The sequence below is a fragment of the Passer domesticus genome, chromosome 16, assembly GCF_036417665.1.
Source record: "Passer domesticus isolate bPasDom1 chromosome 16, bPasDom1.hap1, whole genome shotgun sequence".
NCBI classification, from domain to species: Eukaryota; Metazoa; Chordata; class Aves; order Passeriformes; family Passeridae; genus Passer; species Passer domesticus.
This window is the reverse complement of record NC_087489.1, coordinates 3,493,666-3,622,893: the sequence shown is the minus strand read 5'-3', so window position 1 is coordinate 3,622,893 and position 129,228 is coordinate 3,493,666. Positions and strand designations below refer to the sequence as shown.

The following is a 129,228-nucleotide window of genomic DNA, read 5'->3' as shown; positions in this document are numbered from 1 at the left end:
TCTTCTGGGCCTCTTTACCTGGGAAAGAGCAGGTCTCAGAGCCCTTTCATGTACTTACATGACATTCATTTCCCAGCAACAGGGCTTGAAATGGCAGTGTGGGAAATTGAGAGGGTTAGTTTTCTATTAGGAGCAAGAAAAAGTGAGATGTAAATGAATCAAACCCAAGTCGTTTTGAATTCCTTATTTCAATGTGCAGAGGAACTGTCAGTCCTAACTTTGTCTGCCCTCTGAATAAGTGTAATGAAATGGAACAACCCTGTGTTGGTACCTCCAACACAGTGTAAAAAGAAGCATGATTTGTTGATATCACAAGGAAAAAAATGTATCCACTGAAATAACTTGAGCAATTCCACAGCTCATTTAGGACAGCACTGTGCGGCTCCAACCAAAGCAGCAGGGCTGGAGCTGGTTGTGACCTGTGTTGGGAACATTTGAAGCCATGGATAGCTGACCAGGAGATGGGGTGTGATGCTCATGTGCAGCCAAGAGAGCACGAGCTGGACACCAGCCTCACATCCCGACAGGAGCCAGCCGTGTGCCCTGGCAGCCAGAGCCCCTGTGTGCCAGGCTGACCCACACGTGGGCAGCGAGGGGACCCTGCCCCTCTGCCCCCTCTCTGCACACCCTGCCTGTGGGGCTGCCTCAGCTCTGGGGGCTCCCACGGGAGGAGGACATTGGAGCTCCAGGAGGCCACGGTGTTCCTGAGGGGAACTTCCCTACGGGGCAGGCTGAGAGAGCTGGGGCTCTTGAGGCTGGAGAAGAGAAGGTTGTGAGGAGACCTCCCAGCACCTTCCCAGAGTGTGAAGGGCTACAGAGAAGCCGGAGAGAACTCTTCCTCAGGAACTGTGGTGACAGGACAAGGGGAATGGGATCAAACTGAAAGAGAGTAGGTTTAGATTTGATGATGGAGGAGATTGTTTACTGTGAGGGTGTTGGGCCCTGGCACAGGCTGTGCAGAGAGGCTGTGGCTGTCCCATCCCTGGGAACATTCAAGGCCAGGTTCCATGGGCCCTGAGCAACCTGGTCTGGTGGGAGGTTTCTCAGGTTGGAATGAGGTGATCTTTGGGGTCCTTCCAAGTGTAATCATTCAAGGTTTTGATTATTCTGTGATCCCTATCCACCAGTGTGGAGCAGCCCTGGAATTCTGGTAATATCACAGCTCCCAGAGTTCCAGATGGCACTGCCAGCCAGGAGCTGGAAACGAGCACAGCACAGCCTTCCCCTGCCACCAGTGGTCACTTGTCACCTGCCCCCCGGTATGTCCATCAGTTCTGAGCTGTTCCTGCTGTCTGCATTTTCCCTGCTGTCTGGACTGAAGCACCAATCCCAGCAGGATGTGCACTCCTGTCCCAGTGGAGATCCAGTGCCATTTCAGCCCGGGCAGGCTGGAGCGAAGTGGTGATGGTGTGGAACAGAGACCCCACTGTGGGGTTTGGCTTCCTGCTGCAGCCTGACAGATGAAGGAGATGGAAGTAGATATGGTGATGGACAATGAAGAAATGATGGAGGTGGATGTTGAAGAGTTTGTTGAGGAGCTGGAGACTGATATGGAGGAAGAAATGGAGGACGTGGAGGTGGATGAGGAAGATGAGGAGGAGCCCATGACCCTGGGATGAGGATGGAGCCCAGCAGCAGCACAGGCAGGTGCTGGCCGTGCCCTGCCCACAGGCAGGGTGGGTCCCTGCTGCCAGGCTGGGGCTGGGCTGGGTGGCCCTGCTCAGGGACACGGTGCCCGGGGGCTCTGGACTGTGGTGGCACAAACACCACCCGGCCCTGTGCTTGCTTTGGGCCATGCCAGCCCTGCTCAGGGACACGGTGCCCAGGGGCTCTGGACTGTGGTGGCACAAACACCACCCGGCCTGTGCTTGCTTTGGGCCATGCCAGCTCCTCCCCAGCACCTGGGGCCCGGCTCCCAGCCCAGCTGGGCCCAGTGCTGGTGGCAGAGCCCCACTGTGCCAGCGTGTGCCAGCCTGGGGGCACAGGGAACAGCCCCCAGGGCTGGGCTGGAATGGCCTCGTGCTGCTTCCCTCTCTTCCAGAACTGACAGAGGTGCTGGCTGTGGAAATCTTAATTTTGTACATATATTTTATAGGCTGTTGATAATTTCCTGTAAATGTGTTATGCATATTATTATTTCATAGAGCCTTCTGTAAATATGTTTCGAAGGTTGTTATTTCATTGGGCCTTATGTAAATACATTTTAAAGATTGTTATTTCTTAGACCCTTCTGTAAATATGTTCTATAGATTGTTGTTATAATGATTCTTATCATGTAAATAAGTTTATTGTTTTTACTGCTCTTCTGTAAATACATTGTCCTTGTTTATCACAGCTCTCTTTGCATTTGCTTTGGGCATAAGCAGTGTTTGCAGAGTTATAGTTTCCACTTACTCTGGATTCCTGGGGCTGGAGGTCCCTGAGGGTGCTGGCACGGGCACCCCAGGGCTGGGGGTCCCTGTGCCCAGGGGGTCCCACTGATGCTGCTCCCAGAACTGGGCACTGCTTGTGTTCCTGGGCTGCTGCAGAGCGGTGTCCCCAAGAGCAAAGCTGTCACCAGCAGAGAGGGGGCTCTGACAGCAGCGGCCCCTGCAGCGATGCCACCAAAACAGGCAGGAAACCTTTGGCCACTCTTTCTGCTGGAGCCACAGGGACTCCTGGGCCGAGCCGGCATCAGGCCACAGGGATACGAAATCCACATTCACGCTCTGAAGGTCATGCCAGCCTCGAGAGTTGCTGGAGCCAGGGTCTGGGGAGCAGCTTTTGCAGCTGCAGGGGCCAGTGTTAAAGGCTTGGAGCCCCCAGAGGCTCTGGCCTTTGCTTCTCCCCCCTGCTTTGCACTGCCCTGTGCTTGGATTGTTCAAGAGAAAAAAAGCCAAGCGAGGGGATCCTTGCCCTGCCTGCAGTGGTCACTGGCCCCTGTGCCCCACTCTGAGGCCTGGAGGGCTCAGCGCTGTCAGCGCTGGGCCGGGGCTTTGGGCCCCGCGGTGCCCACAGTGGCTGCAGGGTCGCTGTGGGAGCGCTGGGCGCTGGCTCCGAGCCCCGGCGGGCAGCGATGGGGCAGGGCAGGGCTGGGGCTCCCACGGCAGCCGAGGCCGCTCCACAACGAGCCCGCGGCCCGGCAGGTGCCCGAACTCGGCCCCTTCCCAGGCGGCTTCCCCCGGGGCAGGCAGGAGCTCCCCGGCAGCCCCTGCCCGGAGCAGCGGGGCGGCAGCACCGGGACAGCAGCACCGGGGGCTCGGCCCGGCGGCGCTGGAGGCTCCGGGCTCAGCCCTGCCGGCCCTGCCCTGCCCTGGCTGCCCTGCCCTGCCGGCCCTGCCCTGCCCTGCCGGCCCTGCCCTGCCCTGCCCTGCCCTGCCCGGCCCTGCCCTGCCCTGCCCTGCCGGCCCTGCCCTGCTCTGCCCTGCCCTGCCCTGCCCTGCCGGCCCTGCCGGCCCTGCCCTGCCCTGCCCTGCCCTGCCCTGCCCTGCCCGGCCCTGCCCTGCCGGCCCTGCCCTGCCCTGCCCTGCCCTGCCCTGCCCTGCCCTGCCGGCCCTGCCCTGCCCTGCCCTGCCCTGCCCTGCCCTGTCCTGCCGGCCCTGCCCTGCCCTGCCCTGCCGGCCCTGCCCTGCCCTGCCCTGGCTGCCCTGCCCTGCCCTGCCGGCCCTGCCTTGCCCTGCCCTGCCCTGCCCGGCCCTGCCCTGCCCTGCCCTGCCCTGCCCTGCCCTGCCGGCCCTGCCCTGCCCTGCCCTGCCCTGCCCTGCCCTGCCGGCCCTGCCCTGCCCTGCCCTGCCCTGCCCTGCCCTGTCCTGCCCTGCCGGCCCTGCCCTGCCCTGCCCTGCCGGCCCTGCCCTGCCCTGCCCTGCCCTGCCCTGCCCTGCCCTGCCGGCCCTGCCCTGCTCTGCCCTGCCCTGCCCTGCCCTGCCCTGCCCTGCCGGCCCTGCCCTGCCCTGCCCTGCCGGCCCTGCCCTGCCCTGCCCTGGCTGCCCTGCCCTGCCCTGCCGGCCCTGCCTTGCCCTGCCCTGCCCTGCCCGGCCCTGCCCTGCCCTGCCCTGCCCTGCCCTGCCCTGCCCTGCCCTGCCGGCCCTGCCCTGCCGGCCCTGCCCTGCCCGGCCCTGCCCTGCCCTGCCCTGCCGGCCCTGCCCTGCCGGCCCTGCCCTGCCCTGCCCGGCCCTGCCCTGCCCTGCCCTGTCCTGCCGGCCCTGCCCTGCCCTGCCCTGCCGGCCCTGCCCTGCCGGCCCTGCCTTGCCCTGCCCTGCCCTGCCGGCCCTGCCCTGCCGGCCCTGCCCTGCCCTGCCGGCCCTGCCCTGCCCTGCCCTGCCCTGCCCTGCCCTGCCCGGCCCTGCCCTGCCCGGCCCTGCCCTGCCCTGCCCTGCCCTGCCGGCCCTGCCCTGCCCAGCCCTGCCCTGCCCTGCCCTGCCCTGCCCTCCCCGCAGCCCCGCTCGCCCTTCGCTGCTGGGGCACAGCCCGGGCCGCGCACCCGGCGCCCTGCTGCCTTGGCCCCGGCCCGTCCCGCTCCCTGCGGATCCACAGCCCGGCCAGCCCCGCACCTCCGGCCGCTGCAGCACCAAACCCCGCTGCTGCCGCTGCTCCGCTCCCCCCGCCGGGGCACTCGGCCCGCAGCTTCCACAGGGTTTGCAGTTTCCTTAGTAAGACTTTACAAACACCCTGTGCCCCACCATGAGGGAGACAGAGTAAAGCAGGACCCTTATTGACTGTGCTCAGCCCCTGACAGCCTTTGGAATTGTGTTACAAAAGTTTGAAAGCACTGACGGCTGGAGAGGAGACGCTTATGATGCTTGAGTGTAGCCAACAGACCCAGCCTGACATCTGTGTCTTTGGACTTCAGTTTTTACCAGTGCAGCTTTGGGAGTGGGATGAGTAAATTCACGTATGATGCTCAGATCCTGCAGTCACAAAACTGAGAGATTTTAGGTTGTTTAATTGGCTCTAGAGTGCTGCCATTGGATACTTATTTTTTTTTCTGTCTGCTCTACCAGCAGGGATTAGCTCAGACATTTCCTGCTGTCAGGGAGGTGTCTGGTCTCTAATCCAACCTCCTGCTCCAGTGGGAGCATCCCTAGAACAAGAACTGAACAGCCATGGCTTTATTTAGCCACACCTTGAGAATCTCCCAGGATGGAGACCTCCCCATGCCCTGGGTGACCCTGTCCCAGAGCTATAGAATGTGTCACTTGCCTGCCTCTGAGTCCTTTCCTCACTTGACCACTGGCTTGCTGGTGACCTTGGGCCAGTGGCTTTAAGCTTTGCATCAGCTGTCCTAAGAGTTGCTGTTAGGCGGCAGGAAAAGCAGCACCAAGCCTGTCACTGCACTAGTGCTAAGCCCCACCAAGAGCCCTTTGCCCCAAACCTGTCTGCACAGGAGGGTTCCTGACCCACCGAACCTGCAGAGAGGCTGTGGGTGGGTTAAGGACAGCAGGAAGGGAAAATCCCAGGAGGGCACTTGGAAGTGGGATGCACTTAAGAGGAGGATGAGAAGGCAGCCCTGAGCCTGGGATGTGCCTGCAGCAAGCTGGACAGTGCCTGTTGTTCCATTTGCCTTTGGTCACCCTCCATGGAGAGTTCATCTCTGTTGGACAGGCTGGGACATGACTGGCTCTTTATCCTGCTACCTGGGACAGGAGCTGTCCAGGTCATTTTGAGCATTTTAGCTCTATTCTTTGGGATCTGTCACCAAAATGAAGCTCTGTAGTTACAGCTCTCTTGGGAGGTTGGAGCAGAGCCATGAAGATGCTCCAGGGGCTGGAACCACTTTGCTCTGGAGCCAGGCTGGGAGAGCTGGTTCAGACTGGAGAGGAGAAGGCTCTGGAGACCTCAGAGCCCCTTCCAGTGCCTAAAGGGGCTCCAAGAGCACTGGAGAGGGACTGGGGACAAGGGATGGAGTGACAAAACCAGAGGAATGGGCTTCCCACTGCCAGGGGACAGGGTTAGATGGGATATTGGGAAGAAACTTTACTCTGTGAGGGTGGTGAGGCCCTGGCACAGGGTGCCCAGAGAAGCTGGGGCTGCCCCTGGATCCCTGGAAGTGTTGAAGGACAGAGCTGGGTGCAACCTGGTCTAGTGGAAGGGACATGGACATGGATATGGAAGTGACAGGGACATGGAATGAGGTGAACTTTAAGGTCCCTCCCAAGCCAAACTGTTCTGTGATTCTACAAACACCCACCCTGTTTGTTCTCTGGGCACAGAATCCTACTCTTTCTTTTTCCTCTTTGCTGCCCCATCCATCAGTAACTGTGGATTCACACCTTAATTAATACAGATCCAGGCTGTGAATTTGGCAGCTGGTAATACAGTCTTATCTCACTGGAAAACTGCCCTGGGTCAGGATCCAGCTCAGACCCCACCAGAAGTGAGGAACAAATTTTAATAAGCGTGCAGAAGGACAAAGTTTTCTCAAACAGAAGCATTTCCCTTCTCAATCTTCAGTCCTCTTCAGGGTCCTGCATCTCCCCTGCCTGTTTGCTCTGAGAAAGGGCATAAAAAGCTTCAATTTCTAAGCAAGACGTTGCAAAAATAGTCCCAAGTTCATTGCAAAAAAAAGGGGGAAAAAGCTTTGCCCTTTCCTTGGGAGTTCCTGGAATGAATGTACCCTGCTCAGAAAAGGAGAAGTATTTTACAGAGAGCTATGACTTGCCTTTTCTGAATTGTTTTCCCAATTGATTCTGGAGAATGAGATTTCTTTTTCAGAGTAATCCAGTAGCCCGGGGAGGATTTGTACATGCAGATTGCTCATAATCTCTGCTACAGGGTCAGAGAGCTGCAATGCAGCTCAGAGGAGGTTGAATCATTAAAAAATATGGCAGACACGGTAAGTATTTGGCATGTTCCATGCAACAAAAGATGAACAACAGCAACTGGGCCATTATCTTTATTTGCTAAAAATAGAGTCCCGCAAAGTTTAAAGAAAAGCATTTTATATTTGTAAACCTCTCCCTGTTAAAGAGCCTTCAAAGATGGGCTTTGTGGCTTTGGGCTGTCGCATCCCCTTTCAAAGGCCGCCCTGCGCTCAGACAATTGAAACTCGAGACAGCCTCAGCCCCAGCGGGGTGGGGGGAATGAAGAGCTGTGCCTTGGCGCTGCTGTCCTCGCTGAGCCCAGCCTGACCCGAGAGCGGCACCAGGTACATCTCCGGGCAGCCGCATCCCGCCCCGCCGTGCCCCTGGCACACCGCAGCTCCCGGCCGTGCCCGGGGGCACCGCCAGAGCCACCAGAGAGGCAGCAGCTCGCCTGCCCGCGCAGGGCCGGCTCTGCACGGCATTTGATACCCTGCAGCTGCCGGTGGGTGCAGAGCTGGGCGCTGGCTGCCCCTCCACGCCTCCAAGGAGCTGCTCATCCTCGCACACCCGCTTCCCTGGTACACTGTAATGAGGAAAAACCCCAAAGCCCCTTTGGGTTCTCCTTTGCATTTCCAGCTGCAGAGAAACCAGTTTAGCTCAGTCTGAGGTTTTGGGCAGCTCTGTTTTACCTGAGGATATTTGGGCATCAGTGCAGAAACCAGTGCTTGCAATAGAGCAGCCCCAAAGGCACGGCAGGAGGAGATGATGTGATGCCCAGCACCAGACCCCAAAGACAGAACAACAGGGCTATTTTCATGCAAGAGAGTTCAAAGATCTCCTCGGGGAGCCAAACCTCTTGCTGGCCCATCATCCACAAGAAAAACAAGACACTCTGGAAGCCTGGCTTCCCTGCGGTATAAGCACCAGCTTCAGCCAGGGCGTGACAGCAGTCTGGTGTCTCTGAGGCTGTATTTCGATGCAAAACGCTGTGGTAAAGCCAGCAATCCTCCTCTCCCCCACGTGGGGCTATTGTTTGAAGTGCAGAACAATTGAAGGGTGCTCTCATGGGCTAAAGATAGAACGGCAGCTGGTGCTGTCCCTTTCCCTGTAACTGAGAATAAAACAATGCCCGAGTATTGTCTGCATTGCTGGAGCGGTGACATTGGACTCTCTGCCAAGGGAGCATCTAAAAGATCAATGAAACCCGCGTTTATTTATAAGTGGGTAGTGTCATTTCTTCCCCAAAGTAATTTCACTTCCTTGGCTTTTCCACCAGACCCTTCTGTGCCATAAAGTGGCCGTGGGGTGAGGTATAAATAGCCTGAGCCTGGCTGCCAGAGGGGCAGCAGGACCGGGGTGGCAAACAGACCTGCCGTGCCAGGCTGCACCTTTGCTGCCCTGAGCTGTGCCCAGGCCTCCACAGCACCAGGGGGGACCAGCCACGGGTGAGGATCCCCTTCTGCCGGCAGGGAGCAGGGCCCTACAGGGACAGCCCCAGTGCAGGGACCCAGCAGCTGGTGCTGGGCCCAGATCCCCACCAGCACCAGCCCTTACTGCCCCGGGGAGCCTTTGGAATATCCCGAGCTGGAAGGGACACACCGGGTTCACCCAGCCCTGCCCAGACCCCCCAACAGCCCCACCCTGGGCACCCCTGGCAGCGCTGTCCCAACGCTCCTGGAGCTCTGGCAGCCTCGGGGCCGTGCCCATTCCCTGGGGAGCCTGGGCAGTGCCAGCCCCTCTGGGGATGAACCTTTCCTTGATCTCCAGCCTGAACATGCCCTGACACAGCTCCAGCCATTCCCTGGGTGCTGTCACTGTCACAGAGAGCAGAGATCGGAGCCTGTACCTCCACTGTCCCTCAGGAGGGACTTACAGACTTCTAGGAAGGGTTATTTCACTTCCAGCTGCTGGATTATGATTTTTTTCTGATTATGTTTTTTTTTCTGGATGTTGGATTATGTTGGTTTTTTTTTTTCCCATAATCCAACAATCAGCCACCAAGCGTGTGGGAGCACGGACTCTGTGTGTGTGTGTGTCCGGCTCAGCTGCTGTGCTGAGGTGCTCAGGAAAACCCTGTGCCATGGCACAGAGCCTTGTTTAGGGGCAGGGGACAGTTTATAGGGGAAAGCTGCTGTCTGCAGTCCAGACTAGAGACTGGATACCTGGAACCAGAAATTCACTGGAGTTTTGACACATCTTGGCTGATGTGCCATAGGGAGGTGAGAAGTTCTCCTGTCGTGATGTGAGGACATGCAGGAATATTCCTCCCTCCTGGGTCTTGAGAAAGGTCCAAGCTTAGCAGATCCCATCAAGAGCTCCCACACTTGTTGCTACTCCACTTTGAACAGTTGTCCCCTGCCATGAGAGGGACTGAGCTCAATCCTGTGTGAGGGTTGATGACCCAGAGCAGTGGGGATGCTTCACATGGAGTGAAGGAGAATATGCAAGAGGGATGGAGATAGCAGGGGCTGGGATGGGATCGTCCCAGGAGGTGGTTGTGTGTGGACTTGGTCTGTATGTGCAGGACAACACCCACCAACCTCCTCCAAAAATCTCCCCAATCTGCTCCAGATCTCACAGCAGGTGAAAACTGGTGCAAACCAGAGCAGCTGGGGCACTGCAGGGCCAGAGAGTGTCAGAAGTGCAGCCCAGCTCTGGTTCTGATCAGCCTCTGCCCCTCCCTCCCTTGCAGCCTCCAAGGCAGCTGCTGGTCATGATTTCCAAAGGCTGTGTGTTCCAGGTCTGTCCTGGCAGGCCAGCTGCAATTGAGGTGCAATTAAGATGAACAGGGCAAGATTCTCTTTACTCTCATTGTTTTGAAGTGCATTGCCAAAACCTCACCGATGGCTCACACATTCCTGTAATTTTGCAGTGTTCAGTACAACCTTCATTCCTACATAGATGCTTTATCATGGCAATCCCTAAACAAAAACCCTCAGAACCTCAAAGCTGGAAAATTCAGGGCCAACAAACAAAACCTCTCCAATTTTCCCAGTCTCCAGTGACCTCACTCTCTCCACGCCTGTGTGTGACCTTGCTTGCCAACTCTATACAATAATTCCTCATGCCATGTCTCTTCCAGGTACTTTCTCATTCCTGATACTCATTTTGGAGGCTCTCTTTGTGGAGGGTCAGCCACCAACATGCCTGTGCTGCCCAGGGCAAGGTGGGAACCACTGCAGGAGGGTGCTCATGGCAGCAGCAGCTGTGTGTGTGTGTTCTTGGAGGGCTGGAGAGGCAGCACTGCCAGCCAAAGGACAGCCAGCTCAGGATGGCTCCAGCACTGTCCCCAGGGAGGGACATCCAGGCAGTACCATGGTGGGAAGAGCTGGGAGATGAGGGGATCCCATGCCAACCCCATCCTAAACCCCACAGGAGCACCTTACCTTTGGGATGGCAGCAGCAGCATTGCTGCTGCCCCATCTCCTGCTCACTTCGAGGGGGCTGTGCTGGGCTGGTGGCTGCTGTCTCTGTCACCCTGCTGGGACAGGGCTGGGGGCTCAGGGATTTGCTTTGGAGGGGGCTTTGCACGGGCAGGCTGAGCTGGAGGGATGTGACCGGTCTGGCAGCACTGGCCTGTCACCTCCTGCAAGCAGACATTCCCACTCCATGGAAATATGCCTGAAATAGCCCCTCTGCAGATTGTCTTTATCTAATCAGCCGCCTTTGCACCCCCCTCCAGTGCATTTCAGGAGCTGATAGTGGGGATATGTTAAGTGTGGAAACCTCTAGCGAGCTGCCCGACACGGAGAGTAATTCTCCTTCCTGCCACTTATCAGAGCCTGCTAATGGGAAACATTCCTCCTGGGGGTCAGGGAGCAGCCAGAGGATTTCTCTGGAGAGGGTGGCTGAGCCCCTGGCACCCTCCTGGCTCTCCAGGGCTGGGCAGGAGCTGGTCTGACCACAAAACATTCACTGAAGGGGCAGCTCTGCTCTCTGGTGCTGGTGGTGTCCTGTCCCATGGGAGAGGCTTGTCCAGCCCCCTCCTTTTCCATCATATCATGGGGCACCAACACCAAGCACAGAGCCCGGGGGAAGAGCAGAGGTGTCTCAGTGGTCAGGGGAGATGATCTCACTGCTGGGGGTGGGCGTGCAGGCTGGGGAATCATTTGGGCACACTGTTCACTCTGGGCAAGAGCCACCTAGAGAAAACTCCCCTCTGCCCAGGCTGAAGCCATGAGCTCCTCGGTGTGCCCATGGGATTTTGTGGGAGGTCCATAGGATCCCACTGCCCTGTCCCACCTGCCTGAGCATGGCACAGCTCAGGCCTTGCCAGCCATACGAGGATGAGCTTCCCACCATCCAGAAAAACCACATCACAAACACCAGCGCCAAACCCACCCAAACCTGGCAGAAGAACCCTTCAGCAGCTGCTGGAGTGACCAATTCACATTTCCCCGCTGCAGCTCTGCTTGGCCTTTGATGGACCCTGCTGGAACCTCTTCAAAGAGGGAGAGGAACCAGGGCGAACAGAAGGAACTGCAGGAGGAATCTCCAAAAATAAAATCGCTTTAAAGATAAGGCAGGGGAGGGGGTGAGCAGAGTGTGGGGCGAGTACATGCCCTGAGAAGAATGTGTGAGGTTGGGCCAGCTGGTGGGTCTGGGCCAAGGGCTCATCCCACTGCCGGGGCGCTTGTGGCAAAGGTACTTGGCACAGGACCCACCAAAGCCTCGGGTCCCTCCAGGGCGTGGGTGGAAACCTGACTCTGAGCCCAGGGCAAAGGCAGAAGACCACCAGGGTAACCTCAGAGGGCTCTGTGGTCCCCCAGAGCCTGTGGCTCTTCAGGACACTGGAACTCTGCCATCTTGGTAAGATGAGCATGCCATGGTCAAGAGGGACCTCAGGACTGGTGTCCCCATGGTCTCCCCTGGGGGGTGGCAGCAGATGTGTTGGTGGAGTCCAGCTCTGCACCAGCTGCTCACAAATCCAGAGGAGGACCTGCACTCCTGACCACCAACTTGCTGAGGAGTGCCCACGTGGGACATGGGGATGGGGCCCTGCACCCTTTTATCCTGCTGTACCCAAAGTCCTTGTCTGTGCTCCAGATTCCCCTCCACGGGAGCATTTCAGTTCTTGGGGCAGTCTGGCACCGTGCAAAGCTCTGACATTGCTGCCAGTGAAGGCAACATCAACCATCCCTGAGCCCAGCCATCCTCCTGCTGGGGCTCAGCCCACAGGGGATGGCTCTGCAGTTCTCCTCTGTCTTTGCAGGTTTCCTCAAACTGTTGTTTCATGTCCTTACTTGCTATACTATTGTAAGTTTTTCTATCCTCAGACTTTACAGCTGTAGCTGATTCTCTGTTCTTTCTGTTTCTAAAGCCTGCTTTTCCAGCTTTCTGAAAATCTTACCTTTACTATTTCCCACACTCCTGCACCCCATGAATCTCCCAGACTTCTCTCCAAAGCAGGGTGGGAGGGCAGGGACCTTTCTGTGGGGCAGAGCAGAGATGATGGCACTGGGAACCCAGACTGGGGGGTGTAGCAGCAAACCTGTGTGCTGGATGGAAAGACTGACTATGGCTGGGGCTCGGATTCAGGGCACGTGCTGGGGCTGCAAAAATCTCTCTGCAGCCTCGGCTGTGTGCCCAGGCTGAAGCCACATGCCCAAAGCAGCTCCTGGTGCTGCTATTCTGGCTGTGACAGAGCCTGTGCCACATCCAGCCTGGGCACAGCACTGCACAGCTGATCCTTAACCACTCCCTGCCTCAGTTTCCCCCACTGTCAGAGGCTACAGCAGCCCTAATTCACTCTGGGGTGTGAGAGGTGCTGAATGGGGAATATCAAACCCTGCAGCCAGAGGTCCTGGTTCCCCAGGGTAGAAACCTCCTTGCACTTTTTGGATGCGAGCAGCTAAATGGCTTTTCCTTGAGCTGGCATGGCCTCAGGGTGTCCTGCTCCCATCTTGGGCAGCCCATGGTGCTGCCAGGATGGAGCTGTGCTCCAGGCTGCCATCACCACGTTGTACACAGCACCTTTGGGTGCTGTCTGGGTAAAATGGTGTGCAGGAAACCCAGCAACCTCTCTGTTGAGAGATTATGAACTTGGCCTAGCCACAAAACAAGCTCCCATGCCAAGGTGAGGAGTTCAGGGAGCAGAACCTGGAGGATCAAGCCCCAGGGTCCTTCCTCTTCCAGACAGTCTGTCTGGGAGAAGCTAAACCAGAGCTGAGTGAGAAGTTGGGATGTTCCAGCTGGAAAAGCCAGCAGCCACACACATCCCACCAAGGAGCAGCTCTCCTGGCATGGTGGGAGGCAGGAGCAAGTGCTCAGGTGCAGGAGGAACTGGCAGAGCTCTCATTGCTCAGCTCCCCACTAGAGCAGGCAGAGCAGGCTGGGAGAGCTGTGCTGCCTTCCCAAGCTGCACTCTCTCACTCTGCCTTTGTACTCGCCTGACAATACAGGAATAAAAATAACCAGGCTGCATTTGCAGAGAGATAAAAGTGAAGTTTGCCTTTTGTGTCTGTCCGGGCAGTGGGAGAGCAGCACCAATGGAGCTGTGTGGACATGACACATGGGAATTTCTGACATATCTTTTCCCACTCTGACCTTGACAGACACAATAAAAAGGGGCTTTGCAGCGTGCACAGAGCCACTCAGTCCTAGCACCAAGGTCAGTAATACAGAGCATGGCTGTGTGCACGCGTGTCCCCTGTACTAACCTGCTTCACCCCTGCAGGGTGGCTGATCCCAGGGGACAGGGGCTGGCTCTGCTGGCACAGGGGAGGGTGGGACAGACCTGGATCATGAGCATTTTTGCTGAGGACCGTGTGTTTTGCCAAGTTTGTGGCTCCATCCGTGATGGCTGCGGCGTTCCGGAGCTCTGCAGGGTGGCACTGCATTAGATGGATATTAAGAAGCTCAGTCATAAAACTGCTTTTCCAAGCAGCTGCCACACCAGCCTTGTAGAAGGGTCTTCCCAGGGATAACACATCCAGCCTTGCTTTTATCTTGCTGCAGTATCGCTCAGCAGGACAGCCCTGGGTCTTTGTGCAGGGCACCAGGGCTCCAGCGGGTCTGTAGAGCTGGGATGGGTTTTAGCTGAGCTTATCAAGGAAAGGGTGTTATTGACAATCTCACCTAAAGTGGGAATGTGGGTTTTGACACCAAAGTCATTCTGGCTCACCCAGCTGGGACTTACAGTGGGGGGATGACAGCATCAGAAGGGAAAGTGTTCAGTAATTGTCTCATTAATATAATTTTTATCAGCTAGCATTGTCACTGTCTTCTCTCACTCCCTAAAATCAAAAGCTTGTTTGGTGACCGTGTCACTAGTGGTTCTCAACCCAGTGGCAGGCGCTTTCCCCATGCACTGACCCCTTCTCCTTCCCTCCTTTCAGGACTCAGGTGTCTTTCACTCTTCCTTTGCTGCTGCCAAGTCTCTCTCAGATAGACAAGATGTCTCTGCTGGACATGAGCGAGTTTGGGGAGGCTGCCCCGTACCTGCGGAAAAGCTACACGGAGCAGCTGAAGCTTCAGACCATCCCATTCGATGGTAAGAGCCCCGGGCACACCGGGCTGTGTCCCCGAGCCCAGCACACCCGGCTGTGTCCCCCAGCACAGCCTGGCTGTGTCCCCCAGCCTGCCCCTCTGCCCCTCTGGATCTCTCTGGAGTCCTCCCTGCCCCTCTCCCTGTGCTGCTTCTCAAGGTATCACAGGCACTGCAGAACTCCCCCAGCACCCTGGAGGGCAGGAAGATCTCACAAGTGAGAAAAGCAGGTTTTTGACTTTCCCCTGGTTTGCTGAGGTGTGGGTACAGGTGGTCCTTCATCTCCCCCAACCCTGAGGGGCAGAAGGGCTGGGAGACTGGTGTCAAAGCCTTCTGCAGCTCTTTCATTTTGGAGGTGTCCCCTCTGTCCCAGCCACCCTGCTCTTCCATGGCTTGCCCCGCTCAGGATGCAGGGCCCAACTTGCTCCTTGCAGTTTGGCAGAAGAGAAGAGTTTTGCTTCCTCACACTGTCCTCTTCTAATGACAGTCTGAGTGCAGGCACACATGAAGCACCAGATTTCTGTCAGGATAGAAGCTGACCCCACCAAAGTAAAAAGCTGCCAAACAGGAAGAAGGCAAAGAAATCCCAGCTGCTATGACCAAGAGCATAGGAAGGAATAATCACTGTCCTTCCACATTATCAAACTGCATTTAAGTGGCTTTCAGTTGACAATTTCATGTGGTGTCCTATATTACAATCTGTCTCTTTTCCTTTCCTTTCCCCATGTCTCCTGCAGGAAAGAAGCGAGCTTGGATCCCAGATGAGAAAGAAGCCTATATCGAAGTGGAAATAAAAGAAAGCTCTGGTGGCAAAGTCACTGTGGAAACCAAAGATAAGGAAGTAAGCAAATACCTTTCCTTTTCCAAGAGAGAACAAGTGTGTGTGGAGGGGGGATCCGTGTGACAGGATCACGTCCGAAGCCGTGAGCTCTTGCTGATAACCCTGTCCCGCTGATCAGTCGTGCCCCGGGGGGACACACACGGCGGTGTCAGCACACGTAGGCCAGTTCCTTGCCAAGGGTGGCACCAGTTCAGCATCTCCCACCGAGGGGTTGCTGTCACAGCCCTGTGGGTGTCCTGCGGGACACACCGAGGGCACGGTGGGGCTGGCCCAGCACAGCTCCTGCGTGGGGGAGCACCCCCAGCACAGCCCTTTGTGATGCTGAACCAGTGGCCGGCTCATCCCGGAGCCTGAAACAACAGGTAAGGGGCCAGTTGGCCAATTCCTGCTCCTTTTAGCCCAGATCTGCAGTGGGGTGAGCTGTTGGGAGGAGAGGCGCCAGCTTTCCGCGGCAAAGCAAGCAAGGACCAGCTGGTATTTGTCAAGATAATATCCAGTGCAATTAGCTGCAAATGAGCTTAATTAATATTCCTTTCTTCACTGTGCAAGTTTCATGACCCTGCAATTTCACTGCAGAGCACACTGGTATGAAACTGGGGAAAAGAACAAGGACCTCACCCAGCATTAGATGATAGACTTTATTATTTCTGTTTCTTCTCTAGTCAGAATAGCACTAAGAACGGTTTGTGCTGCTAAATGTGAAAAAAGAGATATGTAATTGTCTTTGAAAAGTGTCAAGGCTTTGAAAAGATTTTTGTCTGAATTTTGGAAAGCAAGTAAAGAGATTTGCCCTCTCAAAAGTAAAATTTGTCATAGAGGCGTTACAAATTTTAGAAGTTTCTTCTGATATATAGAACAGCTTCCAATTCTGAGAACAGAGCAGTTTCCAAACCCTATTTGCGGTTTCCTCTTGAAACTGTCTTTTAAATGATTTGTCATGGGTTTACAAAATCAGAAACTATATCAGCTTTCCCTGGATAAGCATTTCCAGCAGAAAGTCGAGATATAAAGCCCTCCCTTATCCTTCTGTGTACTCTCCTGCTTTTAACACCTGGCGCCTTTTAACACCACGCGCTTCATCTTCACCCATAAAACAGATAAACCTCTGAAAGATTTCATTTAGTCTTTATTAACAGGACCATTTGCTAAATCCAGCTTCTCCATCCGGGCCAGATACGTAACGTGATATTTTCCCCGTGCTTGGTCTCGTGGGATTAAATAAATCCAATTTTAAGTGATGGGGTACAGGCTTCAGCTGTTTGCCCAAATAACCAGGGATGTCTTTGGAGCAAAAGACAGGACTGGCACGGGCTTTTAGGCTGGGAAGGAGAACACAGGGTGGGGGTGCCAAGCACATTTTGGGGGAATAACTTGGACCCCTCTGTCAGGCTCAGCAACAACCTGAGCTCAGGCTCAACCCTGAGGAGGGAGCAAGCTGGGTGTGCTTGTCCCAGCTGGGCTTTGTGGCTGGGCGCTGCTGGGGCTGCCCCGGGCCTGTCACCCCAGAATGTTGGGCAGCCCTGCCAGGATGACAGCAGGCACATGGCCAAGCTGTCCCCAGCACGGGACTGTCAGGGTGTCTCCCACCTGGCAGGTTTGGGGGCAGAGGGTGCTCGGTGAGGACTGGGGTCCCTCTGACTGTCCCCCTCCTCTGACAGACACGGGTGGTGAAGGAGGACGAGGTGCAGCCCATGAACCCCCCCAAGTTCGACATGATTGAGGACATGGCCATGCTGACACACCTCAACGAGGCCTCTGTGCTCTACAACCTCAAGCGCCGCTACTCCCACTGGATGATCTACGTAAGCCCACGGCACCCGTGGGGTAGGGGATCTGAGGGGGCATTGGGACATCCCTCATCTACCCGTTTTCCCCCTGCAGACCTACTCGGGGCTCTTCTGTGTCACCATCAACCCCTACAAGTGGCTGCCGGTGTACACGGCGCCCGTGGTGGCAGCCTACAAGGGCAAGCGGCGCTCGGAGGCACCCCCGCACATCTACTCCATCGCCGACAACGCCTACAACGACATGCTCCGCAGTAAGCGCTGCCCGGGGACCCGACCCGGGGGGCCCGGGCTGCTGGGGCCCGGGCGCGGTGGGCAGCACTGCCCTAACGCCGCCTCCTTCTCTTGCAGACCGTGAAAACCAGTCCATGCTCATCACGTAAGTGCCCCTCCGTGAGCAGACACCCGCCGTGCTGTCCCCTTGCACGGGCACCCCGTGCCCGGAGCAGCCCCCCCGGCAGCGTCCCCTCCCCATCCCGCAGCTGTCGCCCTTGCCGCCACCGTGCCAGGTGACAAAGCCGGGCTCCCCCGCACCCCGACAGCTGCGGGCGCTGCCGAGGGGCGCCCCGGGCACCCGCACCCTCCGGGGAGCCGGGGAAAGCAGAGATGGAGGCCAAGGCCGGAGGGAGATGGAGGCCAAGGCCGGAGGGAGATGCTGGCCGGAGGGGGAGAAGGGTGCTGTGGGAGGGTGGAGGCCAGGTTGATTTCAAGTGACATACAGATAAGGGCTATATAAAGGACTCTAAAGGACCCCTCGCCGCTGCCAGGAGCCACGGACATTTTTAGCCTCGGCCATGGCCTAATTAGGAAAGGCAGGGGCTGCGGAGGGATGCTTGGCGCGTGTCCGGTGGCGGCTCCCCCCGGCTCTTTGTGCTCTGGGATTACAATGGCACAGCGGCACTAACTATAGGCATGAGCTCAGCGGGGCCGCAGCCCCCCGGTGCCCTGCCAGCCCCGGGCCGGGCCCGGGCAGCTGCAGCCCCGCGGGCCCGGCCCGGCCCGGCCCGGCCGGCAGCGGGGCACACGGCCTGCCCCGAACACGGGCACGACCCCCGGGCTGGGGGTGAGTGAGAGCAGCCCCGTCCTGCGAGGCTTTGCTTTTCTGGGGTGGTTGTGCCTGTTCTTTGCCTCATGCCCTGATCTGTGTGTTTCTGTTGCTCTAAGCGGAGAATCTGGTGCTGGTAAGACTGTAAACACCAAGCGGGTCATTCAGTACTTTGCCATTGTCGCAGCCTTGGGCGACACGCCGGGCAAAAAATTAGTAAGAGCTTCTTTTCAAACAAGTTCTTGTTTTCTTCCTTTCTTTCCTTTTTTTTTTTTTTTTTTTTTTTTTTTGGTTTTTTAATTGTTTTTTGCCCCACCTTCCCCTTTCTTCTTACTTTTTCTTCCCCAACTTTTTGCGTTTGGAAACGTGTTTTGGTCTGACCCACCCAGGGCTTGGCTTTTCCCTGACTTTTGAACAAGCAAGGCTTGAAATTATTCTGCTCAAGGGGAAATGGAATTTTTTTTTTTTTTTTAAAATCTGGCTGCTAAATCCATGCAGCCTGGAAGATGTACTTTAGTTGTTCTCTTTCTCTTCTCTTCCTCTTTCAATACCCCAGTGATCCTCTTAAGGAACATTAAAGGGATGAAGTAAACCTTCCATTTCCCACCTTGCCTCTTTTAAGCCTTGCTTTTCAGTATTTTCTCCTTTTTCCCCCCTCCTTTTGTTGATTTTGACCCTTTTCTACCTTGTGCTTTTCTTGCTGTTGTTTTGAATCTTGCTTTTCTTTGGTGCTGGTTATTTTTGAGCTGCCCTTGCAATTGCTTATTTCTTCTGGATACTTTGAGGCTCCAGCCTGCTTTCCCCTCGTGGAAGCAAACTGGCTGCTTTAGGTATCAGACAAGCAATACTTCAGCATTATTTTCTTTCCTCTTCTTCAAGTTTGAATTTAACTGTTCTTGCTTTTTGACGCATTTCTTTATTTTCTTGAGCTAATCTATTTAACAACTTTTTGGCCTCTCCTATAAAGTTTAATCCTCCGAGTTTTTTTTCTCTTGGACTTTTTTTTTGGCACTAAATGGTCATGCCCTGCTTTTCTGACCATGCTTCTTGTGGTTCTTGCCTGGCTTTCCTGGATTTCTAAAGATAATTTTTTCTCCTTTCTCTAGGCAGCTCTTGCCACTAAAACTGGGGTAAGTGTTGTGAGCTCTTTGATGCTGAGGACAGGGTTCTGCTGCACCACAGATCTATGAAGGGGTGACATCTGGGGCCCCCTCCTTAAGTTTGGGAGCAGCACCTGGGCAGTGTTTAGTTCTCTTGGCTCTGTATCTGCCTCCTTCCCACAGCTGGAAGCTTTGCTCTTTCATCTCTTTCTGCCTTTCTGACTCCAGCCTCTCCTTCAAGGGATAATTACTCTGGGTAGAAACGTTCATTTCTGTCCAGTCTTTGCCTGGGAATGGTGTGGGCTCCTCCAAAGGTGAGGTGAAGCCTTCACACCCTGAAGATCCTCCTCAGCCTCAAGGCCCAGCTGAGGGGCAGGAGCAGACCCTCTGCCACAGGCAGCCCTGTGCTGCAGACCAGTGCCCTGCTGGTGCCCAGGCTTGCCACCCTCTGCCAAGCCCTGGACTGGCACTGCCCAGCACTTCAGTCCTTGCCTGGGGGACATTTCTGAGGTGTTTGCTCCAAGGAAACCCAGCAAAGGTTCAGCCCCTGGGGCTCCCAAGGGCTCAGTCACACGTCCTTGGTTTCTCTGAGCCTTCAGGTGGTGCACAGCCTTGGCTGGGGATGTTTTTCATCACACAGTGGCCACTTGGACATACAGGGTGAGACAGCTCAGGGGCTGAACCTGTGCCTCTGGGGGCTGCCCAGGCCAGGTATTTTTAGGCCAGGCTGAATGCAGAGATAAGAGCTCCAGGGCTGCTCAGGTGATGGTGTGTTGGTAACTGTGGGATCCACAGCTGCTCCTTGTCTCTTTTGCCCTTCACACAGCTGGAACTGCAGAGGTGGGGAGTTGTGGTTCCAGCATTGGAATAGAGTGTGGCTCTGGGTGGGCAGAGCCCAGAGCTGATGTTCCCCACCTGAGGAAAGCCCTGTGGATTGTAATGTGTCAGAGCATGGGCAAAGCTCTCATGAAAAGTCCTGAAGGTGTCTGTGTCACCAAACTCTGTAGCAGGTGTCAAACCCACTGTCCCTCATGTGGTGTAGCACCAGTCTCTTGCTCCTCTCCTCAAATCCTTGTCCTGCCTTACCTGCATTAGGCAGAGGCTGTCTCTTTATCTTTGAACAGAGAAACACACATGGGAGAAAACAAGGTTAGGAGAGGAATCATCTTAGGGCTTGCTCAGGAGAGCCCCACTATTCCCAGCAGATCATGCAGCTGGGACTTTTGGTGTATTCCCATCACTGTGGGACCCTGCAGAGCATGTTGTTGGTGAAGGGACCTTGTTTCACAGTGTGCTGTTGATGTGAGCTGTCCTAGACTTTGGTTTGTGGAAGAGGAAATGCCTGACATCAGAGAGCCTGAAATGATTCAGCCTGTTGTGACAACACGAGCTTGCTCTTGGTGTGCATAGTGTAAGCTCCTGAGAAAGGGGGCAAGGACTGCTGTGTGCAGAGGGGACAGCAGCCTGGGGCTCCAGGTTAGGTGAGGAGAAGGCCACAGAGGGCACTGCTGCAAACCCCAGCTGTGCTGATGAGCAATCTGCATGGCCTGGGGAGCAGCAGGTCCAGCTGAGCCCTGGCACTGCTCCTGCTCCTGGTGACAGATCCCCTCTGGCTGTGTGACACACCCTTTGGTTTTGTTCTCCAGGGCACCCTCGAGGATCAAATCATCGAGGCTAACCCAGCCATGGAGGCTTTTGGCAATGCCAAAACCATAAGAAACGACAACTCCTCCCGTTTTGTGAGTGCCTCGCGGGGACAGGGAGCTGTGGCTCTTCTGTGGGCTGCATGCACTGTGGGTGGCACTTTGGGCTTGTGCACTGGTGGCAGGGAGATGGATCTGCTTCCCAGTGGCACTGGACTGCCAGAGCCACGTTTTTTCTGCTTACATCAGTGCAGCAAATGGTGGCCAGCACGAATGGCCCTGGTGTCACAGCCTGTGGCTGGAGAGACATCCCTGGCAGGACCAAAGCTGAGAGGGACAGCGAGCACAGCCTGGAGTGCTCTGGGACAGATATGTGTGTCCCTTCCAGGGAGTAGCACTGTGGTAGTTTCTGGGGTCCCCAGGACAAAGGAGGAATGATTGAATCTGACTCCATGTTCTTAGAAGGTTAATTTATTATATTATGATATGATATTATATTAAAGAATGCTATACTAAAACTATATTAGAGAATAGAGAACAGAAGGCTTAACAAGAATGGTAATGAAAACCCGTGGCTCCTTCCAGAGTGCCGACACAGCTGGATGGTGATTGGTCATTAAGTAAAAACAATTCACACGAAACCTATCAAACAATGACCAGCTGGATAAACAATCTCCAGACCATATTCCAAAGCAGCAAAAACAGGAGAAGCGATCAGATAATTATTGTTTTCATTTTTCTCTGAGGCTTCTCAGCTTCCCAGGAGAAGAAACCCTGGCGAAGGGATTTTTCAGAAGATATGACAGTGACACAGCACTGGTTTTGCTAAGCCCAGGCTGGCTCTGCTGGGGCTGCAGAGCTGCTGTGCCTGGAGGGGAGGGAGGCACTGCTGGGGGAGACCCTGAGCCCAGCACGGAGCAGGGGCTGCAGGCAGGCTCCGTGCCACAGGGCCCTGCAGAAATGGGCAGTGGTAAGAATAGACCTGAGGACAGGGGTTTATCTGCTGTCAGGGAGATTTCTGCCTGCCTGGTATTCAAACCCTTGGGCAATGCTCTTTGAGCTTCTTCACATTACAAACCAGAGAACTTCACCCCTTTACAGAGTTCAGTAAGTTGCCTGGCATCAGCAGAAGCTCAAGAAGCGGGAAATTAATTCAGTTTCTGGGGGCTGTTGGGAGCTGGAGCTCTGTAGGCAAGCCCAGCACTTACCTCCTGTGGGTGTTTTCAGGGCAAGTTCATCCGGATCCACTTTGGCCCCTCAGGGAAATTGGCCTCTGCAGACATTGACATCTGTGAGTAGCTGCCCTGGGGAGGGAATTCATCTCACCATTTGTGCTCAGCTCTGGGAAGGGCCAAGCCCTGCTCTGACCCCTCTGCCCTACTTCATTCTAGATCTTCTGGAAAAATCCAGAGTGATTTTCCAGCAACCCAAAGAGCGAAGCTACCACATCTTCTACCAGATCCTGTCTGGGAAGAAACCAGAGCTGCAAGGTAAGGCAGCCAAAGATGCAGCACAGAGCAGGATGGCCTGAAAACAGCCCCAGAGATCTCTGTTGTCAGCTTTGGGGTCCCCAGGAATGAGCAGAGCCAGCTCACCATGCAGGTTCTGCCCTTGAATGGTTTGCTAGCTGTGCAGGATCATGGCATTGGTGGAATTCAGGGTGGAAGGGATTTCAGGAGGTCATTAGCCCAGCCTCCATTACCCTCACAGGCTGAGAGGCCAGACTCAAGCCCTTTGTGCCACTGTGTAGGAGCAGAGGTCACACAGGGTCTGTCTGCAAGGTGGGAATGTGCTCTGCAAAGCTGCCTTGCACAGAGTCCTCGTGGGGTGGTGGGTACAGCCCTGACCTCAGCATGTGCAGGCTGCAGATTTACTCATTTTGGGATAGAGGGAGTGTTTTGCAGCCTCCTCAGCAAGTGAGGTGACCTGTCTCAGGTGAGCTTGGGCACAGCTGCCCAGCTCTCTCTGGGCACTGCTGTAGATGTGATCCCAAGGACAGCCCCACCTGATCTGAGCCTGTGCTGGGGCAGCTCTGAGCAGCCTCCTGGTGCCACGTCACACTCAGGAAGCCTTTCCCCACGCAGAAGGATGGCTGGCACAGCCCCTGGGGTGGTCAGCTCTTGGCTGCGGGCTCCTGAGCTTGGTGCTGAGCAGCACCTTATTAGGCAGGTCTGAGGGAGCAGTAATCTTATCTGGAGTCACAAGGGCATGGTGGCCACTTCTAAATCAGTCTGCAGCCAGGCCGTGTCCCAAGATAGCAAGCTGGAGGCAAGCACAGAAGAGGTGGACCCATGTGTGGACCTGCCTGTGCTGGAAGAGGCTGTTCCTCCCCCAGCTGCTGAGGCTGGGGAAGCCTTCCTGCTCCATCTGTGTGCAGGGCTGTCCCTCTGCCCAGGGATGTCCCTGCCAGGCTGGCCTCACCCTCTGTGTGTCATCCCCCTGCAGATATGCTGCTGCTGTCCCTCAACCCCTACGACTACCACTTCTGCTCCCAGGGGGTGACAACAGTGGACAACCTGGATGACGGCGAGGAGCTGATGGCCACAGATGTATGTGCACAGCCCTGGGCCTGGGGAGGGCACAGCCTTCCTCTGGGCAGCTCTGGGGATGTGCCCTGCCTTCCTTGTGTCCCTCTTTGAATCAGTTGGGAATTCCCTCTGGGTCATTGGTGGCTGTTGTGAGCCTACAGGAAGGGACAGAGTGACAGATCTGCACCAACAGCCTCATCCAGGCAGGGAAGGGAGAGCCATTCCCTGCATCAGGAAGGGGCTGAGGCACATGAGCACTTCCCATGGTGCCCATGAGAAAGAAGATTACAGAACGATTAAATTTGGAAAAGACCCCCAAGATGGTTGAGTCCAGCCTGTGATTTATCCCCATCCTGACACCCAGCCCAGAGCACTGAGTGCCATGTGCAGCCCTTCCTTGGACACCTCCAGGGATGGGAACTCCAAACCTCCCTGAGCAGCCCCTGCCAATGCCTGACAACTCTTTCTGTGAAGAAATTCCTCCTGATATCCAACCTCAACCTCCCCTGGCACAGCTGGAGGTTGTTCCCTCCCATCCTGTCCCTGTTCCCTGGGAGCATAGCCTGACCCCCTGGCTGCCCCGTCCTGTCAGGGAGCTGTAGAGATCAGTCAGGTCTCCTCCTGAGCCCCAGCTTGGAGAACCTCTTCCTTGTGGATGCTAGGCCAGTCCTTTTGCTTTGAAATGGGTCTTGTGGGAGCTGGAACCACATTCAAACCCCGTGAACAGGATTCCTTGGTTAGGTGCCCAGCAGAGAGGGCACCCTGCCCAGCCCCAGGACAGGGAGAGTACAATGGGAGAAGGAGCCAACCCTCAGCATGGTGAATTTGTTCTATCTGGACTGCTTTGTGTCTCCTCAGCACGCCATGGACATCCTGGGCTTCAGCAGCGATGAGAAATACGGCTCCTATAAAATAGTGGGGGCCATCATGCACTTTGGGAACATGAAGTTCAAGCAGAAGCAGCGGGAGGAGCAGGCAGAGGCTGATGGCACTGAAAGTGAGTGGGGCTCTGTGCTGCAGACCTGCCCGGGCTGGGATAACTCCCCTGCCTGGCCTGTGGGGATCCCCTGATCCCCTGATCCCTCACTGACCTAGCCCTGCTGGGGTGCACCAAGGGCTCAGCCTTGAGCAGGAGTATTTGGGATGGTTCCTCTGCACGGTGGTCTCATCTGCATCAGACTTGTCTCAGCAGCATCACAGGCTGTCACACCCCTGCTGGGCTTCATCTTGTGCAGTCTCCTCCTGCTCCTCACCTCCTGCCCTTCCCTGGACAGCATTCCAGGCAGGGCATCCACAGAGGATGAGCCAGGCTGGGAGCAGGTCCTGCTCAGCTCACAGCCTCCTGGGGAGCTGGTAGAGTAGGACACAATCACTGTCTCACACTTCTCCTGGTTTGTTGCTCAGCAAAATCCAGTGCAATTCACAAATCTAAGAATAGTCAGGCTGCAGAGCAAACCTGGAGGGAGAGGGTGACTTTCCAGCACATGGGAGGGTGAGAAGGGGGAGCTCTGGCACCTACTTGGAAGGTTTCAGGAGGGATCCAGCAAAAATTACTTCCTGGATCAGTCTTTGTCACATTAACGTTCATGAAAGGAAAGTTCTCTGTGCCTCAGGAGTGACAACACAGGCTTTAGCTGCTACCTGGTAATTAATGAAGGTTTTGACATGGCAGTGATTGCCCTACAGAGGTGATTTGCTAGCTACAACCTGTTGTCAGGAGTTTTTGAAAGACAGTCACCTCTTTTCCAGTCACTTCAGATTCGCTGCATGGAAATTCAAACCTCCACTGGAAAATGCATAGAGAATCCCAGATCAATAAGGCTAAACCTGATAAGCGCCTGATAAGGTGCAGCAAGCCTCCAAACAGTAACTTCTCAGTCAGGAGGTTCTATCTTTAAAGCATCACAGACTATCCAAGATGGAAAATCACATTAGACACTGGAAGAGGTGGAAAAACCAGTGTGGTTAGCACTGATCATCATAGGAGCGGCCATTTTTTATTTTGCTTCCTTTTTCCCTTCCCAGACCCTCCTTGCAGGCTCCTCATGCCTTTGTGCTGCCTTCCAGGTGCTGACAAAGCTGCCTATCTCATGGGAATCAGCTCAGCTGACCTCATCAAGGGGCTGCTCCATCCTCGTGTGAAAGTGGGCAATGAGTACGTGACCAAAGGTCAGAACGTGGAGCAGGTGAGTGGCAGGACAGCAGGACACCTGTCCCCTGCTCACACTGGGCTGCCACTGGTGCTTCAGTTCACTGGCTTGGGTGTAGGAGGAGACTCCAGAGCAGCAGGAGAAGGTGTATCCACAGTTCTTGGCTTTTAGGAGCAGGGGAAATGGGTGGCAGAGCTGGCTGATAGCTTTGCACATTAAGCAAGGCTGGAGATTCAAAGAGTGTCTGAAATGTGGGTTGGACCCCAGCCAGAGCAGGTCCAGGTTCTGTGGATCTGCTTCAGAGACAGTCACACTCCTGTGAAGAGTTCAGCCCTGAAAATTAGAAAACTCTGGATATCTAAACACTCATCTGAGTTGATCTTGTAGAAGACTCAAGTGCACCAAACATGTGTCTTGTCAGATTGCAGCCACACCCTAGCTGGGAACCCAGACCTGGCCTGAATAGTGCAAGCCAGGCCTTGAGCACAGTTCAGGAGCTGGTGTCCTGTCCAGAGTGGGCTGTAGGCTCTGGCCAGGCACAAGGCTTCTGAAAATGTCACTTTAAACTGAATTTATATCCTAAGACCTTGGAGGCAAGATGGGCCAGGTGGGCAGGAGCACGCTTGTGAGGAATGCAGAACTAATTTTGGAGCTTGTGCTGTAACCACGAACCCCTGGGATGTGTCTGTCCATCCTTTGTGTGCCAGGAGGAGCTGTCTCTGAGCCTGTGGCTCCTGCAGGAGCAGGGAGAAGCTCAGTGAGTGCTCTGGGCTGTGCCTTGGCAGGTGCTCTACGCCGTGGGGGCCCTGGCTAAAGCCACCTACGACCGCATGTTCAAGTGGCTGGTGACCCGCATCAACAAGACCCTGGACACCAAGCTGGCCAGGCAGTTCTTCATCGGCGTGCTGGACATCGCAGGCTTCGAGATCTTTGATGTGAGTTCTGCAGGCCCCTGCAGCGGGTTCAGGGAGTGTTGTAGGGCCAGCTCAGTCCTGGAAAATGCATAGAGAATCCCAGATCAATAAGGCTAAAACCTGATAAGCACCTGATAAGGTGCAGCAAGCCTCCAAACAGTAACTTCTCAGTCAGGAGGTTCTAACTTTAAAGCATCATAGACTATCCAAGATGCAAAATCACATTAGACACTGGAAGAGATGGAAAAACCAGTGTGGTTAGCACTGATCATCATAGGAGCGGCCATTTTTTATTTTGGTTCCTTTTTCCCTTCCCAGACCCTCCTTGCAGGCTCCTCATGCCTTTGTACTGCCTATCTGCTGGCCTTGATGAGGAGCTCTGGTCTGAATTGATGTATCTGGAGCAAGCAGGCAGCTCTCAAGGCATGATTTAACATTGCTGAGGACACATCTCTAGTGATTGCTGGCTACCTGCTGTGCTAGCCACACAGCTGAGCCTGGCAGGGATCACCCTTCACACCAGGCAAAGCACAAGAGTGAATCCCTTCCCTTCTGGAGCTCCTCCTTGTGACTTGGATCTGTTTTGTTCTTGCAGTTCAACAGCTTCGAGCAGCTGTGCATCAACTTCACCAACGAGAAACTGCAACAGTTCTTCAACCACCACATGTTTGTCCTGGAGCAGGAGGAATACAAGAAGGAAGGCATTGAATGGGTCTTCATTGACTTTGGCCTGGACCTGCAGGCCTGCATTGACCTGATTGAGAAGGTAGAGTGTGAGGCAGGGCATGAAAATGGTACTGCTGGGGGATGGTTTGTGTGGAAAGGCTGCAAAAGAGAGGTGCTCTGCTACCAAAATTAAATTTTTCCCTCCCTCATCAGTGGCAAGTACCCAACTTTTTTTTCCCCCACACTTACAGCTCAGAGCCTCCAGCTCTTTGAGACCTTTTCCACACAAATTTTGACTTTATGAAAACATGGAAATTCTGTTTCTACCCACTGGGAGCCACAAAACCTGGTGCAACCTTTTCCTCCAGAGAGCAGTCATCTCTTCCCCCCTTTTCCTACCCACTTGCAGCCCATCAGTGCCTCTTGACCATTCAGAGCAGTTTGTAGAAAATATTTCCACCATTCTGTTGGGCCTGGGCAAACTCCCATGTCTTTCAGGCCTGGCCAGTCCCACGTGGAGGTCAGGTGCAGCCTGGAATATGCCAGTGACAGCTTGGCTCTGTGGCCAGTGTCTTGCCCCTGGATTAGGATGGGATCCCCCAGGTCAAGCCCACGCTCAGTGGCACACAGCATCCCTGTTTTGGGATGGGAGCAGCACTGAGCTCAGTCCTCTTCATCCCCCCTCTCCCTGCAGCCCATGGGAATCCTGTCCATCCTGGAAGAGGAGTGCATGTTCCCCAAAGCCTCTGACATGACCTTCAAGTCCAAGCTCTACGACAACCACATCGGGAAGTCGCCCAACTTCCAGAAGCCGCGGCCGGACAAGAAGCGCAAGTACGAGGCGCACTTTGAGGTGGTGCACTACGCTGGTGTGGTAGGTCCCTGGCAGCTCTTCCCAGCCCCCACACCTTCCCCGGGCAGGGACAGGGCTGGCCTGACCTTCCTGTCCTGGCACAGGTGCCCTACAACATCGTGGGCTGGCTGGACAAGAACAAGGACCCCCTGAACGAGACAGTGGTGTCCGTCTTCCAGAAATCCCAGAACAAGCTCCTTGCCTCCCTCTATGAGAACTATGTGGGCTCTGCTTCAGGTGAGGAACCCCCTCACCCCCTTTTTTACCTCAGTCTCTCCCCTCCTCTCCTCCATGCCCAGCTGTTGGTGCAGCATCCCTGTCACTGGCAGCCCAGGCAGAGGGAAAACCCACATTGATCACTAAAATCCTAGTAGGTGGGTGCTGGTTTGAGGGCTTGTGTGGGGTTGTAGGGTTGTTGTGGTGGCCCTGTAAATTTAGGAGTGTGAAGGGGTGTCTTACTACTGGGAGCTGAGGAACAACACCCAGAGCTGGGTGCTGTGGGAGATGGCTGCTGGGTGTTTTTGGTGGTCAGTGCCTTTGTTTTTCAGCAGGGCACAACCACCTCTGCTTTAGAGACAGCAAGGGCTGTGGGAATTTTAGGGGTGTTCGAGGGTACCCTGAGTTCTTCAAGGCAGGCAGATGTTTTGCTGATGTAAGTAATCAATATTTCAACCCAACAGAGGAACCTCACAAGCCAGGGACCAAGGAGAAACGTAAGAAGGCAGCTTCTTTCCAAACAGTGTCGCAGCTGCACAAGGTGAGAGCCAGCCCCTCATCCAGGGCCCTGAGGGAAACGTGCTGAGGGTCCCACTGGCAGTGCCACTTCCCTGCCAAGACTCTGGGCTTCTTGCACCTCCTGGGGCCTGAGGGGCCATGAGAGCTCCTGAGGGGCCACCACCAGAGCAAAGCCCCCAGCTCCCTCCATCCCTGGCCAAGGGGGCTGTGCCTGGCAGAGTGGCAGCCCTGTCCCCGTGCTCCTGGGGCAGGACATGAGGCTCCAGGCTGGCAGAGCTCCCTTCCCTTGGAGCTGGGCTCGTGCAGCTCCTCTGTCTCTGAGAGAGCGGCAGTTAAGACTTGTAGTGATGTTTAGATAATTAATTACATGAACATCACTTTAAGTCTGTGCTGCTTCTCTCCTCGTTCCTGCCAGCGGGAAGGACAGCCTTTGGGCAGAAGACAATGGAGGAGGATCTTGCAGGTCTCTGAGCAGGCTGCTCCCTGTCCTGGGGGGTGACCTGGCCCATTTTACAGCTCAGGGTGTCACACAGCTCCATGCCATGCCCACCACTGGAGTTTCTTGTCCAACCCAGAGCTCAGCCAACTGGAAGGCAGCTCAGAAGGATGTGTCCTGCCATGGCAGCCTTGTGGTGACAGGGCAAAGGTCACAGCCCCGAGGCTGCCAGAGCTCCAGGAGCATTTGGACAGCACTCCCAGGCACAGGGTGGGGTTGTTGGGGTGTCTGTGCAGGGCCAGGAGCTGGGCTGGGTGATCCTTGTGGGTTCCTTCCAACTCAGGATATTCTGTGATTCTTTGCCAAGGTGCTTGCAGAGGGCAGTTCTGTGGCAGAGCCCCTGTTGAGGGAAAAGTGTGACTTTCTTCCTTCTGGACAAGTCACGGGCCTTGGGGAAAGGTGTCTGTGGTGAGGAGTTGCCCCATGGTGATGGGGAGCTGTGGGAATGTGTTCTCTTCCCTGAGCTGGTCCTGGACAGGCTGAGCCTGTACAAGCAGGGGAAGGCAGCTGCAAACATCAAGGGTAGAGCTGCCTTGGAGAGAAAAGGAGGAGCAGCCTGGCACAGCAGGGCCCTCTGTCACGGGGTGAAGCACTGTGGAGGAGCAGGGAAATCCTGCATATCCTAATATTCTCTGTCTGCAGCCAGTGTGGACACCAGCCCTGGAACTGCAGGGTGTGGAGCACAGAGCTCTGTACCAGGAATTTGCTCAGTCCCGTGTCACTGGCTCTCCCCTGCAGCGAAACTTCACCTGCACATACTTGGGAAGCATCTGGCACAGCAAAGTTCTTAGCACAGCGACACCTGCCAGTGCCATTTGGCCTGTCTGCCAGCCCAGCCCCCTCTGCCATGGGGACAGTCTCCCAGCCTGGCAGGAGGCACTGACCCTGCCCCAGGATGTCCACTGCCAGGAGAGCAGGAGGAAATTCCCTTTCTCCTGCCATAAGGGGCTCTCAGGGTCTGCTCCCTCCCTGCCTGTGGGGGAAAGGGGCTGGAGAGAAGGAGAAGCAGGGCAGCAGAGCTGTTCCCTCACCCCCTGTGTGTCCTGCAGGAGAATCTCAACAAGCTGATGACCAACCTGCGCTCCACCCAGCCCCACTTCGTCCGCTGCATCATCCCCAACGAGACAAAGACCCCAGGTATGGGACAGCTGGGGCAGTGCCCTGGGGACAGCCACATCTGGGAACTGGGAGGGATTCTTGCACCCACCCTCTCCCCAGCCGTCTTCCTGCTGCCACTGAGCCCTGACCCCATCTCAGTATTGAAACTCCTGTGACCCAGGTCAGTCTCCTCTGCTGGGGAGAATGAGCTTTGCCAGGCTCCCATTTTGGCTGTGCAGCCTGGCACTTGGATAGCAGCAGGCATGGATGAGTCTTCTGGGCTGAGTTCCACCATGCAAGGCACAGGCTGCAGCACTGGTGCTCAGCACACACCTGCAGGACAGCCTGTTCAAACCACGGGGTGTTCCCAGGGTTCAGACCCGGGCTGCAGCTCCATTTCCTCTGTCTTCTTGGGCTGAGCATTGCTCCGTGTGTGTCGTGCCCCACAGGAGCCATGGATTCCTTCCTGGTGCTGCACCAGCTGCGCTGTAACGGGGTCCTGGAAGGGATCCGCATCTGCCGCAAGGGCTTCCCCAACAGGATCCTCTACGCGGACTTCAAGCAGCGGTAACCCCCTCTTCTTCCTCACCCAGCACGTCTTTCGAGGGCAGGCACACTTGTCCTGGCTCCAACTGCTCCCCAGCTTGTGCAGAGCTGCTCTGAAGCCCCACATGGCCCCAGTGCCTGTCCACTTTGGGATGGCTCTGCTGCTGGCTCTGGGGTGCCAGACATGGAGAGTTTGGGATGGGATCTGGGTGTTTGAGGTGCTGGTGCAGGGGGAAGGTGGCAAGGCTCAGGCCTCTCTGATCCTGGCTCAGATTTCTCTCTGCCCTTGGGGTGGATCCTTAGGGTTCTCACCTCAGGGTTCCATCCATGCTGCTTAGCACAGGCCTAGTGAGGGCAGTGGCCTCCTGGCACAGTTTCCCTGATGTTCAGGGACTAAAGTCTGCTAGGATTCCCTGGTGCCTGCAGTCCTGTGCCCTGGAGCAGCTGGTTCACACACTGTGGGGCAGCCCCATGGCTCCAGCGGGCACTGCCATGCCTGGGGCTCTGGTGCTGCAGTCCTCTTGCATGGCCTCCCTCTGCTTTGCCCCGCAGCTACCGTATCCTCAATCCAGCAGCCATTCCAGAGGACAAGTTTGTGGACAGCAGGAAGGCCACAGAGAAGCTGCTGAGCTCCCTGGAACTGGACCATGCACAGTACAAGTTTGGCCACACCAAGGTGAGAGGGGGCAGCTGATCCTTGGGAGGGAGAAGTGTCCCCTGCTGTTAGTCTCCGTGCCTGTCTCTGCCTGGCCCCAGCCCTGCTGTAGCCCTGCACTCTGCAGGGTCTGTGTGGCCCTTGAAGGGACTCAGGAGGGCAGAGGAAGGTGTAGGCTGGGAAGAGAAAGAGCAGCTCTGAGCAGGTCACTGCTGCCTGACATCATCCCACCCAAACATCATCTTGTCCCTGCTGGGGAGGATGGCGTGCTCGGGGCAGGTCTGGTCCCTGTGCCGTGTGTGTGGGCACCTCCATGTTTCCCTGGCAGGCTGTGTTACCCCTGAGCCCTCTGTCCTTCTGCTGGTGACTCCACTCTCTTGGCCACAGGTGTTTTTCAAGGCTGGTTTGCTGGGCTTGCTGGAGGAGATGCGAGATGAGCGTCTGGCCAAGGTCCTGACAATGCTCCAGGCCAGGATCCGTGGGTACCTCATGCGTGTGGAGTATCAGAAGATCATCAGCAGGAGGTAGAGCTGTGGGGGCAAAAGGCAGAACTTTGTGTCTCCTTGTCTCTTCTGCACGTGTCCATGAGTTTGACCTGTGGGGTTTGCCTGTGTCTGGCAGTGATTGGTCCTGAGGGATGGAGGTAACCTGGAAGAGGTCTGGCATGGCCCTGGTAGGGAGGATCAGGGTGTGGGGAGCTTCTGGTTTCCACTGGAAGATTCAGAGAGAGGCAGAGTGAGGAGAGCTGAGATCCAGGCCACCCCACCCATCCCAGCTGGGCCAGTACAGTGTGCAGACAGTGTCCCAATTCATTCAGCATTCTGCCATTTGTCCAGCTGCTGGAGAATGGAGCCATATCCAGGCCTGCAGAAGCCAGGATGGGACATGGGAAATGTCCAGTCCTGATGATGCTGTGCTTGTATTCCCCCAGGGAAGCCCTCTACACCATCCAGTGGAACATCCGTGCCTTCAACGCTGTCAAGAACTGGTCCTGGATGAAGCTGTTCTTCAAGATCAAGCCTTTGCTCAAGTCTGCTCAGACTGAGAAGGAAATGTCCAACCTGAAGGAGGAATTCCAGAAGCTGAAGGAGGCTCTGGAGAAGTCTGAGGCCAAGAGGAAGGAGCTGGAAGAGAAGCAAGTCTCCATGATCCAGGAGAAGAATGACCTGGCTCTCCAGCTGCAGGCAGTGAGTGCCTCACCCTCTCTCTGGGGGTGTTAAGACAGTGCAGGGTCCATGGGTAGAAGGAGCAGAATATTCTAGAACCCTCCTTCAGCCTCTTGCAGTTCTGAAGCTCCCTCATTGTCACAATCTGTCTGAAACACAACCTAAGACTGCAGACCTGAAGTACCATCACGTCCTGGGGCTGTCACAGGGATTTGTGATCCCCTGGCTCTAGGAAGGGTGCTCTCCTCACAGGGGAGTGGGAGGGCATGGCAATGTTTGCTTGCCAAATTTTGTGCTCTTTTTTTTTTTTGTTTTGTCGTCCCTCTGGAAAGATGGAGCTGCTCTTTGGCCCTGGTCAGTGTGAGTGGTTGAACCTTGGTGATGGGCAGTGACTGGAGCTGTACTTTTTGTACACCTGAGCACCTCGGGCTTGCTCTGCCCCTTCCACAAGGAGAAGGCCAGGACAGCAGGGCTGAGAGCAGGCTCCTGGGGCAGAGGGTGAGCGCTGCTCTCCTGTGCCTCTCCCAGGAGCAAGACAACCTGGCAGATGCAGAGGAGCGCTGCGACCTGCTCATCAAGTCCAAGATCCAGCTGGAGGCCAAGGTGAAGGAGCTGATGGAGCGTGTGGAGGATGAGGAGGAGATGACCTCGGAGCTCACCGCCAAGAAACGCAAGCTGGAGGATGAGTGTGCAGAGCTGAAGAAGGACATTGACGACCTGGAGATCACGCTGGCCAAGGTGGAGAAGGAGAAACACGCCACAGAGAACAAGGTAACCAACCTCCCTGCAGTGCCAGCCTCAGTGCCTGTGGGGACACCAGAGGAACATCTGGGATAAGGCTGCTGGTGTGGGGAAACTGGGGCAGGGCAGAGGGAAAAGGGGAGTGTGAGAGGGAAAAACCCTCTGTGTCCTGCCTCATTGCCCAGAGGGCTGTGGGCAAATGGTTCTGTGCTGTGGCAAGTGATCTGAGGCATGGAAACCCACCTGGTGAGGCCAGCCTGGCCAAGGGGACAGGGGCTGGCTGCTGGTGGGGAGCAGAGCTGCTGGTGCCCGTGGATGGACTCCTGCCTTGCCAGGGTCAGGCTGCTGGAGTAGCTTTGTACCCTCTCCCTCTGAGGTGCTCTCTACTTTTGTCTTCACTGATGCAGGTTAAAAACCTGATTGAGGAGATGGCTGGTCTGGATGAGATCATTGCCAAGCTGACCAAGGAGAAGAAAGCCCTGCAAGAGGCCCATCAGCAGGCCCTGGATGACCTGCAGGCTGAGGAGGACAAGGTCAACACACTGACCAAAGCCAAGGTCAAACTGGAGCAGCAAGTGGATGATGTGAGTCACAGGCCAGTGAGAATAAAGCAAGAGAGGTTTTAGTCACATGTCCAGGAGAGCCCAAAGGCTGTCCCTGAGTGGGATCTGGAGTGTGGGATGTCACCAGATCCCCCTTTAATATGGCCAGTTGATCAATAATTCCATTGACAAACTGCCCCTGAAACAAGAGGTGGTGTAGAGCACCTCATGGAGAGCAGTCCTGGGCTGAGGGAGCGGGACTGGAGACCAGCTGGGAAACACCTCTGGCTCCCAGGGGATTGGTGAAGTTCCACAGCAGTGGACATGGGTAAGGGTGGGGCTACAGAAGGTCCTTACCCTCCCTACCCCACCTCCCTTTGTTCTCCAGCTGGAAAGCTCTCTTGAGCAGGAAAAGAAGGTCCGCATGGACCTGGAGAGGGCAAAGAGGAAGCTTGAAGGAGACCTGAAGCTGTCACAAGAGTCTGTAATGGATCTGGAGAATGACAAGCAGCAGCTGGATGAGAAGCTCAAGAAGTGAGTGTGTGACACATGCCTGGGCTCTGGGCACCTCTAAATCCAGATGTGTGGATGAGGGGCAGCTGGGCTGTGGCTCTGGGCACTGCTGTGTGACCAGCCCAGGCAGTGGGGGCTTGGTTTTCCTGGGCACTTTGCAGAGAGGCTGAGGAGCTTGTGACAGGCTCATAGACCAGGGCTCATAGACCTTCCTTTGTCCATGGGGCTGGAGAGGAGGGACCTGCCTGGCAGATCCAACACACTGCTGGGCCTCAGGTGCAAATACAGACTTCAGTTATGTCCCATTCTCACTGAGGAACTGGAGAACACCTTGGGACCCCAGAGGGAAACCCTCAGAGCCAGCTGTCTGCCAGTTTGGCTACTTGAGCCCTTCCTGTGAGCCTTCCATGAGCTGCTGCTTATCCCCAAAGTCCCTTTCTGTTGTGGGCTTGTTCATCCTCTGGCCTGGGTGTAAGAGTGCAAGGAAATTTAGGAGCCAGAAGGACCTGTCAGGACAGTGTTGTCTGATCAGAGGCTCTGTCTTCTGTCTGTGCAGGAAAGACTTTGAGATGAGTCAGCTGAACTCAAGGATTGAAGATGGGCAAGTGATGGAGGCCCAGCTGCAGAAGAAGATCAAGGAGGTCCAGGTATGGTGAGAGGAACTGTTCTTACATCCTGGGATTCCAAAATTTCCAGTAGATGTGATGTGCAGGGGAATCTGCATGAGCCAGTCCCTCTGTGAGCACAGGGACATCTCCCTGGAAAAAGCTGGCATGGGTGGCAGGAGCCAAGCCCTCTGCCAGAACATGGGTTGAAAATTAAAGGATGAGTTATTGAGGTGAACGCTGTCACCAGCCTGAGGAACAGCTTCCAGGATGTAGTTCTCTGTCCAAAATAAAACCTTTAATCCGGTAACCAAACTCTGAAAATCCAAATCTAGGACAGTGGGCTTCTTCCTATCAGAGATGGGTTCCAAAATCATGAAAGTTCCCATGAAAAGGAGCTAATGCCAGCTGGATCCTGATGGCAGGGACAGAGGGGAGCGGGATCTCCAAACACGCTACCAAGGAGCACCTGCCTCCCAAAACAGCCCAAGACTGCTGGCTTTATGTCTCCCATCATCATCTGCTCCACTGTGGAGAGCAGAGATGCTGGAGCTTCACCCAGAGCTCGGAGCACCTGCCCTTTTGTGTGTGTGCAGGCGCGCGTTGAGGAGCTGGAGGAGGAGCTGGAGGCCGAGCGCGCCGCCAGGGCCAAGGTGGAGAAGCAGCGGGCGGAGGCGTCGCGGGAGCTGGAGGAGCTGAGCGAGCGGCTGGAGGAGGCGGGCGGCAGCACGGCCACGCAGCTGGAGCTCAACAAGAAGAGGGAGGCGGAGTTCCTGAAGCTGCGGCGGGACCTGGAGGAGGCCACGCTGCAGCACGAGGCCACGGCGGCCGCGCTGCGCAAGAAGCACGCGGACAGCGTGGCCGAGCTGGGCGAGCGCATCGACAGCCTGCAGCGCGTCAAGCAGAAGCTGGAGAAGGAGAAGAGCGAGATGAAGATGGAGATTGATGACCTCTCCTCCAATGTTGAGTACATCACCAAGAACAAGGTGGGTCCTGGTTCTCCGTGGGGCTGGCTGGTCTCTCCTGTGGGTTTCAGTGGGTGCGGTGTGAGCACGTCCATGGCGTGGTGTCTCAATTAGCTCTTTGCCATGGCCAAGTCCTGTTGCTATAGGACACAAGACAACACGACGCAGACACCCTGCTGTTCTCAGGGCAGGAAAAGAGAGCGTTTATTTTCTGACTCCTACCTTTATAGATTTCCAAAGGTGACAGAGGATTGGAGGGTGAAAGTGCCACCTCTCCAGGGACACTGGACAAACTAACAGTCCATCAAGTTTCTCCTCCTCCATAAAAGAATGCAAAACAATAAGTTATTTACAGAAAGTGTGTGAGAAAGTTTGATACAAGAATGCAAACATCAGAAGGCTTAGAAAATCTTAAAAAACCAGGGCGACGTAGTCCCTCTTTGACCTGCAGCTTGTCCCTGTGTCACTACAAGATGCTTTACTTGTCCTAGTCAAGTCTGGAGGCTCTGGGAAGATATTTCCTGGGAAGCTTGACTGCAGAGAGCCACTATTATCTTAGCAGCGAGCTCTGGCAGGCTCCTGCTCTCTGCCTTGTGTGCCCGTAGGATCCACCGAGCAGGGCAGGGTATCCCAGGGTGGGAGATGGTGCTCTGTGGCCAGAGCTGAGCTCAGCCAGGCTGTGCTCTGTGGCCAGAGCTGAGCTCAGGCAGGCTGTGCTTGGTGCCTGCAGGCCAATGCTGAGAAGCTGTGCCGCACCTACGAGGACCAGCTGAACGAGGCCAAGGCCAAGGTGGACGAGCTGCAGCGGCAGCTGACGGACGTGAACGCCCAGCGGGGTCGGCTGCAGACCGAGAACGGTGCGTGGGGCACAGGCCAGGGGCACCCGCTGCCTCAGGAGTGCTCTGCCTCTGGTGTCTGGCTGGAGGGAGGGGTTCAGCCAGGCAGGCTGTTCTCATTCTGTGGAGGGAAAACGAGTTGTGCCTCAGGAGGGATTCCTCGCTGGCATCCTTTGCCTTTAACTGGTTGCACCTCTGCCCATGGCCCAGCTTGCCCTGGTGGGGGCACAGCTGGAAGCCACAGGCTCTGGGGGAGTGTGGGCTAGTGCAGATTGCAGCTCTACAGCCCTGAAGTAGCAGTTTTGGCTGTGTTTGAACCCAGGGGAGCTTAGCCGGCTGCTGGAGGAGAAGGAGTCCTTCATCAACCAGCTGAGCCGTGGCAAGGTCTCGTTCACACAGAACATTGAGGAACTCAAGAGGCAGCTGGAGGAAGAGACCAAGGTGAGGTTTCAGGGCATGGCTGCTCTCCAAGTGGCACTGTGGCACTGCCCCACACCCTTGGACTGGGGAGGTGGGACACACCCTGCTCTTCACCTGGGAGGAACAGAAGTTCCCTGCTGCTGCTCCCAGTCATGGTGCCATGGCCTGTGTCCTGGAGCCTGGAGTCAGCTGCTGCTCTCCCTTCCTCAGGGCAAGAATGCCCTGGCCCACGCCCTGCAAGCCTCCCGGCACGACTGTGACCTGCTGCGGGAGCAGTACGAGGAGGAGGTGGAGGCCAAGAGCGAGCTCCAGAGGAACTTGTCCAAAGCCAATGCTGAGGTGGCCCAGTGGAGAACCAAGTACGAGACTGATGCCATCCAGAGGACTGAGGAGCTGGAGGAAGCCAAGTAAGTCCCATGGCACAAGTCAGTTCCTTGTAGGTGGCAGCTTTCTGTTCAGCAGTGGGGCTCTCCCAGGCTGGGGTGGCACAGCACGCTCCTCCTGGGTCAGAGGCTGTGGGGCGGGATGGCACGGGGCAGGGAGCGCTCACCCCGCTGCCGTGGCAGGAAGAAGTTGGCCACCCGGCTGCAGGAGGCGGAGGAGGCCGTGGAGGCCGCGCACGCCAAGTGCGCCTCGCTGGAGAAGACCAAGCACCGTCTGCAGACCGAGATCGAGGACCTGTCGGTGGACCTGGAGCGCGCCAACGCGGCCTGTGCCGCCCTGGACAAGAAGCAGCGCAACTTCGACAGGATCCTGGCCGAGTGGAAGCAGAAGTACGAGGAGACCCAGGTGGAGCTGGAGGCGTCGCAGAAGGAGTCGCGCAGCCTGAGCACGGAGCTCTTCAAGCTCAAGAACGCCTACGAGGAGTCCCTGGACAACCTGGAGACCCTTAAGAGGGAGAACAAGAACCTGCAGGGTAGGACTGGGCTCAGGCACTCCCCTGGGACTCTGCCCACACTCCTGCTCCTGCCCTGTCCTCAGGCGTGTGGGATTGGTCCCTTGTTGGCCAGGACTGGCCTTGCTGCTCAGCCCGTCCACTGGAGGGATGCAGCAGCCCTGCTGGGATGCCAGCGTGCCCTCATGTTGGGCACACTCTGGGAGGACTGGTAGAGCCACTTGGCTCCTGTCTCCAGAGGGCTCCTGTTCCCAAATGGTGCTGCCAAGTGCCATGACGCTGCCTTGGGGGTGTTGCTGTCGGACAAACAGGTCTCCCCACGTCCTTCATGCCTCTTGTGTGCTCTCTCCCACACTGCAGAAATATTCCCAAGCACAGCCTTGGATGCTCTTTGAGGGTCTGAGGGACATCAGTTGAGCCTGGGCAGGGGGATGGGGACATCACTTGCACAGGGCTGTTCCACAAACTCCTTCCTTACCAAACTCCTTCTGTCCCTGGCAGAGGAAATTGCTGATTTGACTGACCAGATCAGTCTGGGCGGCAAAACCATCCACGAGCTGGAAAAGGTGAAGAAAATGCTGGAGAGCGAGAAGAGCGATATCCAGGCAGCTCTGGAGGAGGCTGAGGTGGGTCCTTGTTTCTCATATGTTCCTGCTGCCCCCAGGAGCCACTGGCCCACCCTGCAGCTCTGGTTGTATGCTGCTGGGGGTGACAGTCCTGAGCAGGCTGTGACCTCTGGGAATCCCATTCAGCGGGGTCCCACAACCACTGCAGGCCTGGAGTGGCTCCACCTGCTCTGCCCCTCATAACAATGGGCTGGGGGACGAGGCCAGGGGCAGTGGGTGGCTGTGGGGAGCCCCCTTCCCATGGCTGAGCTGTCTCTAGGGAGCCCTGGAGCACGAGGAGAGCAAGACCCTGCGCATCCAGCTGGAGCTGAACCAGATCAAGGCTGAGATGGACAGGAAGCTGGCGGAGAAGGACGAGGAGTTTGAGAACCTGAGGTGTGTGGGGTGAGGGGACGGGCTGGGCCATCGCTGCAGGGGCAGGGCTGGCAGGGCTGGCACCGTGGCCCTGGTTGTCCCCAGGGGACGTGGCTGATGCTGGCCTGTCCTGCAGGCGGAACCACCAGCGCGCCATGGACTCCATGCAGGCCTCGCTGGACGCAGAGGCCCGCGCCAAGAATGAGGCCGTGCGGCTGAGGAAGAAGATGGAGGGGGACCTGAACGAGATGGAGATCCAGCTGAACCACGCCAACCGCCAGGCTGCCGAGTTCCAGAGGCTGGGCCGCCAGCTCCAGGCCCAGATCAAGGTTGGGACAGACTGGGTGCTGTCCCTGCTGCCAGCCCGGCTCCTGCTGTCCCCACTGACCCCGCGCTGCCCCACAGGACCTGCAGATCGAGCTGGATGACACCCAGCGCCACAACGACGACCTGAAGGAGCAGGCGGGTGCCCTGGAGCGCCGCAACAACCTGCTGCTGGCAGAGGTGGAGGAGCTGCGGGCAGCGCTGGAGCAGGCCGAGAGGAGCAGGAAGCTGGCAGAGCAGGAGCTGCTGGAGGCCACCGAGAGGGTCACCCTGCTCCACTCCCAGGTGAGGCACTGCCAAGTCCCCTGTGTGCGCTGGTGGGAGAGCCAGGACTCTGTCTGCCATGAGTGACAGACTGAACCTGCTCTGTGTGCAGAACATGGGTCTGATCAACCAGAAGAAGAAGCTGGAGGCTGATGTCTCCCAGCTGAGCAGCGAGGTGGAGGATGCGGTGCAGGAGTGTCGCAACGCCGAGGAGAAGGCAAAGAAGGCCATCACGGATGTAAGAGAGCAGTGGGGACTGCTGTGTGGGCCTCACATCTCCACTGAGCCCCTGGTCTGGCAGGGCAGCCTGGCCTTGAGCTGATGTCCCCCTGCTCTTGGCTGGCAGGCTGCCATGATGGCAGAGGAGCTGAAGAAGGAGCAGGACACGAGCGCGCACCTGGAGCGCATGAAGAAGAACATGGAGCAGACCATCAAGGACCTGCAGATGCGCCTGGACGAGGCAGAGCAGATTGCTCTCAAGGGGGGCAAGAAGCAGATCCAGAAGCTGGAGGCCAGGGTGAGACAGTCGGGGCAGGAGCCACCTCCTGGGGCTGCCCCAGTCCCTGTGGCACCAGACTCTGCCCCATCCCTCTGAGGACAGGTGGTGCCTCTGGGGGACCAGGGGACAGTCCCCAAGGCCCTGACAGGCTGGGCCCAGTTCAGAATGGCTTTAGCCTCTACTGTGGCCTCTCTGAGCTGGGAAAGTGGCTTGGCTTTAGCTGGGCTGGTGCTTGGGAGCCAAGTGCTGAGCCACTCTGTGCCCCCGCAGGTGCGGGAGCTGGAGGGAGAGCTGGATGGGGAGCAGAAGAAGATGGCAGAGGCCCAGAAGGGCATTCGCAAGTACGAGCGCAGGATCAAGGAGCTGAGCTACCAGGTACAGCAGCACAGGACACAGGTCCAGCCCTGATCCACCAGCACCTGCACAATCCTCTTTGCTTGGCCTCGTTACCCAAGAACCCATCCACAAAGCCCAGCCCAGCCTGGGCTGCTTCTGGGCTCCATGTGGGGAATGACAACTGCACAAGCTTCTCCCTGTCACAACATCCTGTCCCTGCTCTGGGTCCTTCTGCCCATTTCCCAGCACCTCCTGAGCTGTGTGATGGGACACAAGGGGGGGCCAAGGGACGGGGGCTGTGGCACCGGGCTGGGTTGGTGGGGCAGGTTGGTGCTGTTTGTGACCTGGCACCACTGGGACTCTGATAAGGTGAGGTGAGGGGGTGCTGGGGTCTGGCTAAGGGAGCTGGGGCACTTGCAGGCTGAGGAAGACCGGAAGAACCTGGCTCGGATGCAGGACCTGATTGACAAGCTGCAGAGCAAGGTCAAGAGCTACAAGCGCCAGTTTGAGGAGGCAGTAAGTGCTCATCACTGCTCTGGGACAGGGGACAGGGCTGTCCCCACCTGGGATGGCCTGCCATGGCTGCCAGGGCCACGACAGCAATGTGGGGAGCTTGGAGCTGTCCCCTGTGCCCCATGCACCTCCTCTCTGCCTCCCCAGGAGCAGCAGGCCAACTCCAACCTGGTGAAGTACCGCAAGGTGCAGCACGAGCTGGACGACGCCGAGGAACGCGCCGACATCGCCGAGACCCAGGTCAACAAACTGCGCGCCCGCACCAGGGACGCCGTCGTCTCCAAGGTGGGCACTCCTGGGTGGGAGCAGGGCACGGCTCCTGCCAGCCCTGCAGCCAGGGGCGTGACCCCAGGCACAGCACACCCGGCTGTGGCACTGCTGCCTCACCTCCCACTGATGGCTGAAGGGTGGCAGAGTGCTCCGTGCCACTGGATCCCTCCTCTCATCAAAGCCCTTTGGGGATTTTTTCCAGCATTAGGACCCTGGCTGCCCGGCCCTGCCCTGTCCCAGCTGCTGCTGTAGGTTGGAGTCAAGTGGCTGCAACAGTCACTGTCAGCTTTGCACTGCATGAATAAATGTAGATCTGCAGGAGTGGCTCTGTTGTGTGTCACCAGGGTAACCAGGGCCTTGGCCTCTGCCCCTGGGGTCTGGGGGAGCATCTTCACAGGGAGACACAGGCAGGAGAGAAGCTCAGTCCCCTCTCTCCCAGCTCTGTGGCCCTGGCTGGGGATGGGTTTTGGGATAAGAGTCCTTTCCCCATACCTCTCCACCAGAACACAGCTCTAACTGCAGGGGACCAGAGCTGAGGCACCACAGACCTCAGCCACTACTGCTGAGAACATAAAGCCCCTCATACAGCCCTGGAGGGGGTTTGGCTTTGGCAATGCACTGGAAAGAAAGACACCTCCACTCATTTGTTTAAAATAGATTTCTTTAATAGTTTCCATTTAATATGTTTATTTGCAGTTAGCAAATCGGCATTAATCAGGGCAGCACGAACCTCAGCCAGCCACGGGGACAGTGCACACTTCCAGAGGTATTTGTTAGTGCCAGGGGTCCCACCTCCCTCCCAGCCCAGCCCAGAGCCCGCTGGCACCTCCAAGGGTCTGGTCCCTCTCACCTTTGTGGCATCTGGCATGGACAGACATCCCAAAGGAACGTTGGGATTTGCCTGTGCCCCTCTGTGCCCTGGGGCAGAGCCTTCTCCCTGGAGCCCAGCAGGCTCCACCCCTGGAGGAGCTGCCAGGGCTTTCTTCCCTGTGCCCTTCTCTGCCCAATCAGCCCAAAAGCAAAGCCCAGCCTGTGCTCCCAGGCCTGGGAAGACCCCCAGAGATGTGGGGGCTCAGCTCAGCTTCCCACAGGTCCATGGGCAAGGCCAGAGGCAGCTGGGCCCCAAAATGTCTTTAAAACACAGAGAGGAGTGAGACTGCAGGGTTACAGCAGCAATCAGTGGATGCACCAATTAACTACACTGTGGAAAAGGCATCCCTTAACTTAAAAGCCTTTTAATTTGAAGCATTTATTTTAAGTGTACATCTATTACAGTTAAGAAGAAGCAAAGATACACCAAAAACACAAATACCCAAGAACAAAAAAAGTACAGATGAGAAAGAAATGAGCTGAGGGGAGGGAGGGGCAGGGTGGGGGTGACCTGGTGAGGAACAGAGGTGAGTTGCCATGGCAAGAAGCTCCCCAGGGTACCCTCACCAGAGCAGGATGCAGCTCCCAGGGAGGGACACCAGCATCCCCAGGAACTCCTGCAAGGCTCCAGCTTTATGCACAAGCTCAGCAGCTCTGACCACCCTGTGAGCCCACAGCAGGACACTGAGGTGTGGGAGAAGAGAAAGGAGAAGGAAGATGCACAGAGACAAGTCCTACTCCTGGGGCTGGAGCCTCCTTCACTCCTCCAGCCCCAGCACAGGGAGCCTCAGCGGGGGTTTCATGCTGCTGGCAACAACGAGACAAAAGGCTGCAGCTCTGGGACATCCTCACCCCTCTGGAGCCTGGACAGGGCTGAAGTTATCTCGTCAAATAAATTAGAAAATGTTAAAAAAATTCAGATGTGTGTTTCAAAACAGGTTTCTTTTTTCTGTAGCTGCAAGACGTGTTTTTGACTTAAATGTAGTGGCTTAAGTGTAGTGTATCTTGTTCCTGGGTATCGGAATGTGCTGGAGCAACATGGCGTTGGTGAGCAGGCAGGGCACATGCAGGTTTGGCAATCAAGACTGCCAAAACCCCATTCCCCTTTCCAATATACCCTACAAAGTTACTTTCAACCAGGAGTGTTTATTCCCAGCATTTAACACATTCTGATTAAAACAGATCCAGGAAAAAACGGACATCTCCAGTAAATATTGCACTTTCAAGATTAATGTGTGTGTTGATATTAAGGGCTGAAAGCAGAGACTGACATAAGACTTCCAGGCATATAGCAGGTTAACATCAAGAACAATGGTCCTGAAAAGGATTTTAAAACCAGATTAGTTACCCAAGAAGGGACAAGCCGCAAGTTTAAAAAATTAGTACATTTTAATGCTAGTGCTCCGTGAAAAAGCCAACCCCTGTTGCAATTCCACCACTGCTGAAATGTCTCTGTTCTCCAGCACTGCAAAACGCCTCCGGGTGGGAAGGAGCTGCAGGAAGGACAGCAGGAGCAGAGGTTCTCTCCTAATGCACAGATAGATTTAGTACCAAATGATCCAAAAGGCGATGGTAAAGAGGTGACTGGAGCTGGGGCTCTCAGGAATTAAAAGCACACACACGCACACACACTCATGCTCTAACCAACCCCAAAGCCCTGATTCCAAAGCCCAGCGGAAGAGTTAACACCTGCAGGGAGTCCTCGTGGTGGCTTTGCACGTGGCTGGTGGTGGGGTCCTGCTCAGATGGGCTCCTTGGACCTCACACTTGGAGGGCAATTGCTGTGCTTTTTGACTTGCTCGTCCTGGCAGCCCTGAGAGAGCCACACCTCAACCGGCACATACAAAGAAGAGAACCCTCACGTCAGCAAAACCCCTTCTGCCAGCCCTGCTGGACTGGCAGAGAAGAAAAAAAATAATACAGGCTGGTTTGTGCAGGTGATTATTTTTATCCCAGAACAACTGGAAGATACATCCCTGAATGTGTTGCCCAGAGAGCTGTCCGAGTCTCAGAGTCAGAGCTGGGGGCCGGCAGGGGCGGGGGTGGGACGACGCTCCGCAGCTCCGAGCTGCACACACACACTACACAGCGTATCCCTGAACATCCCCGGGCTGCGAGGGACCCTCCGAGCTGTCCATCAGAAGCTGGAGGCGGGAATTACTCCTCGGAGAAGTCTCTGTCAATGTCCATGTACGCCTCGTCGATGTAGCTGACTATGGCACAGGGGGACGTCCGGTCCGGACTGAGCAGTATCGAAACAGTCTCTTTCCAGTAGGTAAAACTAATACAGGAGCTCTGTGGGCACAGACAACAGGGGGTCAGTGGAGGCCACAGCAGGGAACACCTCCCAAAGCTGAAAATCACTTCCTGTTCAGCCCGAGCTGCCCAGCCCCACAGTGTGAGCAACACTTTGGGTTCCCCGCTCTGCCCTCCCTCCCTGGGTGTTGAACAGCTACACCCTCTATAACCAGCTGCTCACTCTCCAGATGCACACAAGGACTCCCAGTGCCTCTGGCAGCTGCTAAGAGCAGCACAGGGTGACCCCAGCCTGCCTGGACCAGTACACCCATAATCCAAACGTGTCCTCTGCTGCCCTGTCCCAACACAAACTGAGAGCCTGTGGTGCTGCAGATAAGCCAATGCTGGAAGCAGCTCCTGCTCCCGAGATGACACCAAAACCAACACACTCCCTGCTCACACCTCTCCTGCATTATTCCCTCAAGGCCAAAAGGCCACCCCAGCAGCCCAACACCAGACCATGTGTCCCCCACATAACTGGACAGCTGGTTATTTCTACCCATCAGTGACCCAGGACAAACCAGCTCTGGCACAGAAACCCTTGGCTTCCAGCAGCTACATCAGATATTCTTCCTGTACTGTTTGCAGGGAACAGTCTGGCTAAGGTGCTAAGTACTCTGGGAACTGCATTCTGTCCTGCCTCCCCCCCCGGCCATCCTGCCAGCGCTGCCCCTCCACCCCACTCAGCACTAGCATGTCTCACTTCTGTGTGCCAGAGCCAGGACCTCAGGCTCTGTTTCCAGGGAAGCCCAGCACCTGCTTGTGGCAGCCTGAGGTGTGGAAAGCACCACGGAGCTACACTGGGGCCAGAATTCCCTCCCTTCTTTCCCTTCCCAACCTCCCATTTTTGCCAGGGGTCTGCAGTCGGGTGTTGCTGTGATTAACTCCTGCCATGGCAAGAGGGTCACATACATTTTCTAAGCAGGTGCTGTCTTTATCCTTGTTGAGGTAATGCTGCTGCCAGAATCGCAGGAGACTGTGGAAGTTGTTCAGGATGAAGCCAGGGTATTTTTCTGTGTATTCCATCTGTTGCAAGGTGCGCAGATAAAAAGGGAGCTTTTCTTTCCTTCGGGCCAGCATTAGGATAACTAAACTTGTGTTCAAACAACTGACATTTTCCTGGAAGGAAAAATGACACAGCAAAAAAATCTAAATACCTGTTGTATACATGTCCCTGTAAAACAAGCCTGTGGAAAGCACACAGTGGAAGTGTTCCTGCACACAGCAAGGAAAAAGGGACATGGGTGTTCTCCAGGGAAAGCAGGCTCCTCCCTGCTCCCAGCCCTGCTCACCACTCCAGCCCCAGTAAGGCAAGTGCAAGGTGCCTGGCAGCTCTTTACCTGTGTAAGCGTCTGTACATGGATAATATTGATGAGACGGAAGAGGAAGGACATTCTCATGGACATCTGGGACATGTAGGACAAGAGGCGGCACTCGGACAGCACCTCTGCAACTGCAGCAAGAGGAGAAACACAATCACCAGGGGCTGGAGGCTCAGACACTCATCCAAGCACTGGGGCACTAAGAACTGGTGCTCAAACTTTCAGGGTGGCATTTCCTTGTCTACATCCCGAACTACGAAAGCCCAGTTTTAAATGAACCATTATCAGCACTGAACACCCCCCAGTCCCACCCCATTGCTCCCTGTTCACCTTTAGCATCAGACTGATTCTCAAAGCGGTCCAGGGACAGCGTGATGCAGCGAACCAGCATGTTGGAGTCCACCAGAGAGCTGTTGATCTGATTTAAAAATATCTGGAACTGAACAGAAACACATTTTAGTGCTGAATTTAAAAGATTGGAATATATTTATATTGAGGGTCATTACCTTTTTGTTATCTCTAACAAGGTAAGAGGAGACATCACTCCCAGCCTCACCCTGCCCAAACCAACACTGGCACTGAGGGCTGACCAAAGGATCACTTAAAAACACTTAAAAACAAAATGGAATGGAAAATGCCACCCTGGCATCCCTAAAATCTCTTTTGAAGCTATGTCAGTCCACTGAAAGTGAGATTTCATACAGTATTTGTTTTGAAAGGGGGAATTCCTGCAGCTCCATGTTTTCCTACACTGACTTTATATAAACAGCGCTAAGGAGGAATACAGTGAGGGAGTCACACAGAATGAGAACTAAACCCAGTCAGAGATCAATAAACAGGAAGCACAGAGCAAATATCAAGACATTCTCTAGAATGTTTAAGTTCATTTACTAGAGAAAAACACCAAAAATAAATACAGCTTTCTTTTAAATACATTTATACATCCCATCTCCAAGGTCTACCAGACCTAACAGCAATGAGAGAAAAATGACAGCAACAAAACCAAGAGTGTAAGGCCATTCAGAACCTACCCATCAGCTGATGTTAAATGTCCCAAGTGCACAAAAGCATGAAACCACTTTGCACAGAGCTGTCCACTGATGTGCAGCTCAATTTTATAGTCAATTACACAAGCCATGGCTTCTTAAAACATCTCAAAGTTCAAACAGAATCAAATATCTACTGTCTGTTTGCAGTATCAAGTATTTTAAGCCTTATTCATGAAGGAATTCCCACTGCAAGCTCCAAAAGAACATTTTTTGGAGCTGTCTCAATGTCCACAACTATTAGTTAACCACAAATCTGGCGACTGCACAGGAAATGTTCTGCTACCCTTGAGCCTGACCTTAGGCCTGCCTGATCATGGAACAGGGCAATGTTTGCTGACCAGCTCAGCCCTCACTGTCTCAGGACAGCTGGAGCACTGCTGAAAACATTGAGGAACTTTGGCAACTCACCCCTTAATGTTTATTGTGCTCCAAGCTCTGAAACCACACCAAACCCAAATGAATCTGAGTTTTAGTGCTGTGTTTGGTTATAAAAGGGTGTAATTTGAGCCACAGGGGACAGCTTTCACAAATATTTACCTTCTCATCTGTGTTGATGTATTTGTTGAACCTCTTGAATGCATCAATATTGAATTTCATCAGCTCTCCCAGAAGGTCAAAGTAACTCTGAAGCACATCCCGTGACTTGCACTCACTATCAACAATGCAGTAGAGAATATGCTGGCAGGGGAGGAAAACATGTTATTGCCACAGCTCAGTCCAAGCCAGCAGCACAACACACTCTGATTTAATCAGCACTGATCTTCAAGTTCTTGGGTGACTGAATGCCACAACACCAACTAAAGGCTACAGTTCAGATGAGTCTCCTGTTAAAATGAGTTCCCAGTGATGCAGGTTATACAACTGGCCACATCTGGCTGCCACAAGCAGAATTCACAGGTATTTTTTTGTAAGTGTTCCCAGTATTTGTCATAGCTACACAGGAATAAGGGGCAGTTTCTCATTTATTATTGTTGTTGCATCTATTGCGATTTCTCCAGTAAACTGATCCTGACTTATCTCCCTGAGTGTTTATTGCCCCACTACTGCAAGGGGGCAGCTTGAGTGGCCTTCCTTTCCCTGCTGAGGTTTTAACAGTACATTTTTATCCACTTTTGGTTCACTGCAGATAAATCCTCCTCGATTGCTATGGAGGATGCCTGACATAAACTGACTTACCTCCAGGAGTCCTCTCTTGAGGAGGAACATCTGGTCTGCATAGGAGGTGGTGCCACGCAGAAAACTTTCAACCGCCCTTGCTTGCCAAAACCTGAGAAAGAGAAGAAAGGAGGTCTTGGTTTTGGGGCAAGGGAAGCACTTGATCACAACTGCAATTTAAATCCAGTTTCCTGATCTGTTTCAATCCACTCTGAAGCTGGAGTCAGACCTGTTGAGCCTGCAGAAAGTCACTGGCTGATTTCTTGCACCTGCACTGCCACCACAGCACAACAAAGGCAGACCTTCCCACAGCTGATTCTCCAACATTCCAGCAGCTCTAAGCTGGACAAAACCAAAGCTACCCCCAGGGTCCCAAACAGCTCATCAGAGGCACAGTGAACCCACCTGAAGGAGGATTCTGCTGGCTCCTTCTTCATGACCTGAAGCAGCCTGGTCAGCAAACCTCTCTTCCCATCACAGACAAGGCTCCTGCAGGTGAGAAATCACAGCTGAATGGAAGGGCTGGGCAAGCACTGAGCACTGAATCCAGTCACTGCTCCAGGGCTTTTGATGATCAAAATCTCAGTATTGAAGTACACAGTACAAATATTGTGCTAATTCTATCAGCAGAGGAGTTCTCACTGCCCTTAGTAAATATGTGTAATACCTGCAATATGACTTCCAAATAAGTTCAAAATAAAAACTTTCTCTCCAAATTTTAATAATTTCAGAAATATCAATTCACGCCTTGTGTGAATCAAGCAAAAAAAAAATACAACATTCAAGCTTAGGAATGAAAGAAACCCCCTTTTTTCCCCTCAAAAAATGTAAAGTAAAGTCTAAATTCCATTTAGGAGGCAGAGCAGAGTACAAAAGCTGGATGCAACATGAGGCTGTAGTAAAAGCATAGAGGCTGTACAACTGCAATTCTACTTGTATCAAAGAGCACCTTCAGTGGAGTATCTACCTGCTTTAAATTCATATAGAAATAATGCCTTGATCTCACATATCAAGAAAAGCAACATGAAAACTAAATGCTAAGGGTGAAAAAAACCCCAAGTTCTTCCCAATTAGACACAGTATTATGATAACAACCATAATCTAGAAATCCTCTTAGAAATTCCCTTTTGGAGTGAGATAAAGCTGCTCTGTGCAGACCAAGTCCCTGCTGATGCCCTGGGAGCATTCTGACAAAATAAATTCTGCAAACAATCTTCCATCTGCTGAGCTTTATACACCAGAATCGTGTATTAAAGAGATTATTACATCAAAACAGTCCATCTAACAGATACTCAAATGCAACAGAAAAGATTTTATAAGTGGTTTAACATGTTAATCTAATTCAGCTTATTCTGGTTATTAGCTGCTCTTAAAATACTCTGAGCAGACACTTGGATGTGCTCATGCAGCCTGGAAATGGACATTTATGTGTGCACACACTGCTCCTGAATGCCAGAACTAAGATTTAATAGCAATTAATTGATTTGAGGGAATCACAGTTTACTTTCCAGGTCTGTCTGCAATGCCCAGCCTGAGGAAGGCCAGACAGGCAGACCCAGCATATCTGAGCCATGAACTCAAACCCCTCTTTTTAGGGGTTTTAAAGTTCCTTTTATTTTTAAAACACCTTACTCTGAGCACGAGCACACCTGAGATTTGCTAATGATCATCAACATCCCACAAGCCTGGAGACCTCCCAATGAAAGGAGTCACTGAAATAAAGTGTGGTGGACAGACAGAGGTCAAACAGAGCAGCCCATGTCAAACTTCCAGTCTAAGTGCTCCCAAAACTCAAACTGCTGACCAACACCCTCAGTCCCCTCTCACCTGTCAGTGTTGACCACTGCATCCACTTCAGGGATGTTGGCTTTATGGGAGATTGCACTCAGCTCATTCAGCTCCTGGCTGTTCAAAAGGAGATACTTGTTCCTACAGCAGACAGTGGGGGAGGAGGGGAGAAAAGCAGCATGAACTCAAGAGGCAAAAATGCAGTTTCATGAAAAGCAGAGGCACAGGACCACGAGGGCTGCAGGACTGGACAGGCTGATTTCTCCTGGCTGCCCTTCACAGCATTCCCACTCTGCTCCCGGTACCAGGCCAGCCAGCTGCAGCTTGGGAAAACCTCCAAAATTTACCACCTGCCACTTCCAACACTGAGCAGCTTTGAGATGATGGCTCTTTGCTGACTTGTCTGGGATCTTACAGTTTGTAAATATTTTCTTCTGGATAATGCTCATTAAAAAAAAAAATTAAGCAATATTTTGCTGAATTTCAGACCAAAGTAAGTATGAAATAGCAAACTTTTCCACAGTTTCCTGAAGTTTTTGCCCACCCTACAGTGATTTCTCTTTTTAAGTAATAAATCTCTTGCTAAGTAAGAAAGCAGAAACTGCAAGAAAGGACTCAGTTGTCCTGGTATTTTATTAGCTGAACAAACTTTACCCTGGAAATATTAAAAAACTTCATGGAAAATAAAAATCCAAATAAAAATGGATATAAATCCTAGGAATGTACATAAATTCTTTATCAAATACTGAACTTTTCATAATAAAAATAAATTATTTTGTATGAAAAGTGAACTAACTGCAGAATAAATCTGACAGTAGAAATGTAGTCCAGGGGGCTCCCTTTGCCCAATGGCAGTGTGCTCCCTGAGAGTCTTCCTGCTTCCAAGTGTTCAAAATGAGACAGCAAAGATTCCTTTTCAGGAAAGCTCAGGGGGCAGAGGATGCAATGGTGAGTGTGAGGTCCCTCCTTGCTTCCAACACTCTCCTCAGGCTGGTGCTCACTGAGGCTCTGCTGCAAAGCTCCCTTTGATGTGGACTGAACAAGCTTCTGCAATGAGAACAGAGCCCTTCTCTCCCTGCAATAAACAGCTCTGCAAGTCTGCTTTGGACACAGTTTCACTGAATGAGTATCAGCATACAGGCACTTTGCTCTCATCTTGTCCTCAGTTAACTCAGCTTATCTGAGATTTCATAGAAAGTTCATGTAATTATTTAACCCCCCCAAACAGATTCCACACATTCCACTTGCTCAAGTGTTACAGCTGGGAGCTGTTTTCTGCTCAAACAAGCCTGAGATCTTTGCAGCAGCCACTTGTAGTAACATCACCTGTAGAGATTTTATTGGAAAACCTGGAGTGATTCCCAGGCAAACAATGTATTGCATGAAGGATTTAAAACAGGTCAGCACTCCCTCCCTCTGTCCAGCAGCTCTGCATTCTCAAAGCTAATATTCCACAATCTAAAAGGCTGATATTTAAAATCTGTAATCCTGCACAAAACCAACAGCCTGGCTCTGGAATGAGCAGCACCTCAAATGCAACATGGCTCTAACACAGGAGTTTCTAAGGAAGGGACATCATCTCCCAGGACTGAATGAGAGCAACACTGATGGAATGCAGGATTCCACAAGTCTCAAACACCTCTGTACCAGCAGCACAGCATTAAATATTAAATATTAAGTAACTCCAAGCAAACTGCACCACCCCTCCAATTATCCCAGCACACCCAAGTTTTCCTAAGGATTTATTCTGAAGGCAGACAGGAGATTCCTTTGTATTTCCCTGGCTCACTGTCACCTCTCAGTAGAAGGCAAAAAGAAGAAAGCTGCCTCCTTATTCCTTCAGCCAGAAAGTGTTAACTCATCCTGTACATGTTTCAGCTCATCTCAACACAAGACAAAATGGGCTGGGTTTAACCACACCAGACATATTCAGACATGCCCACCACAGAGCAAATTCTTAGGCTGTTACAGCAAGAGCTGAAAGGAACATCAAGTTTAGGGACAGCACATCATTCCCTTTATGTGCCCAGGACACCTGGAACCACAGCCAGGCAAAAAGCACCAAGCCACAACCCACCACTGCTCCTCATACTCACTCATGGTGGTCACTGAAGCTCTGAAGAAGCCTCAAGAATTGTATCTTTAGAGTAATGTCCTAAAAGGAGACAAGAAAGGTAATTAAAAAAAAAAATCATTGCTTTAGTAATTTTGGTTATTGTTAGTTACCAAGCAGGCATTGAATGGAAAACCTTTCCAAATCAAACCCCTTTGGACAGCAGAGCAAGTGACTTGCACTAATGGGGAGGCTGCACTTCCCAAAATAGAAATGGAGATTGCCTCCAAGCCTATGCACATAACAGGTAATAGTTCCTTCTCACTGCAAAAGCACAAAAGCTTAGAACTGTACTGGTCAATTCAGAATGTCTAGGTTTGGAAAGAAAAAAATATAGAGAGTCCAACAGAAAACCCAAACCCCCTAAACCTGACTGTGGCACAATTTGTACCCTGTGCCTCTCCTAGGTATCTTTATTTTGAATTTTGCTTGTCTCCTACCTCTGGCCTCAAGGTCCAGGAATTTACTCCTTTCCCAGTTCCCAAATTGGACATGTTCCTTAAAATAAACAAACTGGAGAGAAGGGAGAGGCTAAACTTGCCCTGCTAAATTGCTAGCATGAGCTAAGGATAGACTTCAATGAAATCAATAATCCCACAAAATCTAAATGCCACAAACACTCAGTTACTCAGCACAGCTCCTCAGAATTGTGTGCCAGGATGAAAATCCACTGAGAGGTTCCTCACCGGGCTGCAGTCACAGTTCTGGTTGTGTCCATGCAGAACCAGGGCTGAGGCTGAGTGCTTCCTCCAGATGAGTTTGTCAAACAGGTTATTGAGGCCAGGAATGAGTCTGAACTCTGCTATCATTTTATGAACCTGGGGAACAAGAGAGGTACAAACACATCAGCTCCAGCCTCAAACACAGATTTAATGTAGTCTGCAATCAGACAGGCACAGTGATGTCATTCTCTGACAAAAGGATGTGAATTCTTGCCTCAAAGAGCAAGTGTTTGTGCTAACCACAGTGCAGCAGCTTCCATTTGGTGGATGTGGATAGAAAACACTTTATTTTGGGATAAAGTTCTTCACCAGTGCTTCAGTTAACCACTGTGTCTCTGGAAGCAGCTTTGGGCATCAGGATATCACTTCCAGCACACTGAAAAAGCATCTACAGCAAACAGCTTAGCTCGGGATACTCTGCAGCCACTCAATCCCCTGAGAATCCTTTCCCTTTGCAGACACAGGCCTCTGATGACAACAAAACCCATCAATACTGGTTTTTTTTCACCAAAACACCTTAGCAGGAATCCTGAGCAGAGTCCAGCAGTAACACAACCATACCACACTGCTCCTTCAGGTCAAAGAGAAGCTGAACTTAAGAGAAAAAAATGTCAAATTGCTCAGGTTCATTTATCAGTCTGCCTGGTACATCTTGTTTATTCATATAAAAAAGCTAATAATTTTGGTGTGAACAGCTTTTTAATACCTTCAGTCCAAGCTGGGATACTTTTGATGTAAGGAATTTAGAAGATGAGGAGTAAGGGAAATAGAAAGTGGGATTCTTATTAGCTGTTGACCTAGTACAAGCATTATTCTTTGAGATGTGGTTAGACATGAAAACCATGTGACTGGAGTGTACAATATTCTGCAAAAATTAAGTGCACAAGTAATGGACATGTTCCTTAAAACCAACAAACAAAATTACTTAAAAATACCCCAGGTTGTCCCAAGATCCAGAACTGTAACCAGTAGCATTTCAAGAGATCAATCTACTTTGTTTTATTTACTCAAACACCTGAATGAATCAAAATACGTGAAGCTGATGCTGTTTTACAGGTTTTGATTCCAGTCTGCAGCACAGCTGATGGCTTTTTGCACTCCTCTTGGCTGCAGCCACCAGCTGTCCCACCTTGATGGAAATCACATTCCTATTGCTGGACACCTCAATTACACACGTGAGGAGCATCCAGCTCCTCCCCACCCACCCCCACTGCTGAGCTTGGAGTCCTCTGGTGCTCCATTATTTTGAAACCCTCTTGGACATTCTGGTTTAGTCACAAAACCAGCTCTGAGGAATCTCTCAGAACAAAGTGCTCCCTGTAGTGCCCCTGTCCCTCCATGGCACAGGCACAACAGGAGGAAGCCAAGAGCCTGAGCTGCCTGCAAGAGCCTCAACCCTCTCTAAAGGAACAGCTCTCTACACTCAGTTTTAACTCCTCAATCTGCTCCTCTCCAAATGATGAGAATTCAAATCTGTGCAGTTTAGTTTGCTCAGCTCTGAATTCTCACTGACTGAGCTCCTCAGCTGCATCACTGCCTCTGCATCACTCTCTCCCAGACCCCAAACTCATTACAATTACTCTGCCTGAGGATGCCAAGACAATCCCTGCTCTATACTCAACCCTCAAACTACTTTGGCTTTTTCCTGCTGCCATCCAGTTTCACAGGAATTGCTCTGCTCTTTCCCAACACTAAAACTGTCTCTGCTAAGCTGAGTTTCTGTGTGTGCAGTGTGGCTCCCTGCAGCAGGAGCAAGGAAAGCAACTGATGGCTCTTCACCACAGCACAGACATGCAGGACAGACTAGAAAAATACATAAGGAGAGTAATTTAGGGTGTGACCATAATGAGAAGGCAGCAAAGGCCCAGATCTGCAGAGAAACACCACTTATTGCCAAGGCTGAGATCATCCCCAACACAGCAACAGGAGCAGCTAAGTCACTGCTACCACAGTTATCAATTTATGCAAATTAGCCAGCAATCAAGTTTTAACCAAGCATTCAGAGATTCATCTGGGGACAGGCTGAGTTTGGGAGGTTGCACCTTGCTTCAAGCAAATGCCAGACCATTATGTCAATTATTACAGCAGACTGGAGCAGGTTTGTGATGCCCTTAATAAAATTTTATGCAAAATTAATCCAATCTAAAACCAGCAGGTCCTTTGGTTGCTCAGACTGGTACCACAATCATGTGCTTTTATTCTTTCACAGAAAAGAGAGACCAAAAAGCAGCTGAAATGCTTGTCTGAGGGTGCTGCTGCACACTGCTGTGCCTGCATTCCAGAGCTTCCTGTGGAGAAGAGCTCAGCTCCAGCCCTCCCTGTGCCTCTCAGGAAGGGCAGGGGATTCACATCTGCCACACAAGTCTTATGCAGATGAAGGAATGAAAGATGTAGCATGTGTTTTAAAGGCAGAGGATTTCACAAAACAAAACAAAACAACAACAAAAAAGACACCCCCCCCAACGAACTCCCCCAAAAACAAACAAACAAAAAAAAAAAAACCAAAACAAAAAACTAAAACAAACAAACAAAAAAAAACCCCTGGCTCTGGATAAGAAGTGTTTTGGAATCCAGTAACTCAAATCCTTCAAGAATTCAACTCAGTCCTGAATCAGTCCTGGAAGAGGTGAACTGCAGGCCACCTTTATCCTTACTTTCCTCATCTGCATGGGAGCAGAAATAGCAGATGAAGGATAAGAGTTGTGTTCCCAGGAAATTAAAAGATAAATTCATCTTCAAAGCTAGCTGCTTCAGCAGCAGATTTTTTGCCTTGTCACATTTGACAGGAACACACCAGAAGTGACCCAGGGAGGGAAGGAATCCAGCACCTCCAGCAGCTGCAGGCAGTTTCTGCAGAATCCATAAACCTGCACGCTTGTGAGGAACTCGGGCAGGGATGAATTATCTGCCTTGATACAATGGAAAAGAAAAAGTCCTTCTAATAGATCCATGTTCTGCTAGTTTCAGTTATGTTTTGGGCTTTGTTTACATTTTATTTCATGCCTAAGAGAAACAGCATTTCTAGAAGGAATGACAACATGATTAGGAGTTGTTTGTGGTAGTGACTGTGGTTTCTGCAGGAATTACTGGTTCTCTCTGCTTCCTCTTATGCAGAACCTGCTTCTTTTAATGCCAAGTGTCTGCTTAGAGTCACAAAATCCCAGGATGGTTTGGGATGGAAGGGATGTTAAAGCCCTGCCAGGGGCAGGGACACCTTCCACCAGACCAGGCTGCTCCAAGCCCCAGCCTTGAACACTCCCAGGGATGGGAGGTCCACAAGCTCTGCTGTAGGTTCAGGGGGAACAGGTGAATTATGTTTGGGACTGAGCTACAACTGCACCTTGTATTCAGATTAAGAGATTTAGGAGATGGCCCTGGGGGGTGTTTGTAACTGACACCTGGGAGGTTACTATCAGAGAAAAAAATAAATGTGCCCCAATCCCTGCCCACAGCCTCTCCTCCTAACACAAGAGCCTTTCAATAACCCACACCAGCTTGGCCCTCCCATGTCCAGGACATCTGAATGCCCCTGCTGTGCCAAGCTCTGCTGAGCTGAGCAGACTGCCAAAGCTGGAAACGTGTCAAAACCTCACCAAGGATTGCTTTGCTTTTCCCTTCACAACCTGCTTTTGACCCATTTAAATCAAACCACAGCTGAGCTGCAGTGACTGGTTCTTCATAAGCCTGTGTGAGGCAGGGAAATTTTTTTTTTCTCATTTCAAAAGGAAGAAAGGCAAAGGAACAGATGAGTGGGATTTGCAGGCAGTGACCAGTGCAGACAGCACTGAAGTGCACCTTCCCAGCTGGGAGTTTGACAGCATGCTCACACTTTGCCAAGTCATGGCAATATGCTGCAAAAATCATCCAGAGCATTTCCAAAAGTGAAAGCAGACAAAGAAAGGTAAGGCCTGAAGGGGCTCCATCCAAAGTGGGCACCAGGATGGGGGAGAACACCTGAGAGCAGCTCCTGCAGCATCCAGACACCCAGACACTTCCTGCACCCTCCTGCACCAGAGCAGTGTGTGCCCAGCCCTGTGAAATGCTGCCTGCTGTCTGGGCAGGGCTGCAGGATGGACTGCCCAGCTCTGTACCTTGAGCTCTGCCCTGGCATTTCTGTGCCCATGACCTCACTCATGAGCACTCAGGTTTAAAGAGACACCAACTGTGGGTGTGAGCATCTGCTGGGGCTCACCTGATTCCTCTGCCTGCCCATGAGCAGCACACAGAGAACATACAGCACCTCCAGCTTGTACATGATCTCGTGCATGATCTTCATGGACTGGGGCAGCTGTGTCCTTGTGGAGGTGTTGGCCAGTCCACTCTCATCTGAAGATTCTGAAAAAGATGGCAAAGATGTGAGAGGCAGCTTCAACACGAAAGGATTTGTTACAGTTGTTACTTTTACACTGAACGCTGCAGATGCAGGAGCAGCACACACCTGCTGCAATTTTCTTCTTAACTAAAAATAGTAATGTACAGCAAATAACCAATTTGAATTACACGCTAGAGAAAAAATATAGCTGAAAATTTAGAGATAAAATCAGATTTTAAAATTCTTTTTCTGTAACCAACTAAATGGCAGCATCTCCTTAAAATAAGTAGGCTCACCTAAATGAATTAATAGACTACTGCACCAGGGCATGGCAGAAAGGTAATAAAAGTAGATGGGAGATTATCAGAAGCACTTACTATTAAATCTGCTTTCATTTCATACCTCAATGAACCAGTATTCTTAAGCCACAGTTAAATAAATTTCTTAACCTTAGAGAGAATTACCCTGCTAAGAGCAGAAGCAGGAATATGAAGTACTTTGAGTTCTACCAGACATACACTGCATTTTTGTCATACCAAAGGGTGAAGAAACAAAGCACACAGATGCTCCAAAGCATTTTCCTAAACGCTGTTAATGTTGTATTAACACTTCCACTGGAACAATTATATTTTCTTTCCAATTAACTTCTTTAATTTAGCTGGAACTACCTCTCCTTTTTAAAGAAGGGGCCACTTGCTTGGTATGAAGCATTCAAATCCAAAGTCATGAGCCAAAATTTTAGAGTAAAATGCTGGCTAAGTCACTTATCTCAGGAGGGTTATTTTAATCACTCCAGAGGAGGTCAGGGCTGAGGATGCACAGCACTTCAGTGTTAGCTAGGCATGCAAAGGGCACACATTGCTGGAAGGGCTCTCCTTTGGCTAATTTTAATTCAGTAAAAAAATCAGTGCTACATGAGAACAAAACAGCAGTCAGACCTAAATGTTGATATGTAAGTATGAAAAGGGGAATCAGGACCAGATGACAGGAAAAAGAACACGTGGCAAACCCTGAGCAAGGTTAGACAAGCCTCAGCAGCTGGTGGGTGGAGGGATGCAAGCCAGGTACCTGTACTGCTCTGCTCTGCCTCTTCGTTTGCCACCCTCATCAGTGCATCCAGCACCAGGGCATTGTCCAGCCAGGTGTACCACTCCTCCAGCTCCTGCAGGAAGCTGGAGGTCCCTGTTGTTTCAGACACCTTCCGTGTGGCCAGTTTGCACAACCGCTCGATGAAGCCTGGAATATTCAGAAGTGTAGCTGCAAAAAATAAAGATAAATCATTTTATTACAGTGTAAGATCACCACAAGGTACCAGCACGTCTACCTCAGGAATACAGAAGTGCATGGTTAAAAAGAACTGGTTAGAAAGATCTGAAGATGGAAGAATTCAGCACACTCTCCTGTTAAGGAATGCAAGAGAGCATCCATACCCCAGCAATAGTTCAGTGCTGCTCTCCAGTTTTATCAAGGAACTGATCTGGCTGCAAACTAAGCTGGCAGAAATAAAGCTCTTTTTGGAAGGGGCAGCTCTACCTCCCCATTCCTCCTTCATTTTCCCTCCCATGGTGTTGGTCTGTAGTGACTGAACTGGCTCCCTGCAGCAGTGGGGAGGAAATCTGACTGCTTTTCAAGCTGAAGGCTCCTGAATTAGCTCCTCATGGAGCCAAACAGGTGGAGAAGACACCACAGCAGCCCCAGGTGTGAGGGTTTCAACTCTGGAGCTGCACCCTCAGAAAGAGCAGTGCAAGGACAGAAGTCACTGCTCTGCAGAATGTTTGGGGAGGTGCAGTTTGCCTTCAAGAACAACTTAATTACAGGACCTGCTTATTAAAGATACATGGCTAAAGCTTCACTTCCCACTTGCAGGGGCAAGGAGAAAAGGACACAGAAATTGCCCATGAACATTACATGAAAGAGTTGCATCTCTGAAAGAGTAAGCTCCCTGATAAAATTTTTTAAATAGAATATACTGTTCAGCCTTAGAATCAGTCTCTGATTGTGCCCATAAAAAAAGATTAGCTAAACATTTGCTTGGCAGGGGCCTATGCAAATATCTGCTTCAGAAGCCCAAAAGCTATTCAGCACAGCAAGAGCTGAAAACAGCAGATTCTGCATCTGATGGTACTTTTAACTTCTTCCAATTCCTACTCATCCTTCTAGGCAAGACTTCTGCACCTGAGAAATACCCAGCACAATAAGGAAAGCTGCACTGTGCCCAAAGTTAAGGCTGAGATCAGCCCCACAGGGTTCCAAGGCTGGTTTGGAAACACTGGGCAACATAATTAATATTAAACACACTTCTCTTTTTGATAAAGACAAGACATCCTGTTCAGGACAGCATCAGATAAAATCAGAGAAGGAACTGCTCCAACAGCAACCACACTGCAGGCAGCTTTAGCTCAGGAATTCATATTTTATGGAGGACACAGAATTATTGAGAGCTTCCAAGGGGAAGTCCATGGATGTGGCTAAGGCATAGAAAACAAATCCAATTATTTTAAGCTACTCAGAGAATGCTGTAATGACAGAAGTTAACCCACCTAATTAGCAATACCACATGAAACCAAATGCTACACAGTTTCACTAACAGGAAACATTATTTTCAGGAAACAATCTGAGGGGAGTGAATCAAGAAAAACGCTTTGGAAGACACAACACTTTTAGTGTCTTTCAGAAACATAATACAGTGTGACACTGAGAAGAGGAAAACTTTAGACATTGCTGAGATTATTCTGATTTGTTACAACACAACAATTACCTTGATTAATTTCAGCTCGGGAAGGGCCCAAGTTTTTTTTCTGCTGGGCATTTTTGGCCAGAAGTGTGTGCTTGTCATCACTGCCCGTGTCGAGCTCCGAGATGGTGACAGCCAGGATCCTGCAGAAGTTGGCCAGCTGCTGCTGGTCGAAGCTGGACACCAGGCTGGCCAGGTTGGGAATATCATCCAGCTGGATCATTTCCTGGAGGAGACAACACCAGCTCAGTCACAGGGCAGTAAGTGAACACAGGCAGGTCCTCCCTGGGGAGCCCTCTGGGTTATTCCAGTGTTACAAAGGAGAAGCAGCTGGGATCTACAACAGCTGTCAGGCTTAGCAATTCCAAAAATACAGATATCCATATTTTAAATACTATTTTTATATTTACAAAAAACATGTGGGGGCCTTTTTTTAACTAAAAACCCACAAAACCACAACCTGATTTAATACGTAAATTATGTTTAGGTATTAGACATTTCAATTTTGTTTCTTCCTGTCTTTTCTTTGAAACTCACAGATAAGAACTTCTAAATTATTTCTCAGTCTACTCATCAGAAGCTCTTTTTAATAAAAATATGTTGAAAACAGCTTTCAGAAAAAAAAAAAAATTGTTCAGATAAACTAAGCTTGTTTCCTGTTTCAGGAAGTACATCAACCTCAATCTTACTCTAAATAATAAAGTATTAGGTTACAGACTCCTGGCCTTCTCCACAAAATGTACACAGACTCTTTCCAATCAAGGTTTTCCCAAGGTTACACCTCGAGTATTTTACTTGCATCACATCAGGGCACTGAGCTGCAACTGATGCTGGTAACTAAGTTCAATAACCAGGTTTGTGCAGATGATTTAAGTGCCCTGTGTCCCCAGCCTACAACTTCTCAGAGAGGTGACAAACACCCAGGAATACACAGGAAACCTCCCAGATGTGAGGAACACAAGTGAAGTATGTCAAATACAATCAGCAGGCAAGGATGAAAACTGAATTTATATGAGGTTCATTTTCTTTATTTGTAATACGGGCTATTCTTTAATGACTCAGACCATGGGGACACAGCTGCCACCATTCTCTGAACTGGATAAAAGCACTACAAGTATGACACCACAGCAATAGTTTGGCTTCTTTATGAGAAGTGACTGAAGTTAATTACCAGTGTGAACAGGCAGGTTTCAAATAATCTACAAGAAGTGAGAATGGCAGCTTTGAGGACTATCCTCAGCAACTCTTCAAAGAAACAGCTCTCTTTCCTCCACTGGGCTGAAAAGCCATACAAATGATATTAAGAAAGCAGTAACAAACCTTTTTAACTCCCAGGATATCTTCAATGAGCGTTGCAGTTTGTAGGAATGTCTTTTTGTTTGTCATCAGTGTAAACAGGAACAACACAAAGTCGTTTCTCTCTGCCAGCCGCCTTGTGACTCCTTCCGTCTGCAAATGAGCAACACAGGCCCAGTGAGAGCTCACCCCGAGCAGCCGTGGCACAGCACAGCAGGACAGCCCTACACAGGATGTGCTGCTGAGCCAGCTGCTCCTGAAACCAGGCAATGTCCTGTTTGTGGCAACCAAAACCATCTCCAGTCCTGGTCTGGAGTCAGCAACAACACGGGAACGAGAGGCTTCACCTCCAGGCAGCTGCTCCCTTGTCTGAACCTAAAGCCAAGCCTGCCTGCCTGGGCTCTGCTTGTATCCAAACTGTGACCAGCTCCATGCCATGGTCTGCACACACAGCAGCTCCCAAACCACTGCTGTCTGAGCAACCTGGCCTAAAAGAACAGGGTGATGAATCCCAAAGTCAGACTGAGGCATGGAAACCCAAGTTTAAGGCTGCCTTTCGTGCTCTGAGCTCTGCTGAGAGCACAGCCAGGCTTTCCTGGAACTCACAGTTACATCCTCACTGCTTGCAAAGCTGTGTCTTATCCATGAGACACATTCTCAGTGCTCACAGAACCAGACTGGCAAAGATATTTCCCCAATATTTACAGATAAGCATAAAACCAGCTAATATTGCCCACAGGCCATTTCTGTGATCCTGGACACTTCTCCTCCAATCCCTGCAGTAATACCAAAGTGAATTAAAACAGAGCAGCTAGTCTAGAAATTACAAACTTTTTTTTTTTTTTTAGCATATAATGCTACTCTCAGTTTGCAAAAGTTGTATTACCTGCAGTTAAAAAAATAAATCATCCAAGCCAGGGAAAAAAGTGTTCCCTCTCTTCCCTCTCCCATGTGTACACAGATCCTTATCAGTGAGACATGAGCTAGTCTCAAACTCAAACTCTGGAGATCAGACTGATGTTTTTGGAAGAGCTCCAAGCCACTAACTGGCTCTTTTTAAAATTTTTGTTAAACAGTGTTCCCTAGGCTCTGGCATAATGAGGTGTGTGATGAAGTAAACAATCCTGAGGATGTTCCCTGCATGCATAAGCTGAGGCCTTTGCTTTTAGCTTCAGGATTTGAATGACAAGGTATTTCCAGAGGCCTTTAACCCAGCACCTTCCTTTGCACTGATCTGCCACTACTGGACTGAACTAAAATCCAGCACATGGAGTTGCAGGATCAAATTTAAAACCCTTTGCCAGTCCCAGTTTTGAACAAGACCAGCTGTAGCTGAGCTTGTCAGGCATCCATTCTCAGCGTCAGATTTTAAGCTGTAACATAACAAAGGCTGGCACAGCTTTCCTATGGAAACAGAGACAGAAAGATCCAAACAAGGGAACTTAAGCTGCCAATACAGGTCAGAAAATGAATTATTTGAGCAACACATCAAAATACAGAGTGATGCTGTATTTAACTGAAGGAATTTTAATGTAAAGCTTCAGAGTAAGTTTAAATTACATTTAAAAGTCTGTTTATTGTCATATCAAGTAGCACATGCAAGAAGTGACCAGAAGAGCTGTACTTACACATATACAGGTGTTGTACAGTATGCTTAAACAGTCCTTGATGAGGTCATCACTTACTGCAAAGAGAGAGCAGACACTCAGCAGCCATTCCCTGCCAAGGAACAGCCTGGCATGGGAGGGACACGGAGAGCTGGGGATGGGTGACAACTTCAGGCTGCCAGCTCAGAGCACACATGCAAATGCCTTATGGGATAGAAGCCACAAGAAACACTCTACACCCAACCTGTTCACATGTTAAATTATTTTTGTATGGGGAAAAAAATGTCAGTTCATGCAGTTTTCTCCACTGGAAACTCATGTGTGTTTTCTCTGCACCTGGACTTCACAGAAAAACTTCCAATCTGCTTTGCCACAGCACTTTAATATTTAAAATATGTTTTCAGCACAGACCTTCAATTGCTCCAGTTCTAGTCACTTCACCTTTGAAGTTCCCTGGCTAGCGGGCACAGGGTGCACCACAACATTCCCTTCCCTCAGCAGGGCTCAGGGAACCAGCAGAATCCCAAACAGGGGAAATGAAAACACTGCAGCCAAGCTGCTCCAGCAGGAAAGGAGCTGAAGTCACTGCACCCACCCCCTGTCCCTACAGCAATGTGGAAATGAGCAGTCATGTAACAAACAGCGTGCTGTTTTCCTGAGCTACTCATCTTACAATCTCTGTAGCTTCCATTACATAAACAATGTTTTGTGGCTTATTATTAATAATTTTTCACTGTAGCTGTAGCCACAGGAGCAAGGAGAGTTTCCACTGATTGAAGATTTAGTGCTTTGAGTCAAGTGTGTTGTGCTGAGTGCGTGAAGCTCCAGACCTGTGCCAGAAACAGGTGACTCTCCCAAATCCCAGCACGAGTCAGTACCAGGGAGAACAAAGAAACCAGTGATTCACTCCTAAATGAATCAACAGGAAATTGCTGGGATCGAAAGAGAATAACAGAAAAGTAGAATAATTTCTGTCTGAAGCAGAACATCAGGCAAAACTGGGGAAAAGAAAGCAATAAACCACCTGTTTACTTACTTTTCTGCTTCTTTTTCTGTGTAATAAGGGTTGGTCTCATGAGAATTTCTACTAAAAGCTGTAAAAGTAAGACAAGGAATTAAGGGAATGATCACCGAGATACAAATAACCAATTAATTTGTCAGTGACAAACCCAAATCTGTTTCTGCTGAAGTCAGAGGTGAATAATGAAGGCTCTACAATCAAACCCCCACTGGTATCAAAATCATATTGACAAATTATAGTTGCATTTACCCTGAAGAAACAATAAGAGCTGTACAAAATAACCTCCCACTGGCAAGTTTTAAAGAATTTGAGCTTGCAAGGAATGCAACTTCACATGCCTCCAGATAACATCAAGGATGGTGATCACACATCTCTTAAAATAAGGAATCTTTAGCAATAATCTGCAAAGAGATGCAAATTTAGCAAAGGCTTTCCCTAAATCTTGCTGGGCTTCAAAAACATTTCAGGTCCAGCCAGAATTTAGCAGCTCCAGATTTTATCTCAGCACCAAAAACCACTGCTTGTGTACAGGACCCTGTATGTATATTTACATTTATATTTCTATTTAAGGAATGTAACAATCAGCTTTCCAAGACCAGGACTGTGGTTCCAACTGATGTACAACTGATCTTTAGTTGTTCTAGTCTGTACCACTGGTTTAGCTTAAAACATTTGAAGAAACAGCACTTTATTTAAAAATGGAAGTTGGCAAACAGAAAGAGCCGATGACTTCTGCAGGAACTACTGCAAATGGTGCTGGTTTTAAAATTCAGTTTAAAATTGTTGACAGCAATGCAGGCATCACCCAGCCTGTGCCAACTCACAAGATATTTAGGAGTTTACAACTTGATATATTTGTCCCATCTTCTTTTAATGAACTATTGATCCAGACACACAGGAAACCACCTTGACATCACTGGAGGCTACATTAAAAGCACCAACAAATAAATAAATAAATAGGCAGCTTTTAAGAGGAATATACATATTTAGCAATATTTGTAGTAGCATTAATAGGGTAGAGAAAAATGACTGCAGTAATAGAGATCTCATATTAATGGCTTGTGTTTTAGGAGGAGAATGCACATCTCAAAGCTTGGGGTTTATGCTTTAATTCTTGGGTTTTCTGCCTCTCAGCAGAGGCAGAAGGAGCAGAAAGGAAATGATGAGATCATGTTTCTTGGGATGGGGTTACATTCAGGTATAAAATCCATGAGGTTGGTGTATTTTCACTCTCAGGTCTTATTTTACATGGATTCATATAAAGGGAGGAGCCACTGAGCTGGCTTTGCTCTTCCTCAATGTAGAGACTGTCAGAATCCAAAAATATTTTAAGTCTCACACATTGTAGCCTAGAGAGTACACTGCAAACTGAGTGTCCTTCAAAGTTACTCATGTTCCACAGCTCAAAATATTGCAATATAGATCATCACGTGGCACACACAGCACCAGCAGATCAAACTTCTTTCCTTCCAAATCCTGGAGCAGAATCTTTGAAAACACACAGCACTGGCTTCCATCTGCCTTTAATCCCATCAAACCCACCTCTATCAGCCAAATCTCTGACCACAGCACCAGGTAATTACAGTGCATCTGATATTTACCATCTCCAGCCCAAGCGGGAAAAAAACAAGCCCCAACCAAACAAAAAAAATAATTTGTCCCCAACACACACAGATTCTGTGCACTATGTTAAAATCATTTACACAGAAGTACCACTATTTTCCTTTAAAAACAAGGGAAATTTCAAACATTTTCATAGTGTTCTCATTTGCTTGGGTAGCTGAAGGCTTCTGCCCTCAACTGACAGCAGCAACTAAAGCAGTGCTCATTTCAAAACAACACAAAGAGCAGCTTTAAGTAAAAGCAAGCTTTTACTTGTGAAAAAAATAAAATAACAAAAATGCTATTTCTGTTACAAAGACAAAATAACAAAAAATAAACGTGACAAAAAATAAATAGCAAAATCTGTTTAGTTAAGCTAAATAAAGAGTCTGTCAATTAGTTCACTGGAAAATACAAATAATACATTTCTAATGAAAGCCAAGCCAGAGTTGGGCACCACGAAACAGAGCAAATGGGTATTTGTGCAATGTAGAATTAGAGCAAATAAACAAAATGAGAAATTGCCAGCATGTCCACAGAAACCTTCCAGTTCTGCTTAAACACTTTGGCAGAGATGAAGCAATAAACACAAACACCTTGGTTAGGACAGAGCCCTGGCGTGCTTGAACTGCCAGAGATCCCGCAGTGTTAAGTGAAATTCTCACTGCTCCAATGCCCATTTCTTATTTTATCTCACAACCAGGAATCATTGAAACTGTCTTCATTCAGAACTAAAGGTCTAATCTTTTTTAAGGTAAGAAAAAGATTAACTAAAGAAACAGTCAGGTATATCATATAAGAACTAAACACCTCACTTTGGATGTAACACCTTGAAAAAGACACCCTTTTCCTATTTTGATTAACAGAAAGTGGCACAATTCTAATGCTTAACATTAAATTGGTAAAGTCATTCTGTAGTTTGCATTTAGAAGCTTCAAAGACCTCACTGAAGAGATTTTTCAGTGGGATGATTATCATGCAGATCTTTTGATATTGAATAAACACACTTACATCGACTCCTCCAAACAAATCAAATGTGTATGTGTTTGGGAAACTGGACTCTTGAGCAGCTTTTCTGTCTTCTGTGACATAAACCATGGCTTCCATCGAGAGAAGTGGAGAAATTTCCTGCATGTAGGAGAAAAATAGAGATGGTTCAAGAAGAAAACTGTTCATCACTATAAATACAATTATCTTCCACTATCTGTGTGATCCCACTGACTAATCATCACCTGCACCCCAGCTCTTACTTACCAGCCAATTTTTACAGATACCATCATGCAGACAGCTTAAGAAATTAATAGAGTATGATCACAGTAGACTTTAAAGAAAGCCACAACAGAATTATGTCAAGCTTTAGGAAGAAGGGTGCAGCCAGTACCTTTAGGATGCTTTGGCACTGGGAGAAGTCGCTGTTTGGGTGGCTGTGCTCATACAGCTTCTGCAACAGCAAGGGGATCCCATTCCATTTTGCCTGTTTATCTCTCTCCTTCAACAAGGCCTCTGTGATCTGCAACAAAGGAAGAATGTGATTCCCATGTGTCCAGTGCTTCATAACCAGGAAAATAACCTTATCACCTTCCTGGAAAAAGAGCTCACAAAATCCAGTACCTCCTTCCATGCAGCAATTTATCCAGGACAGGCAGCTGCAGAATTTTACAGATGCAAAGTATCTTAAGCAGCACAGAGCTTAAAGCAGATGCCATTTAGAGTACATAATCTCATTCTGTATTTTTATATTGATGGTGTGCTTTAAATTGGCAACACATTAGTCTCTAAACAATTCCATTAGCAGAACTCCAACTGACAGGTCAGGGAAGGAGGAAATGGGTGCCCTGACACTATCTCAAATGACACTGGTCTCAGGTGTAGAATGCTGAGGATGGGAAGGCTGCATTACTTAATGCATTCAGCTAAAAGGAGTATTTCCTCAGCCAAGTCCCTGAAGTCACTGGTCACAGCAATGACTCAGATCACAAAGGTTTACAAGCAGGAACATATAAAAGAGAGAAAATTCCCTCTTTAGTCTTGGGATGGTTGTAGATGGAGATCACCAACTAAATCAGCAGAACAACAATGCTGGCATTATCCTGAGAAACAGTCTGCAACCACAAAAAAGAACACTTGGCATTTGCTCCTATAGCTGTCTAAACTTTCTTCAATGTTCCTCCTTTTTCCCTAAAGTAAAAAAAAACCAAAAAAACGTATCTTAATATTCATCACTGTGTTTAACACCTAAAAAATAAAAGTAGCAGCACAAGACTAAAATATTCTGCTTAAAATCCACAAAAGATCCTTTGGAGTGTGAATACTTCCAGGTTAATGCCAGGAGATCTGTCAAGGAGGAGCTTAGGATGTTCAATGAAAATCCAGTCAATGCTGACAAACCTTTAACTCCTTTCCTCTCTGATACTTCAGAGGTGCCTACACCAACCCCAATACAGGGACTTATACACAGGACAGGGTAAAGCAGACAACAATTCCAGCAGGATTTTTGCCTGGGTTTACAAATGTTTTATGTGCCCTCCAAATAGAAACAACTAAATAAAGAAAACCCCAATCCTCTGGTCAGCACCTCAAGGCAAACCTTAGAAAACAGAATGTCCTGAGCTGGGAGGGACCCCCAGGATCACCCAGCCCAGCCCCAGCCCTGCACAGACCCCCCAACAGCCCCACCCTGGGCACCCCTGGCAGCGCTGTCCCAACGCTCCTGGAGCTCTGGCAGCCTCGGGGCCGTGCCCATTCCCTGGGGAGCCTGGGCAGTGCCAGCCCCTCTGGGGAAGAACCTTTCCCTGAGCTCCAGCCTGACCCTTCCCTGACACATTTGTGGGTTTGCTCTTCCTCCCAGGCCAAACCCCTAAGCTGCTGCCATTCTGCACCTTTCTGTGGTTAAGTGACATTTCCCTCCCAACTGCTTAAATCTCACTTATTCTTTCAGCCAAGACATCCTTCTCAGACACAGCTCAGTGCACAATTCCAAAGGGCCATTCAATTCCTGATTAGACAATTATATGCAAATATACTCTAAATCCTGGCAGAATTTAACCCTTTGCTCTCTTGTTATACAGGAAGACCAGAAAACTGATTAAAGCTGAGAACTCAGCCTGGCAATGTAGCTAGTATGGGTCCTCACCCTCTTTGTAAGATTCCCAAGTACTCAGAACTCTTTTCCTGATGAAAAGCCTCAATTTTTAGCTAAATAAGAATTTCAAGGGTCTAGAAGTACCAGGTTTTCTTGCTACAAGCATTGATTGAAGCAGCATGAGCACACCTGGGACATAAAATTCTCTCCAGTTTTTAACCTCTCCCTGCTTTGTGAATCAGAGGAATCAACCAGCACTGCTGGAGAATGCCACACTTTCCTTCTGAGCAGGAGAAATAGCAGAGGACCAAACCAGAAAGCCAAAATCATTTCTCATCATCTGGGCTCTGGGTCAGCTCCTTGGAAGTCAGAGATTCCATTTCCCCTCGAGAAACCAAGCACAGAGTGAGCCAAAGGAGCTCCACCACTGCCCCATCCCAGGTGTGGGAGGAGGACAAACCCACAGGCAGTGGGAGGAACGGGATTAATTGCTGGGCAAAGTGCACAGAACACACAGCAAAACGCCAGGGAAAGAGTCCAACTCTCCAGCTCCAGCTGATGTGGAAGATACCACAGGCAGGGATGACGTGCACAGGCTGCCATCACAGGTTCCAGCAACACAGGGCAGAATTCAGCACTTCAATGCTGTCAGGAAAGGCCAAAAGCCTTTAATTAAAGTTAAAACCTTGTGTTTGGTTTAACACCACACTGCTAATCACATGTATGCTCCTTGGTTTGGGGCAGGATCCATCTGAGCCATCTCCACTCCCATTTCTGGACTAGCAGGGCTTCCTCTCCCTGCCCCAGGCTCTGAGAGGCAGCCACAGGAAACTTTCAGAACTGAAATTATGAAAGAGTGAAGCAAATGTTTCCTTGCTTTCATCATCTTTTATCTGCTTTCAAAAGAAAAAAAAAGAAAAAAAAGGGTTTTCTTGCTCTTGATTTAACACATCTTTGGTTTCACTGCAAGCTCTGGCTTGTGGTCCCTGCTCTGTATTTGAGGCTACCCTGGCTCTGGATATTTCCATTGTGGCCGGGTGGTATTTGCCAATGCAAAGATTTTTGGATTCTGGGAAGGGATTAAAATTCAATCAGACATTGTGGAGCTGCCTTTCTTCACAGCCATTTTGGTTAAAAACTGCATCTCCCATTTTCCATAACAGCAGTTAGTCAATGCTTTTCATTTATAAGAAAAAAAAGGTTTTCTTTTTGGGGAAATTTTACTGAATAGTCATCAAAATCAGCACTGGGTCTTTTGGGACTCCTTTCCTCTGTGGAATTTTTTGGTCTCATTCAAGCACAAAAAGTGCAATCCAACACTGATTTTCTTCATTCACTGAAAAGCTCTGGATAAAATACCTGAAATCTTCCAACAAAACCTGAGAAGTTAGGTATAATCTAGCAAGACGTAGAGGCTGCAGCAGCCCAGCTGGAAGAGGTACCCATGAAAAGCCAGGATCTCCCCAAGTGCTGGCAGCTGGGTTTGAAATTGTCACACCCTACTGGTGTTAGGACACAACAGAATAAGGATCACTTCTGGGAAAACAAGAGCAGCAGCATGGAAACTTCTGTAAGAGCCAGGTGCAGCAAACCAAAGTGGTACAAACAGGACTGCAGAGTCACTTCCCAGACTGCTGCAACACATCCCAGGTCTGGCTCACAGAGCAACCCCAGGGCAGCACACTGGGGCTCTGCAGAGTGCTTCTGTTCCAGGCTGATCCCTGCAAACACGGTAGCACACACCAGCTCACCCAGAGCTCCCAGGCTATGTCCCAGTCCAAAGCTGTCTGTACACCCTGGTTTTACACCTGTGGCTCCCTGAATGCTGCTCCCCAGCCAGGTGATCACCACCTCACCAGGACATCCCCATCCCCCTGCTCCAGCCCTGCCACCAAGCCGTGGCATTTTATGGAAGGGCAATCAGAGACCTTGGAGAGGATTTAAATTCAGAGATAAAAAATGTGCCACCAGCCCACCCGTGCCTGCAAGGCAGATCAGACTGAGTGGTTTTCCCTTTAAAGACTCCTAAGGAACTGGAGCTCAGGATTTCCCAGGAGATTACTCCAAAGACTGATAACTACCATAGGAACACTTGGCGACTACACAGTTTAAATAACTTCTGTGCATAATTTTCCTTGACAGTACACAAAGGGCTGAAAAAAGACACCGCACACAACTGTAAGTATTTAAATTTCTTTCTAATCCTACTGTCTTTTAAATCCAATTTAATTTAAATTTGATTTAAATTGAATTAAAATCCAATTTTAATTCAAAAATTACAGAATAAGAAGCACAGAATGTCCCATCTTGGAAGGGACACACAAGGACTGTCAAACCAAGCTCCTGGCCCTGCACAGACCCCCCAACAACCCCACCCTGGGCACCCCTGGCAGTGCTGTACAAACACTCCTGGAGCTCTGGCAGCCTCGGGGCCGTGCCCATTCCCTGGAGAGCCTGAGCACCCTCTGGAGGAAGAACCTTTTCCCAATATCCAGCCTAAACCTCCCTGATGGCATTGATTTGCATGATAGTCAATAAATAATTATGAATAATATGTGCATCTTCATGAAGTTATACATTAACATTTGCCTATATCCATCCCTGGATCAGTCTAGTCTCCCTCCTACTCGTCCCCTTCACTTTGCTCATCCTCAGGCACAGTTCCAGCAGCACAGGAACAGCTCTTCCCCCCTGGCAAGTGCCCAGCATTGCCAAAACATTTCTTACTGCCCCAAGATCTCTTGGAGCTAAAGTTACTCCCAAATCCTTCCCCTTCCAGAGAGGATTTTCCTTCCCACCTCTGTTCCCACACTGTGACAATCTTCCTTGCCCTACAAAGCAAAGCTGATTTTCCTAAACTTGCCTCCAGCGCTGTGCTGTGGTCAGTGACACCTCTCTGTGTCTTCCCACAACTGCTGACCACCAGCAGAGGTGACAGCGGCAGAAACACCAGGAGCTAATCCTCCCTTTGCTCTCCAGGGCAGGGCAGTCAGTTTCCTGATAAAACAGTGTCTCTATTTCACATTTTCCCCTTGAAACATTACACTGTCTTGCTGAGTGCTCGCTACAGGAGGGCGTTTGCTGTCATCTTTCAGAAAGCAAAACCAGTGACTCAGGTGTCCAGGCATCCTTCACAGCACTGAAGGGTTCCTGCTGTGACAGACTTCACAGCTATGACACATCACTTACAAGGGTTTTTTTAAATCAAATTTCTCATTGCAACCATACATTAACACTGGAAGTGCTTTAAAAAAAGGAGAATTTCCATTCTTGGGATTTTCCATGACCACTTCTGAAGTATATATTTAAATGTCTTGAAAGTTTAAAAGGAAACAGGCACAAGATTGTGGATCTCAACAAAGAGATGCAAGCACATGGTCTCTATGTATTCTTAATAAAACTGAAGCCTTTGCATATCCTTTCCTTCAAGCCTTTAAAGCTGTACCTTTAAAAAAAAACCCTAGGAAACTAATATTTGTGCAATTAAATGTTTAATTTTCCTCTGAACAGTAATAACTTAGGAAGTCATCTCTGACAGACTGCCAGGAGAACGATTATTCAGGATTTTGGGGAGTGCCCCACCATTCCAGCTCTGTATTACATTTTCCTTTCCAGCTGCTAACAACCATCCATCAGCCTGGCTAAACTGTCTCCTTCCTCACACAACTTTTCCCACAAAAGCCTGTAACCAAGGCAAATGACCCTGCAAGTTTTGGGTTTAACACAGCAGCTTTGCAGGAACACAGCTGCTGGCCCATGGAGCAATTCTGGAAAGCATTCCAAGGGAGAAGCTGAGCACTGCAGCCCTGCAGCTCCAGGGCAGAACTCACTGTGGTCACTCACCAGCTGAGCTCTGATCAAACACAGGGCAGAGCCCCACAAATATTAATCCTGAAAGGAAACTCTGCTGGGAGAAGTCTGTGTAAGAGCACTTATGTCCAGCCTCTTTCCAGCCCCTTGATTCTTCAAGTGCACATCAAGATCCCCCGCGCTAGAGTCCCTGTTTCTCCATCCTCCCAGCCCTGCACGGGCCCCCATCCCTTCTCCTGCCAACCCAAAAGCCAGGCATGAACCCAGGGACACGCTGTCCTAGGACAAAGCGTGCCAGAGCTTCCAGCCAGGCCTAACCATTCCCAGAGCTCCCAGACTACTGCTCTGCTCACCAGAACTGGAGGAAGAGCTGGTCTACCAAGACAAGGAACAGGTCTCTTAAATCCCCAGTCCCCACAGCACTTCCCAGAGCAGGACAATTCCAACACAGCCCTTTGACACCAGCAGCTCTCCAAACCCACTACAGGATCTACCAGATCAGAACAGAACTACTAATATTTGCTTTGCTGACCTTACTCTCAGAGAAAAATAGATCAACTAATATCTACAATTATATTAAATTTATATTAACTTCTCAGTTACTACTTTTCCTTAGAACTTCCTAAGTTTCTTCTTTAATTCATTTTGAAAGAAAACAAAATCTGTGGGACTATCTAAGAAAAAGCAGAGGGATAAGGAGTATCACATCTACAGTTTTCTTCTCACTCATCTTCAGCCATACAAAAAAAGTCAGACATCAACACAGCTTAAGTCCAACACAGCCCCTTTTTGAGCATTTCTAGTGCATGCCAGAGCTCTGGTCCTGTTACATAACAAAAGCATGTCCAGGCTTTCCAACACTCCCTCACTGTCCTCCCCTGAAGAGGCCTAAGCCTGCTAACACCCACACAATTAGAGCTACTCAAGTGGATTATGTTCACATTAATGTTTTGTTGGTGCTCTTGTAAGGAGGGAACAAAAAGCTGACTCAAAACCAAAATCTTTTCTCAGGGTTAGGAAGCTACTCCTGCTGATAACCTGTAATGGCAGGAGGTGAAATCAGGATGTCTGAGGAAGAAAATGTTTTCCTCCCACAGAGCTTTTTTAGAGTGGATAGGGACTATCCTGCTAAGGGAAGTGTCTGCTCCTAGGGATAGCAAAGCATGAAATACAGCTGGAAAAATGAACTCCTTTTTTTCCATTCTGACTGTTTCAGCTAAGCCCTGGCAATCCTGTGAGGGTGAGAGCAGTGCTGACACCCAGCTCCTGGGACTGCAGCAGCAGCAAATCCCAGGTTAGTCCAATATTACACTGCTCTGTCCACAGGGATTCCAGAGCTGCACCTAAATATCTTCTGGTTTCATGCCATATGCATGTTGCTCACAGCTGCCTTGCAGCAGATGAAGCATGTACCTTCTTGCTAAGCAGATTTGAGCTTGATCAGCTGAGCAGAGTGTTCTTGGCTTTCAAGGAACAGCAGCACAAACTTGTCCCAGAGCCTGTGATCCATGGCACAGCTGTGCCCCAAGGACAACACACCAGACCCCTCACAAGCAATATTCTTCCTTAGTAGAAATGTGTCACTTCTGGAAAGCTCTTCTGCCACTGGTTCAGCCCTGCAAAGCCCCTTGCACGGGCTGTGTGCTCAGGGCAGGCAAATCCTGATCCAAGGTTATGCAATCGGATACCAACACTGAGACTTGTGTGCAGGGCAGCAGCTGATGCCAGCAATAGGGGTAAAATGGATAGAGGAACAAATAATGGCAGTATCCACTGAAATCTGCTTTAGCTAATCAACTTCTGATCACAGAATCATTTAGATTGCAAAAGACCTCCAAGACCAAGACTCCAGCCTGCGAGTGATCCCCACCCTATCACCCAGCCCAGAGCACGGAGTGCCATGTCCATTGTTTCTTGCAATCTCCAGGGATGGGGGGACTCCACATGCCCCTGGGCAGTCCCTGACAATGCCTGAACCATCCTTTCCAAAAGAAATTCCTCTTATTGTCCAACGTGACCCTCCCCTGGCACAGCCTGGCGCTGTTTCCTCTCCTCCTGTCCCTGTTCCCAGGAGCAGAGCCTGACCCCGCCGGCTGTCCCCTCCTGTCAGGGAGTTGTGGAGAGCCAGAATTTCCCTCTGAGCCTCCTTTTCTCCAGGCTGAGCCCCTTCCCAGCTCCCTCAGCCACTCCTCAGATGACTGACTCCCCAGCTCTGTTGCCCTTCTCTGAATAATTTATTATTAATAATAAAGCAAGACACCAAGTGGCAAGGAAGCCAAGGGCTCTGGGTAGGTGAGCACAGCAGGAACATGCAGGGATACAGATTTCAGAGCCTCAGCTGACCTCAAAACTGCCAGATATTCAGATATTCATGCTTCTATGTCCCTGTAAGATCAGTGATGAACTTTTAGATGCAGGCCAGTCAACAGTGATCCTTCCCAGCTCACAGCTAAGCCCCTACTTCCCTCATACAAAAATGGACCTTGAGATCACCTAAGAATAGTACACAAAGCTTTGTTCGGGGCTAAATGCCACTGCTGCCCATGGCAGGCACCCCAGCACAGAACTGTGCTCCCCAGTGTCCCTGAATTAACACCTTGAGAAGGGCTTCCCCTCCCTTCAGGACACCAGCAGTGCAGTCCAGGCAGCACATGACCCAAAACTTCCTTCCAAAGCACAGCTAGGAAGTGCTTCAAGGACACTCATGACTTGCTCTACACCCCAACACAGCAACCTGACCTGCTCTCAGGCTCTGCAGGAGCAAATCAGTTGAGAAATGTAAGCAAGGGCTCCCATGCTGCCACTGAGGAGTCAACTGCAGGAAACTGGGCATGTTTTGATAAAAAACAGAACTTAAAAAAAAAAAAAGAGAGCAGCCAAAAACTGCCTTGTGCTTCTCTAAAAGTTACATCAAAGTGTTTTATATTTAGATCATCTACAAACAAAAAACTGATTCAAGGTAAAAGTAAAGAGACACGGAATTCATAAAGTTCAAAATCATTCAGGGAGATGTTATCCCCCTGCCTTAGCTTAAGTGAATCACAGAATGGTTTGGATTGGGGGGGACCTTAAAGCCCATCCCAGCCCCTGCCTTGTGCAGAGACAACTATCCACTATTCCCCAAGCCCTGTCCAACCTGACCTGGGACATTTCCAGGGATCCAGGGGCAGCCACAGCTGCTCTGGGCACCCTGTGCCAGGGCCTGCCCACCCTCACAAGGAAGAATTTCTTCCCAATATCCATCTAACCCTGCCCTCTGTCAATGTGAAACCATTACCCCTTGTCCTGGCACTCCATGCTCTCACACAAACTGATTTAAAATCCCCTCCTACAGCATTTATGGAGTTGTGGGAGCTCTGTGTGTCCAAGCTTTAACCCTCTGGGCAGCACAAGGATGCCAAAATTTTTCAAGCAAAACCAAACCAAACCCCAGAAACAAAAACCCCACCTCAATTTTGGGCATTATAAGGAGGATGCAACCAGCAGAAGTTTCCTTGATTGCTATAAAAGCTTAGAAGGCCAAAATAAAAACAGTAGCACTGCATTCTTCAAGCAAACCAAAGCCCAGAGGTGGAAGCACCATCCTACAGACAACTGAGGTGCATAAGGTTGGTACAGGTTTACCTGACTGAAACTGCAGTGCCTGAGGAGGTGCATGAAAGAAAGAGTGCAGAGGGGGACAGGCAAGGCAGTGAGACAAAGTTTGTCCACCTGCTGTAGGAAATCCACTCCTAAAACAATCCCAAGGAGAAGAGTCAATACAGGTTTATCTTGATGCAAATTACTGCCTCTGCTTAAGGATTAACCCAATGAGCACCTGAGGAAGCAGCAAAATAAAGACAAAAGAGCTGTAAAAAAATACCTGCTCCTTTACCTCTCTGCTACAGAACAAGGCACAGGCACTCATGATGAACATGATGCCTTAGGATTTTAGATTGTGTATTTTCCATGTATTTGTAACCCTGCAATTGTTCAGTGTACAGCTCCAAACCCCACACACAGTGTGAGCTGCTGCTTTCCCAGTGTGGGCAGACACAGCAATTCCTCTCCAGGCTGGGAATCAAGGACACCTCACTGCCTCAGGCCCAGAGATGGAAACAAAAGTGAGTTGGGGGCAGCAAACTTGGGGGTAAATGAGTTAATTACCTGAAGCTGTAATTGAAGATTAACCCCCAATATGCAAATGGACCAAACTTATAAAAGTGTGAAAACCAGTGACCTGTGATCCATTTTTTGGGTGGACCTGGGGGGCTTCGTCTGCCCTGGATGTACCTGAAGGCCCTTGAATAAACAGAACTGCCTTTTATTCCCTAATTTTGTCTGGCCTCTATTTTTAGGTAGCCCTGAAAAGGCATCAAATAAATCTTCACTTAGTAAGTGCTCAGAATCCTTGTTTATCAAGAAAAATGCTGTTGTCTGCACTAGTAAATAAGAGAAACGCCATTTTTTATTCCATCTGACCTCTCTTATGATACTTCAGCTCAATAAACCAGCACCTGAATGCAAGTTCTGTACCTCATGTTTCATTCTCCAAGTCTTTGCACCATTCTGCATTTAATCTGCAAGAAAAATGCCAATTATTCTCCACAAAAATAAATTAGCAGTCTATTATCCTTGAGCAGCTTTTGCAAAAAAAAAACAAGCAACACGACAGGCACAGGCCCGGGGTAAGGAACTGATTTCATTCCTTGGTATTTCCCAGCATCATCAACTGGAAAAGATGACAAATAAGAAACAGACCTTGAGCAGTTTCTCATAAAACCACCTGCGTTACGGAGCTAAAATGTCTCCTAAGCCCTAACACCACGAGGCTGCCTTTGTCCAGGAAATACGTTTAAATTTCGATGCTGCATTGTTACAGTCCCAGGCAGAGCTTCCTTTCTTTGCAGGGAAGGCCGCACCGACCGAGGAGGCGGAGAACGGCTGGGCAAGAGCCTGCGCTGCTCCTCGGCGCTCCCCGAGCCCGGCTGAGGCCCCGAAGGCACCGGGGCACCCTTGTGCCGCCCTCCAGCACCGGGGCATTTATAGCCCCGATAATTTACAGCCCGAGCCCCTCCGGAGCGCCGAGCCCGGGCTGGCAGCGGCCGCTCTGGCCGAGCAGGCCCCGCCAGGCCGGCCGGGCAGCGCGGCCCCGCCAGAGGCCCGGGCAGGAGGCGCCGCAGCCCCGGCCCCAAACCCCAGCGGCCCCGCGGCCTCCCCGCCTCGCCCGCCCGGCCCAGGCGCCGCGGGCGGCCCGCAGCGCGTTACCTGCGCCCCGCGGGTCAGCCCGCGGCCGCTGAGCTGCCCGCGCCGCAGCTGCGCCAGGATGTTGGTGGTGGCTGCGCGGGCCCTGCCGGAGGCGCAGCCGGAGCCGGGCGCCGCCGCGGCCGCCATGGCCTCCGCGCTGGGCGCACAAACAGCCAGCGCTGCGCTCCGCCCGCCCCGCCGCGCCGCGCCGCGCGCAGCCGCGGGACGCGCCAACATGGCGGCCGGAAGGGGCGCCCGCCGGCTGAGGGAGGGGAGCCGCGGCCTGTGCGCGGCGCTGCCCCGCCCGCCTCCCGCCGGTGCCTCCGTGCCCGTCGGGATGGCTGTGCGCTGTGTTGCCCTCAGCAAGGCACACACACACCGTATTCCCCCCGTGTCCCTTCAGCAAGGACTCAAGCGCAGTTCGTTTTTGTTAAAATAAAGCTTTGTGAGACGGAACAGCACTGGAACAAGGAACAGTTGAGGCTGTTTGTGGTGTTCTGAGTCACGCAGCCCAGAGCACTAATCCGAGATTAGCTGTTGGTCACAGTGGCAAAGTTTCGGTTCCCGTCTGGGTCACTGACTTGGAGCTGGACTCGGTGATCTGTGTGGGTGCCTTCCTACTCAGACGAATCTGGGAATTAATCAAGATCCAGCTAATTACCCACAGTAGCCATGCACAGATGAGTTCTCTGAGCTCCAACCATGCCGAGGAGGAACCTCATCTCCCCAGCCTCGAGCTCCTTGGTTCTGCTGCTGGAGGTTCTGGATGAGGGTACAAAAATGCCCTGGTCAGGAGGGATCTTAGGAGGAGGAGATCTGCCCTGTCCCTTTATCTTCCTCTGCCTCACAGCTGGGACAATGCTGAGATTCAGGACCTGACCCAGCACTGAGCAAAGTGGTTGGAGAAGGCCTGGGGTTTGTTTTCTGTGGATTAAACAATGAAGAGCGTGGGAGATGTGAACAGTTGGAAAATAAAAAATTAACCTATGGTGACAATAAGGAGCCAGCCAAAATGCCTGGTTTTGGGTGCTCCTGTCTCAGAAGGGCTGCAAGGGCTGTGTCAGTGCAGAATTCCTGCACTGTCCCAGCTGCCATGGGAAAGGACACAACCAAAAGCTCTGTAACTTACCAGTCCTGTCAATGTGCCTGCCCCACACTGCAAGTGTCTCTTATCATAGCTCATTCACAACTGCAACAGGATTTCTACCCCGAAGGACAAAATGCAAATTTTATTTAACTTTACAGCATTAGTACAGGTCAAAACAACAACAAAAATTACTTTCTCAAGACAACCACACAGCAGCAGAGTGGGCACTGGTCCAGCTGTATTTAAGTATTTCCCTGCTCACAGGGATTTATTTATCCTGTACCTCTCAAATAACTCAAATAACTGTAGCCTGTGTGTAGCTTGCTTCAGACTCCTCACTATCCAGCAGGCTTGAAGAAACTCCATCACTTTTCTACCCCTCTTTTGGTTTTTCCTTTAGGAAGAAAACCTTGGCCACACTGATTCCTCCTTTCCTGGTCACTGCACACAGCTGTTGCAAAGACACCAACAGTGCATTTAAAGGTTTAAACACTGAGAGGTTCACAAACATCTGCTCAGCTGCCTGCTGCACCAAGGCCCAGCTGCAATTTCAGCCTGGGCTCAGCCCCCTTGCCCCCAAGCCTGGTGCATGGCTGGTGTTCAGGGGGTGGCTGCACTGACCGAGTACAGTGAAATACGTGGGGCCCAAAGGGAAGTGTAAAGAGGAAGGAAATGGGGAAATAAGAGAGAAGCATTCTTTAAAAGGAAAGCAAGCTACACTGTGGAATCAAACATTTCCTAGTCCACCCTCCAGCTCAGTTTTCTGTCCAGACATTACCTGGACATTTACAAAAGTGGTTTTCAGGCAGGAGGTACTGACCCACACTGATCTGAAACTGGGACACATGTTCCAAGTGCTCCTCTCCTACCACACCATCCTTCATGCCCAGCAGAATGGCCAGAGCTACAAATCTGAGCCTTCAACTCAAAATAAATAGGTTTTCTTCACTGGGCAGCAATTTTTCAATATGAACTACACGTTATAAAGTGGCCAGAAATAAAAGATGGAGCACATGGAGTTGTAGTAAAGCTACAGCAATTCCTGCTTGTCCCCTTATGACAAGAAACTCAGGCTCATTTTTACAGAACAAAGTAAGCTAGCATCTTTCTGTAAGCCTGTAAAACTCACAAAATGCAATAAAAAGGTACATTTAACATGCAGACCTTTCTTTTTCTGGACACCTGTTTGATATTCAGGCAACCAACTGCTTTGAGATCAGCAGCTCAGCAGCATTAACAGCTGGTATCTGAGACATGGTTTAGAAGGGAGCAGTAGCAGAATTTAATGGGAAGTTGTTTCACTTCATAATAGAATTCACATTGTGAGGTACCACACTTTCCATTATGAAACTATAAAAATATATTCCCAGAATCTGAGATGAGTTCAATAATTTAAAGTGATGATGCAAAGAGGATCAGGTGTTATCTAGGAAGACCTGTCCCAGTACTGCAAGCTTGGAGTTAAAAGATTGACTGGGGCAGCTCAGGAGGGAGTGTGAGCTTTTCTTAGAGTTTCTCTTCTCTCCAGCTTTCTCTGAAGAGACATCTTCGGAGTCTTTTGCATTTTCCCCTTCACCATGGTCAGCTCTTTTTAAAGTGAATTTCTTGGTTTTCTTCCGTGAGTAGAATTCCCTCATCAAGTCTTCCACCTCCCACTGCTCCTCTTTGCGCTTCCTGCAGCAGTGCAGGGCAGCAGGGTCGATGGGATGAGCCTCGGTGTTGAAGATGTACCCCCCAGCATTGAGGACACACTCCCCGAACGGCGTCACCACCACGTCGAAGTCTGAGCCGTCATTGTGGATGAAGTTGTCGGGGTCAAACAGCAGGTACAGGTATTTGATTGTTTCAGCCAGGAAGAAGGATTCCATGCGGTTATCCAGCCTGTGGTCCCTCAAGTCTTTGATCTACAGCAGAACAAACAGAGTGGGTTACAGTTACATGGAATTCAGGAAGTTATGAATTTAGGGAGGAAAATAAAACCAACTTGGAATTCATTTCAGTTAAGCAGCACAGCATGACACCAGCTCACTCTGTATCTTATCACAGAATGGCTTGGGTTGGAAAAGACCTTAAAGCTCATCCCATTCTACCCCTGCTATGGCCAGCACACCTTCCACTGTCCCAGGGTGCTCCAAGCCCTGCCCAGCCTGGCCTTGGGCACTGCCAGGGATCCAGGGGCAGCCCCAGCTTCTCTGGGCACCTGTGCCAGGGCCTCGGCACCCCCACGGGGAAAAATTTCATCCTAACATTTAAACTCACTCTCAGCTGAGTCTGGGCAAGGAGAAGAGATTCCCATAATTTCTCCACTAAAGAAAAAAAATCATAAGGCTTTAACCTACTTACTCCCACTATTTTTAAGGAGTTTATTGTAAAATAGAGCTTTATAGCATGTTTAAAATCCTCTATTAAATTACTTTACATAAATCACACACTGCACTTCTTGTGTGTTTGAGCAGATTTTCAAGGCATAGTGGGAAGGCAGAATCACACACCTGGCAGGAGCAGCCTGCACAAGTGCCTTCCTGCTCAGCTGCAACACCTACTAGAAATGCAGGAGAAGCTTCTGGTGCTTTCCCATGTTTTGGGCCCATGATAGAATTTGACCCACTGTGAGGAAGCTACAACCAGAAACATGACCACAGCAGCTTCACAGAGAAATACAAGGTATTTGTGGGAGAAAAGTCATGTTTTGCCCAAAATGATTGCTTGAATCAATGACAAAACATCACTCATGAGAACACCTCCTGAAAGCTGATTTTAGCAGCCTTTCAGCTGCCATGGCAGATGATTTAGCACTCACAGTTGCAAAGCCACAGTCCACCTTGCTGATTTTCTCTATGGACTCCACGGCGTCCCTGCCCAGCTCCAGCAGTGTGGGGTCTCTCGTGGCGCGGTACAGGTACATCGCGCTCTCAATCAGCTCTGCAAAACACCCAAACATTGCCAGCACAGACATTATCCAACCATCCACACAGAGCAGATGAGCTATTCCTTGAGCTAATTTAAAAGTACTTCAGCATAATCAGGTGAACAGCCTGGCTTGCCTGGCTCCAAGCACAGATTCTCCTTTTCCCAAGGATGTGCTACAAAGAAATTCCCTCTAAGCAGCCTGCAGCAGCTCAGGTGAGTGTGACTAATGCTCCCTCCCACATTCAGCGAGTGGGAGAGAAGCAAGAGACAAAAAGATTAATACTCAGCTGTCAAAGTTAAAAAAAAAATGTTTCTGGAAAGGATTACAAACTAGAAATTCAATCCTCACAACAGAGTTTTTAAAACAATAGAGTGGAAATACTCTATAAAGACAACATAAGCACCATCTGTGTTTACTTACTAAAGGAACAGGTCTTTATACTTAAACACCTTTGATAGTTAGGGCTGATGGGGATTTTTGGTAGATTTGTCCAGTGTGGATGTCACCTGAACACTCAGACCAAAAGGAAGTTAATTATTCTCACTTACATTTATGGGCCCACTAATCAGGCTAATTTTTTTTTTGGTCACAGTTGTAAAAAATGAGAAAAAAGAGATATTTTCTTTACAGTATCTGAGACAACAGAGAATCCCTCCTAGATGCAGAACTGGAACAGCCTATTCATGCTCACTTTCACTTCCCAAATGTAAAGGACACGAGCAGTCCCTTTAAAATTTCACATGACTGAAGCACCCCATGCCAGACAATCTAACACTTAAACATGTCAAATCCCACACTGTGAACAAAATTCATTACCAGGCCACATTTCTATAGTAACACTATGGTTTGCTTCCTGTTTCCTTCCTGTCTTTGTGAGTGGGGGAAAACAAAATGTGCAGCTTTAACTCTGGAAATCCCAGCTCAAATAGCTGCAGGAACTGAGTCAGAGCAAAACTGGGGAGGAAACTGTGGTGTTGCTAATATTTGATCCTTCAACAGAGCTAAAGCAGGAGTTCATGTCCCTTTTAATTCTGTTTACCAGGCCTGAGTGGATATCCTTCCCTCTTGTCCACTGTGTATCCCTGGGGAATGTTGTAGAACTCAGGCAGGCCCCCAAACTGCTTCCAGACCGTGTAATAGTTGAGGAAGGTGCGCATGGCATTGTCCACATCCCCAATGAGGCTCTGGGAGACAGAAACAGCAAAGAGACATGGGGGTGAAGAAAAAGCAGCACAGGAATTGATGCAACAGCACTGCTCTGTCATTTCCAGTGACAGAAATGGGTATTTCAGCAGGTCTGAGTGGTGTAATGATACTGGGCACGATGCCTTAAGAACAGGTAAGACTGAAAATGCTGCTTTTCTGGTGGATCCCATTCCCACACCTGAAATAATATGAAAACTCTGGATGCTGTGACTGACTAAACATTTGACTGAAGAAACACAGCCTTTAAAAAAAAACAAAACAATCTCTTGGTTAAGGAAACAAAGTCTTGGTGCAAACAAGAAGACTGATGAGAAAGCAAAGCTCTTGATGGGAAAATATTCACACAAACAAAACATTTGTGAGGTGATAGAAAAAGAGGTGTGAGTTTCTTGTTCCTCACAGTCTCATTTGGATTATGGGACCACTGTCAGTGGAGTTTGCTACCACCGAAGTGCCCTCCCATCATGCTGAATGGGAGACTGTAGATAAAAATCAACATTTTCTTCAGCATCACCTTCTACAGGCTCAGGCTACTGCAGATTTCACCAGAGATCAAACCCAATTTTTAAACCTGCACAGCTGAGGGTTATATTTGTGACTTTTTTCTTGAAGAGCAACCCCTGACAGATGAACAGAGCCACCAGATGCTGCTGGTATGACAGCTCTTACCTGCAGGCCTGGCCAATAGGCCTCCAGGGACTGGAACACAGGCATGGACACTGTTCCTTTGTACATCTGAACCCACAGGTACCAGTCATCAAACTTGGTGTAATTCTTGATAGCTTTGTTATATTCTGTAAAGAAACAGATGGGTAGGTAAGCCATCTGTAACAGAAAGAAAAAAAAAAGAAAGAAAAAAAGCTTATTTTTGAGAATGAGAGAAGCCAATTTTTCACTTGAGCCGCGGTCAATGACTTCTCAGGGCGCTCACTTTGGTAACTCTGTTATCACAGACAGTTCAAAAGAATTACAGCAAGCCTTCAGAACAGTCTTCAATGTGCCCCATTAGATCCTTCATCTCCTCCTGCCACAGGTGCTGGGCCCCTTCCCAGAGAAAACAAACACTCACCAAGAAACATGGACATCAGCTCCTTGTCCTGCAGGAGGATGGCTCCTTTAACCAGGTACTCAAAGTAGGAGTCCACCCCTGCCCCAATGCCAGCATCCTGGGCCACCCACTTGGCAGTGATCACATCAATGTGGTTCCCCACCTGGAAGGAGTGGAGGACAAGGAGAGAGGGGCTTAAGGTGACACAAGAAATCCTGGGCCTTTTCTCAGACCACCAGTTTCACAGATACACAGTGTCCATTCCAACCAGCATTTTCTCCATTACAGGACACATAAATCAGCATCAGAGAAATACAAACTGTAGAAAATACAACTGTTATGCTTATATGCAAACTGTAGAAAATACAATTTTCATGCTAATAATGTATTTTATATATCTAATAAACATTTTATGCTTCCAATATCAACGCTTCACTGGCCAAAACAACACATTATAATGCTGCTGTAAAAATGAACAATTTCAATATGAAATATCTGGTCCTAATTCTGATCTTACAAATGAGTAGAGAAGGATGGAGAGGTGCAGATACAGAGACAGAGGCCAAGAATGTCAAAGGCACAAGAGCTGCCATGTTAATATTTAAATAGATTCTGGCACTCCTCAGCCTGTGAACAAACCCAGCTGATGGAGAATGAAATACACAATCATGTCTTTCTTAGCAAATGTGAAAAAAAGCCAGCAATGATCAAGGATTTGGGCTATAAATCAAAAATAAACAAATCCCAAAGCAAACAAAGGGAAACATTTCTACATACAGCCTGTGGATAACTTGTGGCAACAAACACAGAGTATAAATAAATCTGTTTCAGTTCACATATGCAACACCAACACTTCACAGAGGTTGAAAGAGCAGCAATAGAAAAGAGCAGGAGACAGTGAACACAGGGATAATCCTCCCAGCTCTGGGTATTCCTGAAGCCCAGAGCTGTACAGGCTGGTAATAGCTCAGTGCAGTTTACTCCTGTTCCTTCCCTAGGCCTTTGTCCCACCAGGCATCAGACAGACCTTTCATTTAATCTGCTGCAGCTGCTGCCACAAGAGCTGCAGCACCCAGCAGGAGGCATTTGTCTCCCAGCCACATCTGGAGGGGGCCAGAACAATGGGACAATGGGCTGCTGCAGTAGAGCAGGGCTGTGCATGCTGCAGGTGTTCAGCAACAATGTCAAACACGAGCCTTCTGCCCAGTTAGGAGCACTGTGGTTATTCATCCAACTCTATCTCCTCTCTGTTGATGCTTTTTCATGCCTAGAACTGCATCCACAAAGCTCCAGAGAAGCAGCCCAGCACATCCCAAGTCCATTCCTCACTCACCAGCCCAATATCCGAGCGGTTTTTCCACAGTGCCTTCAAAGCCTTCCTGGCAACGTCCTCGAACACTGGGTCACCAGTGAGGTGGCTCAAGGTGGCAAACTCCACTATAAAGGTGCCAATTCCTGCAGTACAGGTGACTGGGGTCTCGCCAGGGTTGACTCCATGCAGCAGGTTCACTGTGCCATAGGGCATCCCAGTTGGGGTCTGGAAAGCTGAAACACAGGATTTGGGGGTCACAGAAGTGCTCAGTGTTGTGTTTAACAGGCAAACGTGTGCCTCACATCCCACTGCACATGGGCAGGAAGGGGGGCTGGAGTAACTGCAGAGAGCAAAATGAGAACCTGAGTGTGATCCTGGGAGGGTCAGAGAGGGTATGCCAAGGTACACACAGTCCTGGGAAGGGCCTGGGGATCTCTTCCACCTTGCCACAGCAGCAGATTGCATCCCCACGTTTTTTTACAGCACAAGCAAGGTGGTCACTAAACACACTGGCCAGCAAAGTGCAAACAGTGAGGCTGTGATCACTGCATGGGTGCACACAAGGGAACAGCCATGCCACGAGGGCACACAGCCCAGCTGCAGCCCACAAAGAGCACATGGGGCAGCATCTTCTTGTCTTTAAAAACTGCTGTATCTCAGCCTTTATTTATTATTTATATTGCATATATTTCCCCTCAACAAGCACACTGATGTGTTAAGCACACACAGCACTTGGCATGCACACACACAACAACATCTTCCTTACAAATTAAACCTGGAGCACTGAGCTTGGAGCCCAGGGAGCACAGGACTGGTTTCTGAGCTGGCTCATGCAGCAGTGATCTCCCAGCACAGGCAGCAGGCAGCTCCTGATCCCCAGCAGAGTGGCACACAGCACACAGGGGCTCACCTGGCAGCAGTTTGCGAGCTGCTTCCTCAGCCATCCTCAGGAGAGGTCCCGAGCACGGCCAGCCTGCTTCCACTTCAACCCCAGCCTTCCTGGAGAGCAGGTGAGCAGAGAGGAGCCCTCCCACCACTGCAAGGACACACCAGAATCCATCACACCACGTGGGGAGCAATGAGTTGTTATCAGGGCAGCAGAAACATGTGGAGTGACAGAATAAGGGGTGATGGCTTTAAACTGCCAGCAGGCAGGGTTAGATGGGATATTGGGAAGGAATTCTCCCTGGGAGGGTGGGCAGGCCCTGGCACAGGGTGCCCAGAGCAGCTGTGGCTGCCCCTGGATCCCTGGGAGTGCCCAAGGCCAGGCTGGGCAGGGCTTGGGGCAGCCTGGGACAGTGGAAGGTGTCCCTGCCCATGGCAGGGGTGGGATGGATGACCTTTAAGGTTCTTTCCCTCCCAAACCACTCTCAGATTCTATGATATATTTCTTTTTTCTAGGAAGAGTCAAAAATTTCCATGTGGCAGCAGCTGTGAGTTATTAGCTATGTTTAGCTATTACTTATATAGCTAAACATATATAAGTTTATATACTAATATATATATACTAATACAGCTATATTAGCTAATATTAATTATTGCACAGGCTTGCCTATGGTCACATAACAACCACAGAGAAATTACATTGCTGAAAAAATTGGCAGGACAAACAACAAAAGCATAACTAACAGTTTTGCATAACTAACTGCTTTAAAAACCACTATATTTGAAAAAATACTGTGTTTTTTAGCTAGATGGCACCGAAGTAGTCAGGCATTCCAAGTGCAAGACTCTAAAGGCCTTTGTGATTTTGAAGGAAAAAAAAAAACAGAATAACCCTAGAAATTTATAATCTCTACTCCAAAACAGCACGCAAAAGATGACAGGATAAAATCTGTATGCTTGCAGTGAAAAATATATTTATTCCAAAGCTGAAAACCTCACTTCAGAATACTGAAAGTGCCACATCTACTTCTGCTTGTGTTGAGACAGGAAGCAAAAAGGGATGTGCAAAGACTGAAAGGAAGTGACGTTTGTTTGTGGCTTTTCTCTCTGTTTATCGGTCCTCTTACTCTGCACCCCAAATTCCCCCTGACCACCTGCTCACCATCACCTCTGAGACTCACACAGGAAGGAAACCCAACACAGACCCCCCAGAAAACCCCAGCTCACCTCGAATGTTTGTTTCAAAGACAGATGCATTGACATCAATATCGAAGTCCACCCCCTCCTGCAGCACGTTGACAACTCGCTGGAACTCTGAAACATTTCCCAAGATCTGCAGGGAAACAGAGAATCAGGCTTAGACTTCATGGAAAAACAAAGAGCAGCTCAATATTTGGGGCTGATTTCAGTTGGTTTTGCTATTTTGTGATATCATTAACTACAGATGTTACTAAAAAATTGACAGTTCCATCTTGTTTCAAAAAGCTTTTTTCACACGCTAGATCTTTACTCCAGAGGGTGTCAGGAAAGGGGCGCTCTGCCCCCCTCCCGGGGTGATGCAAAGGGAAATGGAAAGCTCTCAGGTCAATGAATAACTGACTTCTGGCACCACCACACAAACTCCAGGTGCACAGGTGGCACTCAGGGGCCTTGAGCAGGCTGCGGGCACGCAGGGCTGCCTCCTACTCACCAGCAGCGTGTCCAGGGCGTCGATCAGGGTCAGGGAGAAGCTGCGGAGCAGAGAAGCGAGGTGAGACCCGGCGGAGGGGGCGGCCCATCCCCACCGGCCCCGGGAGCAGCCCTCACCTGCCCCAGGTGTCCCTCACCTGCCCCAGGTGTCCTGCCCGTCGCACGTCAGCGGCCGCAGCTCGTCGTAAGGGAAGGCGCTCTCCAGGTAGTGCTCGTAGGCGTGGTAGAACATGGCACGCACCCGCTCCCTGCGGCACAAGCAGGCGCGCTCAGCCCCGGCCCGGCCGGGCCCCGCACCGCCCGCTCCGTACTCACCGGTAGGAAGCCACGTCCAGCCCGCGGGCGGCCGCGCCGCCGCCCGCCGGGAGCCGCAGCGCCAAGAGGCACAGCAGCGGGCCGAGGAAACGCCGCACGGCCGCGCCGGGGCCCCGCATGGCCGCGTCCTTCACCGGGACCGCGCCCCGCACCGGGACGCGCCTCCCGCTGCCCCGGCCCGAGCGCCCTCACGGCCGCCTCAGCCCTGGCCACGCCCCTCCTCCCTCTCCAGCCAATGGCAGCGGCCTTCTCCCCTCCCGGCCCCGCCCCTCCACTCTATCCAGCCAATGGCAGCGGCGAGCGCTCGGCGCACGCGCCGGCGGAAGCGCTGCGAGCGGTGGGGCCGCGTCCGGGGCGTGCGGGACGCGCGGAGGCAGCGGCGCCGCTCTGGGGATTTTGGGGCGGCGCTGCCGCCTCCGCCGGGCTGTGGGGCCCTCACTGCGGGAATTATCACTGGGGCTGCTCGCAGAGAAGCGGGAGTTCCTGCGGGACCTCTCCGGAGGCTGCCGCTCGCCGTCGTGATGGCAGGAAGGAGCTGAGCGGGCAGGGCGGCGCTTTAGGTGCTGCTGCCGAGGCCCAAAGTAAAGATGCCGAGTGCTGTGACGCTCCCGTGAAACGAGGTGGTGGCACCGGGAAGGGGCCGTGGGGCCCGGCACCGCTGCCCTCGGTTCCAGCGGGAGCTGGGCTGGAAGTGCCCGGGATGGGTGTGGGCACTGCTGGCCTGCCAGCATCTCCCGACAGACCTTCCTCAAGGTTCTAACCCCGCTCCGGGCCGCTTTGTGTGAGGCAGCAGGGGCTGTGTGGAAACCTGACACCTCGGGGTTTAAGTTTTTCTATTCTGTTTTGGTGTGCAGCTTTCAGCTCTATATTAAGTGTTACTGGGATCTTTTCACAGGGTGGTGGAAGCAAAACAATCCTATAGGAATGGGATGGGGATAAACTGATACCTTTGGTTTTCAGTTTTTCTGTTCTGTTTTGGTGTGCAGCTTTTAGCTCTATATTAATGTTACTAGGATCTTTTCACAAAACACTCCTGTTCTAGCTGGAGACTCAAGGACAAGCTCTTCAAACTTCAGGCCCAAAGCATCAACAACGTGAGAAGAGGAGGGTGGGCAAGCAAGGAGGATGAAACTTCATCATTTGAAGCAATTAATTGGACAGTCACTCCTGTATGCAAATGGACTATGTGGGAATTAGTAAAGGTAAGAAGATTTTTAGAAAGCTGGGAAAGCAAGCCTTAGAAACAGAAAGACCAAACAAATGTAGAGCTAGCTGTAGCTGCAAAGTCAGAATGTAGAAAAAGTTACAATAGTACAGCAAGCAAGGACATTAGAAAATAGCTTGAGCTTTAGGGTTGGCTAAGATAGACCTTAAGACTACAGAAAAATGGTTACTAAGATATTAGAAGGTTTTAAGCTTAATAATGAAGTATTGTGTATAATAATGATATAAAAATGGTAATGGTATTGGTAATAATAACGGTAATGGTATAATAATGGTACATTGTATTGTTAACAGAAGGCATACAAGCCAGCATTGTGTGCAGCAGGTGTAGGTGTGCTTTTAGTGATTGCCTAGAACAATTGTCTGTGAGCTTAGCAATGTGCCATTGGCTAGAAAGTTTTTAAAATGCTCTGTAACAAAGAAATCTTTGGCTGCTGCTGGCTGTACATGAGCTTTGCCATTTTCCTATTGTCTCGACCATGTAATGAAGCTGATGTTGCTAATAAAGTTTAAGTAATGTATCTTAGTGGTCTTGTCTTGTTGAGAAATGTTAGTAATTTTTGTAGAAATACCTTTATAATAAAAGTTTTTTAAAAGGCATATTAATTTTGAAGTTGTTAATTTAAGCTCTGCTCTTGGGGGTAGTGAAATGGAGCTAATTGAGGGATGGGTGGTTGAGGTACAAATAACATTTGATTTGGTAACTGGGGTGCTGCTGCTTGTGTCACTACATGGTGTTGCCAACACAGACTAAAACTTACAAAAAGGTGAGATCTTGTGGCCAAGCTCTGTTTTGCTTCCATCTTGGAGCCATCTGGGCTGAGCCACGACTGTTGCTCGGTGCTGCCAGGGTGTGGCCTTTGAAGGCACTTCAATAAATCTCCACTTTGTTCCTCTGAACTCCATCCAGCCTCTGTTCCAGCCCCTCAAGGCATCAGACCAGTGCCTGAATCCATGCATGGAGTCCTGCAGTGGTGCCACCCTCGTGCACTGGAGCTGGGCTTCCAGGGTGCTGCTCCCCTGTCTCAGGCACAGCTGGGTCCAAGACACAGGGGCTGAAGCAGCCTGCTTCCCTGGGAGGGCTGAGTCCCCTGGGGCTGTCCATAACCTCCCAGAGAAGCCATGGACACTGGATGCCTCATCCCTGGCAGTGTCCCAGGCCAGGCTGGACAGGGCTTGGAGCAGCCTGGGACAGTGGAAGGTGTCCCTGCCATGGCAGGGGTGCGGTGGGATGGGCTTTAATGTCCCTTCCAAGCCACCCTGTTCTGGGGTTCCATGGTGAGCTGTGGCTCACACCAGGAAAGGTTCCCCAGCCTGCTCACTCATGCTGATTTTGGCACCCTGCAGTGCAACCAGCACAGTGATTTTCAACATCACCGTGGTTGGCTGAGCTCTCCCTGCACCTGCATCTCTAGACTTGCATTGATCCACACCAAATCCCGTTCTTCCCATCTATGCCCATAAACAAGGAGGGGGTGACCCAGGCAGGGAGAGCAGAAACAAGAGAAATTATGAATTAACCCTGTAGATGCCAGAGGTGCAACATTTAGGAATCAAAACTAAATCACTTTGCTTGCAGAAGAGGAAGGGGCACAAATAACCCAACACTGTCATCTCACAGCAGCTACAGACTCATAGGATGATTTGGATTGGGAAACACCCCAGAGATGACTCAGTTCCAACCACCCCACCATGGACACGGCAGTTCAGCATCAAGAGTGATGCCTCAAGGAGCTGGAACAGAGAATGGATGGAGTTCAGAGGAACAAATTGGAGATTCATGGAAGTGCCTTCAAAGGCCACACCCTGGCAGTACCTGGATGGCTCCAAGATGGAAGCAAAAGAGGGCTTGGCCACGAGATCTCACATTTTTATAAGTTTTAGTCCATTTGCATACAGGAGTCAACTGTCCAATTAATAGCTTCACATGATGAAGTTTCATCCTCATTGCTTGCTTGCCCACCCTCCTCTTCTCACGTTGTTGATGCTTTGGGCCTGAAGTTTGAAGAGCTTGTCCTTGAGTCTCTAGCTAGAATAGGATTGTTTTGTGAAAACATCCTAGTAACATTAATATAGAGCTAAAAGCTGCACACCAAAACAGAACAGAAAAACTGAAAACCAAAGGTATCAGTTTATCCCCATCCCATTGCTATAGGATTGTTTTGTCTCCACCACCCTGTGAAAAGAGCCCAGTAACACTTAATGTAAAGCTAAAAGCTGCACACCAAAACAGAACAGAAAAACTGAAAACCCCAGGTATCAAGAGGGGCTGGCTATATTCTTTAAGAAAATAACCCAGTTTGCCCCTCTGCTCCCAGCCTGGGGCCATCCCACTAGGTGTCAGTGCACACCCAGATACAAGCACAACAGCCCAGACCAAAAGCCACCGAGTCATTTTCAATGTACTGTTCATTTAATGCAGCTGTAATTTGAGCTTCTGGGGCATTTATCATAAAAGTGTCTGCTTGCTGATGCCATGGCTCAAGGCTGTGGGACTATCTTGCTGTATTCCTGGGAGAATCAAACCATTGGAGCTGATTTCACTAAAAGCTGTCACAATACATTACTGGAATGCTTTTTGTTGAAGTTCATTTTCCAGACTCAGATTTAACAGTGTTCTAGAGCACTGCTATTTGCTGTATACTGGATCAGTAATTTCCCTATCAAAGTCAGTTATTCAATTCTCAAAGCTGACTGCAATCTTTTTGAAACAGATGTGAAAAAAGCAGGACTGGAGAGAGACAGAGCCGTGCAGTGTGCCCCTCCTGGCATCAGAGGGAGGAGCAGTGTCCCCATCCTGGCATCGGGGAGAGCCAGGAGGGTGGGAATGCTTTCCATGGAGGAGGTGGGCTTGGGGAGCAATATCACAGGTGCTAATTGCTCTCATCAAGTACCAAAAGAGGGGGTGAACAGAGGGTGGTGTAAGTGGGACTGAATCCAGAACAGGCCAGAAGCCAACGGCTGGCAGATCCAGCTGGATCAAAACTGGTTGGGAAAAACTTAAAAAAGCTGGGTTTGGTGCAGTGGTCATCACCCTCCTTGCTGTTTCTGTAGGCAGCCAAGCACCCTGTGGTGGATCTGGGGAGCAGACAGGGCTGTCTCCTCCCAGGCACCTCCTGAGAGCCACAGGCTGATTACAAACCCCTCCTGACTGAGGTGACTCTTGTGGCCACCACAAACCCCACAACAGAGGGGCTGAGGAAACTCTGTGGGAGGCCAGGGGGGCTGGAGGGGACAGCACTGTGCTCAGCATGTCACACAGCCCAGGCTCTGCACAGCCCCTGGGTGTTGGAGAAACAGCAGCTTCCATGGCGTGGAAATCACCTGTGTGCTCATTAATAAACAGAACTGGAGATTATTTGGAGGCAGGGATGGCTTTCTCTCTGGCATATTCTGGGAGGTATTAATGTGGTTTGCACATAATATCTTACAAGTTGCATAGGCTGGGCTGCAATAAATCAAAGAAGATGCAGGGAGTGCTGCTTCCAAATGGGCAGAGCACGTTGCTAAAATATTTAGGCTGCATCAGAGCAAAGTGCTGCTTCAGGTGCCCCATTCCAGACTTTCTGTCTTTATGGAAAGGCTACTAGCAAAAATCATCTGAACTTTGGTTTGGATATGGGAGAGGCTGCAATTACAGGGGTGTTTAACACTGGTTTATGACCTCTCTAGGCTGAGGACATGTTTACTACTTGATATTCCCATAAGTGGTGCTGTTGCCCTGCTTGCAATTTTGATGCCCATTAAGATGGAAACTGTATGTAAATCAGGATACCTCATTATTTATGTTTCATGGTGGGATGTAGGAGTTTGTCTGCCATGAGAAGAACTGTAAACAGGAGGTTTATGAACACTGAACACTGTTGCTAAGGTGGTTCTCTTGAAATAATTTTTCCTTTGCAGACGAACATCAATTCTTAATTTTAGTAGCACACGTAGCAGGATGGAAATGATGATTGATTTTTCTCCAAGTGCTGTGGGCTGCTTAATTTGAGATTTCACTATAAAAGACTAGACATTTCCAATTGCTTTTTATAAGTTCAGAATTGATTTTATTTGTTCAGCACCTGACTAACATAATAAAGGAGAAAAATGTAGTTGGACAGAAAACACAGCAGTGATGGGCTGCCTGCTTTCTGGCCTTCCTTTAGGTGATGTGATTTTAAGCCATGTTCCTGCTCTGGGTCTCTTCCAAACTGGGTCATACAGAAGTTTTTGCACTGTGTTCACAAAGAACTGTGGCTCTGTGCAGACTTTGAATGTTTTGTGCATGTCTGGCTCGCTGTTGGGCTCTTGACAAGTGAGAAAACAAAAATAAAACTGAGTTAGCATCAGTGTGTCTTGGTTTTTAATATGGAGACTTGTGGCACCCACATTACCTGACATCAATAAAGTCCGAAATTGCCCCATTTGCATGAATGAGCCTTCATTTTATTTATCCAAGATAAGATTTTCATATGGGGAATGTCACTTTGATAATTTTTAACCCAGCAGATTTGGAGGTGTTCAGGTGAGTGGTGCCTGTAGGCAGAGAGGGGACAGGCAGAGTTTCTGTGACAGAAATCCATCATGTCCCCACAGCCAAGGGACAAGTCCTCAGGGGGGAGGTGAGGGTTTGCCTGCTCTCAGCTCCTTGCACCAAGATGGTCAGGAGGGTCTGCACAGGCTCCTACTGCATAATTTGCTTTTCTTGGTGTCTTGCAAAGAAAAGAAATGGACAAGAAGGGTAGTGGGGTGGGAAGTTTGGTTAGTGGCTCCAGCTCAGCCAGAATTTGGACTTTGAAGTTCAAAATGGTTGTTGTGTTGGGGAGAATCCCTCACCTTTCACATGAGCATGGTGAGTGTGGCAAGAAGGGCTGAGTTTGGATAGAAAGGCTGAGTTTGATGAGAAGGGCTGAGTTTACAGCTGGACAAAAGCAATGGGAAAAAATTCCCATGGCTCTCTGGAAACACAGGTGGCAGAGACATTTTATTCCCTGGTTTATGGTCATGTAAAACAAATTTACTGCAACTTATTAGTGAGCAAGGATCTCCTGCAGCTAGGTAAAGGGCATGGCAGGGCTGGGTTTGTTTCTCTGCTGCAGACAAGGTCTCTCCTCCCTGGGACATTCCAGAGCCACACGGACACAGCCCTGTGCCCTGGCTCTGGGATGGCCCTGCCTGAGCACGGAGCTGGCACCAGATGAGCCCAGCGTGGTCCCTTCTGCTGACCCACCCTGGGATTCTGTGGTTCTGTCATGCTCTGCTCTCTTCTCCTCCCAGGAAAAGCCCACTGTCCTCCTGGCTGCAAGCACAGGAATGACCACAGTGCTGCAGCTGACACAGCTGCCCACACTGAAATAGTTTTAAAGGAAATCTGTGTATTTTTACTAACAATAACTTCCAAGTGCCTCAGCAGTGTCCGTGTCATGAGAGGACAGTTTTCATGGAGTTCTGCTGCTGCTGTCTGAATGCTCAAATGTCAGTGGGCTGGAGGGCTCCTTGTTCTCTTATTTGAAGATTATATTTATTTTTATGATATTTAATTTTTTTCTCTGCTGATGTTACTTGGAGCCTTCTAGAGAGCCTTGAAGGCGGGTGCTGGCTCGTTTTCATGCCAGACAAAATGTGTGTTTTGAAGCATCTGTCACCTCTCCAGCTGGGGAGCTCCTCCAAGGCAGTGAGCTGACATGGTGGCAGTGGATTCCAAAGGACAGGCTTGCCAGGTCAGACAGGACTGGGAGCAACCTGGGATAGTGAAAGGTGTCCCTGCCCATGGCAGGAGGTTGGAGCAAGATGGTCTGGAAGGTTCCTTCCAACCCCAACCATTCTGTGATTCTTGTGAGAAGCTGGGAAATCACCTGAGGAAATGACAGGCTGGCAGTGCAAAACTCCCTGCAGTGACCTTGCCAGAACAGGTTCCTGTTGATCAGCGTGGAAGGAGAGCTCCTGAAGGTTGCTGCCCACCCTGGGAGCAGGACAAAGTCCACTCCTGAACCCAACTCGTTTTGGTTTTGTATTGGTGTGCAAAGAAGAAACCAGCAGTGATACAAAGGGACTTAGGCACCAACCGTGGCACCATTATCTGCAGCTCACAGTGGGCAGAGGATGCCATGGACAGTCCCACAGGATCTTCTCTCATCTTTCCTACAGTGTTTTGAGGATAAAATGCATTTATAATTTGAATATCATTTATCACTGATCAGCTGTAGCTGCATGAGTCCCCATTCCAGCCTGTGTCACACCTGCCTTTCCAAGCCAAACATCTCAGGCTGTGGCTTGTGCATCTCAACTTTTCACTTGTGATTTCTCGTAAGCTGGATGAGCACCAACAGGCAAATAACAATAACAAGGTACCACCCTACCACAACAGTGCTCTGCAGTTTGGGACCAAGTTTGATAGGATGCTTGCCGAGTGTGAGTTGAATTTTACTCATTTTGAGACCTGGTTGTTTGGGCTCATTTCCTGTCTTTTCCAGTTTCTTGGTTTTTGTTTGTGTTTTTTGGTGGGATTTTTTTTTTTTTTTTTTTTGTGATGTAACAAAACTCAGTGAAGGTTAACAATAGAAATGCTTTAGAAGTTTACAGGACCATGCTTGGGTGTTTTAAAAGCATCTCGGAGAACATCTTCATGTATCATTCACTCAAAAATACAGTGAATCAAATGAAATGTAGTTAAAATTCAGATGATGCTTATCTATGTTTTAATCTAACAAGTCTTTGTGGGTAATACCTTATACCAACACACACTTTCTGAATTTTTGCACATGTATACAGCTGAAAGAGCTGCTTTCATAGCTGAAAGGGGAAAATATCACCTTTCAGAAATTTTGGAACTTCCCTCTGCTCTCTGAAAATTAAAAAAAAAAATCAATGAAAAACACTCTGAGAGATTTATTTTGCAGATTATGGAGAAATCTTTTAACCTGCAGTCAAGGAAAGCTCAAAGTATCCTCTGCAAGGGTCCTCACTAGTCTGTGCAGCAGATGATAAATGATCCCTGTGTTAGGTTTGAGGCCCAGCAGGACACAGTGGTCAGGATGGGCTGCAAAATTATAAGGTTCTAAAACTTTTGAGCTCTGCCTGTTTTCCTCCTTGTTTCAGAGACTTAAAGGGTTCAAGATCTTTTCAAACTTCATTTTTCTTAGTGAGATCTTTAACTGGATGGCATCACCTGGGCCGAGATAGAATCATGGAATGTCCTGAGCTGGGAGGAACCCCCAGGATCATCCAGTCCAGCTGGACCCCAACAACCCCAGGGCACCCCTGGCAGCGCTGTCCCAACGCTCCTGGAGCTCTGGCAGCCTCGGGGCCGTGCCCATTCCCTGGGGAGCCTGGGCAGGGCCAGCCCCTCTGGAGAAGAACCTTTCCCTGAGCTCCAGCCTAATCACACAGCTTCATGCCAGCCCCTTGGATCCTGTCACTGGGTTCAGGAAACACAACAAAACTCCTGGGAGCCATTGGTGCTTGGCCAAAGTTCATGGTACATCAGTGACTCCTCCAGGCACTGCCACCTGTCTTGAAATTTTAAGCAACATTGGGATGGTGCCAGAGCATCATGGACAGGCCTGCAGTGCCTGCTGTGGGGCCTGTGGAGCACCAGCAGCCCAGTCCGAGGTTTGCCATGTCCCATGGGATTGATCACCTCACAGCTGCTGCAGTTGTGGTTTTTTGGATCTGCTGGTGTCCCCTGAAGGGCGCAGTCTGCCCCAGAAGCAGCCCGTGGCCTCCAGCCGCGCTGCCAGCAGAGGAGCAGCGGCTGCTGCGAGGTGAGCGGCCAGCTCATCTCACAACTGCTGTCGCTGCTGTGGGGATGGGAAACGCCGGCACTGCCACCAAGATCAGAGGTGGCTGTGCTCCCGGGGCGGGTGAGGAGCGCTCACCCCGCTCTGCAGGCTGCCTGCGGGTACAAACACGCTCCCACCGCGCTGGGCGGAAACCTGCCTTGCTGAAGGTTCTCGTGAGAAACAAGACTCGTCCTTCCCAGCCAGGCTGGCTCTTGCCTTCTCACCTGTGCTGCCTCCTGCTCCAGACCCACTTGGGAGCCGATGTTTCCCTGGGAGGCTCACTCCCACCCACCCCTCACTGAAGTGAGAGTCACGCACAGTCCCCCAGCCTCCACTCAGCACTCCCCAGATGTATAACTAAGGAGGGTAAATGCTCATTTATTGGCTCCTGCCTGCATTTTTCCCCACCTCAGGGCAGTGATGGATGAGCAGCCAGAGCAGGACATGGAACACCATGTGTCTCCTGGCTGGGATGCTGGTGCAGGCGCTGGGGAAAGGCCTTTCTCCATAATAACAGCCATGCAGTAACTCTGCCTGAGTGATTTGGAGGCTGTTGACCCATCCAGTGAGTGTCAGGTGGGGAACCCCCACAGCTCAGCCAGGAGAAGGGCTTCTCCATAGCTCCATGAAGACTTTTCCCCTTCCAGTCTTTGTCTTGAATCTTAGAATCACAGAATGCTTTGGGTTGGAAGGGACATTAAAGCTCATCTGATTCCACCCCCTACCATGGGCAGGGACACCTTCCATTATCCCAGGCTGCTCCAAGCCCTGTCCAACCTCGCCTTGGGCACTGCCAGGGATCCAGGGGCAGCCCCAGCTGCTCTGGGCACCCTGTGCCAGGGCCTGCTCACCCTCACAGGGATGGATTTCTTCCTGAAATCCCATCTAGCCCTGCCCTCTGGCAGTGGGAAGCCATCACCCCTTGTGCTGTCCAGCACAACAAGACCTTTTCCTGCACTGCTGCAGCCTGACACTGGGAAATGCAGTCATGCATCAAAGCCAGCAAATATGGAATTAAAAATGGGTTTTAAAAAAGGCTCCTGAGAAAACAAAGCTTCCAAATCTTGTAAAACCCCTCTCATCCAGGTTGGCAGCAGCATGTGAGCTTTTTGTTTGACCACCATTTTTAAGATATCAAACATAAGATGTATTACAAAATCATCACGATGAAGTGGCCCTTTCTTTGGGAAGGCTTAGCAAGGGTTTGGAGCCTGGGAACAGATGGCCATTTTGCTGTGTGGATTATGTGCCCCAAATCTGTCTGTACCACAAACCTCTGGAGAAATCTCACCTAGCAAACACCCCAAAGGGAAGTCAGAGGTTGTTTTGCATCTCCCATCTACACCAAGGCTGGGAAATGGATTTCCCTGCATGCACCTTGGCTCATTCCCAGCTAATGGGGGAGCTGGGCTGCAGTGAGGAAGAGTATAAGACTAGGAAGGTATAAGGCAAAGATCCCAAACCATTTCCCATCACTGGAAGTGTCCAAGGCCAGGTCAGACAGGACTGGGAGCAACCTGGGACAGTGAAAGGTGTCCCTGACCATGGCAGGGGCTTGGAACAAGATGGTCTGGAAGGTTCCTTCCAACACCAACCATTCTGTGATTCTTGTGAGGAGCTGGGGCTGGGCAGCTGGGAAATCACCTGGTGCAGGGAGCGTTTGGTGAGACCCACAGCTTCCTTGGCAGAGCTCTGTAAAGTTTCCATCCCTGCTAATAAATCACATGAGCATGATGATAATGACAAAGGAAATAATTACTTCTCAAGAAACCCATCTCCTCGCACCCCAGGGCCCGTGTGTGGAGCAGAGAGGAGTTTGCATGTCCGGAGCGTGGGAGGGAGTCGAGACTGACAGAACTCAGGTCGTGTGTGCCAGGTGTGAGTGCAGGGCAGCTGCAGCAGCCAGGCCTGCGGAGCTGCAGGTTCACCAAGGTCATTCAGAAGTCACCTGAGACTGGCAAAAACCTGTGAGCCAAACCCTGCAAGGTGCTAATGCAGCTCTTGGTTATGTGGCTAATTCCAAATCACCCTCAGGTCAGCCTGTGCCAACCTGCTGAGCACCCAGAATCAAGAGTTTGACCATGAACACCATTGCTAAGCCCTTAGTGGGACAGCAGCTTCAGAGAGCTGATCTGTGCCTGGCTGCTGTATAAGCAATGACTTTGCTTCCTATGTGTCTATCTCAGCCCACCATTAGCATTTAAAATCATTCCTTACTGATAGGAAGCAAAATACAGTTTTGAAAAAAAAAATCTATCCTGGTGATGGGCTTTGTTTTGCATTTCTTTGTGACAAAAGTGATTAAACTGCTAAATCACAGCTGCTTTTCTCATAAAAAAGACAAAGCATCTTTCAATCCCTCCATCATTTCAAGAGCTGCAGAAAGCTCTAGGTAAATGGGAGTGATTTGATCTATCTTGGCTTTATCACTGCATCTCCTACACCCACAGGCTCCCAAGCAGGGTGTATTTGCTGTCTCATGGCCTAAAAGCTTCCCGTGTTACTCATAACTTAAACACTGAGAGAGAGATAAGGGATTGGGTTTGGTTTGTTTCCTTTCAGAAGAAATGAACATTAATAAATATCTCATTACCAGAAAGTGTCATAGTGAAAGTACAGCGCTTTCTCCCGTTCCATAGTTGGCTCTTTAATTTTCACTATGGTTAAAGAGCAGCATGAAAACCCTGAAAAATGATCTCAGTCACACTCAGCTGAGTTTTCAATAACTGCTGGATCAGATAGGGCTGAGCTGCTATCGCAGGAGATGATCAGATATGGGGCAGCAACTGCTGCAGACTTTGCTCGGCACAAATTATTCCCTCCTAATGTCCACGGAAAGGTGAAAATCTGCTGTTGCAGCACCCATGATCTCCAGTATTTCAGAAAACTCCTCAGGCCCCGAGGCTGGTTGCAGGGAGCCCTGCTGCTCCTGCTGTGAGCCTTTTCCATCACATTTCCTGTCACAACATTGCTCCAGAGGGATTTGCTGGAGAGGGTCTCCTCCACCAGCTTGTTTCAAATAGTGGTGGATGTTGATGCCTAAAGTGTGGGCTGGCTGTGGAGGTGGCCAAAGGATCTGCTGCACTGGAGGGCAGTGGTGGAGGCCCAGGCTGATCTCTGGCCAGCAGGCTCATGGTTGTCTCCAAGGTGGGAGTGAAGATGCCTCTGCTGTGAAGGATGGCTGAAAAAGACACCAAGAAAGGGGGCTCAGGAATCATGGAATCAGAATATCCTGAATTGGAAGGGACCCACATGGATCATCAAGTCCAACTCAATGAATGTCCAACTCCAAACGAAGCTCCAAGGGACAGAAAGTGAGGAGAGAAAGGAGCATCAAGCTGGGGTGAGATGGAGCAGTGGGAAAGGAGCTGCGGGTCAGGACTGTCCCCAGGCAGAGGATGGAGCAGATCCCTATGAGGAAACTGTCTGTTATCCTTCAGCCATGCTTGGGGCACGAGTCTCTGCATCCATTCCCTGGAGTGGAGAATGGAATCATTGCCAAAATCACCCCACAGAGCCTCAAAAATTGCTTTAGCCAAAGAGAGAGCACAGCCTGTCCTGGATAACCCCAGCAAATCCACTGCTGATTGGAAAAAGCAGAGAGCTGCCATGGAGTGTGTGCTCCTGTGCACTGCTCCCCATCAGGGATGATCCCTGCCTCCCAAACCCCACCAGCAGCTCTGTGCTGGGTCTGGTTCTGGTGGTGGGAGGGATTCAGTGCCTGGGTTTGCAAATGCTTTGGGGTAAATTGTGTCCTTCAGCAGCACGAAGACAGGGAAATGAATAATAACACACAGCCAGGAGTGGGGAGTGGAGAGGGAAGCTTGGAAAATGGGTGAGAGAGCAGAAAAAGGTCAGAAAGCAGAGAGGTCCAGCTCCTGAAACTGGTGGAATGAAAAGATCTCATGGCTTTTGGGCCAGTCTTTGGACAAGAGTCCAGATTTTAGAACATGTAGGGTTGGAAATACTGTGGTTTATTTGCTACAAATGATTTACAAGGCCCTTCAGTGGGAAATATATTTCACAGGACAATGCCTCCAGGGAAAATAATATGTGTTTGGATGGGTGATTCATCATTCTACATTAAGCCCATAAGCTCAGCTGACATCGAGGTATACCTGATAATCTCTTATCTAAATAATTTCCCCTTGAAATCCTCCATCTGTGCAGCTTTGTGCTGCTGATGGGAGGATAAACTGCAGGGCCAAAACTTCTGCTGGGAAAACTGGCCTTGTAGTGGCATGGTCAAGATGGGGAGATGCTGAATCCTGCCCAGAAGACCCCACACCATGCTGGGTTATGTGGAAGGCACCACTGGTCCCAGACAGCTCCAGAGAGGTGGTGGAGGGTAGGGGTGGAGGGCTGCTCTGCTTTATTTACATGTGGGTCCCTTTAAAGCTTCTGAGAATGTCCCACCTGGTCATGTCTTGGCTCCTGACCAGTACCAGAAGAAGGCTAAGAGCAGAGCCTTCATCTAGCTTGGCCCACCTGGAACTGCTTTCATTTGACCAGAATTCTCCAAATCTCCAATGGCTAAGACATTTGACCAGAATTCTCCAAATCTCTTTGCTGCTCCCAGTCTGGGTTACCTTCATCAGCCACCTTGAGATGAGCTCAGGCCCCAGTGCTGAGCTCCCAGAACATCTTCCACCAGTGTGATGCTGAAAACATCAAACAAACCTTCCACTGCCTCCCTCAAACTCCATTTTTTTGCCTTCATCTCAGCATCCCCTTTTTTTCTGCTGTTGCAGGCACAGGGGTTTTTCCCTCATGGGGCTCCGGGAGCTGGTTTTTGGTGTGGACATGGATGATGTGTAGATAATCATCACTGCATGCTGTGTGTGGGGCAGGACAGCTCCATGGGATGGGGGTAGAGCTTGGGATGTCCGTTGTGGGTCTGCACATGGGTCCTACAGCACCTTCCCATCCTTGTTTTCACAGCTGTGCAGCAAACCAGGGACGCCCGTGGGGAATTGTGACCAACCTGCCACCGAGGCCTGCTCGTGGCACCTGCTGTGCCAGGCTGATGTGAGGCTTGTGCTACTGCATTCTCCAAATTAGTCACTAATTATAGCAGCCGCCCACAGTGTCCCCAGCAGCCCAGGATCTGCGAAGGTCACGAACCCTGTGATTCAGCCGTGAATCCGTGTAACTCTGGTGAAATAACAGGAAACACGGGCACAACGAGGCGTCAGCCATCGCTGATCGTGCTGATAGCGCCTTCCCTGCTTCTCCCTTCGCCATGGAAACGGGCTGGGATGGCACCCAGAAGGGTGAATGCTCTGCAGCTCTCTCCTGGATCCCGGGTTTGCCTCCTGTGCTGGCTGGCAGGGATAGCTGAGCCCCACAGGAGCTGCCCCACAGCTCCCAGTGTGCCAGCCCTGAGAGGTGGAGAGGACTTCTGCAGGAAACATCCAGCCCTGCAGGACACCCCCAGTCCTGGCCATCCTGGAGAGGAGGAGGACACTGAATGCATGGTGCCCATCCCTCTGCCTCACACACAGTGTCCACAGCCCCATCCACCCTGGAGCAGCTCCAGGATGGAGAGCTGGGAGCAGCTTCCCGTGGTGCTGGTGGCTGGGTTCCTTCCACTGGCACAGCCTGCCAGCCAACAGAATCACTGAGCCTTTCAGATGAGGGTATTTTGTTTTCCTCCTGTTTCTCCACGGGGAAGGCTGTGAGCAGAGCTCTCCTCCAGGAGTTTTGGTGTGTCAGGAGGAAGGGGCTCATAGCCCAGGAGCATATCCAAGTGTCTGCATGGCCTGGCAGGGAGCAGGGGTGGGTCTTCCTGTTCCCTGCAGCAGCTGTAGCACAGGTAGTGGGCACAAAAGCTGTGTCTGCCCGTGTTTTGGGCAGGTTTCTCTGCCCCTAAGCCACCTCATGAACCTCATCACCCACACTCATGGAGCTGCTCAGCCCTGACTCTTTCCATCTCTGTGAGCTGCTCATCCTCTCCCAGCTTCTCCCACCTCCTCCTGGCACCCCCAAGCTGTTGCCTCGCTCATTTTTCCCTCTCTTCCTCCTCAAAGCCCATCTCAGTTCCCTCCATGCTCCCTGCCCCCTGCCCAGCCTCTGTGGCTGCAGGATTATCTCTCCATCAATGTGCAGTTCAGCAAACCCAGAGCATTTTGGAAGGGCTGAAGTGATCTGTGAATTTGCTTTGAATACAGCAACGTGTTTTGGCTAAAGGGAACAAGAGAACATTTTGAAAATGTCAAAATATTTTGTTTAGGCATTTTTTGAACAAAATGTTTCACTTGGTAGTTGACAAAAAAAGAAAAGAGAAGAAAAAAAAAATCAGTTTGAAATCTCCAAAACAAAATCTTCCCACTTTTATTTTGAGATGGCACCTGCCTGGGAGAGCTCAAACTACAAAGGCACAAAAACCATTTACAATGGTAAATAATGTCCTGGCACCCAAGGGAGTTTTTTCAATGGAAGTCAAAATGTTTCAAAAGGAGTCAAAACATTCCCTGATTTTATTTTTTCCCTATTTCACTTAGGTGGGGGGGGAAAAAACCCTGTCCTTGATGGGCCTGGATCAAGAACTCGTGTTCATTTTTATGTTGGCTACTAAGTAGAAATATTTACATCAACAACTTGATAGGCAGCTCAGGTCTGCTTCTTGTGCTAGAGAGGGAATTAATGCTGGGATCAGGTTGTCCTGCTGATCCTTCCTCTCTGTCCCTCTACTTTGACTTCTCATCCTGTAGAATAAAGGGTCCAGAGAAAATATTTTTCTCCATTTTTGTCCAAATTTGCTCCAACCCTTGCCCTGCCCTGCCCTGCCCTGGAGATTCTGGAGCTGTTTCTGAAGGGAGCCTGCAACTCCTTTGTGTTTTTCAGAGCCTTTCTTATTTCACAGAATCCCAGGCTAGTTTGGGTTGGAAGGGACATAAAAACTCATCCTGCAGTGGGCAGGAACATCTTTAAGTGGACCAGGTTGTTCAGAACCACATCCAACCTGACCTTGAATGTTCCCAGGGATGGATCACCCACAGCTCCTCTGAGCAACCAGGTACATTTTCTCATGGATTTCTGTCTGGCCTTGTCCTTCTGTCCCCTCCTCCCCAGTGGTGGGATAAAGGCCTGGGGTCATGATCCAGCTCCCCCTGCCCAGCACTGGGGCACTGAGCTCCTGCTGAAAACCACACACATCCCATTTTCTGCCTGCTTGTCCGTGTGCTCCAGCCATGCCAGCTGCCTGTTTGTCCTTCTGTGAGTCCCCCACAGCTTTTACAGCTGATGACTAATTTCAAGTAAACTTGCCCAAAGACTTGAAGCTGGGAAGTTCCTACCAGGACTCAAACTGGGAGTGGGGAGAACCAAGTGGGAATGGGTGATCTTGTGGTGTTTTGCCTCCTGGTGGGACCTCCAAGGCTTGGGTGGCTCTTCTGGTCCTTCTAACCATGAGCTGTAATATGAAATGCACCACTGAAACAAAACTATTGAAAGACAGGTATTTTTGATTAAATAAACATATGAGGAGTGGCTGAGGGAGCTGGAAAGGGGCTCAGCCTGGAGAAAAGGAGGCTCAGGGGGGACCTTGTGGTTCTGCACAGCTCCTGACAGGAGGGGACAGCCAGGTGAGGGCTGGGCTCTGCTCCCAGGGAACAAGGGATTGGGTGAGAGGAAACAGCCTCAAACTGGGAGAGGTTTGCATTGGAGGTTAGGACAAATTTCTGCACAGAAAGGGTTGGCAAGCACTGGAACAGGCTGCTCTGGGCAGTGGTGGAGTCCCCATCCCTGCAGGGATTCAAAAGCTCTGTGGGTGTGGCTCTTAGGGACATGGATTGGTGGTGGCCTTGGCAGTGCTGGGGGAATGGTTGGACTGGATGATCTCAGAGGCTTTTCCAACCTGAATGATTCTATGATTCTCTTACAATCCAACCCTTCCAGTAGATCCCACAGCCCTCCTTGCACAGAGCCCTGGTGGGGTGGTGGGAAGGAGACCTTTGTGTCAGGCTGAGCAACATCTGACTTTGCCAGCGCATATTTTCACTGTGACAATTACCAACATTTTGATCAACATTTATTAGTCATCAGATAATAGACACCCACAGATTTTTATCTGTTGTCTCTTGTGGGCTTTTAGGAGGTTTGCAGCAGTTTTGCAGATGTATCACCTGGGACTAATATTTTTCTTATAGCTGAAGCTCCTGAAGCTCCACTTATGCCAAAAAAATTATGTATACAGTAAGAAAAGGTTCTTCAGGTGGAGCTTGGTGAATGTTTTTGTACAAAACTCTCAGGTGGGGAAATTTTCAGTTCATCTGAAGTACAGCTGGTTTGTGAACCAGCTAACATGCACCACAAAGATTCAGTTTTTATTCTGCATCACCTTTGTGTCCTGGTGTTTGCAGGGAAAAGCACAAAGTGATGAGGATGTAGTTTAAAGGAATATAACCAGAGGAAACCCAAAGGATCCATAAATGTGAGAAATGTTAATGTATATATAGCTCTAAGAAACATTCAGAATTCTTTCCCTCTTCTCTTCTCTTCTCTTCTCTTCTCTTCTCTTCTCTTCTCTTCTCTTCTCTTCTCTTCTCTTCTCTTCTCTTCTCTTCTCTTCTCTTCTCTTCTCTTCTCTTCTCTTCTCTTCTCTTCTCTTCTCTTCTCTTCTCTTCCTCTTCTCTCTTCCCTTCTCTCTCTCCTTTCCCTTTTTCTGCCATCCTGCAGTCAGTAAATATCCTTTCCCCCTGCCTGGCAGGTAAGGTGGCTGTTTGACAGCTGCTAAAGCTGCTGTGATTCCTCAGTCCATGAGTGGCTCATTTCTCCCCCGTGGGAGCTGCCCCATGTCAGGCTGCCTGTGGATCACATGGCAAAAATGCATTTATGGCCAGAGGCGCCTGGAGATGTAAGGACCAGCAGGGTTTTGGGGCTGTCTGTGGCCATTTCCTCGCTCACTCAAGGGTGCTGGATCTGATGTTTTTGCCCTGGTGCTCTGCAGAGCTGCCCCAGCAGCTCCACGAGGGCTCTGCCAGGAGACCCATTCCAGCTGGGCACTTCCCAGTGCAGGGAACTGGGACAGGTCAGAGGGGTGCTGAAGGTGGCAGCTGCCAGGGAGAGGGCTGGGGATGGCAAAAAATGTATTTGAATGTGTGGCACATTTCTGATGCAGCAGGACCTGGAAAGGAAGAGGAATGAAGGATCAGATCCCCGTGGGAAGGAGGCAATCCTTTGGAGGCTGAACAGGAGGGCAGGAGCTAATGAAGGAGCTCAGCAGAGCAGGGGGCAGAGCTGGGGGCTCTTGCCCTTGTCCTGGCTCTCCAGGAGGTCTTGTGTCCTGGCCTAGGGATTGAATACATTAAAGGATCATCTCCATCAACAAATAGAACCATCATTAATCCTGCATCCATCAGCAGAGAGAGATCTCTGGAGGCTGCACTAGAAGACTTTAGTGGTCCCTTTTAAACCAAATTATCCTTCCAGCCCTGAGATGGGGCTGTGTCAGCTGCTGGGCAATCAGATTCCCCAAGACTGGATCTCAGGAGTCTCTTCCTTCCCAGTGAGCCTCAGGGACAGCTTCCCCTGCTCCCCCCACCTGAGGGCAGCAGGAGGTTCCTCAGGCAGGGTGGGATCTGGCTGTTCTCCCTTCAGATCTGCCAGTGAACCAAGCAAATCTACTCATGTACTACTGATTTCAGCAGAAGCAAGTCCAGGCCTCTTGTTTTGCCTTGGAGCCCAGCCCAGGAAGTCCTTGCTCCTCAGGCTCCCACTTTTGGGATCTGCTTGGTCAGACATCTCTGATGGACCAAATGGTCCCACTTGCCCTGTGTGCCCAAACCAACTTTTCTCCTCCTGAGTTTTCATAGAGGAGCTGGTTTTCCTCTCAAAGTCTCAAGATTGTTCCCCCACATGCACCTTTTGTCACTCTTCTTTCTGGATTCCAGCCCATGTGGACCCAGGAGGAGCCATCAGTAAATGTGCAGTGTCCATAGATTCCCCAAAGCACCACCCAGCCCCAGAGTTCTGCTGGATTTTAATTCCATGGCTCAACTTCACAAGGAGCTGACTTGGTTCTGCCAGAAAGGGACAATACAGAAACTCCTGGAGCTTGAGACGAGAGAGAAATCGAGTGCAAGGCAGCCCTGGGGTTAGCTACGACATCCACAGAATAACAGGTCATGTAGATGTGTGTGTATATAAATACATGGGCAAACAGATATTTATTTGTGTATATAGAAATATATAAAAAAACCAGACATATATGTGTGTATATATAAAGCATGAACAGACATATATGAGGGTGTGTATATTTATATTTATGTATTTTAATTTTTTTTTTTAACATAACGGATATAATCTGTGCTGTCCCCGTTGCTGTGACAGCTCCGGAGTTGCCATCACACAGGATTTGCCTGTGCCCACTAGAGGCCAGTGTGCACCTTGAATTAAGATGCCAATGCACTAATTAATCCCCAGCCGTCGGGAGGACCGTGTTTCCTGCGGGATGAAGCCCTGTTGCACAGGAGGTGGTGGCCAGGCCAGGGCAGGTGGCTGTGCCCGCAGGGATGGGTAAACTCTTCCAGCACTGTGTGATCCTGGAAAAGCTTGGGAAATCCTGCTCTGCTGCCATGGCTCGGGCATGGGACCTGCTCAGATCCTTTCTGCAGCCCTGCAGGGCCAGGCTGGCACATCCACGGGGTGTCCCTGGGGACAACTGGGACACTGTGGTGGCAGAGCAGGTCCCACAGTTTGCTGTGCCTGTGCCACTGGACACCAGGCTGGTGCAGCCCCGAGCCCCGGGCTGCAGCAGGGCAATAAACCCTCCCTGGCTGCAAACAGTGAGGTGTGCATGGCCCTCTGTGGGAACCCAGGGCACTGGGAATATTTTTCTGTCTGCTCTGGGGTGCCCTGACCCCTAGGGGAGCACTGACTTTGACCCTCATCCATGGAGAAAGTTTCCTAAACTTCAAGATAGACTGGAATCCACTAAAGTGTGAAATAGATTATAGAGAGTAGTGTAGGTGTATCACTTGGTGAGAAATTTAGGGTTTGGGATTTTTAGTGTGCTGTGGATGGAAGCAAGATGGAAGCACAGGGTGCTGTCCTGGGTTTCTGCTTCATGCTTCTTCTTCCTCCTTCTTCACGGGTTTGGCTGGCGTTCTGTAATTGGGCAGAAAAATCTGCTTTGTGGGCTCTTTGGGAGCTGTTATTGGGTTAAAAGGGAAAATAATCCAGATGTCAGTTCTTAATTGGATAGTTTAATCTTAACAGAGCTTGTAACAAGAGATTCTTGGCCATTTCTGTGGTGCTTTTCCAGCGCGCTGAGCCTGGTGTGGACAGCGTGCAAAACTTTAGATAAGGTAATAATAAACAAGAACCTGAAGACCAAAAAATCCAGTGTGTCTCTCTTTCCTAACACAAAACCACCCCAGGAGGATCTCCCCTGACAAGGGAACCCCCAGGGAGGGCCCAGCCTGAGGCCCAGAGATCAGGAAACTAACAACTGGTACCCGAGAGCCCTGGAAAGTGAAATCAGCTCCTGAGGAAAAAGGGAAGCCCATTGCACGCTTGGTTGAGCTGAAGATGGAGTGTTTCATGTTGTTTCACACAAGTTTTCACCTCAGTGTGGGCAGCAGCAGCAGCAAATTGAGACTCCTTTCTCCATGCAAGGTCGTTCCAATGTGATAAGAGCAAAGCCTTTGGTCAGTGCGTGTCAAAATGAAACATGCAGCTTTTAAACTCTGGCCCAAATCGCCGCATTTAGCCCAAATTTGCCAGTGCCAGATCTATCTGGGATGCCTCTGACAAGGGGGATGAGGGCAAAGAGGGGATGAGCCAGGGAGGGTGGCACTGGTGTGAGTGGGGCAGCGAGGAGGGAGGGATTTGCTGTGGGAGCTCCTCGATAGTGCAGCTGTATTTTGGGGACTCTTCACCTACAGCTGGTGTTTTTCAAAACCTTGTTTATTGCTTGGCTGCCTTTAGGAGACAGAAAATGAGACCAGCCTTGCTCCTGTGGGTAACAACTTCTGTCTTTGGCCAGCCTGGGGGAAACTGGGATGTCCAGGAGTACAACTTCGTGTTCTGTTAGAAGCCCAGACCCAAATGCTCAGTCCCAAGTCCCTTTTACTCATTTTTTCCCTCTGTGGAGTACAAATAAAGATAAGAAACAAAAGCAAGGTGATATTTTCCCCAGAATCCTTCCAAAATGTGTTATTTCTGCCTCTTGCAGTCCCATTCACAACTTGGACAAGCTGAGACTTATTTCAACATGACCTGACTGACGTTAATGTCCCAGGAATGACCCCAAGGATTGGGATGGAGGGACCATCTCAGTGGTCAGAGGCAGACACCAAAAAAGCAAGAATGGAACATGTATACATCATAGCTCATGTTGACCTTCCTTCTGTCCTCAGGTCAGGGGAGTTCTGCTTGCTAAAAAATGGGCATTTTTGCCTTGCCCCATGCTCAGAGCAGAGAAGACCAAAGATTTGCTACTGCTCAGTGCCAGCATCCTGAGTCAGGATGCCCCTGAAGGACTGGGATCAGAGGAACTGCCAAAAAATAAACAACAAAAAAAATTATTATTGCTTTTTACAGATAATCCACGTGAGCAAAAGACTCCAGGAAAGGATTTGGGGTCACTGTGTCAGGGCCAGAACAAGTGGGGAGCAATCCTGAGGAGAAACAACATCATTAGACCTTCTTTGCTGTCACCCCCACACCCCAAAGCACAGCCTGAGGTTTAGAGGGTGGGGATTCTGAGGCTGCATCCCCAGGCACCCCTTCCCCAGCCAGCAGTGTCTCAAAGGAGTGCAGCCACCCAGGGGTTAAGCAGGATCCTCTCTCCATGCACAGCTTTCCTGCCAGCCTGCTGAAATCCACTAACAGAATTAGCACTGGAAATTTGTACACTGTGCTATGTAGGGGGAAGGAAAAAAAAAGAAAAAAGGAAAGAAAAGCACAAAATATATTTAATCTCTCATTTCAGAATTGCATTTGACATCTAAGTTAAATAAAATGTTCCTGAGGTCATTAAAAATCAGAAATAGTACAAGATTTGGGTTTACCATAGTTTCAGAATGAATCAGGTTTCTGAACTTGTTTTAATCTCAGTATAATTGCTTTTCTGTATACGGTAACCTTTAGAAAATGAGTTTAATAATTAGTCATCTCAAACTAGTTAAGGACAACATCCTGCCCTCAGTTCAGTTTTATTTTCAACAAAAAAACCAATGCCAAAGTAAATTCTTCACTATGGTTGGAAACATAGATTCAGGCTACATGTTCAGCAGGTGAAACAGCTTGCATTAAGTTTGAAAGTTCAGCAATTCCCATTTTGATGGCTTTTCACTCTCCCTGTCCAAGAAAAATGGGAAGAGAAGAGGAAAATATGAAGAAGCAGCATCATCCTTGGCTCTGCCCCTCCTGGGCACAGGGCCCCAGCACAGAGCAAGGAGAGGGTTTCACGGGATGGTAAAAGGACCTCATGGCAGCTGGAACCTGCTTTGCCCAGGATGGCAGGCCTGGGCAGAACCCAGGAAGTTTCCAGCTCCTTTGGGCCCATTCCTGGTGCCTGTCTGGAGATCACCACCTCTGGGTCATGCTCAGGGCCCTCCTCCTGTTCTCACCACCACCTCCTCCTTTCCCTCAGCACTTCCCTCACTTCTATCAAAGTCTCATCCCTTTCTCTCTCCCTGTCCCACCTGAGAGCACCATGCAGGTGTGGATCTGTCCCGTTTTTCATTTCCCAGTGCCCACAGCCTGTCCTCCCTGGTGGGTCCATGTCCTCCAGGTCAGTGGTTCAGCACTGTCACTGTGTCCCACAGAGCTGCCCTTGCCCTCAGGAGACAGAGCTGTGTCCCAGCACTCCATCCATCAGCTATCCCCCTCCTCTTCCCCCTTCATTTCTGGAAGTCTGGTGCAAATCTGAACCACAGGTTTCCCTCACTATCCTCCTGCAGACTCTCTTTCTCCATCACACTGGAAAAGGCACTGCAAATACATCCCTCTCCATTGAATTGTGTTTAATTTAGTTTAAATTTCTAAAGGTGTGGACCTGCCACCATTCCCTGGAGGGATTACTCCAGAACCTCTTAGATCTCAGCCTGGGAAATTACTCAAGCTTCCTGCTGCCTGCCTTCTCTTCCCATTTCATCTCATTATGACAAAGCCTCTGGATGGTTTTGTAGGAGCTCCTGGTTTGCTGACCAGGTCCTTCCTGCTACAGCCAGTGGATTCCATGGTGCACAGGGTGATGGTGAGTGCTCCTGGCTTGGAGAGGCCCATCCTGTTCCCCCTGGAGGGACAATGCTGCCGTGCTGTTCACCTGTGTCTGCAGAGGGGGTTAACCCACCCTGGGAGCTCCAGGTCCCTGCTGCAGCTCCCAGCCCTGGAGTGCTCACTGAAACCAGTGCAAAGCTCCCATCAGGGGTGGGCTGAAGCCGTAATCCCACAAATGTGCTAATATTTGGATCAGGAGCACTCAGTGCTTAAATGTCTCTCGCAGACGGCTGAGAGTGTGTTTTGCTAAAGCAAACTGCAATTACATTTAGTATCTTCAATTTAGCTTGACATGTTGCCTCTAGAATGAAGAGATGTGCTGTGTTCCGGGCTCTGCAGCACAGGCAGTGTCTCTGACCCTCTCTTGTCTCCTCTGGAGCCCCCCAGACTCTCCTGGGTGCCTGAACAGAGCCGAGGGCAGCAGGGAGGAGCTGCTGGTGCACAGCTATTTCTGTCACAGCACGGCCCAGCATCCAGCACTGGCCAAGGAAATGAAACCAGAGCCTGTGTGGGGACCAGAGCAAACCCAGGAGCAAAGATTGGTGGGGACAGTCCCCTCAATACAGGAACCAGGGCAAGCAGCTCACCAGAACACAGGGACAGCTCCAGGCGAGTGCATGAGCAAGTTTTACCCAAGCTGAGAGCCCACCTAGGATTCAGACTTGGATTTGCTTTTCATTGTCTTCATGGAATAAAGGTATAATTAACACATCTTCTCTAATGTCCATGCAGAGGTGAGGGTCTCCTGCCTCTTCTCAGGGGAGAGCAACAGACTGCAGACAAGATAATGAACTAGATCCACTTTTGCTTCCTTCAGAAAGTTGTTTTTGGCTCAGAAATGTTGGATGAGCTGGTAACTCCTGGTAAAAGCAGCAGGCAAGTTCCCTGCCCAGTCCCACACACCAATACTCACAGTTGCCTTTTTGCCCCACTTTCCCCTCTCCCTTTCCTATTGCAGCTCTCAGCTTTCACAGTGCAGGAGGCTACGAAGTTTTTCATCAGTCCACTGTTATACTGCACTTTGGAAACAGCCATGCCACAAGTAAAGGTCCCCTTGGGCTCATGGCAAGGAGCAGAGTCCTTAATGGGCCAATCAGTTGTCCCCTAATACACCCTCATCCTGTCAGTCCAGGTTACTTGCAGGAATGTTTCTGTTGCCAAAGTTCTTATGATATTTTTTCAAGCCACTCATAGCACAGGCCAGTTTTTGACCGCACTCCTACCCCGTGGTCCTCATACACAGCACCCACCACACGTGGGGTGCAGGTGTTCTGCAGATCCTGGACCACCCATTCAAATATTCTCACTGGAAGCCAAAAAAAGAAAGCAGGGGTTTGTGAATAAAGTGCCTTAAGACAGAAATCTAAGGTGCCTCATAGTGTCAAGAGGGAGTGGGTCTCCCATAGACCCCACTGCATCCATGAGGAATTCTCAGCTATCCCATCTCTGTGGTAGAACATATCTGTGCTTGGATATCCAGTCTGCCCCTGGGTTTCTGGAGCTGCAGTGCTGTGTGTTTATACAGAGCAGCTCTGGGTTTTTACAGGGAATTTAAGCGATGGGAGTGCTGATACATGGAAGAGCTGATGGCTGGCAGCAGGAGTTTTCTGGGCTGCTTGGTGTGAAACATGTTTGCAGGCCCAGGTTGAATGCTGAACATGAGGAAGAACAAAGCACTCCAGGAAAAGAGGCAAACACCTGCCCAGCAGGGCAGCACTGGAGCGTGCCTGGATCTGGATTACACAAGCCCTGCTGCTCCAGAGAACATTGTGAAGGGGAGATAACTCAGTGATCTCTGTCCAGCATGGGCTTCCCCCAAATCAGGGATGAAAGCACTCACTGCTTGGTGCCCGTGGTGCTCTGGTACGTGCTCATGTCTAGCTGGTTCCTAAGGCTGCACCTGCTCCTCCTCTGAAGGTCTGGTGGCACAGCCACTGCCTGAAAGCACCACATCTCCTGGGCTGTCAGACATCCTGCCGCCAAAGCCCCCTTCCATCTCATTCCAGTGTTTTACATCATTCTGCTCAGCAAGCCTCAAAGGCACCTGGATGTGGAGGGTCCTGCTGTCCCACCTGGTGGCAGAATCACCATCTTGCATGGCCCGTGTGACTGGTGGGGAGGGAGGTGTGGAAGGTGGGAGGGTGTTGCCAAGTTCTTCTAAGTTCTTCTAAGCCTTCTGATGTTTACATTTTTGTAATGGAGTTTCTCACACACACTTTCATGTAAATAATGATTGCTTTGTGTTCCTTTCTGGAGGAGGAGAAATTTGTTCGACTGTTGGTTTGACCAGTGTCATTGGAGAGGTGGCAATTTCATCCTCCAATCCACTGTCAGTTTTGAAAGTCTATAAATATTGGAGTTCAAGAATAAACTTCTCTTCTTCTTACCTGGGAAGTTCCAGTGTGTGTGTCATTTTATTCCATGTCCTATTGCAACAGGAGGCCAAGGCAGGAACGGCTCTGTCCTTGGCCTGTTGTCACTCTGTCATGTCTAAATAAATGCTGACAAGCTCCAAGCAGTGGCCCAGAGGAATTCACCAAAGTCAGCATCTAAATAAGGAAACACTGGACTGGGGAAGCTTGTCCATGGTGTGTGTGTGTGTGTGTGTGTGTGTGTGTATGTGTGTGTGTGTGTGTGTGTAAGCAACATCAGCACAAGGAGGTCCCTTCCCCCTCCCTTCCTTGTTTGCTTTTGCTTCACTCCTGAACAAATGAAGACAACAGCTGTGTAATTTAACAGTGTGTGTTTTACTACCAACGAAGAATGGGCCTTTAAAACAGGCAAAATGCTCTGTGCCCTTCCAGGGAAATGTGGAATTGCAGGTTTGGCCAGGATGACCCAAACAATAAAAGTGCAGCTGGAGCATTAAAACCAGAGTTGGTGGCAAGGATGGTTGGGTTTGGCTGGACTGACTGGAATGGTGATCAAAAGGACAATAATGCTGCTTTCGGAGAAGAGCCATTTGCCACATATTTCTATAATGGCAAACCTTAAGGATTGCTGGATATTCAAGGACAGGATCCAACATTAAAAAAAATAAATTAAACATTTAAAAATTTTAAAATTGCCATTATTTTTCCAACGTTCACTACGATACTGTAACCATTGCTTCCCACTGAAAACCTTGGATGAAAACCTTGATGGCATCCAGGAGCAGAGGTTATCTGGTGCTGAGCAAAGGAAATGAGAGCAGCTCTGGGGGCCAAATCTGAGCTGACCTGGAAGTGGCCACCAGGGTACCAGAAGGGATGAAACCACATCAGTGCACAACTCCACAGCCAAAACATTTCCCCTGTTCTCAGCTGACTGCTGGCATTTACCTCTTGGAGCTGCCTTGACCCCAAAGCCTGGTGTAGGCAAACGTTGAGTCTGGGGAAAAGAAGAGTGAGTTGAATATTCATGCTGTGGTTGTGAGGAAAGCTGTGTGGAGAATTACTCTGACATGAGTGACACAACACATCCAACATCTTGTCTGAAGCACTCAGCAAGGAAGCTTGAGCGTGCAAGGCATTTTGAAACCTAAATGGGAACGTTTGCGTCAGCTCAGGTGGCAGTCAAAGGAGGGCTGATGCATCTTTGGGGTTAGTTTGATGCAAATGGGCACTTGCGAAGAAATGTGATGGTTGGTTAGCCAAAGGCAGCGGTAATGTGTGTTAAAAAGGCCATTGTATTGATTGAAATGCATCTAGAAAACATCAGGCTGATGTAAAACATGAGTAATCAGCACAAGCTAAAGGCTATTTCATGGAGCACACCAGCATGTGTTTGTGAGCACCCTTCATTAATAAATCAATGGAATGTTCCTGCTGGCAGAGGGTTCAAAGCAGCTGTCGGGGAGCTGCTGCAGGAGGTGGCTCTGTCCCAGGCTGCTAGAGGAGGTGGCTGTGCCTCCAAAGGGCTGGTGGCTGCCATGGTGCTCAAAGACACCGAGGGAGAGTGACCACTGGTCACAGAGGAGGTGGTGCTGGGACAAGATTCCTCTGCCTGCAGCACCAGGGCTTGCTCAGGACCAGCAGGCAGCTCCTGGGCTGGGCTGGGAGAGCCCTGCACGCCACCAGTGTGAAGGAAGTTGGATTTCAGAGAGTACATCCCTCACTCTTGTCCTGTATCCATTGCAGAGGAGATCTCAAGTGGCTCTTACAGATGCCTCCAATCCACAGACAGTCAGAGAGATGCTGTGGGTGATGTGAGCCAGAAATGTAGAAGATTCTGGCAGAAGCTGCAGAGGTAAGAGTGAGCTGTGATATGGCCCTTAAAAAGCCATGTTTTCTGATAAATTACTGAATTTTCTCTGCCTCCATCCTCTGCTCCCTCAACACTTCTGCTGCTGGTTACCTGATGGACTCAGACATTTCTGTCTATGGGACCTTCTCCACGTCCTGGGGACCAAGTCCCTGACTCCTGAAGGACAGGACTCCTTCCTCTCTCTCATTCTGGGACCACACAAACCCCTTGGGATGCTTCATGACAGAACTGACAAGGTGGATCTGGCCTGAGTCACATGTGAGGTGCAGAACCCCTGTGCTGATGCAGAACCCCTGTGCTGATGCAGAACCCCTTTGAAATATTTTGCACAGAGAGCACCCCTGCTGCAGCTACTGTGATTTTTGTGATCCTGGAGCTTAAATTTTGCTCTCCCCCACCCTTCAGAACTGACCTGGAGTTCTGACTTCCCCCGTGGTCTCTTTCTCATTACATGATTTGTGTAAAATCCAGCATCACTGTCCACAGCTGCTTTTAGGAGAGGCCACGGGTGAATGATTGATCCAACTTCTTCCCAGGGCACGGGGCACCAACTCATGGATATTTTCCTCTCAGAGCTGGAAGCAGGACCAGACAATGTCAGAAATAAAGATGTTTTCTGTCGGCCCTCCCCTCCCCAGCACCCACCACATGCAGAACTAGACACCTTTCAAGCACTTTTCAGAGCTCCTGTCCTGTTTTTAGCTACCACATCCTTGCACTCCTGGCCTTCTCAGCCTGTAAATGGGAGCTAAAATATGCACTGGTGTGAACTGCAGCTGCAGATTCCTGTTCCCAGCCTGCATCTCCTGGCTGCTCCAAGGCTGGGAGCAGGCTGTGCTGTGCCTCAAGAGAGAGATTTTGGTGTGAGAGGGAGCTAAATGGCTTTGGGATCTTGGGAATATCGCCAGCTCCGTGCTGTAGGCTTCTCAAGCTTCCCCTCCTGATCGTAATGCGGGCTGATGGCCCTGTCACCACCAGGGGCTGTGACAACGGCTGACTCTGACGTGGCCCTGGGGTGTCACCATGCCTGGTGTGCACCAGGGCAGGGGTGTCACTGCCTGCTCCTGTGACAGTGATGCTGCAGGACGCGGGGGTCACTGCAGTGAGATGGCCACGGGCTCTGAGGGCTCCTGGGCAGGGACAGGAGGGCTGGGACAGGCAACAGGGACAGCTCCTCTGCAGGGACAGGCAGCAGGGACAGCTCCTGGGCAGGGACAGGAGGGCTGGGATGGTTCCTGGGCAGGGACAGGCAGCAGGGACAGGAGGAGGGATGTGGTGGCTCTGACACTGATGCAGGAGTTGCGTGGTGGCACTGCGGTGCCAAGCGTGTCCATCACTCCTGATGGGTGAAGAATTGCAGGTAATGGGGTATGGGGTTGGCAGCTTCCTCCATCCCAGAATCACCAAATGGTTTGGAAGGGACCTCAAAGCCCAACTCATTCCACGTCCCTGTCATGGGCAGGGCCACCTTCCACCAGAGCAGGATGCTCAGAGCTCTGTCCTCCCTGGCTTTGAGCTCTTAGGGCTGTGATCTCCCTGGGTTTGCAAAGCTTGACTTTCCTGAGGATCCTAGAAATCAGTGCATAAACCCAAATTCACTCTGGTGCTCGTGGCTTCAGACCTCTGTGGTCAGCAAACCACAGGACTCGTGTTTGAGCAGCACATGGAAGCACAGAATGGCCTGGGCTGGAAGGGACCTTAAAGATCATCTCGTTCAACAACAAAACAATGCTGTTTTCCTGGCATTTCAGAAATAAAATAGTTTTGTGGGGCATTTTTTGGGAAAACTTGCTGTTCAGTTGCACACATAATGCTTCTTGCAGAGACCACCAAAAACAAGATACTAAAAAATGAAGCAGCCTATTCTTGGACCTTTCCCTCCTTCCACAATCAATTCATGCAGAAAAATTGAGGTTTTATTTCAAGAACTATGCATTTTTAATGGATTTTATTTACATAATTTTTCTGTCGAATAAGATGGGTTTTAAATGCATTAACTGCAGCATAGTTCTCTCAGACCTTTGGAGAAAAGAAACTACAATAAAGATTCTTGTCTTCTAATATTCTGGGTTTCAGGCAAAAAATTATACTATGAGATAGGAATGCTTAAAAAACCCATAGTTTCAGTGAACAAGAAAATTCAGTTAGAAAAGAAAAAAAACTGTATTGGAAAACATCTATTTGCCCACAAAATAATGTAAAAATAATGAGTCCATATTCCTCTTTGATGTGTGTGGCACATGCTCCTTTAAGGAGAAATTCTGTATTTCAGAGATAGTGTGCATATCGTGGAATGAAACGGTTGTTATGGCAACAACTCTCAAAAGCAAGTACTTAACTGAGAAATGTGTTCCACACAGCCATAGAAAAATGAAAACATGAAAACAGAGACAGGAAGAATGGACAAACAGAAGCAGTATGAGATGGCAAAGCCATTTCTGATTTTCAGGCGCGCAGAGAAGCAGCACTGAACCAGCTTTGGGGATTTTTTATTTTAATTTAAAGCCAAAGTTTAAAGCTGCATCCGTTCCTGGAAGGTTTAATATGTCTTTTATTTGATGTTGGTGATCCAATAATGAAAAAGTGCCATATCATATTAGCCCACTCTTGTTGCTGTGGACCAAAGAAGGAGATGGTGTTTATTTGCTGCTGTGCTCAAACACACCCCCAGTCCGGGCACAGGGAGCCAGCTCTCCAGGGAATCTGCAGCTCCAGGATCCCAGGCATGCCTGGATGCACTCTCCTGTGGCTCAGAGCCATCTTTGAGACCTGGAGGTCAGAGGAGGGTCCTGATCATCTTTTCTCAACCACCTCTGGTACCTGAAGGAGTCTACAAGAAAGATGGAGAAAGTATTCACAAGAGCCTGGAGTGCCAGGACTGGGGGAATGGCTTCAAACTGGCAGGGAGAACATTTAGATTACAGATGAGGAAGAAATTCTTCCCTGTGAGGGTGGGCAGGCCCTGGCACAGGGTGCCCAGAGCAGCTGTGGCTGCCCCTGGATCCCTGGCAGTGCCCAAGGCCAGGCTGGACAGGGCTTGGAGCAACCTGGAATAGTGGAAAATGTCCCTGCCCATGGCAGGGGGTGGGATGGGATGGGCTTTAAGGTCCTTCCAACCCAAATAATTTCATAATTCCCAGGTTGTCTGACCTTCAGCCACGCTGAGTTACAGCCCCACAGGCCCAGCCTGGTCTGTGCAGCCCTGGCCACCTCCCAGACCAGCCCAAAGCCCCGTGGGACAGAGGGACAGAGCAGCACTGGCTGCCCTGGCATTGCTGGTGTCTTCTCCCACCACAGCCACATCATCTGGACACCAAACCACTTCCCATCCTACAGAGAAAACCCTTCTGCTCTTCCTCTTCCTGGGAAAATGGCATTCCTGAGCCCCAGTCCACTCCTGGGGTTAGCCAGGACAAGCAAGGCAGAGCTCATTGTGGCCAGACAGTGTTTTGTGTTGGAATCCATTTCCACATTTCCAATCTGGCAACCCAGACTCCTTCAGCACTGCCAATAACGTCTAACTTCATCATCCCCCCCATTTCATAAGCACACAGCTGATTTTTGCATGGAGACCTCCAGGCAGGCCCCTGAGCAGCTCCTTTTGGCTCTGCTCCCCTGGCTGGGAACTTCATTCTGCACAGCTGGACCCACATCCCCTCTGTAACTCCTGTAACTCTTCCCATGGAGATTCTGGGAAGAATCTCTGTTGAAAGACTGATTTCCCATCAGGCTCTGTATGCAATATTTTGTTTAAACCTAGACAGATTAGCTCCTCTGCTCCTCTCTATTTTCCTATTAAAATGATATTAAATTAGTTTTATGTGCTCTACTTTCGATAAAACCTCCCTGATTTTTTTTCATCTCATTTTGTATTTGCCTCCATGTCCTCAGAGGTCCATGTCTCAGTACAATTTTCTAAGGTGAATGGAAGGGTCTGAAACCAGAAAGTGAAGCAGCAAAGTAAAAAATGAATGATTTTAAAAAGTCAAATATTTGACATAACCCAAACTGATCTTCCCAATTTTTTTAAACTACTCTATTCCATACTGCTACGAGAGTGCCTAGAGAGGTGACAGAGCCATGGAATCTGGCTCAGGGGCAGAGTGAGAGGCACTGGAAGTTTCACTCTGCAGCTGAGATGGGCTCAAGGCATCCCCAGGTGAGTGCTGCAGCTCAGCTGCCTTCCCTCCACATCCACATCCATCCTTATTTTCCCAGCATGACATCCTCTTCCTGGCAGGAAACAAACGTGCTGGAAGCCTGAGCTCACCTGAGTGAGGGTGGGGTGGCTCTGCCCAGCCTTGCTCTGACTGTGCCAGGCCCAGCTGGGTGTGGGACTCTTGTATTTGCAGGGATCCCCGTGCCAGGGAGGAATGATGAGTCTGACTCCATGTTCTCAGAAGGCTAATTTATTACTTTATGATACTAGATTATATTAAAGAATACTATACTAAAGAATACAGAAAGTATACTTAATGCTAAAAAGATAATAATGAAAACTGGTGACTCTCTCCAGAGTCCTGACACAGCTTGGCCCTGATTGGCCAAAGAGTGAAAACAACTCCCAGCAGAATCCAATGAAACAATCACCTGTGGGTAAACAATCCCCAAACACATTCCACATGAGCACAACACAGGAGAAGCAAATGAGATAAGAATTGTTCTCCTTTTCTTTGAGGTTTCTCAGCTTCCCAGGAGAAAACTCCTGGGCAAAGGGATTTTTCCAGAGAATGTGAATGCCACATGGGATGGTCTGGGATGGGATCTTGATCAGGCTGTGCCTGGATCCTGTGCTGGGACTGCCCACACTGAGCAGAGCTGTCACTGCTGGGTGTCAGCCCCTGTTTAGCAGTGCCAGCTGTTCCTCATACCTCATGAGATCCTCCTCCAGGAGGACAAACAGCAAAAAGCCTGGGACAAGTGGGGATGGCACCTGCCTGCAGTGCTCCTACCCCTCACTGACCTCCTCCAACCAAACTCCCGAGGATGTTGGTGATCCTCAGGTCCACATCACGCCAAGCTCTCTCACTGTGAGCCCTTTCCTGTGAGCTGTGGTTCCAGCTCACAGTGGGGAGAGGAGGGAATTCTCCAGAGGCTGGGCATCCCGAGACTGTGCCTGTGCCAGGAGGCTGACACTCCTCCAGAGCACCCATCCCTCTCCAGTGACTTTTCTGGAGCTCCCTGCAAACCCCAAACTTCATTTGGGAGACAGCTACAGACAGGCTGGGTGAGGATTTAGCCAGCCTTGTGTGTGACGAGCAAAGGGAAGGATTTCTCAATCTAACCCAGGGCTGCCGAATCCTCCTTGGCAAATAAGTCACTTACACGTCCCAGAGGCAAAGCAAGAATTTGTAAATGAAAACTTTTTCAAATAAATCTTTTGTAGGATTTACAAACCTTCTGATCGGATTTGTAACTCCAGACACAGATTTGTATACTTGCTGAGAGATGTGAAGGATTTAAAAATCCATCTCTTGACTTGTGAAACAATCCAATGTTTTAGAAACCAGGTAGCTAAAGCTAAGACTAAAAGCACACAGCACTTGGGCCTGAAGGTTTAGTGACAGGATTTATACATTAGAACAGGGAGATAATGTAACTCAGGTGTATTAAATCCTGATTTATTAACAAACTCAGAAGTAATAGCTTTGCAAATAACTCCCAAGACATTTAAAAGCGCTTAACCCTTGGAGTACTTGCATTTGTCAGGCTGCCATTTCTGGGAATGTCAAGAAATATGTCTAAATATATCAGGGAAAATTCAGCTGCACTGCAGACAAGCCCTGCAGCCTCTCTCACGGGTGTTGCTTCTTCCACAGGAGCCAGCAGCGACTCCTGAGGGTGTGGGAAGGGCTTTCTGCAGGGGCTGCAGACACTCCTGTCACGTTTCTGGAGGGCTCTTTGGTCTCACTGTGCTCACACAGTTGTCATGTTGGCCTGCTTGGTGGCATGGGGCCCTGTCACAGACTCCTGCTGACATTTCCAATGCCACCACAGCCTCTCTGCCTTTGGGGAGTGAGGGTTGGGCTCAGGAACCTCTGTTGGGGAGGGGGTTTTGGGGGCTGAGGTGTTGGGGAGAGGGCTGGGAGCACTCAGGGATCAGGGCAAGCTGTTTCCATCACTGAGGGCTCTGTGAAAAAAGCCTTCTGGGGAGGTTCTCATGCATTGTCTCTTTGTCCCCTTCAGCAGCCTCAGGCTTTTCTGAGCTACTTCCTATCCAGGCCACCTGGCTTTGAGCTCCTTGGGGGTGGAGATGGGGAACCTCTTCTTTGGATGATGAGGAAGGATTTCATCCAGCTGTTCCAGCTGTGTGCTCCTGTATCTTTATATCCCTTGGGTTCAGCCAGAAGCTGATTTCTTCCTGGTCACAAGCAATTCAGCAGCAACTTCACCTTTGACAAACCTGTTGGAAGACAAAGCTTTCCACTGCAGAACCACCTCTTCTCCATTCACACTTATCCCACACACAGCAGAATAAAGTGGCATTTCCAGAGCAGTTGTAATTTTTAGATAGAAAAACCATAATTACCTGAAGGAGTCTGTCAGAGCTGCTAATTCCCCTTTCCCCTTCCCTCTGTGCTCCATTAACTTCTGTTGAGCAAAAATGAGTTCTCAGAGCAGTGGCTTGGCCCAGGGAGCAGCGTGGCTCAGGATTGCCCTGGGCACTTGGCAGGCTCCAAACCCTCAGGCAGGGAGAGAAGCCCGGGGTGTTTTCAGCTGGTGAAAGAGCTCAGTGCTGTTTGTGTCCAAACTTGCCTGGAAGCAAAATGACCATTCACAACAGCTTGCTCTGATAGTGGTGTAAAGTGCACTAGAAAATGATTGTGAAAATAATAGCTACTTCTTGATGAGAGAGCCAAGAGCAGCAGCAAGGGCCGGAGTGCTGCGTGCAGGAGGAGCTGGAAGGGAAAAGGCACTTGACACCTCCATGGGTTCAGCTTGCACAAACAATTAGACAGCTTTAAAACTTCTCTCTTATTCCTCTGCTGAGCTGTTTTCTCTTCCTTCTGTTTGGCTTTTTCACAAATGGCTGCTCATTATTTTTGGGATGTTTTTGTACCCAGCTTTGATCAGAACTGGTTCCACACATTGTGGGAGCACCCAGGATCCAACCACTGAGGATGTTTGGGTGAAGCTCTCCTCCTGCTGAGGGGCATGGGCCACTGCCCCAACCCAGTCACTGCAGCAGCTCCAAGGGTCTCTCCCTGACCTCTCCACTTGTTTTGTTCAGCTGGAGAACAGGACACTGAAGTCAGATTTCACCAGGGTCTGCAGCTCCTCCTGAGGGGCAGCACCAATCTCTGCTCTGTGACAGGGACAGGAGTCACGGAATGGCTGGAGCTGTGCCAGGGAGGGTCAGGCTGGAGATCAGGGAAAGGTTCTTCCCCAGAGGGGCTGGCACTGCCCAGGCTCCCCAGGGAATGGGCACGGCCCCGAGGCTGCCAGAGCTCCAGGAGCGTTGGGACAGCGCTGCCAGGGGTGCCCAGGGTGGGGTTGTTGGGAGGTCTGTGCAGGGCTGGGGCTGGGCTGGGTGTTCCCTTCCAGCTCAGGACAATCTATGATTCTATGTGTTTACAAATATATTTAAGATTTGACGTGCTTTAGGGATGAAGTATCTGCTGTGCTTCCCTTTATGTGTTCAACTTCTGAATTTTTCACTTTAGACACTGAGAAGTTTTCAGTTTCTCTCCTGAGTTGGCCCAGGTTTGTGGTGGACCAAAGCCCTGATTCAATAAAACATTCAGCCACTGAACTTTAATCACATACTCAAGCCCAACTTTATTCAGGAAAGCTCTTAAGCATGAGATAAAATTCCAAGTGTTTTCAATGATTTGGTAAATTTTGAGTGAGGGGCTGGACTCTGTTGTCCTGCAAAAATGTTCATCAGAGCTCTCACTGAAGGCAGGGCTGGGATTGGGGTCTCTCTGTGAGAGTAATTTTTTTGGTGCTGGGCCAGAATGATGTTCCCAAGGGCTTCTGATGCCATGCAGTGAGAGAAGAAAGAGACCGTCCATCCATCCATCCATCCATCCATCCATCCATCCATCCATCATCCATCCATCCATCCATCCATCCATCCATCCATCCATCCATCATCCATCCATCATCCATCCATCCATCCATCTTGGGACACTCTCTGCCATGTGTCTGGGACTCTCACACATTTGAATACCATGGGGCAGGCAGAGAAGAAGAAAAACAGGTGACAGTGGCACTTTACTGATTTTACCCAGGGCAGCCAAGGAGATTTTGGGTCATCCAGGTGCCCCTGCTCCATCAGGAACTCTGCAAACTCTTGGATGAACGCAGCAGCTTCAGCACTGCCTCTGCCTCCATAATCCTTCTAATGATTTCAGTGACCAGAAGGGAAAGGGTTAAACTCCAAATAATTAGTACAAGAAGATTGTTCATTACTATAAGATGTCTGCCTATCGTTAAATTTCAGTTCAGCTTTAATTAGACAATTTTTTTTTCATATAAATGTCTTTGTTGTGTCAATTAGTTGATTGACTATCATCTGGTTTCTGGGTTAGTGAAACCTGATCCGTTGTGAATGAATTTGTTTATCAGGGAAAAAGGACCAGGGGATGGAAAAAAATTCAATTAAATGCTGATGTGTGGAGTGACAAGAAGTATTCGATAGGGCTTTTAGTTTAATTGCTTGTATTTCATTAAGAGGTGAATTTATCAAGAGAATTCTTCATTTTCAAAAGATCTTGGATGTCTTCTTGTTCACTTCTGCCTTTTTAGGTACTCTTGTAGCATTCAAAAATACAGAGGGCAATTTTTTTATTAGAAAAAGTACTTCATTGTGACAAATCCTGAGCCTGTTACATCACTGCTGTGTGGTGACAGCCTTTTGATGACATCCACATGCAAATTGCAGGGGACAGGGTGTGCCCCATCATCATCTGACAGATGCCACCAAAGATCCACCTCTCCCTTTGCTGCTCCAAGGCTGTGGCCACTGTGAAAACAGCATGTAAATTCCCAAAGTTTGTGTGAGGAGCTCCAAGCCCTGAGAACATTTTGGAAGGCCTGCTTTAAATCTTTTAAAGGCTGTAAATCCCTTTGGGAGGAGTGGTTTTCACTCGTGTTGTATTTGGATTCCAGCTCATCTCTTGTGGTTGACAAATAAAAATGAAATGAGCTTTGGGAGGGTCTGGCAGGAGCTGTCCAAAGACAGCGTGGTTGTAACTCCAGGGCTGGTGTAGATACACAGGGTGTTCCTGAGTAGCTACAGCCATCACATGATGAGAAACTGGTTTATTTCTTTAAATTTCTGTTTGTTTCTAATCCAGCTTTTCTAAAACCTGTCAGTAGATGAGCCTGCAGCTGGGATTGCTTGGGAGATGGCAACAGGATTCCAACAAAGCTTCCAAAAGGTTAAATAGTTCTTTTTCTGGATGTCCAGGTGCCCAGGCACAGGGAGCCCCTGGATGCAGAGTGTGGTGATGGGGGCTCACCTGGAGGGTGGTGCTGCCCCATTACTGTGGGGCCTCCAGCATCTCTCCAAGGGTGGGGTGGGATATCAGAGCTCAGTTTTGGATGTACATTGGATGCATATTCCTTGGGAAAAGGAGTCTCTTTTAGCCTGGCTCTAGGAAAATACCCAGCCAGGTGATCAGTTTGTTGGGTGCTCAAGAAACCCTCAGTGCTCTGGTGTGGGTGACAAGGTGAGGATCCATCACAGCCTGGACTCGATGATCTTGGAGGTGTTTTCCAACCTGAAGGATTCCATGACTCTTTATGGAGGAGAACTGGAGCAGAGGAGCCCCTGTGACACCAAGCCCTGCCTTCTACCTATGCAGGAAACTCCACTGTGCCTCGCTCAATCTGCCCCTCAGAACTGATTGAATTCCTTGCCCTTGAGAGATTTGCTTCTCAGATATTGAGGCTTGGGAGCAGGGAGTTTCTCCCCATGGATTTGCTCAGTGCCCAGCAGAAATCCTGGCAGGGCCTCTGGGAGTGTCTGTATAATAAGTAGCTCTAATGAGTGCTAATTACACCCAGCACATGGGTGAGGAAGCTCTTTCCTGAAACCCATCAGTGTAGTTCAGCATTTTCTGCCTTGCCTGTGCTCTGTGCTCACATTTGTCTGGGAATTATAGCCAGGATGCAGCCTGTCCTCAGAATAAAGTCATTATTTCTCCTATCCTGTGATGAGAATTCACATTCAAAGAGTCCAGGTAAGATGCTGGGAGGCAGCTCATGAAGCAACTGGCAATTATATCCTCCCTAAACATTTTGTCTGTGATATTACAGCAGCATCATGACAGTGACTGTGAAGCTGGGACTTTTACAGGAGCAAACCATGCAGAGATCCTCCAGGATGTTCCCTCTGGGTCCTCTGTGAAGCTGGGACTTTTACAGGAGCAAACAAGCAAACCATGCAGAGATTCATCAGGTTGGTCCCTCTGGGGCCAAACTATCACTGTACAAATTGAAAGGCTCAAGATTTGGGCAGAGCAGTGCTGACATGGTTCAGGAGTCTGTATTTTACCCAAATCTACTGAAGAAGGATAAAAAATTAAAAATAAAAGGGTAAAAAGAAAGGAGAAACACCAAAACAGCTTTTCCAAGAAGGCTTCATAGCAGAAGCAGCAGCAGAAGGTCAAGGGCTGGCAGGCCCTGGCACAGGGTGCCCAGAGCAGCTGTGGCTGCCCCTGGATCCCTGGCAATGCCCAAGGCCAGGCTGGATGGGGCTTGGAGCAGCCTGGGACAGTGGAAGGCGTCCCTGGGATGAGATGGGCTTTAATATTCCTCTAACCCAGATGATTCCGTGACTCTCAGATTCCTCTTCTGCAGAGCCCATGAGCTGCTCCTGGCAGTGAGCCCGTGGAGAGGACTGCCAGGAGATGCTGCAGGAAGCCAGATCAGCGTGCCCAGCAGCTCCAGCCCTCAGCCACCAGCGTTTTGTTCCCATCCCCGAGCAGCTGTGGAAGTTGTGCCTATCAGTAAATCTCCCTCATCCCAGCGGCGGCGTGTTCACTCTGATAAGGGCACTGTGTAATGGCAATTATGTTTTCATTTGTTGTGAGAAAACTTAATGCTCAGAGTGGCAGAAATGTTATTCATCCGCTGTTAATTATGAGCTACTTACTGCAGGGAATCATGCAAAAACAAAAAAGTGTAATCAAATGCAATAAAGGGAAGCAGCTTGTGCTCTCGCCTTCATGCTGGCTGGAATTAGTGCCTGCCACCAATTATCACCAATAACGCAGCATGGCCCTGTGGGTGACCTTGCCTGGGGCTCTGCAGCAGTGCTGGGGACACGGGTGTCAGGGCAGAGGGGTGGGCAGGTCCTTGGGACCAGGATCCTTAGTGCAGCAAAGCCACGGGACTGGCTTGGGTGGCCTCTGCCTGTCCCAGCCTGAGCTCTGCGGGGAGCTGCAGGAGCATCCCAGCAGAGCCCAGCTGCACCAGGAGCTCCAGCCTTTCCCACACGGTTGTGTTTCCCCCTCCAGGCTGTGGGAAGCACCAGGAAGGGTGTGGGAATGCCAGGGCTGCTGTCAGCCTCTGATGCCAGGAGCAGGTCCAGAGGCAGGCAGGTGTTGGAGGGGCTGTGCTCCCAGCTGGAGCTCTCCTGGATTTCACTCAGACAGCCCTGGTCCCACTGCCAGAGGGGAAAACAGCTGTGTTTCATGCTGTGCCTGCTTTGGGGTTGCCTAGGACAAGGAAAGTGCTGCCCTTGGACAGGGGTGGGTCCAGGGAGGGATGCCAAGGTGCCCAGGGCTGGGGCAGGGGAGGGGAGGCTGGCTCTGCTCAGCCCAGAGAGCCAGGGCAGGTTTCACTGCTGACAGGTGAGAAGGTGCCTGGGAGATGGGCCAGGCTCTTCCCAAAGGCACACACTGGGAGAGGAGAGGCACCAGGGAGGTTCTGCTTAGTTATAGAAGTAAAGATGTCACCCCGTGGTGGTGAAACATTGAAGCTGAGGCTCAGAGAAACTGGCAGGGCCTCTGTTTCCAGAGATGTTTGGGACTCCAGTGAGGAAAGTCCTGAAGAACTTCCTGCAGCTGGACCTGCTCGAGTGTATGGGCTGGACTAGAGGCTTTCAGCATGACTTTTGACCATGAAGTTTGTTCTTGGAAGGCATTAGGATGGTTTTATTTTCCCTGGACACAGGTGGTTCCTCACCCTGCTGAGCTGCCTGAGCTCTCCTTGTCTCTCTGGAGTCAATGAGACACAAAAACTGCATTGAGAGGAGTGAGAATGACACAAAAACTTTCATTTGAGATGGCAGGAGGCAGACTAGTGAAGAGGCAGGGCTGGGATGCTCCTTCTCTGATGGAGCTGTGGCTGGACAGGGCACACCCTGTCCCTGCAGCCAGAACATCACCTACACCAGCCTGGGAAACACCCTCCCCTGGGCATAAATCTGCCCTGAGGGTGAGAAAAGAAGGAAATAACCAGGGTGGGATCTGCACAGCAGCTCAGCCACTGATGAGGATTGTCACTAATGCCTTTCTGAGCACTGTGAGCTCAGCAGCCTGACATAGTGTAGGAAGCACTTTAATTCCCAAAGAAAGGGGTTTTTTTCCTTTCCCTAGAAAGTAATAAATAGCAACTGTAAATTCTTTGAGGCAAATTTCACTGCAGATCTGTGCCATATCTACTGAGAAACTTCCTTCTGAGTGTATCCTTTAGAAATATAACAGGAGGAATGTTACCTGTGTTTGCATCCCCTGTCAGTACCTCTGTATTGAGACTTTGCTTTTCACCTGAAATCTCTGCCTGGTGTCACAGGACTTGGATTTTGTGGGGTTCAGTGCTACCCCTTTTGCCTTTATCACACAAATATTCTGACTGAGCTCCTCAGACCAGAAGAGGGGTTCACCCAAACCCCTACCAGTACATTCAAGCCTTAAAATGGACACAGATGCAAATATTATTCAGTATTTGAATAACAACTCAATTCTTGATTACTTGGATCTTTCTAGGAATGACCAGGAACAAAAAAAGAAAAGTAGGAAAAAAAAGGGTGAGATTCATCTCAGCCCTCAGCTGTGAATTTTCTGCTCAGCTCTGCTGCTGATTCCGAGAGAGCAGATGCTTCCTTACTCTGCAGAAACACAGTGTGTGAAACAGTATTTTAACAGCTTTATCTGATATTTTATATCTCACTGTCAAACATAGCAATGATTCCACTTCTATTTGGGTAAGTAATCTGAAAAGAAGGCAGCAATAATCTCTCAGGAGAGCCAGGCACGGGACTAATTACTCCAGCTAGAGATCTGTAAAGACACATTTTCAGTGCTGGGATTTTATCATTCCACAGGGTAATTAAAAGACAACCCTGTCAAAAGAAGTTTTGCAGTCTTCAGTATTCTTTTTTCTCTATGAAGAATAACCCTTTCCAGGCTCAGCGCTGGCATGGCTTCATTTCCCAGGGGTGAGTGAGGGGTACCCGTGGTCCCTGCCCACCTGCCAGCCCAGTGTCACTCTTGGTGGCTGTTCCTGTGTCACAGCATCACAGAATGGCTTGGGGCAGAAGAGACCTTAAAGCTCATCTCATCCACCCCCTGCCATGGGCAGGGACACCTTCCACTGGTCCAGGTTGCTCCAAGCCCCATCCAACCTGGCCTTGGACATGGAGTGTTGGGAAGGAGGGACACTTGGTCAGATTGTCAGATGCTCCAGTGCATCAGTGACCAGCCAGAGGAAGAATCCCTGCTTGGAATGTGTTTCTTCAGTGAAGCGCTTGCTGAAATCAGAACAATTCCAACTGAGAGAGGAGAAATTTAATTACATATGCGGAAGGAATTGTTCCCTGTGAAGGTGTTGAGGCCCTGGCACAGGGTGCCCAGAGAAGCTGTGGCTGCTTCTGAATCCCTGGAAGTGTCCAAGGCCAGGTTGGACAGGGCTGGCTCAGTGGAAGCAGCAATGATCAAAGCAGGGGTACAAAGCAGAGGTACAAAACAGGGGTACAAAGCAGGGTTTGTACAAAAGCTGACTGGCTGCCACAGGGGATTTAGACCCAGCTTGGCAGATACTTGGAGGGACAAGTGAAAATCAGGGCAAATTCTTTGGTATCTTAGGGTGCCTCAGATCTCTGATCAAAAAGTTGGAATTCTTAACACCCACAACCTCCTCCAAGGCTGGTGCTGGGATTTCC

General features: G+C 50.3%; 3 protein-coding genes across 7 annotated transcripts; 1 reads left to right on the top strand and 2 right to left on the bottom strand.

Annotated features, from left to right (window-relative positions):
- The first annotated feature begins 13,975 nt into the window (after positions 1 to 13,975).
- Positions 13,976 to 43,875, top strand: MYH7B (myosin heavy chain 7B). The gene is made up of 42 exons (XM_064391941.1): positions 13,976 to 14,271; positions 15,003 to 15,106; positions 16,765 to 16,908; positions 16,988 to 17,144; positions 17,242 to 17,269; positions 18,055 to 18,151; positions 19,042 to 19,065; positions 20,682 to 20,774; positions 21,906 to 21,969; positions 22,070 to 22,168; positions 23,124 to 23,227; positions 24,065 to 24,203; positions 25,274 to 25,392; positions 26,142 to 26,291; positions 26,866 to 27,036; positions 27,631 to 27,810; positions 27,894 to 28,026; positions 28,470 to 28,546; positions 30,070 to 30,157; positions 30,568 to 30,685; positions 31,217 to 31,340; positions 31,707 to 31,843; positions 32,251 to 32,506; positions 33,014 to 33,256; positions 33,634 to 33,810; positions 34,157 to 34,302; positions 34,838 to 34,928; positions 35,483 to 35,872; positions 36,582 to 36,708; positions 37,010 to 37,128; positions 37,318 to 37,514; positions 37,674 to 38,023; positions 38,504 to 38,628; positions 38,888 to 39,003; positions 39,119 to 39,311; positions 39,388 to 39,591; positions 39,683 to 39,808; positions 39,917 to 40,087; positions 40,340 to 40,444; positions 40,826 to 40,921; positions 41,066 to 41,203; positions 43,870 to 43,875. Exons 1-42 carry the CDS (start codon positions 14,175 to 14,177, stop codon positions 43,873 to 43,875), a joined length of 5,823 nt encoding a protein of 1,940 aa, XP_064248011.1. The 5' UTR covers positions 13,976 to 14,174.
- Positions 42,404 to 77,397, bottom strand: TRPC4AP (transient receptor potential cation channel subfamily C member 4 associated protein). 3 transcript variants are annotated; one of them, XM_064391188.1, is made up of 19 exons: positions 77,217 to 77,397; positions 66,459 to 66,587; positions 66,089 to 66,205; positions 63,491 to 63,548; positions 62,476 to 62,531; positions 60,872 to 61,000; positions 59,576 to 59,777; positions 57,886 to 58,074; positions 56,698 to 56,840; positions 52,470 to 52,601; positions 51,767 to 51,825; positions 49,710 to 49,811; positions 48,288 to 48,371; positions 47,904 to 47,994; positions 47,265 to 47,405; positions 46,009 to 46,117; positions 45,697 to 45,809; positions 45,269 to 45,475; positions 42,404 to 44,353 (listed from the first exon to the last, which is right to left on the bottom strand). In XM_064391188.1, exons 1-19 carry the CDS (start codon positions 77,340 to 77,342, stop codon positions 44,216 to 44,218), a joined length of 2,325 nt encoding a protein of 774 aa, XP_064247258.1. In that variant the 5' UTR covers positions 77,343 to 77,397; the 3' UTR covers positions 42,404 to 44,215. The 3 variants fall into 3 exon arrangements, with proteins under 3 accessions (XP_064247258.1, XP_064247259.1, XP_064247260.1); XM_064391189.1 differs by lacking the exon at positions 77,217 to 77,397 and adding an exon at positions 76,485 to 76,511; XM_064391190.1 differs by lacking the exon at positions 77,217 to 77,397 and adding an exon at positions 75,594 to 75,641.
- A 998-nt stretch (positions 77,398 to 78,395) lies between these two features.
- On the bottom strand, positions 78,396 to 87,848 carry EDEM2 (ER degradation enhancing alpha-mannosidase like protein 2). Of its 3 annotated transcripts, XM_064391405.1 has the most exons (11): positions 87,649 to 87,847; positions 87,471 to 87,581; positions 87,335 to 87,374; positions 86,872 to 86,977; positions 85,670 to 85,795; positions 84,781 to 84,992; positions 83,469 to 83,610; positions 83,069 to 83,193; positions 82,233 to 82,377; positions 81,083 to 81,204; positions 78,396 to 80,186 (listed from the first exon to the last, which is right to left on the bottom strand). In XM_064391405.1, the coding sequence occupies exons 1-11, from the start codon at positions 87,765 to 87,767 to the stop codon at positions 79,698 to 79,700; spliced, it is 1,737 nt and encodes a 578-aa protein (XP_064247475.1). In that variant the 5' UTR covers positions 87,768 to 87,847; the 3' UTR covers positions 78,396 to 79,697. The 3 variants fall into 3 exon arrangements, with proteins under 3 accessions (XP_064247475.1, XP_064247477.1, XP_064247476.1); XM_064391407.1 differs by lacking the exon at positions 85,670 to 85,795 and having other exon boundaries at positions 87,649 to 87,848; XM_064391406.1 differs by lacking the exon at positions 87,471 to 87,581.
- Positions 87,849 to 129,228: the final 41,380 nt, after the last annotated feature.

What these genes read in the sequence shown, in the direction of transcription:
- TRPC4AP (XM_064391188.1), bottom strand. Translation starts at nt 77,342, where the DNA reads ATGGCGGCCGCGGCGGCGCCCGGCTCCGGCTGCGCCTCCGGCAGGGCC. An exon ending in TCAAGAGAGGACTCCTGGAG is followed by an intron (nt 47,406 to 47,903) that starts GTAAGTCAGTTT and finishes CTCCCCTGCCAG; the next exon opens with CATATTCTCTACTGCATTGT. An exon ending in GAATCAGTCTGATGCTAAAG is followed by an intron (nt 45,810 to 46,008) that starts GTGAACAGGGAG and finishes CTCTTGCTGCAG; the next exon opens with TTGCAGAGGTGCTGTCCGAG.
- MYH7B (XM_064391941.1), top strand. Translation starts at nt 14,175, where the DNA reads ATGTCTCTGCTGGACATGAGCGAGTTTGGGGAGGCTGCCCCGTACCTG. An exon ending in CAGAAGATCATCAGCAGGAG is followed by an intron (nt 31,844 to 32,250) that starts GTAGAGCTGTGG and finishes GTATTCCCCCAG; the next exon opens with GGAAGCCCTCTACACCATCC. An exon ending in GAGGAGCTGGAGGAAGCCAA is followed by an intron (nt 37,515 to 37,673) that starts GTAAGTCCCATG and finishes CTGCCGTGGCAG; the next exon opens with GAAGAAGTTGGCCACCCGGC.
- EDEM2 (XM_064391405.1), bottom strand. Translation starts at nt 87,767, where the DNA reads ATGCGGGGCCCCGGCGCGGCCGTGCGGCGTTTCCTCGGCCCGCTGCTG. An exon ending in AGCTCGCAAACTGCTGCCAG is followed by an intron (nt 84,993 to 85,669) that starts GTGAGCCCCTGT and finishes CCTGTGTTTCAG; the next exon opens with CTTTCCAGACCCCAACTGGG. An exon ending in ACCGCTCGGATATTGGGCTG is followed by an intron (nt 83,611 to 84,780) that starts GTGAGTGAGGAA and finishes CACTCCTTCCAG; the next exon opens with GTGGGGAACCACATTGATGT.